General features: G+C 40.2%; 4 protein-coding genes and 1 long non-coding RNA gene across 7 annotated transcripts in view; 2 read left to right on the top strand and 3 right to left on the bottom strand.

Moving 5' to 3' along the window:
- Nucleotides 1-21,399, bottom strand: part of LOC115380081 (uncharacterized) — a 22,252-nt gene extending 853 nt beyond the window's left edge. Inside the window, exons 1-3 of the long non-coding RNA XR_003930292.1 lie at nt 21,289-21,399; nt 17,505-17,664; nt 1-692 (exon numbers count right to left, since the gene is read on the bottom strand). The exon at nt 1-692 is cut by the window's left edge and continues 853 nt beyond it. This is a non-coding gene — a long non-coding RNA (uncharacterized LOC115380081). The remainder of the gene's footprint in view (nt 693-17,504; nt 17,665-21,288) is intronic.
- Nucleotides 21,400-45,210: 23,811 nt separating this feature from the next.
- kcnj3a (potassium inwardly rectifying channel subfamily J member 3a) lies at nt 45,211-67,761 on the bottom strand. Its single transcript, XM_030081510.1, has 3 exons — nt 66,208-67,761; nt 64,707-64,923; nt 45,211-47,077 (listed from the first exon to the last, which is right to left on the bottom strand). The coding sequence occupies exons 1-3, from the start codon at nt 66,883-66,885 to the stop codon at nt 46,482-46,484; spliced, it is 1,491 nt and encodes a 496-aa protein (XP_029937370.1). The 5' UTR covers nt 66,886-67,761; the 3' UTR covers nt 45,211-46,481.
- A 7,151-nt stretch (nt 67,762-74,912) lies between these two features.
- galnt13 (polypeptide N-acetylgalactosaminyltransferase 13) lies at nt 74,913-111,438 on the bottom strand. 3 transcript variants are annotated; one of them, XM_030080930.1, is made up of 14 exons: nt 110,992-111,438; nt 107,514-107,809; nt 98,066-98,234; nt 96,102-96,268; nt 95,521-95,728; nt 93,718-93,888; nt 92,783-92,900; nt 92,164-92,344; nt 90,093-90,232; nt 87,936-88,034; nt 86,235-86,369; nt 85,883-85,912; nt 82,703-82,930; nt 76,630-76,733 (listed from the first exon to the last, which is right to left on the bottom strand). In XM_030080930.1, the coding sequence occupies exons 2-13, from the start codon at nt 107,653-107,655 to the stop codon at nt 82,745-82,747; spliced, it is 1,746 nt and encodes a 581-aa protein (XP_029936790.1). In that variant the 5' UTR covers nt 107,656-107,809; nt 110,992-111,438; the 3' UTR covers nt 76,630-76,733; nt 82,703-82,744. The 3 variants fall into 3 exon arrangements, with proteins under 3 accessions (XP_029936793.1, XP_029936790.1, XP_029936792.1); XM_030080932.1 differs by lacking the exon at nt 85,883-85,912; XM_030080933.1 differs by lacking the exons at nt 82,703-82,930; nt 85,883-85,912 and having other exon boundaries at nt 74,913-76,733.
- Nucleotides 111,439-113,908: 2,470 nt separating this feature from the next.
- On the top strand, nt 113,909-115,102 carry rprma (reprimo, TP53 dependent G2 arrest mediator candidate a). Its single transcript, XM_030080867.1, has one exon. It carries the CDS (start codon nt 114,173-114,175, stop codon nt 114,479-114,481), a length of 309 nt encoding a protein of 102 aa, XP_029936727.1. The 5' UTR covers nt 113,909-114,172; the 3' UTR covers nt 114,482-115,102.
- A 25,285-nt stretch (nt 115,103-140,387) lies between these two features.
- prpf40a (PRP40 pre-mRNA processing factor 40 homolog A) overlaps nt 140,388-144,179 on the top strand; it is a 15,413-nt gene continuing 11,621 nt past the window's right edge. Inside the window, exons 1-4 of the mRNA XM_030080601.1 lie at nt 140,388-140,471; nt 141,244-141,324; nt 141,452-141,595; nt 143,700-143,783. Coding sequence (XP_029936461.1) covers nt 140,469-140,471; nt 141,244-141,324; nt 141,452-141,595; nt 143,700-143,783 — 312 coding nt within the window. The 5' untranslated portion in view covers nt 140,388-140,468. The remainder of the gene's footprint in view (nt 140,472-141,243; nt 141,325-141,451; nt 141,596-143,699; nt 143,784-144,179) is intronic.

The raw sequence follows: 144,179 nt of genomic DNA, 5'->3' as shown, positions 1-144,179 counted from the left end.
GAGGAAGCGCCACCTTCAAGTGTGTAGCTTTGTGGTTTCACATTGTGTCCTCACACAGGACATGACAATGTGATCATATCACAAAATAGTCTAGGCCTATTGCCTCCTGTCTGGCCTTCCCGTCTGTTATCAGCCTTCACTTTTTTGACAAGATGAATGTAAAATTTTTTGATCAAGCAAACAGAAACTTAGGCTGAACATTCAGACGTGCATATTTTTACTGGTTTAGCCTGTTTAGCTGTGTATAACTGAAGGGCAGAGTAATAAGGTGCAGGTGCAAGCGAGCGCAGCAGACAGTGGTGTGGTGTGTGTGGAGCACAGCAGATATCGGGTGCGACCATGTGAATAGGTGAGTGCAAGATGAGGAAAATCAGACCTCTAGACTTGTTGTATGGGTCACTTTTCAGCAGAATATCTCTGTGAATAAACCCCTATGAATAAATATTGTGCGACTTGCAACTCAATTCAACCATTCAATAAAAAATTCATCCATTCTTTGGGAGAGTCCAACTCTTCTGTCCACCTTTATTGTTAGACAAATTGAAGAGTGCACTGGGAGTGAGGCCAGCGGTAAACACAGAGAATCCATTTAGCCATCCCATCCCAGGGCTGAGGGGAGAGCTGGGCTCTTCAAAGGCAGAGGCAACAATGTGAGTGACATCAGGTCATCCTGCTTCCTCACAGTCACCTGGCTGATAGAATTGTTCAGGGTGAGATAGGAGGGCCCTGTGAAGCACAGCCTTTTTGTCATTGCCATATCTTATGATTGATGGCTCCATGGCCGCAGCGAATCTGCCCTTTTTAAATAATTTATGTTACCCATCGCTATGGACAAGTCGCTTATAACTGGGTTGTTATTTTTCCATTGACTGGAGAGATCAATACTTTAAAGACATGACATAGCCACTAATGAACTACTTAAGTGGCTCTCTGGAGTGCAAAACAATTGCAGTGTTTACTCAAAGCAAAGAAAGGGTGAAAACAGTTCAACTTTGCCTCTCACAGCAAAGTTCTACTTTACTGGAGAGAGACAAAATAAGCCCGTTTAGCACATAAAAGGTGCAGGCCAGAGTTGGGGTCAGTTCACTTTAATTCAAAGAAACATGCAACATGCAAAAAGAAAGTATTATCTCGACAAAAACAACAGAGCCTTACATCTAAAAAAGAAAGCAATTATATACATAAAAACATCTTTTGACAAAGATTTCTTTGATATCAATCCATATTTTATAATGATTGTTTTGAAAGTAAACTGTCCCAAACCCTGGCACAGAAAACAACACTGAGGCAATCAATCTTTCTATGTGGGTGTTAACATTTTTATGGTATCACCATAATGTAATAAGACATAAACTTTTAAGATAAGCAGTGATTAATCAATGGTTGATTTTATCATGTTGTAAACCTTAAACTAGGCCTTTCATTTGGAAATGCATAGCCGCAACTTTCTAGGAGGAGAAGAAGAAGAAGAAGAAGAAGAAGAAGAAGAAGAAGAAGAAGAAGAAGAAGAAGACACAGAAGAAGCAGAAGAAGATTTTATCACACTCAGTCAGCCAAAAATAATAGAGACAATACAAAAGACAGATCAAGTCAATGTTGCATCTTTACTGTTGTAGTTGAAGCATTTTAACACATAATCCAACACCTCTAGGATACTGTAGGCTGTGTGATGCCCTAAAACAGTCCAATAGAGTTATGTGTTGTAAATCAAAAGGCCCTTGTTCATTCTCCCTCTAACAAAGTGACAAATTAGCCGAACAATAGTGTTTGAATTCTTATTAAAGTTGATTAATTCATATCATTAGTTGATCACACAACAGCTCATAAAATATAGCAAATTAATTTCTTTACTGTGATTAATATGTGAAACACTTGAATTAACATCAATAAATCAATTTGTGAATCAATTACATTATCGTGTTTAAATACAGAGCTAATAGTGTACATTAACTAGTGGTGTAGAAGTGATCATATATCATTTGACATTACACAGAGGAAGAGCAGAGAAGCGGTCTTAAATGATCAATGATCGAAGCCATCTAACTCTGACCTTATGGGTCCCAATACATTTTGCATGACATCGTTCCTGTGAAACAAGGGTAGGTTATCCACTGCCAGAATGCACTGTAAGTCATGCCTCCTTTGATCTAAGATTTACTGTATAGCAGCACTGTTCCTATCAAATTACACAGATAATCCTAGTGGGAGCTTTTTGTTGCTGAATCAAGGAACAAGGAGGTTAACCATTAACATAACGCTTCAGCAAATCAATTATATCAAATACAAATACTGTAATATTAGCTGGACTTATATGAACAGTAAAAATTGATCAAAGTCCATCTCCTGAAGTGTAAATTTACACATAACCCAATTCCCTGTGTCAATTATGCATAAAGTTGAGCTAGGTGTTACAATATATGTTAAGTATACTCTAGCTGAAGTGGAGACACTTCAGACTCATCCAATTTAGCACTTGAAAATCGCCTTGTACAGATGACTGCCTGCTCCAGTATGAACAAGCCAGGTATGAAACGTGTATCAAGGCTTCCTTCTGGTCGCGTTGCAGAGCTACAGACATCGCTGCTGCCTTACAGGGTTGTTGCTCAGGGCTGTGAGAGGTCCACTCAACCAGCTGTTGTGTGGATCAGTCAACAGAGTTAACGTGACACACTTTGTCGAGAATTACACCTCTACCGCGGAGAGGGTTGGGCCTATATGGTCTCGTTAATAAACCTGGACCTTGTAATGGCTGTCTGATCGCTCAAACATAGGAGCGGCAGCAAAGGGAGGACAAGGAAATGTCATCAGACATGGGGAGAAAATGTACCTTTGTTTAAGGTTCATGTGGGCTGAGTTTGATTGGTCTAGGTGTTTGTGCCAGGGCTTGTTATATTCTATACAGGCATAGGTCCTGACTGTTTTTTTTACCACCTGGCTTGGTTACAAGCCTGGGTTTCCAGTAGGATGAGTTCAATGACAACAAAGACAGCTGTACAGTAAGGAATGCTGCATATCATCTGAACAGATGACGTTTGTAATATGGAATGGAGTATGTCTTAAACAGAACTGCTTACATTAGTGGGGTTTCCATGCGCACGTTTTTATGCAAATTTTGAATTTGCCCATTATAAAACAGAATGGAAACAATGGGACTTAGCAAAAAAACTCCTCAGTTTTGCAAAAAAAGTTTTTCATACTTGGCTGAGGTGGATTAGACAATATGGAAAATGTGATAAGGCTGATAACTGAAACAGTTTATTCAAATACACAGTCATGTAGCAGGGACTTTTGGCGTATGATTTTACTCCACTGAGTAATAACAAACATGGCAGCAGACATGTTACATGTGTGCAAACTATGATTTAAGCAATACAAATGAGTGAGGCATGTTTTTGTCACTTTTCCCACAGTAAGGAAGTAATCAGATCTTGCCATTTTTTGGTTGCCTGGCTTTGATTACATAATAGCCAAGTGTTTGTGTGTTTTTAAAAACAATCTGCATAATGTAGTTCATAGAAAAGCGCACTGATATGCATTTTCTTCTGATGAATTTTTGAAAACGCACTGAAAACAAGCACAACAATTGTGTGGAAACGTAACTACTGACTGCAAACCATAAGAAAGGCTGGAAGAACAACTGAGTCCATTGTTGCTTTGCTAAAACTGCAAACAAGATCACATCAGTAAGCTCGACTTTAATGTCCTCAAGGTTATAGCCTAGGTTGTGGTTGTGGTTGTGCTTGTGGTTAGTGCATGCAGTCGCTGACATAATATCCTGCTCCTGTGGCCTGTATGCCACCAGGGGCACATAATGATAGACATATGATCAATAATTCAACATACTAATATTTGCAAATGTGTAGCATAAATCTCACACCAATTTATTTTAATTTCAGACATTTTTCTGTAAGACTGTAAGTATCTATTAAAGCGTCCCTTGACAAGAAATCCATGCACTGTGGCACCAATACAAAATACAAAAACACAATAGCTCTGTCTGTGGATGTTATCCCCATGTTGGCTTCTTATATCATCTTCCATAACTCTCCTCATTGACACCCCTGATGTATTTCATCACATTCTAAAAGTCGCACTTACAAATGCATTACTCAATGCTTACCAACTTGAAACAATCCATTATTATAGAGGAGACTGAATTAATTCCCTCTCTTGCACCAAGAATTGCTTGACGACTCAGAAGATAATTTACCAATTCCAGACAGATGCACCAACATAAAGTACCAAATGTTTTATTTTACTTTTTATTTAACCCTGATAACAACCATTAATTCATCAAGAATAAATAAAATGTTTACTTGGGAAGGGACATTAATTATCACATTCATCTGCTTGCTGTTTCCAAACTGGGCTATAATGAAATGTGCTGTAATAAGAGATTGCTCTTGGGGAGGCAAGCCGTTTATGAATCGCTAGAGGTGCAGGCAAGCTGCCTTCCCCCTCGAGAGATAGAAATTTATGCCGTACACCCCGCTGATTGTTGAGAAGGTAAGGAACCAATAGCAGCATGTTCAGAGGTTTAATTTAAAGTGTGTTTCTCACTAGGCTGCTCACAACACTTAATTAAACTCTGCTGTTTTGGCAATGACAAATGCTGCGGTGCAGGAGGAAGCTGGGCTGCTGTGACTGAGAGGCTTTTGTAATTTCTTTCATGTGCAGCGACGGCCAGATCCAGGTCAGAAACTGTAGAATTAAAGAACTAAACAAGATTTAGACATGGGGGTGGGGGGTTGGTTACAGTCATTTCTTTCAAAGGAATACATCTTTCCTCTCCTTTTTTCATGTTCTCACTCATTTTTGGAAAGTTTTTGTCATAGATTTATGTGGGTTGAGCTTCTGTGACTGGTTTTCTACACTTATTGCCTTTCACACAGCGGTTTCCTAAGGCATGTGTCTACTTGATGGAGACTTGTACTGAAAGGTATGATGAATAAAATGAATAGTATGCTCATGCACAGCATCTCTCTCCTATTATTTCAAAGAGTGTGATCTCTTTATTATTATCTCAGCACTGCTCTTGATTTGCCAAGCCACATTTTCACCAAAGTCAGCAGTATCTAGAAAATATGCAAGCAAGTGGAGAATTTAACTTCAGAGGTACAGTGCACAAAAACATCAAACTCAGGGCAGTCAACAAACTGACAGAGAGTGACTAATAGCTTTTTTTTTGAGTAGAAATCCAATTCATGCCAAACAAAATCTTATTTTGTTTCAGTAATGGTATGACTGTATTATTGTGCATTTCATGAGATCCATTTAAAAGGTGGAGCCAGCCTAGCACATACCCACTCTATAGCCCTGCCTGCTGCTGGGTTATGAAGTCAAAGAACTCCAGCTATACTACCAGGAAATAACCACAAAGATGCCTGCAAGGCACAAACAGGAGCTGGAGCATTTCATTCAATAATGTAATCCAGACTTTTAAGTAAAAGACCTCAATTCTTATGTCCTTTTTTATTACTTGAGTGAATGGTACCACGTTATTTTTCTCTGACATGCCTTTGCAGAGAAGTCTATCAAAACTGTAAACAAGTAGGGATTTTACTGGCTGTACAGCTAAGAAAATATAAGAAAAGTACACAACAACAAAGTAAGTACCTTAAAGTTGAAGAATAACCCATCATGCCAAGCATTATTTTTTTTTTAATCAGGCAAAAGCTATTGAAAGCCTTAAAACTAATTGAATCGAACAGAAACTACACCTTGCATCTCATCTTAAACATTTCTAGTTGTTATAATGGTAAAAAGGTATAAATTGTTAAACTATCATCATCTCCAGAGTAACAAATCTTAAAGCCCCTCTAATTGTATAATTATGCTAATCATAATTTAATTAGGGGGGCACAATATTTTTGGGGTGCACTGATCAATCAGCCCGAGATCGTTACCAGACAATTTTATGCCAGATCAGCTCAAACCGGGACCAGCAGGTCTGCATGACTCCACAGCTGATTGCATTAGCTTATCTAAGGCACCAGTTTTGCCAGATAGGCATGGGGGTTGAGGCTCAACAGCTGAAAAATTTTGGTGTTGGAAATGACAAATTGGATCGCCTGCACATCTATGACCAGTGTTCTCACTACAGGCGGCGAATACAACTGAGCATCTCTTTTCGTGCTGTTACCGTTCGTGATCACTGGCTGTCCCCTTCGCTGACTGAGGCACAAGACTTGCAAAAAATATAACGATTCTGAAATGTTCCTGCAGGACCGACCATTGCCCAGTGAGCCAATCCAAACATGTTGGACTATTTAACTAGAGTAAACGACGGCACTGACGCAGATGACACACAAACCGACCACCAACACAAGAGAGTCGGCCTGCAAGTCAAGACAGAACAGGGATGAGGATCATAACCGGCTCCGAGTTTGAACAGGGTCACAATTCCCTGAGAAAAATATCGGGTACAGGGCAAAGATACATTATAAATTATATACAGTGTCCTAAAGGAGAAATTTGTTGATGTTTGCACAGCAAAATAAAATAGATATTAGAGAGGGAATTATGACTGGTTTAACTTCCTAACACTGATTCTAACTAACAGCTTATAGTACATAATTAACACTACAAATGTATTTTTTTATTGAAGCAAATATATAAATGAAAATATGATCATTTATTTCCTAATCAACTGAATAGATTTTTTTATGCCAATAACCACAATCAACAACAAACAAACAAAACACATTACAAATTTTGGATAGTTTATACCGACCTAGGGACAGTTAAAACGGGACAGTGGTGAAAAAAATCACTCTGTTGTCCTGCCATGAGCCCAGTGAGAATACTCACTTTCTAAGAACAAACATTTTTTGTGTATACTGTTAATTATATTAAAAAAAGAAAACTGGAATCGGCCAAGATCAATATCAGCAGGTCAATCTTAAAGAAAAATCAGAATTGTCGGAACTGGCCAAGAAATATTTACATCTGCACTGAGGCAAACTATGGAACTTGATAAATGAAACTGCATTACTGTACATGCACAATTATATCTGTTTTCATGAGCATGTGAAAAATGTCAAGCTAGTCAGTCCATTTTTAGAATAAAGTCCACCACAAGTAAAAATAATAATAAAATGATAATAATTATAATAATGTAAATAATAATGACATATATACATAAAAACACAAAATCAGTCCATCCAGAGCAAAAAGAGAGAGATCACAATAGAAGGAATAATGCTTGCCATACACAGATAATAGAAAATATAGTATTTATCCTATTTGATACAGTGGATGAAAACAGCCCCACATGTATTTTGGTGTTCTGTAAATGCCAGTGAGACACAGCAGCATCCGTTGGAGTTAACGGTGCAGCACTTTTGTGTTCAGTAGCACAAATCATTAATCATGAGGCCGGCCATATTCTTGTAGTGCCTGTGCTTTCATTACTGGGCCTAATTAAACAGTTCTGTGAACTGGAATCTCAGATTCCTCTGTTACAGATTATCATTAATTATGGTGAAAGTGCTCAGAGATGTTGGACTCAATTATATTCTGCTCAACCCTGGCAGCGGGGTGATTCATTGTTCTGAGCACTCCACAGCCGTACTGTCTCTGCTTATCACCAACCTCCACTTTTGTAAATTGGGCTCTGCCAGCCAACAAACTAAGAATTATGTGCTGCTTTTTTCATTACAAACATGTTGGAGGAGCACAGACCAATTAAGGCTGGGATATTTTGTGTGGAGTGATGAGGCAGGCATTGGTGCAGGGAGATGGGGGTTGGTTGGGGGGGCACTATATGGGAATGAGCTCACCATGCTGAAGTTGTGGCTTTATTACCATGTGCGGTGCAGCCCACAAACTGGGCTAGTGACGGATCATGCCCGATGCATTCCCTCAATATCTGAGAGCTCACTCTGTTGTAATGGTTGTTTAAATTGGAATTTTGACCGAATATTATATTGATATTTCTATGTAAGTGTGGTACACAGATTTCCATTGTGCTGGAGGAGGGTTTAACTGGAGATTTCTATTATAATATGGCAACTATGAGTACATATAGCTTGGAGGAAGAGTGTTAACTTTTCATAATATTTGTGTATGACAAGCAACTTTTTATGCAGCTGAACAATGTCAATATTACTTCTCTGGTCTTATGTATGGTACCTGGGGGTCTTCAGTGTGTGAATGAGATTATTGGCCACCTTTTTTAGGGTCAAAGAAACTAGAAGGAAATCTGAATCAAAGAGAAGCGAAAGTTCCAACAGTAAGCCTGGGCCTTAGCAGTTTGCACAATTTCATATGCCACAGTAGGTGGTGATTTTAATATATATGAAAATCAGCCAGTGCTGTGTGCATGTGTCTTATAACATCACCGGTGGGAGATTTTCACCGCATTGCAAAGCAGGACTGTTTTTGTTTCCCCTCACTGTGGTGTTTCCCCAGTACCAATCACAAAATGATATCTGGATTCCTTTGCTTTCAAGAATTAACACCTTGCAGTAAAGGGATGCAAAAGTGACAGAAAAATAAAATTTAAGATGGCCAAATTTAATTTTACAATTTCTTTCTTTTCCCAAAACTACCATTGGCCTAATCCCATAATTCCCTTAGCAGAGGAGCAGGAAGTGGGATCTTTCCTAGTAGTGGCGTAGTGGTAGCTCATTGAAAATGTAATACACTACTTCCAAGTCACAGGTCAGCTGGCAATCTGAATTTTAAAAGGACTGTGAATAATATTCTGTTTTATTTTGAAAATGAACTTTGTGGCCTCCATCATGAATCCAATATATGTCTTAATCTTCTGGGCTCTTGAAGCCCACGGCTCTGGGAGAGGGCCTTTGACTCCTGGACCTAATAAGGAAATCACTTGTTTTCTCATCCGTCTTCTCATTTTTATAGGGGCTGACACAAAAAAGTCCTTTATTTTAAAAATAATTGACAAAGCATGAAATGCGTATTATATAATGTTAAGGCTTTCTGAGATGTCAACATTGCTCCCCTCCTCTACATACAAAGAAATTATGTCATACTAGCAGACTGAAGCACCAACAGAAATAAGCACAAGCACATAAAACAATGTAGATTTTTTCCAAATGGCCGATCATCAGAATTAAGTGATAGGATTTGGAATGCCCTTTCCTGAACTGCATTCACAGAAATTAACACAGCATCTTGGAATTTTTGGTGTATATACAGTATACTTTAACTGTATATAAATGTATATGAGGCAAGGGGAATTGGGTTCTTTTTTCATGATATTTTATGCAGTACAATAACAACAACAATGATAATAATAATACTAATAATATTAATAATAATAATATTAACTAGAATACTTAAGATTTCTGTCTGGCATATCCTATGGAATATAGGCCAGTATGCTTAATAGAAGCTCAGATTACCATCTGAGCATCTATTGTTATTCTGAACTGAACACGGCTGACAGTGGCAGTGAATTTAAGCGTTAATTACGCACTAACCTTTTCAGAATGGATATTTAGACATGTTGTGTCCTGCGACTCTGAATGTTCAGGAAATGAAAACATCCGACCACCAATCAGTATCTACTCACATTAGCATAGTCTTTTAAAGCCCATCGCCCCAAAACATGGCACGGAAATCCTCTCCTATTTATCTTAAAATAGCCACTTAACTTTGACTGACACTAATTCTTACTACATGAAACTGTAGAAACCCTTTCATTTCCCCCTTCTGTCTCTGTCAGAAAATTACAAAAGACAGAGTTTGTGATGTCCCCAGTGTGCAAATCCCTTTATTCTGTCAGATTACAGCATTTGATATGACGTAGCGCGGCATGCTGGCCTCACATGCCTGCCAGAGAGAAGGGACCTGTCAGCAGCAGAGGGGAGCAGTGCAGATCATCACTCTGACTGATCCACAGGCCCAGACTGTCATCTCCTCCGACTGTACAAGTCAACACAAATAAAAGTGAGGAGGCAAAAGCCATAATGGCTGGGAGAGATCCAGGCTCATTGTGGCCATTACTTTTATTCAAACCTTACAGATGACATGATGTGAAAAATGAGCCTGTGTCTAGTCGGGTGCCCATTAGTGAGTGAGCACATTATCTCCCCTTTTTCACATTGAATCTCCTCCCTGCACGCAGTGGCAGATGCTTCCAAGGAGTCACTCACTTTTATGGGCTTTTGACTGCCGTACTCTTTTAAATACAGGGGCCTGCACCAGGCAGAGATGACGTATGGCTGTCAGTGCTCTTTACCCCACTGACAGATGCCTTCAGTGGATCCTTCCTTAAACCTTCTTCTGGAAACTGAGGGGGACAGCTAACCTCTTCCCTCACAGAGCAGACAAGCATGCATCAAATAGATTATTACAGCAAAGGAGGTGATTTCTAGCAATTTCTATTACCAGACAATTACAGTGCAATTTTCTTAAGTACTGTCTAAAGGCATTTGTGAAATACTATTGCTTAAAACCCTTTCAGTGTTATCACACAGGAAAGCTGAAAACTTCATGGAAAATTGAAGTTCATTATGCAAGGCTTTGTGAAGAAGATAATCGGTTAATAACTGTGCAAAATCATTACAAATATTATATCAACATTATAAAGCGGTTCTTAGTTGTTTTGTTTTTTTTTTCTGAGACTTTGATGTTATCAAACATCAAGTTCAGGCCGCTTTTTCTCACACCCCTAATGGTTGTTAAAACACCTCCCCCAGCTGATGAAGGAAAATCAATTACTTTCTCAAATCACAGTGTTCCTGTCACATTGTTGTGGCTGGGATTGACACGACGAATGACAAGTGCTTCCTCTGCACTTCGTCCATCTATCCAGACTGGAAGAAGTTAGCAGCTCCATGTAGCAAATGTACTGGCACAGAGACACTTCTACCAAGAGTTTCACACTCACATTTGGTTTCCGACACAATCTCACATAAATGAGGCATGTCAAATTTACAACCTCTTAGCTTTCAGGGTTGTCATCACCCTTTCGTAAATGCAGCACACATCTGATCTGCAGAGTCATTTTCAGTGGTTGTTGAGATCCGGCCTGAACTTCATCAGGCTGACTGATTGACAATAACTGAAAAAAATCTTAAATATAGGGTTAGACTTAATCCACATCTTGAAAACCAACTTTGAGATCATTAAATTATTAAAAAAAAATTGATGTATTATCAGCTTCAATGGCACTGTGAAAACAGTGAGGAAAAAAGAACTCAATGCTTCATGTCCAAAGAACAATCATGCACCAGTGCACTGTATACTACTGATAACAACTAGTCAGCAGCATGGAAACAATAGGATATATATCTGGATGCACAAGGAACGAATTCAGAGGTTGTGGTCAGTGACAGAGAGCCTGGCCTCTCCCAGGCATGAGTATGAACCATAGCCGCTTGGTTCAATCTAATCTCTGACATGAAACAACAAGCCTTTGGGACACCCTCCCAGTCCACCTCTACACCGCACAACATCATAAGCAGCACAACATAGGGGGTTAGATCTACTGTAGCTGTCAGGGGAGAAATATGTTTCCATTTTACAACTTCACTGGCGGAGAAGACCATACAAATGCTCGTCTATTTCCCTCACTATTGCTCACTCGTTTGAATCTCTCTCCTCTCTCTCTTCTGCTCATGTCAGTTTTCCCTCAGTACACACACTCAAAGGGTTCCCTGGTGACCGAGTCCCATTACTGTCTTGAGACCGCCGCACAACAGAGCAGCAGCACCAACATTCTCAACAATGCCACTCAAATCCCCACGTCCCCAGGTGAAGCCGTACCCAGGGGAAACGGGGTTTTGTATTAAGAGTCGCTCCAACAAACTGTGTCCTTTCCTTTCTGTCTTTTTCACAACTTCCTGCCTCATTTATGCTGTTAAAATGGCCAATATTCACGCTCCTCAGAGTACAATAGTCCTCATGTAGGTCAGGCTTTACATTTCAGATCAAAAACCAATACCGGTGGATACCAATTAGATGAGAGAAACTTTAACCTCCTGAATGAGGCAATTCATTGAGTATCACAGAAAACTCTCAACTCTCGTTCTAGCAGTAATTCCACAACAAAGCATACCATTGTATAAAATCAATATGGATGAATGGCCCGTTAAAAACAAATTGTTCCAGTTGTCGCCACAGTCTGTTTTCACCGTTAGTGTTAATGCAAATATTTCTACCTATCATTCCAGAAGGATCTCAAGTATGATTGTGCTAATCACCTGACACACCTGATTTCCCGATTCATTTTCTCCATTCATCTTGAGCAAATGTAGCGACAGCTTGCAATCTGTTTGTTTTGAGTTGTCAAAAAGGTACCAAAGGCATGTATCAACATGGAATAAATGCTGCTGCAAGATGTCACCAGCTGCACATGATATGATGAATTACAATCATATGTTAATCAGCGGGAGTTGCAGTAATGGTTTGTTTACACGGCATTCCATCACGAACCTTCATGGACTGTTTTCTCAGGAATTTCTATATAGATATGGATTCTTGAACAGACAGGAGTACACTACCATTTGCAATACCGATATCGCCAGATTGTCTTTTGTTTGTTTGTTTGTTTGTTTGTTTGTTTCCAGCAGTATGGAAACAACTAAAAATGCATTTATAAAATAAAAGCATCTTGCATGAAACATCAACTGAGTTTGTTCATGCATTCATAATTGCTTTGCCTAAATCCGCTCACTTATATTTAGCTGTTGTTACACACTTCATGTAGAGCAACTGCTGCCCCAGACGCAGCTGACAATAATGGAAACCCAATACTGTTTATCATCTTTCATCACTCATGGTGTCTCTCCCAGACATGCATGCACGAGCATATAATGTGTGCATCTGTGTGTGTGTGTGTGTGTGTCTGTGTGTGTGTCATGCAAGGTTGGCTACAGAGCAAACAGCAGTAGGTCAGGGTAGAGGGTCAATACCAGCCTAAGTACCTTTTTATTTCCCCAGCCACCCACAATGTTAGATCCTACAGTTTGTCCAGCAAACTTACTAATGACTGGAATAGCCCTGCTGCTCCGCCATTGTTTTCCTTATCCTGTGTGGGTGAGTGTTGAGGCTCTGCAAAGTATTTAATTAATGGACAGTGATAAAGGAGTACTTAGAATGCATATATCTATAGCCTATCAACCACATAATAGGATTTAAGATAACAAAATCAAAATTTAGGTTTAAAACGCCTAAATGAGATATTAAAGAAGCTGAAATTGAAACATCCCCTTGGTATAACACGTTGCAAACACAAATTTCCAAATATACACTTATACAGTATTAATTAATTAATTTGTTTGAATGAATATACAATACAATCACATCAGATGTCTGGGTCAGAGTCCACTACCAAACAACAACAACAAAAAAAAAAGAACAGAGAGACATAAAATCGGGTAGTGCTCCTATTGCATTCCTGGATTTTGTTTCACACACAAAACAACATCCCTCAGTCATCTGAAAATTATATCCCGTATACACCTTTATGCATATAGTATAAAGGTGAAGACAGCTGGAGATGCAGTTTGGAAGTCCTTGGTGAACTTGAGGATGTGATCCAGCTCAATGGAAATAGCCACATACTGACAGAGATATATCAGTTCAATGAAATGGCAAACAATAAAATATTTCTACGGGGACGAGTGACAATATAACTAAGGTAATTATCATAATACATTTTAAATTATCTCAAAGGAGGCTACTGTGTAGAGTGTAAATAAATGAGAGTCAAAAGTAAATAGAGATATCACAAGCACAGTCACACTTATAAACTACGCTACAACTAAATTGCTTCCACACACCATGGGCTCAATATGCGATTTAAAGGAGCCTGGCGGTGGCAATATTCCTCTGATATGGTGTTTAGTTTTAATAGGAACCCTCAGCTCAAATACGAGCTGACAAACACAGCAAGACAAACACAGTCTCTCTCCGGCAATGAAATATACACTATCAAATAGACCTGTACCTTTTTGAATCCGCTGTGTGGGTGAAACTAAAGCGCAGAACAAACAGCGTTCTGATATGGCTTTGAGGGTGATAACAGCGTCTGACAGGGTGGAGAGAGCAAGCTTTGGGCTCTGTGCGAAAACACAACCTGTGATTGACATGATTCCCTGGCCTTAGAGAAGTTTACCTTTTAATAAGAGCTCAGAGAGGCCCTCTCAACAACCTGGTCTGGGCTCTCGCTGACAGCAGGCGATGGCTGGGGAGGTGTGTGTGTGTGTTTGTATTTTTTGTGTGTGTAAGTGTGTGCGTGCGTGTGTGTGTGTGGATGCACATGCACGGCTGTGCTTGTGTGTGTGCGCGTGTGTGTGTCCACTTGTAGCAGATTTCAATCAAGGATTTCAGCCATTCCCAAATATCCCTTCTCTTTTGGGCCGAGCTGTTTGAAGAAAATGAGTGGATTCAGGATCAAGAGCCTTTCTGGAGGAATTTAAGTCTGTTTGAGGATTATGACTTCTTCATCCTGTACAAAGCCTGCGGAGAGAGCTATATGCTAGCCCTTGGACGCCGGGCTTAGCAATGCATTCCAGACGGCGATATGAAAGTGATAAAAACCCAGGCAAGACACCACACTTTTTGGACACAAGTCTTTAAAATAAATAGAGAAGCTGAAAAGTTTTAGTTCTGCTAGTCAGGAATTATTATTGTAACACTGTATATTATAACATTATTCTAATATATGTGCTTACAACATGCTGTTTTGGACATGTTATATGCAGTAACAGAAGTGTACATGACGAAATAATGAAGCTAAGAGTGAAGACAGTCTTTCTTCCTACCTTCATGTAATGCTTCTGAAAAATACAGCCACACATATCTCAAACACCCCCTCTTTAGCTAGTACAAAATATTTCCAGGCCTACTTATTGCCTATCTGAAATAAACACTTCTCTGATCCTCCCACTCCCGGCTTACTATTCCTGTTGGCGCTTGTTTCCTTGGATCTGATAAACTGCTGCACAAGCCACACCTCCTCTCATCTGACGTATAAATTACAATTAGTGCACAACACTCCCCTGCCAGCCCTGATCAGCATCCTCAGCTTTCAACAAGAACTTCCTGTCGCATTGACAACATGCCTGATCTGCTTCTGAGAAATGGCACTGAAAAGCTAAAATGACCGTGATGGCCACTTCCCGCAACCTTCATTAGTTATACAGTAGCCAGAGCCTAGGTTTAGCTCTGAAGGGACCTCCAGTCAAATCTGTCATTATTTACCCTGTTTACAGCATAACCTGAGAGAAAAACAAGTAATCAATAGAAAACGGGGACAAATTACTGTACGTGCCAATATTTAAGACAGCTGAGATAAAGGGCTCTCAGCCTGTAATAGATTCTCTGTGGGAACACACTCCATTTACCTTAAGCTTATCAACAGAGGGTTTGACAGTTGCTGATAAGACCATTTGTTAGTCGTTGATAAAACAATTTGGTATCATTATGACTCTCAATTTCACAAAGGGAGATTGTTCAATAATTAAGATTAACATCCAGCGATTACAGGTTTTTTTTTTTTTTTTTTGCCTTTGCGTTTAAAGCTGGCAGGAATTGTAGGCCTTACAATATTTCCTACAGCTTACCTTCAGAGAAATTAAGCACATCACTCTGTATATACATCTATAAAGCAAAATCTATTATGTGAGCTCTACAACCCTATGATAACGTAAGTGAGTTTGGAAGCACCTCATAGAAATCAAGAGACCGCCAGCCTATACAATACAATGTCCCTAAAGTCCCTTCACAACAACCTTTTGTAAAGTAGCCTGACAGCTCTAACCAAGAATCACAGATACGACAAATAATCTTTAAAAACATGATGGAATAAATATCATACCATATTTTAAAGAAAAAATCTGATTAATGTTTCAATGCAATATGAATAGATCCTGATGAAGATCCTTATGGGACCATAACACTGATCTAATTTATCATTAAAATATGGCAGCAATAGATACATCACTGTACAGACGCCATGTTTTTGAATTATTGTTGCTTTATTTGTCCCGCACCTATGTTCCCTGCTGCATGTGCATGTGTGTGCTTCATTTCTTTTTACCCCTGATAGTCTAACCTCATAATTTAGTCCAAAATTCAGTGCTCAGGGGTTGTTATATGACATGTTATGGCAGGCAGCAAAAAAAAAAAAAAAAGGTACCACAACACTGATCTCAGCAACCTTTCCATCAGGATGAGAGTCTCAACTCTTCCAGCTTTGTTGAGGTGGTCACTGGACTTTTTTGACCCATGAACAATGTGGCTCCTGTAAATATGGCTCCTCTGTACTTCACACTTAAAATATATCTTTTTGTTCTTCATCAAATGCACCTGCCCCCACACCAACACATACACACACACATACACAAAAAATAGCAGACAGAGTGAGGCGATCAACCTGAGCAAGCCAAGCCATGAACGAGTAGGAGAGGGGAAGTAGCTTCTCCTACAGACAGTCGCAGCAGGGGAGGGACTAACTATAGCCACATCAATGACTAACTCTCACAGCAAGGACACCTCCCTTCACTTTGAAAAGAAAATAAATTAAACAACAAAGGGGGACACTGACATTCACTGCCTTTCAGCTTGTTGCTCCAAATAACTGCTTGTTGTATGTCCACAACAGGATTATTGTCGAGCTCAGTAGCCAACAAAATGAAGAAGCATTTTAAGTGCAAAGTTAACTGCCCAGCAGGAATGATAATTTGTGTATGGATTCCTAGATGAAGCAGAAAAAGTTACCTCATCTACTGGCCTAATATGGTCATTCCAACACAGGAGGAGACCCATCTTTGCACTTCTTCATGCATTACACACACAATCAATAATGGAAAAATATACACTGCGAAAGGCCTTAGTCGCACTGCCTACAAACGGCATTGATAAATGATTTTGTGCCAGTTATGACAGCAAGGTGCACACAGTGAAGAGACTGGAAGGCCTTTTTAATAGTGCAAGGAGAGAATTAAATCAAACCCAGAAGGGCCTCCACTGGAAAGGAGGGATGCTGCATCTCTCTGCTCTAAATCACAGCTCTGCTTAAGCCCAGCCCTCTCTTTGCCCATTTTTCTACATTATCAGAGGAAACCTGTCACTGCGGTCTATGAGAAAGTTTACAAATCATGATTTATCAGAGAGAGGAGCTCTAAACACCTGTGTGAGAAAATGAGCATCTCCTGCATTATAATTTATAGGCCAAAAAGTTATTTTAATTTTTTTTTTTAAGTCACCTCTGAGTTACGCGAGTATCTAAAACGATGTAAAAAATGTCTCCTACTTGGGATTTAGACCTGCATCCGGTGCGTAGTTTTATTTAATGAGCGCATTAAATTTCAAAAGCCCCCCAAAAATTTCAAAATTATTGCTATATTCATCGCCACCTGTATTCCTGTGCAAACAATGTGCTCATTACACAAGTCATCGATGTAAAAATATCTGGTGGGCAATAGAAAGCCCAGCACCTTATTATCTGGGGTGGGGCAAAATGAGAAAAGGCTTAAAAGGAAGTGAAAAGATTGCAAAGGTCAAAAATTAATCAAACTCATTACCTGTAGAGGAGAAGGATTATTCCTGGTTGCTGCTAACTGGTTTAGCAGATTTTTAACCTCTGTTTTTCTTTTCAAAGGACTGAGGATTCCCAGTGGGACAGATGTCCATGACTCCTCCATTACAACAGGAAAAAAAAATATCACAGCAGTCATCCTGGGCCTGTTAAAGACACAAGCATCATGTTTTTAAAATACTTTTTTAAAAAGTAGAATTCATACAGTCAACTATTGTATATCTAAATAAACATGACTACAGTTACACTGCTTTGCTAATTATTGCTTGTTTTAAATAAGAATGAAAACCCTACACCACAGCCCAGTTTCTAGTCACTTTGTGCACTAGAAACCGTCAAAGCCACACCAGCTGGGGAGAGAAAATCCTGCTTACTGGCCACCAAGGCCAGATGCTACCACTTTATCCAGTAAATACTGCAGAAGAAAGCGACAGAGAGCGAGAAGTGGTTCATACTCATGAACCCAGGGTGATGGGCACTCTGGTCCACTCTCCTCTCTCTGTTGTTAAAGCAGAACTTTCTAAAGGCAGCAGGTTCTTATCGAGGAAACGCACTGAACCTCCCAGACAGAGGCAGATGACGAGACAAGCCTGAATAGACACAGACCTTTTGTGTATTGGAAAAATATTAGCCAATCATTACTGCAAATGTCTTTAGAAATAATTTAGCTGTCAATGGGGAACAACGCGTGGAGAGTTAAATGTTGCTGAGTGGAGACGGATGCTGTCAGATAACAGGAAAACCAATGTTTATTATGAATACTATATCCATATGTTAACTCTGGAAGCCTGCAATTCAACAACATTAATTAAGATAAATCAAACACAGAGAAGTACACACAGATACACACTCACAGAGACATACAAAAAAGTGACTTTTCTCTAAACAATAGAATAGGATTTAATATTATATCGTCAAAAACAAAAAATCATCTTCAGATTTTTTAATACCTTTATTTTCTTTATTTAAATACATGAATACTTTTTCAGTTCTTTAATGAAATTTCAGCTTATCGGTTGGATAAAATTTAAACTGTCTTATTAGGTGTGAGAGAGTATGAGATTGTATTTAGGGTAATTTGTCATGCCTAAAGAGCAATGAGCCTAATTTGGACTGATTTCAATTGTAAAGCCTCGTATGGGCTGAACATGCTGTGTGGTTGAGGCAAAAATTTTAAATCTTCATAGGAATGTTAAAGAAACATGATGACGGATAAAGTCTCCACATGGAAACATGTGCACTGAATCCTCTGAAATCCACAATAAGAATTAACCTCTCAGTCTGTCCCACTTGATATCCAAAAAAGTAATTTACACCTTATTTATTTTTCTCTATTAATTTGAAGGAATTGCAGATGTTATATAATTTCTCTTCATTTTAACAGTTAAGACAAGGTGTAATTTAACATGTAAGAAAACATAAAATACGTAACATTTAACATTACGTTTAACATGTAAGCCACAAAAATACATTTTTTATGCATTGTATAATGCTAAATTCATGGCTTATCAAGAACTGTATTTTCCCCCGCATACATGGGAAAAAATAGTCTTAAAAAAAAAAAAAAGAGAAGAATCATAAAAAAAGGAACCATAAACGCTCTAAGGGAAGTCCGGGCTGTAAATGTGCACAATATTCCACATTATATACATGTCATTTCAGAGTGCACTCCGAGTGACGCAGTGTCAAATCTGTGTGACAGATTTAGGTGAACAGTGGTGAAGGGAGCCCTGCGTGGGGAGAGCGGCTTAGGGCTGACTCAAGCAGCCAGTACAAGATCTCCAGCAGGCGGAAAGGAGCCCCGCTCACCGCGAGGCCGCTGCCTGTCCAGCCCACCAACACTGACAGCCAAGCTCTAACCTGACACCATTGCCATCTTCTGACTACATTCACACATGACTCTTTGTGTCAGCTTTTTGGGCCCATACCAAGTTGGGATGGCATGGCATTTGTTGAGGGAATGACATGAAAACAAAACAAGGGAATGGGCACCTTGAATGCTACAAGGGCCGGTGTCATTTTCTAAATTTATACATCATACATTTATAAACATGTATATATATATATTCTGGATGAATACCAATTTGGTTTATAAACTTTGTAGCTTATAGAGTTTGGTGAAAATGGAAATATGGCACACATATGTGGAGTAGTCTCAAAATGAGCTGATTTTTGGCTGCATTTTTAATGTAATGTCTCCCTCTTCTGGTTTGTGAAAGCAGGAAATACACAGTCTCACAAAAACAAGAATCACCCTCAGATTGCAACACTAGAATAGATGTATTTATATCCTGGCAGCTCTTGATTTTACATTGTTTTATAATTACAAATCTGAGTTAATTAACTCTCCACAATGCTTGGTGTTTTCATATGGTATTCATTTTATTTTGTGCAGTGAAAATGTATTGATAGGTTTTCCATTGTTACCCATAATCACTGGGATATGAATGCATTTTCATACAACATGTATTTTTCTACTCAACTGGATTATGCTGGTCAAAATAAACTTATAGTAAGGTCTTGTTACTATAAGAGCTGAGCATGGAAGAGCTTGTTCTGAAATCTGGGAGCTCCCTGACATCTAGTGGACAAAACTCAGACTGTCTGGAGGGGAGCACACACTCACTGCCAGACTACGGAGGTAAAAATATTATTTACATTGTATGCACTACCTTTTATAGTTTAATATTCTGTAAACCTGTCAGTTATGTCCAGTTGTCCAGTGCACACAGCCCACACAACATAATTTCTAAATCAAACATACATTAGCCTATGTTATCCGTAACTTACTATCCATAGGCTAGGCCCTATGTCTTATGCTGTATCCATATTACCTTTGCATATGCATTTGTGGATCTGTACTACTTGGCCAGTGCTCTTTAAATAACATGGTAACATATTTCATCTTCACAGATTACAAACTTTTTATTTTGTCTTACACTATGCATGCTGTTGATCTGTCCTGGATGTCTGGATGGCCAACTGTACCTCTCAGGCTGAACAAGGCTACCTTACATTACAATAGGTTGATGGCAAATGAGGGACAGGGCCTCTAGGTTGTGGAGTTATGTGTGGAGATATGGAGGAGGAGAGTTTAGCATCACTTTTAGGCTATCATAAACGCTGATAATAATAAATCTACATTTATTATTTAATTCAATGGGTCACTATATCATAGTGGCTAGCATCACTGGTCCAAAGGCAGGGCCATGTGCAATAGTGCTGGAGTGGTCTAGGTTCAAGTTGCTCACAATCAAACCAAAAAATATCATCTTTTCACTTTTTTTACTTGTGAACCCATCAGTTGCTTGACAGGACAGGCTGATTCAGCTGAACAAATTGTCAACTTGTTGTCATACCCCAGTCTGTGCTTGACAGTTGTCTATAAATGTATGACTTGTCCTATCTATAGGCAATAACAAGCTAGCTTACCAAATTAGCCCAAGGTCTGGTGTGTTGTTGCTATAAAAACAATATACAATGAAGGGGGGAGGGGATAAAGATATGACAACATTAAAATAACAAACATGTCCTCCCAACAGGGGCTGGGATGGTGGCAGGTACACATGGAAGACTTTTTGACAGATGATAAACAGCTTCACAATGGAAGAATTCATTCAGTTTTTTTTATTTTTATGCTAAGTCTGAGCCTTAAAACAGCCTCGCTAAGGAGGAGGACGAGCATGAAAAGGCTACTGTGTGCACGCCCAAAGAAAAAAATTGGTTTTGTCATTAGTTTTGACTAAACATGCAGTTGGACACACTTTTACCTCAAGCAATGCTGTTTAGGGTCACCTCTCATTCAGGGCTTCATGTCCCCTTATCTAGGAGAAAATTCAGGAAATAAGAAACTTCCTCGTGTGTTGAAAATATGAAATTAGCTAAACAAGGCCTGCCTGTCAGCTTCTCGTCCCCATTAACCCTGCATTCACGGACAATAGCGCCCCCTGCTCCCTAGACTGAATTAAAGAAGGACGACACATCAGTTTTGCCCTCCCATTAAGTGAAAGCAAAACATCTCGATCGCCCCCTGGTGGCCGGCTGCAGTATAGGTCATAAACCAGGCCCCCCTCCATGAACCAAACTAAAAAAATCAAAGTCAGCTTCAAGTAAATTAAATAAAAGGATGGTTTCTGTCATTTAAGTAAGTTTATATCACGCTGATTTGTGTCCAAATATTTATTTTTCTAATAAATTAGATTTTTGACAGTTATTTGATGCAATAAAAATGGATTGTGATTGACAGCTGCATACCAGATGAATTCAGGAAAAAGGAAATGAACTATTATGTGAAAGAACAAATTTCAAGTACAAAACGCATAACATTCATGTCTGAAAATCTTGGTGCCACAGTGAAAAAAAGTTCATGAAAGTTCACAAAAGACATCTGCACACTAGAGTTGGCTTCCATAGCATTTTACTTTAGCCACCATGTTTGTCACAGAAGGAATATCAACAACATATGGATTCAAAATACAGCTTGAGCTGATGAGAGTTTGCTATTTCTGTGCACATGTTCCAAAAAAAAAAATAACATAATAACCTATAGCCACAAGCAGCACCTGACACAATAAACAGTCTTCAACTTAGTCCATGTCCTAAAACTGCAACATTTGCCAAAAGCATAATCAAAAAATAACCATAATCCATTTTTACCCTTTTTTAATCAGGATTACTGATGAAGCTGAACTAGCAGAGGAAGAGAAGAACAGATATGCGTGTACGGTGAAAATGGAGGGCCAATGGCTTTAGTGTGACCTTCAGAGGAATTTGAATTTGAATGCTTGCTATTATATAAGGCTCAAAGGGACAATGTCGGCATATGTTCATGTAGGGCAAAAAGGGTACTACTGTTTGGGATTCAAACCCACGAAGGCCAGTAGGCTCTTCTACCACTGAGTGATATAGGCTGCTCCATTCTGGGACCAATATGAAGGCAAATGCTAATGTTAGACACCAAAGAAACAACATTTTGTGTTTATTGCCTTCACTTTTAATCAGTTTATGAATTAATCAGTTTATGTGTAAACTGTATGTATAATATGTATGTACAACAATTAAACATTTTCAAAGTTTAATATGCTCATACATATATACATAAATATTATATGCACACACAGACACACACACACAAACATACATAGGCAGCTACAGTATCCCCTATTGACCAAATGCAATCAACTTTGAAATGGCAGGTCAGCAATTTTATTAAAAAAAATAAAATAAAAAATACAATAATCAAAATGTTGGTCATAAAGATCTAAAGAAAAAAAAAACATTGTCACACAACATTCTGCTGATTTCAGGTGTATTGTCAAATATTTTATTGAAGTTTGATCATACATTGGGCAAAAAAGAAAATGTTCATATAGCACAAAGTATTGTAGTATCACTGTTTGACATATCTGAACATCATTTAAAAACATGTGATATGGCAACTACAGAATCTCAGAATTGGTAGCATTTGAATGAAGACTTGTGTTAACTGAATTTGCATATTTAAAAACGAATATAGAGTGACAGACTTCTGATGAGGCCATAGGTTGCAGTGAGAAAAACTTTTACCATTTATCAGCGGATGAGCTGGAATACTTTCAGAGAGTTGAAGGAGAAGAATCAGAAAACCACGATCTATCGAGTAGCAAGAAAGTTAGCAAACTCTGCAGTGTAATAATGAAGTCAGCGGAGGCCATCGATCAAGATAGGAGCTCAGATCTAACAACAAGGAACAAGATGAAATTTGAACCATCAATCTGCCTGTGCAGAAACATCTAACTGTATGCCGCTGAGCTAACACTGCTGTTCTCTGACCTTCCTGCAGCTAGAGTCAACTAAATGACCAGGACCAAGCTGGGGCCTTACTGTCAGCATGGAGTTTGTTCTGTATGCTCAAATTATTGATACAGTGGAAAGTCAAAGATGCTTCAAACACCTCAGTGGGTTTTATAAGTGAGAAACAACACATCTAAGAATGAGCTTGTAAGTGATTAATCATTATGCCTTTAAAATGCTTCACATTGGAGTGGGGCACGTATTCTACACAGTGACCGAGCTAGACATACAATAGTTGTCAATGGCAATCTGATTTTATTGAGTTACTACATCACTGACCAAATGCCATCACTTCTGGCTTGGCAGCAGAGTTTAAGATTCAAATATTCACAGCAATTAATATGAAAAAAGAAAACAAACAAACAAACAAACAAACAAACACAAAGCATTGTGCTGATTCCAGGTGTGCTGTCAAGTATTTTAGTGACAGAAAATGTTGTGCAAACAATACAAATTACAGCAAGATGATGAATGTCACTGCAGACTCACCATGTGACCTCTGTGATCACCATTTGAAAGGTGATATCTAGCATCCATCTGCCTGTGTCCACTGTGGTATCATTTGAATGAGCACTTGAGATATTAATGGATTTTGTATATTTTGACAAATATAAAGTGTCAGACTTCTTAATAGGCCATAGGTTGGGAGGCTTCTGTCGCAGAAAAAAAAGCCTATACAGTATTTTAATGATTTTAGATGTGTTTTTTTTTTTTTTTTTTTTTTTTTTTTTTTTAGTTTTGACAACAATTTCGTTGAAAATGTGTGCTTTGCTTGTAAACTACACCTCCTTTTGACAGTCATGACCAAACTTCATACGACTAATTGGATATGACCGCAGAACATGTGGAAAATTTTTTCACTCAAATCCACACAGGTGATTCCAAGATAAAATATTTGCGGTGTTATAGCGCCACCTTTTGCTGCAAATGGAAGTGGTTTTGCAGCTATGATCAGAAAATGCATTTTGTTCATGTACATATAGATAGATAGATAGATAGATAGATAGATAGATAGATAGATAGATAGATAGATAGATAGATAGATAGATAGATAGATAGATAGATAGATGAAAATGAATTGAGAGTGATGCATTGATTGAGTTACAGCTGTTTTTCTGAAAGCTAGCAAGCCAATCACAGACAAACAATATGGAAAATCAACTAGAAAAATAATTGCCAGTTACTTTGCCAAATGTTATATTGGTTTGGAACAAAAAAAATCTATTTTAAACAAAATTCAAAATAGTGAGGAATCTTCCCAGACATTCAATGCATAGCTACATTAATAGATGTGTCTGGACCCAGGGAATCCAGAAAGAAATAACTTTTGTTGCCACCGCTAATAGTTCAGGAGTTATGGGCTAAAATATAAATATGTCATTAAGCACCACCATCTGGCCCAACTGGTATTATTTGTGTGCCTGAGCAGTGAGATTTCCAACCTATCTGCAAACTTTGGCTCACAGTTTCAGAGATCCAGATACAGTGGCAAAAAAAGAAAAGAAAAATCAGTTATAAATACATTCCAGTATATATTCCAGATATATCGACATATTCATGTATACATATGTGTATATATGTATAGATATAGACATAGGTATATACATATGTTTTTTGTTTTTGTTTTTTCTCACACTGCATACCACAGATGGAAGGGACACCACTAACTTCACTCTATGGTTATGTACTGCATATACTGAACAGTTTTTAAATATTACAAAAGAAGTGAAGCTATAGGCTCGTTGTGTTGAACTGTCTCACCACTTTCAGAATATTATCTTGGTGATACTGTAATCTGACATGGAAACAAGCAAGTCCTTTTGTTTTTCTATACAACACTTACAAAAAAAAAAAAAAAATAGTTCTGGTTCCCGGAATGTTACAGTGGCACTTGATTTTGAATTTTGCGATAATTGATCATATTTCCCATGAAAACACAAACGTTCAAAACCCTTGAAAGCTTATAGCCTAAGTTTGAAACAAAAATGACACTTCTAAGCTTTTAAAACCTCACATCCTGTGAAAACACTGTGATGGATATTTGCACTGATAAATTAAAGTGCTGATCATTTCAGCACATTCAGATAATTTCAACTTGATGTGATAAAGAGTGATAAATGAGGCTGTTAAAATGTTTACTTTTCACCAGTGTTATGTCTTACCTCAATTTTAAACCCATGAATTTCACCACATGAAACTTTAAAAGTCACTGAAAAGTTGTGTCATTTAATTTGATATCAAAATGGGTAGTAGCCCTGATAATTATAGTATCACACACCACATATTTTGAGCCTAACACACAAAAACCATATGGTGCTATATACTCTGAACACTGACACTTGTATATGACCTGGACACAGAAACGTGTAACCCTGTGCAACAGGGATACCAAGGTAGTTATGGCAGTGTCCTGAGATAGTCTGGTGGAAAATTCCCCCGTCTCTGGACGCACATTTTACCCACCAGCTGAAGGTCATGTCCTGTACCTAAGACAAAAATACTAAAGGTGAGTAAAGAAAAACCCTACAGTAACTTTCCCAAACTGCACAAAAAAAAAAAAAAAAAAAAAAAAATCCACTTAGTGAAATGAATAAAACTGAATGCCGCAGAATTATCACAGAACAAAATCGTTACTACATTAACTCCTGTGGTAGTATAGCCTACCACAGTTTCTGTGGAGCTTGAACTGCAATGTCTTTCACCACATGATTTTTGGGAAAGGGAGGAACATGTTGTCAAGGTAACCAAGCAGGGCCATTTAAAGACAAAGTAGCCTCCTTGGCTGGGATCAACCGGGCAAACCCTTGTTCTTTTGTCATGGCAACTGTTTTTATGCAGTGTAAAGACTGAATTATAATGCTTCTTTACAAATACTTTTTTTTTTTTTTTTTACTGTGAGAGAACCCAGTATGAGCCCTCTGCAGGAAAATGGAGTCAAGAAAAATGAGGTATAAACAGAAAGTAAGAACTTTTAGTAAGTCATAGCAGGTAGGAAGGAATTTTATTGGCAGCCTCATACAATACAGAGAAGATACATTTCAATTTTTAAACACAGGCAGCAGTGAGCAACATGTCTTCTTCTATTGGGGTCAGTGAGTGTGCACTCTTACTGCTTTCACTGCTTTCTGGGAACGAGTGAGGAGAGGTTATTCTAACCTCCAAATCGACCAAACAATAGCTCATCCAAGCTGGTCTGAAGGAGTAGCAGCGATTAGCTGAAGGAGCTTCAGGTGTCTTGGAGTGGAGGCAGCTGCTCATAGCTTCTCTGTCCATGCCGCTGCCTGGGGGCAGAGGGAGGGTGTTATGCATGGTGCTGCTGTGCTGGGACCGCCAACTGACTTCAGGCCACATTATTAGTAACTACAAACAGAAATCCAAATATTCCCAAAGCTAATTGATCATGGCAACATCAACTCTTAATCTGAATAGTGAAGGAGACAAAAGAAATTCCTCAAGGCATCTTTTGATGTTCCCTCTGGCAGATGGTGTTCAAGATGTGAAAGACAAGATATTCAATTTGATAATGCCAGTTAGGAAAGCAAGCTAGATCTGTTTGACTACTATTGTTAGCATTTTTCATCAGTTGATATTATATTCATGATTCAGGTGGGCAAACAGGTTGATGTGTGATATGCTAAGCTCTTCTGTCAAGACAGGTATCAGTCTACAACCTCATAAATATGCATCAAACAGAACGACAAATGTTCCTATGGCTTTTTTCCTGGTGACTGTCTTCCGTATCTATTCTGAAATGTATGTTCTCCTAAAATCTTTTAAACTGAAAAAGTTTTTTCATTCAACCAGAACATGAAATGGGAGGGGAGGCATTTGCCTGTGAAGTAGTGACAACATACAAACAGTACAGAAGACCTTGGTAAATCTGCAAATTTGACAGGGAAAAAAAATGAAAGCGCAAACTATGTTCCCCACAGCTGTGTTGGCTGTGGCTTGTGGATCTGCCGTCAGTGCTGATTTTAGTTGAGGCATCTGATCTAAGACATTTTTCAGTTAGAGCGCATACACTGCGAGCTTCCTTGGTCTGTAGGTATTCGTATCAAAGCTAGCTGTCCGGGTCAATGTCCTCAGTTCTTGTCATGCCCATTATGGACTAAAAATTGCTGATCATAATATGAATCAAAGATGTAGACACAAAATTACTTTTTCCTGCATTTCGAACCGACAGTTACATAGGCAAACACTTCCAACCCTCCCGTGGCTTCTTTGTTCTGTTCAAAATGTAAATTTGATGATTTTTTGATATGTGCCCACTGTAGTACCCATATGTCTGAACCATTATTGAGTTAATTCATTATGGAGAGTCTACTGGTCTATGGGGATGAGCAATATGGACAAAATCAAATCTGTGCAATATCTGAGCATCAATATTGTGACGATACTGTAGGGATGACTATTGCTGCTTTCATAAGACATTTACTCTCAAGAGATTTTTACTAACAACAATTTGTAATAGCAGAACAGCTAAAACATGTTAAGTTAAAAATGCATGTTTACTGCAGCTTTTAAAACCTGGAAAAGACAATGCCTATGCCATAACACAATATTATGATCTAGTTTCATATGACAATATTGATATATTGATATGTTGATATATCACCTGGCCCAATTTTGTAGTATCCTCAACAGCAAATCATAAAGCATATTAATATTATTCTGAAACATGCAGACAAAGCCAATAGTGAGACAACAGCGTTTCAACCGTGAAGCGGCTGAACTGTATGTCTTTAAATAGTAGTCTTACGGATCTCTAGAAACCTAGAAACTTTACCATCTAATTCTGGTCAGGGGAGTGCTGTCCATCAGCCTGCATTTTGTCTAGGGTAATGGACAGTGATAAGTATGGCCTGAAGCTTACACACACTGCACGCAGTCAGTTACACTGGAGCCCTCTCTTTGCTTCAACCTGAAAGTGGCAGGGGAGACGGGCGCTTGGGAACATGAGATACTGCAGGGAACATCACACAGATGTCACCAGCCTGGTGTCTCAGACTGAAGAGCTTACAGCCTGAGGGCAACTGAGGATTATATGTGAAAACCGAGCAAGGAATTGATACTGCCAATAGAATCTCTATTATGACTGATGCCAAGAATCAATAGTAGAGGCTGAATAGATTAATACTTCAGCTTAGTCAATGCTTCTTTGAACTGTACAGCGCTATTGACAATTCTCTTTTAGCGCACTAGATGGCACAATTGTCCTTATTATGTAACTTGGTGGGTGCACCTCTACTCAGATCAAAGTCCTCTCCAGTCATTATATATCATAATGGATAATATCAGCTGCAAGTTCCAGGCTATTTTCCATTTGGCAGTGGAAGAAGGTTTGCACTTCCATTTTAAAAATAACACATGCTGTGCATGTGCTGTATGATATGGTTACAAATTGCGTATCATGAATGCAATCTTTTGTAGTGATGGATGACATGTGGAATGAAATGACTGATTGTTGGTGATTTCTCCAGTGATGCATTGCAGAGAGGGAGGAAAATGCTGTCAACAGCATAAAGAAGCGTGAAATCTGATTGGTTAGGAGCATATTAGTTAGGAACATATTGCATACTGCAACAAATCAGCATATGATTGCTGCACTTACCCATACCCACTTGTGGGACTACTGTAAATATTATGGAAATCAATTATTATCTATTGCTTATATTCTTAATATATTCAAAATGAAACCCCATCAAGGCAACTAGCATCTGCAGTTTTTGGTCATGACAGAGAAGTATTTTGACAGCTTTTTTTGTGATACATTCTTGTTTTTTTTTTGTTTTTTGTTTTTTGTGTTGAATTTTGTTGTGATACCCTCCAAGGTTAGTGGATGTGCTTCATTTACCTGGAGTTAATGCCTCAGTAGGAGCAAGCCAAATGTTGTCATTGTAAATGAAGATGCATGGAGCTAACATGCGTGCATCCTGCCTCCATTTGATCTCCATGTGTTCTGGATGTGCTGAAAGAAGGTAAAGATTACCTCGCTCTTACAGCTTACATGCTCGCACAATGGATTCCAAGGGGGAGGACTCCGAGTGTACGCACAGAGAATATTATTTCATCATGGAGGAAAATAACTTTGAAAAAGAAAAAGACGTGATTGCTTGCAAATGTTCATGAAGGTAAATAAAAAGATCAGCTCTATCTCATAATAACTGGAGCAGACAGAGAAGTATTTGTATGGGATTTCATAAAAATACGGCGCATACAGCGAAGAAATATGTAAATCTCCCCTCAGTGTCACAAAGGATTACTCCAACAAACTCTTCTAATCTTTTATCCTTGTAGTGTCATGCTTGTAGGAACCCCAGCACCCACTCTTTGATTAGGAAATATTGTGCTGGTGTGATGGCTGTATTGTAAAATGCAACGGATCCCATAAATAAAGCTACTTTTAACATTACCCAACACATGACATGGCTTAACGATTTAGCTACAAGCATAGTCACTGTATTACATTTTTGCTTGATCTCTTTTCAACATGTATTTGACTGTTGAAGTATTTTTCTCGGTCAAATTCATGTGGTTCCTCATCAAATCAATAAATACTATAGCACTCTGAGGCTGCTTGGTAAAAATCTTGTACATCCAATTTGGACGTTTTTCCTTTTTACTTACTTAGATTAGAAGGAGATGTTAGTGTTTTATATGATCAGTAATTTAATGACGCTAGGTCATAACAAACCCATAGTATGTGCTTGAATAATGTTGAAAACTCATTGTTGTTAATGCATGGATATATAGTTACAATAATGCATGGCTGTGAATCAGGAATGGAGGCAGTTTTGCAAATTCCTGGAAAAAAGGTTTTTTGAAAATAACAACAGTGACATCCTCTGGTAGCAACATACAGTATTTTGAATCATTTCACCACAAAATTGAGATTAGTCCCATGTGTACAGTATGATCAACATGGGGGATTATGCAGGGGTGCTTTGTAGGGGCCAGGAAGGAAAGAGACGCTCTCTTCCAACCCCTACAGAGAAAGGTGGCCTGCGCTCAACATCAAAATGTAAAATCTTCTACACCTGACAGAGCTCGTCTGACAGAGGGAGAGCTGTGTCTCATTATAGGTGACTCATTATCTGCTCTACTTGGTGCGCTGTGTGTATGTGCAAGGCAAGTGTGTGTCTGTCTGTGTGTGCGTGCATATGTGCAGGTGCGCTTGTATGCTTGTTTTTTTTTTTTTTTTTTTTTTTTTTTGTCTGTAAATGTCCTTGTGTGCACATCTGAAGAGAGAATCACAAAATGCCATAGTTGTTATTGGCATGAGGGGTTTTCCCTTTGGGACATGGAATTCTTTTACAGACGTTTCTAAGAGAATCACATTCTGTCCAAACACACTGTGACAAACACACTGTGACAATGAGAGGGGGTCTTAGTTTCATAATGTTAACATAAATGGCCAGAAAAAGAGAAATGAGGTCAGTGTTTTATTAAAAGTGACAGTTCTCTGACCTTTACGCTCATTGTTGTAGGTCATGCACACATACCAAGTGTGACGTCCTCTCTCTTTCTCTTTCTCTCTCTCTCTCTCTCTCTCTCTCTCTCTCTCTCTCTCTCTCTCTTAACTTCCCTCCACCATATGTAAACAGGAATATAACTGTATCAGCTCTAGCTGTGACTCTGCTTCGCTGGAGAGACCTGTTCTCAGCCCCCAGATTTCTGATTTAAATGGGAGGCGTGGGTATGTGAGCAAAACACCGCGCTTTCAATTGGAGTGGCAGTAAGGATGATATTAATTAGCATAATTGCAATGACCATGCGGACTGAGATTATTGTGTGGCTGCTAGGCTGTCTGTTCTATTGTAACTCCTCTCAGAGCCTGTGGATTGCTCATTGACTCACCCAGCAGTAGCGTTTCCTAGCAACGCCTCTTGAATGTACTGTACAGTACTTCCCCATCTCATGGGCGCCTTTAATAATCTGCTTTGCTATTTCCATGTAAGCTTTGTTAAAAGATTTATGATGCATCTAAAACTGTGCTTTTCTGGCTGCTGTTTTCTAGGTGTATTGCTGTAATACCAAAGATTAACAGGATTATATGTGGTACACAACCAGCTACATGTTTAGGCTGGGTGCCACAAGGTGCATGTCCTGCTGTAATGGTACTACGGATCTGAGTTCAGGAGAGCTAATCTCATGAAGAGAATGGCCATTGATTTAGCTCAGAAAGAGAATGGTCATTGATTGCAATGTTAACTTGAAAAGTGGATTGGGTGCCTTCGATTTAGCCAGTGGATACAGTGCTTGTGGGCCCACAGGTGAAAAACTGAAACCACTCACTGATGCATCAAGGTGAATGTTTCAGGCACACCTAGGAGGAGGAGCTTGATGAACATTTTCACAGCTTTCTGAAATGTTCTTTACCCGACATCGCCAAGGATTATCTATAACTTGTTCTATGCTTTAGTTTTCACTGGAACCCTCTTGTCATGCTTTGGTATATTAAAAAAAACAAACAAACAAAAAAAACCCTCTAACCCTCTGGTCCATAGCAGGCCATAAAGCACCAGACTCCAGAGCACAGAAAAGCCTGCAAGAATCTGTGGAGTCATGCATCGCTATGCTAATGATGACTATCAGAATGCCAACAGAAAGTTCTGGCCAAATGTGACTCAACCATAAGTTCATTGTCAAGAGAGCTTCACAAGAGGATGCACAGACACTGAACTGCATATTCATTTGGAGTCTGCATGTTATCATGGAGCTCCACAGCAAGAGTGAAAATTATGCTTCCATTTACATTGAAAACAGGCAAAAAAAAAAAAAAAAAAAAAAAAAAGGCAGTAAAGACATGGTTATGGTTTAAAGACTTAATTAACTTTTGATTGACGGGCTGCTATCTGAAGCAAACTCTGAAAAAAAAAGCATTTTTGAATATTGAATATTTGGCCCATTTACTAGTTATGCACTAATTTACCTAGATTTCACATTGCAATGAACCATTTTGCAAATCATACTAAAGATTATAATGTTCTGCTCCTGTAGCTAAAAAAGTCATCAACATTCATAAACCTCATAATTTGCTGAGTAAAGGATAATTTCACTCCAACCAATTTCAAGTCATCAAAACACAACAGTGCTGCTGCTTTTAGAGACATTACTGTGGACGACTTTATGGTGCTTTTGGAGTACTGATGTGAAGAAAATGAGAAGTTCATTTCAATAAATAAAGGAAACCAATGGCTGGATAAAAGGTAGGAAAAAACATGACTAAAATATGACTGCTTGCTTTGGGAAAAGATTAGCAGAGTTGTGAGGTATATACATTTGTAGATATTATGCAAAACAGGCAAAATTACTAGTATGATCCTTTAACACTGTTTTGTGTTCAACTGCACTAACAGACCCTCTATGGATTATGCGGCTCTTTTTCAGTAAGTTTACCTTTTTAATTAGACAATTAAAAGACATAAGACAGAGCCCCTGTCAGAGCATCTGTCTTAATGTCAAGTACCACCGTTTAAATGTCAGCCTCAAGATGCAATAACCACACCACAGTCATGGCATAGGTATCATGGCTTCATGGCAAATATCTGTACCTATAAATAGACATTTGAAGGAAGTCATGTAATAAATCCACATTATTGAAATGACTGGTATGAATGATGAAATTAAGTGGTAAATTGGTAAATGGGCCTTATTTATTTTTGTCATATATGAAATAAACACAAGACACATCACACAACAAACACAACACAATATAACACAAGCTATGCTAAATTTCACTTTGCCGAAAAAACGACAGTGAGTCTTCACTTTTCTACCTAGAGTGTGTAAGACATCACATCTCCTACTTTCAGATGTAGCTGATGTATACACCAAATTTTCCATTATACCAAAATTAAAGATGGCTGACAGATGCCACAATTTGTTCGCTGACACTATGCTTCTGTTGAATCTGATGCAATGCTACAAATTAGTAATACTAAAAGTCACTAAAGTGCACTGTATTTTGTTTTTGGCTAACAAGCCACCAGTGCAGCGTCAGCTTCCTATGACAGTAAATTAGGGCTAGTAGTAGTTGGCTAAGTATGGAAAAAACAAGGGGTATGCAGTTGTGGCTAATTAAATCACATTAGTGTTAGCAACAACATTTGATTTGGAGTTTTAACAGTGAAATAGTTTATTATGATTTCCACTTGATTAGGAAATTAACAGTAATAGCAAAACATGAAGGAGAGTATGAAAGAAAGAGGAGGTTATTATGTGCAAAGATGCTATTTCCCAACAGCTAACTGCAGCAATGGGTAGTTTGTATGTACATCTTAAGTAGTACCTAATCACACTGACACAGCACTATTAAGATTTGAAAAGGCACATGGCAGCGCTGGACACTTACCCTCTCACTCCTAAATCCCTCACTAATGCAGCCATTAACGATGACACATTGAATCTATGACAACAGAGTATGCCACTTGGGATGGAAACATTTATACAGCACCCACTGATAATGGCTGAGCTGTACTTCTTTGTTTTTATATGAATCCTTTTTGATCCTGAGCATTGAAGAATTTGAAGACTCCACTTCACACATCGTTACGGGAAACGCTGACCACCTTTCACAGCTCAGAATGAATTGCCCCAGTGTGAAAGCGGTATGCTGTTGAAGAATGACTTTGACCTGAGTAATTTCATTAATTGTACCACGCTCCTGATAGATGGTTTTAATAAGTGAGGATAATTGCACTGATGTCCCTAGAGGGACCTTGTTGTCATGACGAAAGAGTCTAAATGCAGACATCATGCTGTGATATTACACAATATAACTAGGCAAAATCTACAGCATGGCCTCATTCTCCTCTGATATGTCATGGTAGAGAAATAAACATCACATAATAACCCCAAATATCTTGTATAGCCCAGGTTCACAGGTTTATCAACAGCACACAGCCTATAAATGAGCAGGAGTGCATTAGACTGCAGCGGACTAAAGGTAATAGGAACTGAGGAGGGTTATCTGTTTGCAGGTGATGAATCCCGGCATGACATGTATTGTTGTTGCCTGGGTCCAGCTGAGAAATTTATGGCCCATATAAAGGCTCCCCATCATGTGGATGACAGACAGTATATATTCTCCGGGACAGGAGATCATGACTCCTGCTGTCTTATGAAATTGCGACTGAGATCTCTCTGAATCAACTGGAGGGAATTTGTCTGCATGTAGGTTGGTATGTAGCCCCCGTAGCTTTGACTTTGGCCTGGAAATGCAATATGTTCTGTGTGCTTGTGTGTTGTTGTTGTTGTTGTTTTTGTTGTTGTTTTTATTTTATTTTCCACCTCTATCACTATGCCTTTATCCTGGGTAATGTATTTGGTGTCCCACTATCATCAGGATTCTTCAGGGTTCTCTCCAGCTTTAAATCACTTGTTCCAGTATCTGACTCACCATGTATAAATATTAAGGTCTGCAGCTCCTCGGCACGCAGCTGGAAGCCTCTTTGGGAGTTCAACGTGTTTTCCTACATCCTGCTCACCTTGCTGTTTGACCACCTTTTCACAGTGTATTGTTTTATTCATGTTTCATTCTGAACTTCCTCTCCCATCACCTAACCTAGACCAATGATTGCCTCTCGGCTGTTGCATCCAGCAAACTCGTGTCAGGTCCAGAGTTCGCTTTTATTATTCTGTTTAGGTTTTTTTTTTTTCTTCCTCCAGATCATTCTCTCCCTTCTACTCTTTCTGCCCACTTCTTTTCCCTGAGGTGAGGAAGATGTTGTCTCCCATCTGGCTGACTTCACAGCAGACTGACAGTCTGTTTGCAGCTCTCTTGTGACTTTCTGTTGCATGGTGTTCATCCCAGTGCCAGAAGCCCCTCTGAATTAATCCATGCACATTTCTCCTCTTTGAGTCCAATAATATTTAAATGTAACCACAGTCTTCTTTTTGTCCCTCAGACACCGAGTATTAGTTGAGAGATTTCTAATTTGGGATATTATCATGGCAATCCTTCTTTATCGCAGGACATTTAACATACAGCCCATTTGTGGTGGTCTGTGTCTGAATAAGCTATTTTATTCTGCGTCTGAGATAGTAAAGGAGCTGGACTGAGTATGCAATACCCCCTTTTTTTTCCCTTTTCTTTTGAAACGACAGTCATCTTGAATGCTTAATCGCTCTTTAGCGTCAATGGCTGCAGGGAAGGAATCTGACACTGAAACTACCCCACTGAGATAAGATTCTCTTCAAATCTGTGCCTATATTTAATTTGTTTGCCCCCCTCGACATTCACATTTGGAGCCACAGTTTTACAAGGGTTCTCAAATCCTGTGACTAATAGTTGAGTGTATGGCTTCCAGCATTACTAAATGTTTTCCCTCAAATGTTCTCAAAACACAGTTTCTCCTGGTACATTTGCATACTGTAATAACTGGACACTTTATCATGCCTTCCAATGATCAGTTTCATAGATTTGTTCATAAATAAGAAAACTCTCACTTGAAAAGACTGACCCTTAAAAAACTGAAGCTGCAGCAATTCATTCTAAGGTATAAATAAAGTTTTATCTCATCTGACAACCTTTACTTACAGGACAGTGATGTTGAAAATGGAGTCATCTGGGTTTTTGAAATATGGTCTAATATTTTAAGGTAAAAAATGTAAACATGCAATATAGTCTTTTGCTTTGCAGCCCTTTAATTTTATCCTAATTATCACATCTGGTGGCACATTAGCACTTAAAACTGGACAAATCCATTGTTAAAGAGCCACCTCAGCTTTTCACTGTGATTATTTTCAAGGCCAGGTGGTTCTATTTGGGCACGGATAAAATGTAACAAGAAGGAATGAGTCAGCAGTTCGAATTCACAGTGAAGTGATTAAAGGTAGTAGTGAAGGCCCTTTCTGGGAGGAAGAGATTAAGATGATGCTACTCTCTCATCTCTCTCAAAGTCACAACCATTTGATGTGGTCCCTATAGGCTCCTCATCCAAAGCCAGCTTGACGTTCCCTGGCAACAGATCACAAATGAAACACACATATCCAAATATGTTTTGATGAGAGTGGCTATCATTAGATGATAAATTGAAAGATTGGCTTGGTACATCACAGAGTGCATTTGAATTTCCTCCTGCTGAGAAGTTGGTGACAGAGAAGAATTCATATGGCCCAAGCTTGAGATTTTGAAAACATGTAAAATATTTCTTCCTTCACTGCTGCATACATATAATAAATACATTAGCACTTTATCACTCCCTCATAAAAGTGAATGCAGAGAAGAACGTAATTGTTTACATGAAATGGCAAGCAGAGCTAAAAGCATAGTCCCCGTTCACTTTGTTTAGCTGTCCCCTCCTGATTGTACCTGGTTTATCTTTAACATACACAGCACTGAGGGCAACAGGCCTTAAGGACTTCAACTTTTAATCCTTCTGTTGAAATGCTTTTCCCAGTGGCAACAGTTTGTACCTCATCAAAAGAAGGTCAGAGTTTATTTAGGAACCTACACAAGCTCTCTTACTGCAGTCTCTTGAGACAGCTTGTTTGTGAAATGTGCTTTAGCATTTAATTTAGCCTGAGCATTATTCAGGGTATGTGCGCGTGTATGTGTGGGTGTCTGTGCATGTGTTCATGCGTCCGTGTGTGCGTACAGCACATATGTGTATGTGTACGTGTGTGGGTGCATGTGTTGATGTGTATGGATGTGTGCATGCGCGTATGTGAGTGAACGGCCCATTACGTATTCTGCTTCCATATGTCCCCCATTTTACACAGGGGGATGATCATATTAGAGTGAGTCACACTTGACCTCCCTTGCAGAGGATTTAAATACATCATAAATTTACTCCAATGTGGTCAAATTATTGATATGTTTCATGTATGCCATGTGAAAGCTTGTTGAATATGCTATCAGTTTTATTGTCAAAGTGATGCGATCACAATAGCCTGATTGATATAAATAGGGACTATTCATTAACCATGTTTCCATATATTATGAACATTATTGTCCATGGTCATTGTCGAGTTTGGAGGCGATGGAGCAAATGATTCAGATAAAGCGCTGTTTTTGAAGGCATTCATACACTGCATTTATGAGCTGAGGTCTCACTCCCTCATTGCTTTCACTGATTTCCTGATGTAGTGATGGCCATTGTACATGGATGATGCAATTAGCACAGATACATTAAACATGAGCCATGAGCCGGGCACTGGAATAAAATGGAACAGATGGTAAGCATATTTTGAGCTGAGCCAGTCTGAATAATTTCCCCAACTGATGATACAGCACCGCCAAAACAGCCACCGAAACTTCCAGTCGGCTGTTAGCAAAGTTTCACTTCATATATTCAACTCATCTTGATTTGGCCCTTTGTCAAAATCTTGGAACAGCACATTTTATTTAGAAATGTTTCTGACAAGTGCAGAACTTTAAAAAATGTGAACGTCTGGGGCGGTTATAAAAGCGTTAATGTCACCGTCTCAACAGGCTCTTCCGCTGATTTAATTACTTTAATGTAGATACAGTATTCAACTAAAGGCAGTCCTAACATACTTTAAAATCAGTAGCACTTATTCATAATGTGTTTTCAGAGGTAAATCCCTGGCCCATGCAGCAGGTTAAGCATGTCATGTTGAGACTGGATGTGTGTCCATACTGGATGTTTATACTTGAGGGGATTGTTGCCCTCAGACCTACCTGTCAGTTTAGATAAGAGATAGCAGAGCATTTTGCTGAATGTTTCCTCCAACATACAGGGTACAATACATCTCATACATCTCAATAAAGCAATATGCCCTAATAGATTTTTCTGGAAAGTGAGATTATTAATATTTTCTAAGAAATATGAACATTTAGTTGAGACAGCCAAGCCAAACCACAATGGTCATTAGCTGTTAAGAAATTAAACATTTCACAGTAACTTTTTGTTTTACTGCTTTATGCATTACAGTTGCTGAATGATTCATTCGCTTTGACAAGTAGCCCATAACTGAATTAGGCCTGCATATGCAATGCTGTGAAAGCTATCAGACTCACCCACGTTCAAGTTCATCGCCTGCGGGGAGCCTACTCCCCATTCTACCCCAATTAAGGCTGTTTCTCCATGTTATTGCTTTCCGTATAACTCTCTAAAAATGAAGTACAGTTAAGAGGGAGAAAGGAAAATAAGGGTCAAATTCAAGATTGAGGCAGCCAATTAAGTAGTATTTTTATGCTCATAAGAGGGTTTATATAAACAGCTGTGTCAGCCAGTCATTCAATTGTCTAGACAAAGACAAATAAGGTGTTCTTTCCACGATGTATAGTGCATGTCACTTCTTTTCACTCTGAATCTGCAGCATGGAAAAAGCAACATTAGCATATTTAATCAGGAACCTATTGGTGGGTTTAAGTTCAATATGCATTATGTTGTTGAAGTTATTCACTTGAAGCATGTCTGAAAATTATCTGTGGGCAATTCCTTGTGCTATGAATCATGTTTAATGTTGCATAGCGCAAGCAACTTTGTGACAAAAGTGACCTTACCCTCCTATCTTTATCTTCATTCTCTGAGGTCCTGTCACTTACTGATCTCAGCGATCCTTAGAAACAACAGCAAAAGTGGAAAATTAAGGTCTTTGTAGTTACACAACGTGACAAAAAGGAGGGTCGAGAGAAAGAAAACAGTGGGGTTTAATGTTCCATCCTGCAACATTTAGCTCAATCAGCTCCCTGTGGCTGGATGCTGAAGGGAGGTTTAACTCCTGTGGTGACAGAAAGTGGAGCCTGTGAGTCTGCATGACTGTATTTTTCTATAGCATCAAAAATGCATGCAGGTGAAGTGCATTATGGCTTACATCGGGTGCAATGTCCAACATAAGCACAGAGCTGAAGCATTTTACCCACCAAAGTACTGCACGTTGCTCCTGAGCATTTAAATACAGTACATGACTGGGTTTTTCATAATGAAGCATCCAGCATCAATTATTAATTAAGAGTAAAATCTGTTTTAAAATTCTTAGAGAGAAAAAATCCCCACGTTTCTGCCTGGTTTTGCTATGCATAGTCTGCTTGACAGCAATTTGAGCACAAGAACTTTGCAACCTAAGAAACATACAGCTTCAGATTCTTTAAATATTCATTTTACATAGTTGTCTGTGAACGGGATTACTTGGCCAATTTGTCTCATATTAAAACACTAGCATGCTTTAAAAATAAGCGACTTGAAAGTTGGAGTGTGTTTAATAACTGAATAGAGAGTTAGGGTGGCAGAAATAGGTAAGGTGAATGCCAAAATTATGTTGTAGCTGAGTACAAGCAAACAGCCAAGTGTTTGTGTAAAGTGCACAGTGTTGTTGGCAGCATTTAAGCACCTGACTACCTGGGAAACACAGTGCAACACGGTCTGCAACAGGGAAACAAATGCAACACCATCCAGTCTCTTCAAATATTCATCCCACTGCTAAAGGAGAACACAGGAATGACAGTGAAGAACACAGATTCACTGAATGACCAACAGCAAGACACATTACAGAGGCCTCGCCCAGCCAAGTGAATCCACCCTTGAATTTACTGTGGATTTCACGAGACGGACAGTATTCCCACCGCTCTGAACAGGAAGAGAAATCATGACTCAAAAACAATACCTGAACAGAAAATGCTGATTTTTAAAGCACAGGTTGAGTCCTGGCATTATGAGGACATCATTTAATCCGGTTGCAGTTTGCTGTTGCTAGGTAACACGTGCTGTAAGGGGAAACCCTACAACCATCATGAAGTATTTAAAACGCATCATTAATTGCTAATTTTCAGACAAAAGTGTTTGAATACTTATTTTCAGGGCTATTATTCACCTTGGGAACAGCTTGTTGTGCTTTTACCTTGATTTCTCCTTTCAAAAGCCATACAAAGCCCGTGTGGTAAACTGAATTGCCTTGGCGAACATAGATCAGCTAGATCCTAGATAGTTAGATCAAAAGCTCTCATGTATCTCACACATGCAGATGGATAGATATACTGACACGCAAACACACACACACACACACACACACACACACACACACACACACACACACACACACACACACACACAGGCTCATGCACGCACGCACACACACACACACACAAACACAATCTCTTTCTCATAACTCCATACTTATCAAACAGTTGCCTCCACAGCAACAGAGCTGAGGATGCAGCCGAGAATCCACCACCCTCGTCTGAACAGGCTTATTTTTAGCAGGCATGGATTATGTGAGAGCACTTGTTTTATTTCAGTCCTACTGGCTCTGCTTGAAGCACCACAATTATTTGATGCCCTTCTAGTATGCAGAGTCATTTTCCTCAAGCGTTAGCCTACATCCAACACATGGATGAACAAAGGTGATACATAAATAAAGTATATTTGAATGACTGAATTTCTAGAGGTCCTTTCGCAGTGCACAGAAACATCCCTCCTGGCCAGTTATTTGGGCAAGTACATCCTGTTTTTACTTATTCTATAATATCACTTCACTGACTTGAGTAATAGGGTAATTTGTCATGACTAAAAATTAAGTCCCCCATAAAATGCATTTCATGCATAAAAACGGCATTAATTATATCTCGTTTGCTTGTTGCTTGAGTGAAGGCACAGAGAAACAGGAGCTGCAACTTGCTACACATCACACAACATGACAGCAAAAAGAACAAACAAAAAATTTAATTAGACCATAGATCATTCTTCAGTGACAAATTACTGTATACCAAAGAGGCCAGAAAGATGTCGGTGCTGTCAGATTCACATTGAACAGTGTGGCAAGACTAAAACAAATAAATCACATTCACATATCACATTCTGTACTGGACTAAGTGCGGTGGCTTTCCTTGGCTGGTGAAAAGGCAACAGAATAGATCGTGTGCTGCTCATGCTCTCAGGGCGATATTTTTGGCAAAGGGGGGCGACAGTTGCACACTGATCTTAAAGCAAACATGAAATGGAAGGGAACAGATAAAGAGAGCATCAGGCAAACAGGCTCAGTATTCCACAGAGAGTGGGCTTGGGTGTGATGTGTCCTCAGCTCCTTTTCCCTGCGCTGTTGGCGACTAAAGCAGAGATGGATTCTGACTCAGGTGCAGACAGAGCTGTTTTGCAGACGCCCACACCAGTTATCTTACAAATACAATACACCAGAGACGAGGCATCTGTTGGGCTGCATGTGTGTGTGTGTGTGTGTGTGTGTGTGTATGTGTGTGTGTGTATGTGGGTGGGTGTGAGGGTGTGTGTGTGTGTGTGTGTGTGTGTGTGTGTGTGTGTGTGTGTGTGTGTATGTGTGCATGAAAAAGATGGGAGAGAACAACTGTGGTCAATCTGAAAAGTATTTGACTTGCACGTACAGTTCTTAATAAGCCGTCTACACACAAATAGATGGCAGATTATTGAGCATCATTTGACCTTTCATTTTGATGTCTCTGATATTGTGTTCATTTCAAACTCGGAATTACATACTGTTGAAAATAATCGGGCAAAACAGGAACAATCGAATCTCAACACTGTGATTCTCCCGAGCTTTAAACATCGTGCACAGTGCAAACTGGACAAGGCGACGTGCAGCGGCACTACGCTCCGACTACTGCTTCCACACCCACTTATCAAACCTGTTTGTATTGTCGGGATAAAGAGGAGCTGAGGGATCTTGTGGAAAAGTGTAAATGTAAAACAAGCCATAACAGAATCTGACAAGAGACAGAAATATCCTCTGCTCCTCTCTCCCCCTCTGGTGTTCTCTTTTACACTCTCTCAACCATTTTAATCTCCCCCTTAATACCACCCCTTGCAGACTCAACTTTGATCACTGTCATTTTGCAAACTTACAGGATTGGAAGGATTGAGACATATGCATTATTCATCCCACACACCAATTTAGGTCTCCTCTGCTGCTTGTAATGCACTTCTCTCATCTCCCTGTCAGTTTTGTCTTTTGTTCAGATGCTCTATCACAGGACGGTACTGATCTTTGGGGATCTGTAATGGGCTACAAAGTTTGAACCAAAAAGGAAGCTTCAGAAAACCACACAGTTATGAAACAATGTAAATAAATAAAAGAGTGACATTATAACAATACATAAAATTACTGAAGTGTTTTGGCCTCATTGCCCTTGTTTTAAAGTGCCTATTATTATTAGCATATTACTGGTAGGTATTTCATGTTGTTAAACAACGAGAGTCTCCGAAGTATAAGGGCCTTTCCTAGTATATCTGGCTTCAGTTTAACTATAGTGTCAACAGGCGTGTAAAACAACAAACAATAATATCACCCTCTTTGTTTCACTGTGCAGGTATTGTCTAACCAACAGCACGAGCGCCTTGAGCAAGAATAAACACTTAAATGCCAGCTCCCCTGACCCAGAGAGCACCTCTGTAAATCACACCCAGAACTCATGAGCCCATGACTCATGAGTTCTGGGTTGCAATGAAAATGAATTGAAAATCACAACAGCAGCCTTGCACAGTAGATTCGCTTTCATGGCAAATGGATTTCAGACTTATCTGTGCTACTTAAAGGAGATCACCAAGTAAAACCACTTGACATTTCCTCAGCTGATTTATGGGTACATAAAATGGTATGTGTTAAGAAAGGTTTCCTACAAATCACCCCTCATTGAGCTCCAAGGTAAGTGGAAATTACAAGCTGACTGGCAATCCAACAAGGTCACATTTGTATGCTCAAACCGGGCTCATACTGACCCAGGCGTGAATAGTAAAGACCTGTTTTCAATACACCCTGAAACACGTTTACATGTTGCATTTGAAATGGCAGACCATGCATGTCACATTAAAGGTGGAAACAAGCAAATCATCGTAATGACATTTGCCTTGCTTCAAAGTGTCTCATGCAATACAAAGCCACCAGCAATTCCCTGTTAGGATGCAACACTCTTCGGGTTTGATACATTATTCCATCTTGAGGTCGACACATGACGTGGAGCAGGCTCTTCTCTTCACTGAAAAGAGTGTCAGCAATCAAACAGTTTTCTCCCTAAACATTTTTGGTCAAAATAACCTGTGAAGCAGCTTTATGTTTATCAGTCATAAAGGGTCTGTTTTCAAGTGTCACTCAGCGGAGGACAGTGGGAGAGGTGCGCAAACAGCCCGTCGTCTTAAGTCAACATGCTATATTTAGCTTCGAATGTTCAACTCTTTTCCACCGTCACTGTTGTGCTTTTGAAAACAAAAGTGTCATTTTAATTGCAAATTTCTGACTGGGGGAACTCATCTGTTTTCAGCAAGTAAATAGAAGGAGGTGGGAGTATTCATGAGAACCATTTGGATCCAATAGAACTCATGAAGAGAACAGAAAACGCAGCCATTTCAGTGCAAAATTGTGTTTCATTTGTCCTGCAATCAGCAGCCGATGCCAGCTGTTTCCTTGCCACAGGCTACTTCTAAGTCAGATATTCATACTGAAGAAGCCTGATAATGAACATTATCCAAACATCCCTTAAATGTCTTAATTTTTTTTTCCCAAAATGCTAACAAGTCTTTAAACTCTGAATAACCGCTTTCTTGCCTCCTACGACAGCATAACAACACTCCCACATCTTCCAAATACACTCGAGTCAATTATTGTAGTATTGAAATGCTATTTCTGTGTTGATGCATTTATGGATCTCCTGGAAAAGCTGCACAGCTCTCGGGACAAAAGAGAACGGCGAAATGACATCTAGAGCCAAGATCTCCTTGGTGATAAAGGCGATTGGCTGTGTGGGAGCGAGAGCTGATTTAAGGTGCACTAAAGGGATTTGCACCCCGTCTCCAAGACTTCAGAGGATAATGCCATCAGCAGCTCTAATATTCTGATCCATCCATAGGTTTATTTAAGAGATTCAGAACCTCGGGTTATCTCTGGATGAAGACAAAGCAACCCAGAATTAACCCCGCTGCCTGTAATACCTAGGTGCAGCACTGACTGGATTTATCTGCACAAGTCCTTTAAGGTAACTCTTGAAATACAGTATTATTTACACGGCAGCTTATTTGACAGCAACAAAGTGTTTACTATGAAATATGAACAACTGCGGTGATTATACAGGGTATGATCAAAATAATGAAAGCCTCAGAAGAAAGGCTTCTCTCAGTGGCTCTGGCTCTCCAACACTGTAGGATGCTTTATCTGACATGGTTTTGGTCCAGATTTAGAAATAGATCACATCATTTCACAGGCCTGCATGTCATCTCAATACGGCAAGATAAACTTGCAAAAATAGTATGAATGATTCACTGTGAACTTTGCATCTTTCATGTTTCATAAAAGGTCTTTAGAGCGCACCACTGACTCTAAAAAGATAACAATCGTCTGCATCGCTGCCCCTGAGATTTTTTTTTTTTTTTTTAAGAGAGGGTCACGGTCCAGATTTCTGTTAGAGAACAAGGTCAGTATCAATCAGCATTGATTTTCAAGTGATTATGCCAGCATTTCATCTTTATCAGGGCATTGTGACTCCCCTGCTTAAATGTGGCCATGTATGTGTGCCTCAGAGGTATTTAAAAAGAAACGGTAAAAAAAAGAGTTTTTTGGGAGGCATTGGCACATTATTAACAGCATCATATTGTATTGAAACTACAATACATGCCTTGTACGGTACGTGGCATTATCGTCCTGAAAGAAACTGCTTCCAAGAACGAAGAGTGTCATTGGATGGAGATGATTGTGACTACTCAGAATTGCTACGTTTGCAGCGATTTCACTTTAGCCCTAGGCAGTGATTAAACCTAAAGTACGGTAACAAATGCACCCACAGATAGCGCAGAACCACCACAACTCTCAGCAGGGGAAAGAGCACTGCCGCTCCTTCCATCATTTTGACCACACCCTGTAATAGGCTTATTCATTCCATTTTATTCATTAGAGTGGGTAAAGCAAGCATTACATGTAGTCAAAGTAGCAAGATGTTAAATATTTATGTCAGATCTTTATTCCTGAAGAGGCTGGGTATCATACAATGTCTTTGATGCGTTTAGTGGAACCAGATTTCATGGCATGGATTCATTAAACAGAATGAGAATGGGGCTGTGGTAGACCCTGTGGCTATATAAAGATTATAGTCATAATAACATTATTGCTTTCATCACAGAGGAGAGAGAATATGGGCTCTTAAGACAAAGGTGGTGACTTCCTTAATGTTACAGGCCCACCTCTAAATCTATGAGTAACCAGTAACACTTAAGTTGAAATTTTAAATATCGTGTATAGTATGACCATGTAGGCCTGGATCAAGGCAATTTTTTTAAATAATGAAAGAAAGAGATTGCACAGTACTGAGCAGCTGCTCTGAGCAGTACATTTATGACAAAATGCCCATAAATGCTTACTAGTTAACACAGGGTATTAAATGATTGTTTTGTGCTTATAAGGTCCAAGTACTGACCTTTTCAACTTAAGTGTTACTTTAATAAGTGAGTGATATTTTGCCTTGTTCCAATAGGTCATATGATGTAGATAATGCATTTTTAAAAAGCAAAATGCATCATCCAGCAACATATGTTTTGATCAACTGATAAATTCATAAAATTGCACATGGTAAAATATCTTATATATGAAATACCAAAAATACAGTTGTGAACAAACATGGAAATGGAAACAAGGTAATATAGTTAAGGCTAAACATCTTTGTCTATTACCTTTGTATAGCTAAGTCAATAAGAGTAGCATGCAATCAACATAACATTGCCACAATTTTACATTAAACAACAAAAGCAGTCAACTCAAAACAAATGTATGTGCCCTTCGTCACCACAAATTAGAACCGTGTAATGTAGGTTTTCCACGTTGTAAACCATATGGCTTTGTGCAACTGTTCACTGTCAGTAAATTCACTAATGAAATTGTTTTTGTAAAATAATATATCAATAAATGTCATGCCAGAAATTATTGAGATTCTGTTCTACATGCGCTAAGTGTTTCTTACATGCCAGATTGTGCTAATCGTACATCATCCTGAAAAAAATCAGAGGTCTGTCATCATAGCATGTATACTTACATCCAGGAACAAATGTGCTGTATTCCATTACCCTACTTTATATAAGGTATATGTGCACATATTCATATACTACATTTCTTTTAATATAAGAATATTGTCTATTAATAAATTAGGAATAGTACAAGGGGTTCAGGGAGGGAGGGGGAAGGGAACGATGTAATAAGTTAAAATATGTCGCCTGTTTTACGTGAAGCGATCAGAATTCATCTTTCTGAGTTTGGGAGGCAGGTGTCCGTCCATCCTGCCCCCTCCTCCCCCAGCCAGTCGCTGCAGCTTGGGAGGCAAGTCCGCCACTGACTTACTCATGGGCTCCGTGCTGATCTTAGAGGCCTTGCCGCCCTGCTTGTCATCTGAGACACCGGGGACGGAGCTGATGCGCTGCAGCTTCATGGGCAGGTCTCCCAGGCTGTACGTCATCTCCGAGGTGGTGGAGCTCATCCGCAGGAGCTTCTTGGGCAGGCCGTCGCGACCTGTCATCTTCTGGAGCTTGGTGGGCAGCTTGGTGGTGCTCTCATTGTCCTCCAGCGTCTCCAGGCAGTCCAGGGAGTTGTTTTTCTCCCCGCTGTTGCACAGGGAGGGAGCCATGAGGGGCGAGGAGAGCAGCAGAGCCTCCTCCTGTTCCTTCACGCTGTACGGTGGAGTGGGCACCTCAAATGTGGCGTGGAACTGAGAGTAGTCCACCTTGAAGAAGCCTTCCTCTAAGGAGATAACTGGGAAGAAGCGATGTCCCCACAGAACCTCGTCCTCAGTGTAAGATGTCCGCGCTTGGCAAGTCATCCCTGTCAAGGAGAAAAAAACATACAGAAAAGATCATGCTCGACTGGATTGAATTTTCTGACTGCTATTACCGCAAATTAAGTTCGAGGCTTCAATTTCACTTTGAAAATTGTGTGTCATTGTCTTGTCACAGCAAAACACACATGAGGCTAATGTTTTGGAGATGAAACATCTCAAGTACTATAGCATCAAACAACACAGCTCTGATTCAATTATATGACGGGCACTGTGCCCTAACTCTCAATAATTTGGTGTTCTCCAGGATTCTTGCCATCTTCAAATCTCTGAGCAAACAATGTTGCAACCACAATGGCCTAGTCATTATTACAGAGGCAGCTGCCTAAATAAAAAGTGTAATTGATTTTCAGATTCCAGAAAAAGATGATTACGATCAAGTTCAAGGCTAACTTGAAGTACAGCTGATGCAATTGCTTTGTCTATACATTTTTATCGGAATTTTATCACAGTTTGTCCAAAAATCACTATGAAACAATTGTTCATAAGGAGCCGACAATAATTTTAAAAAATGCCCCAACTGGATATTCACTACAGTAAATTTGACATCAATCAACACACAGTAATCAAATAATTTTCACAGTATCTAATTTCCCTAATTTTGTCACGTGTATTTTTATTTGAGGTGCCCTTTATGCATACAAAACAGGCTTGATGTGACTAATGATCAATGTACAAAACAGAGAAATAACCTACTGTACAATTTCACCAAAAACAAATAATTTAATAGAATTATGTGCATTTGATGGAGAATAAAAAATCCGTTCAAAAAGCTTTCATTTTCAGCTTTCCTAAGAGAGGAAATGATTGCCCTATGTAGACCCCACATAACAAACTGTAAAACACAGGTCCTCCTCACATCCAGTTGCAAGCTACTTAACCATTCTGCCCACACCTTGACCTTGGCTAGTCACTACAAAAGATAGGAGATTAAGATAATCAAATTACTGAAGGGGGAGGTGGGGGGGGACTGACTGCAGGCAAGGGCTCCAGGAAAATTAGCTCGTACTTCTTTGGACGGTTGAACAGATTTCTTTAACAATGACGGGATAATCCGAAACACAAAAATTTTACACAGGTAGCATCTGCTGTATGACACTGTAAACTTGACAAAAAGCCAAGCTGAGTGTGAAAATATGCTGAAAATGTTAAACTCTGTTCCTTTGAAACAAAATAAAAGCAAGCAACCCAATTAGAGTTATCTGTTTAGCATCTTTTTGGTGTGTGTGTGTGTGTGTGTGTGTGTGTGTGCTGTTAACTATTCGGCAAATGCAGCACAAGATAGTAGATTTCGATGCACTTGCCATAAATGTTCTCCTCACAAGAGACACTGAATTAAATCCATGCTTAAACACTCACCTCAGGTTCTCAAAAACAAATTAATGTAATTAGTAAAATGATGAGGTCTGAATTAATGATCCACAACATATTTTTTTCCCACACAAAGTTATGGAACGATTACTCATCAGCATTATTCAGCTAGTGCTATCATATTGCCTGAATAAGAGCATTATATCATATTATACTATTTACAACAAGGCACTATCCAATTTAACATATTTATCATTGTTTAATCATTATGTATTGAATATTGCCTGACAAAGATCTGTAATTTTGCTTACATGAATCACAGTCTGTTATATTACTCCAGTGCAGTAAACAACTAAATAAATAAATAAATGAAACCCTTCTTTTTAACATAGACTAATCTAAAGGGGACACTCGTCGAAGCTTGTTGAATTCCATTAGGAAATGAGTGATTGCAGGACATCATTATTACATGCTTTAATTACCGCCTTGATATTGCTCAAGCAGCAACAACTCAGTCCAAATAAAAAGTCACAGCACTCATTCACAGTCAGGCACCACTGGAGATTGCATAGATGTCGTCATTGAAACTAGAGGCATCTGTGTTTCCACCCGATTCCCAAGGTCATAAAATAATTCACTGATAACAGCTCTGTACACAATCACAGATGTGCAAGAGGCTGAACATCAAGTGCGGTCGGGGTATTCAAAGTATTACTTCTGCACTATCGCTTCGGTGTCCTAAAGGTTTTCAGGCATACTGAAGTGTGCTGCGACGAGCAAAGCAGGCAGAGCTAATGAGAACTTCAGGCCAAAACGACTGAGAGTATGTGTGAACGGAAATCTTATTGCATTGTGAGCCTGTGAGACTGCTTCCAGCCAAAACATAGTCACCATTTGATCATCAACAAGTTCATGCATCCTATAGTGAGAGGACAGGAGTCAAAACTGCTTTCACCCTTTCAGCTGTTGTTTTTTGTTCTTTCACACCAGCTATTTAAAGCGATACTCCAACATTTTGGGCAAAATGCAATTTTGAATGAGAATGAGACAATTTGTTTGACAACATTTTCACCTCTGGACGTCCAGTGGTTTCGGGTAGCATTTCGTGTTCGCATGCCATAAAGACATGAAGCCTATGGGAAAGTCAAAGTGAAAAAATACACCTTGTTGTCGTATTTACACCATGTATCGTGTACAATACATGAATTTTTAAAAAGAGAAAAGAGTCATTTCAGGAGAACTTCAGCGGCATGTGGATCAAAGCACTAGACAGAAGGATAACTGTGTTCAGTGGGCATAGTTCCACCATCTAACTTCAAGTTCTCCTAAGATGACTTTTTTTCTATCTCAAGACATGTATTTCAAATACACATGATACACTGTGAACTCCTTTAACCACTGCTAGCAGCTTGCCATGCAGCATTCAGTCTTTACTGAATAGTGTGGCCTGTGCTGCAGGGCTAAATGGCCAGCCGGATACAGGACAGGACCTGTATCTACCTGAACTGCTGAGGAAAAGATTGAAATGACTGACGGAGGCAAAAATGTTGCTACAGTAATACACAAACAGGTCGGAATCGCTTCACCTTCCATCTATTAATAATGCTATGGCGTTCGTGCAGATGGTGTAGGAGGTACTGTGCGGGGCCTCTGTCTCTGGAAACACATGTCTCCTGCTGGCCTGGGGTTGAATCCCCGCTGAAACTGCTCTGCTGCTCAGCTCCCCTCGCCTCTCAGCTGCCGACTGCTTCGATGCAGAAGAAACCCTATGGCCAGCACACTCCTCTTCAAAACGTGACAACGCCACTTAGTAATGCTCATTAATATACACTTATTGTCATAAATCTTCACATCTTGCATCAGTCAAGGTACTGATTCCTGAACTATTGAATAATTATAGATATCATATCGTATCATATATGGTTGTCTCGCTGGAGAGCAGCAGCTTTGCAACACCCACGTCCATATGGTTTATAGCATAACAGAGACGGCAGCGGTAATAATCTTTGTGCCTTGCCCCTCACTGAGGCCACGACACAGTCATATCATGGGGGGAAATTTATCTTCAGGAATATGTTAGAAAAAGACATACAAATAAGAGACCATATGATCATAACTGAGTACAATTAAACAGCCTGCAGTGGAAAACGTGCATGTAGAAAAGACAGCTTAATTACGGTACATTATTTCAACAGTTATATCATTCCTAAAAGTATGAAGTCAGCCATATTTGCACAGACAGACATAAACAATGTTTTGTGTGTATTTCATATTATTATTAAAGCCTTATGTAACTGAAATTCATACCTGCTCTGAACTCAGTGTTTCTATGGAAACCAAACTGTGGGAATGTGTGCATGTACCAAATGACAACCATAGACCTTTTCACTACTGAGTTCAGTCAGAAGTAACGGCACAACACAAAGAAAGAGAGGAAAGTATTGTCCCTCTCTTGGATCATAACAGTAGGAGAGCATCCACTCGGTGGAAAATGCGGTTTACCACTCAGGATGGGTCAAATCATTCACCATGCCTCCAAACCCGGGCCAAAATTATTTTATTGTCAGTGAAACCATGACCTTTTGCAACACATGAGCCCCGCTCAATGTGCCCTTGTCTTGACTGCGTCGTGGAATCATATATTTTGGCGACTTCTCATCAAAAAAGGCTTCGGCTCATATTACAAAATGTCATCTTTAATAAAGCATAAGCCGGTGTTGTCTTTCTGGGTCTTATATTGCAGTGTGTTATGCTCATGCCGACCTGTGTGCCATGTGCTCTGTGTTGCACACACACACACACACACACACACACACACACAAAAAAAACACACACAAAACACACAAACTAATGATCCTATTTTATTTCTACCATCGTATGCTCCCGGGAATCTCCTACTGAAAGACATCACAGCGGTGAGAAACACCTTGGACTGTGTGCGCGGTGTGGTCGCAGCAAGTTAGAAGTGTTGGTAACATCACTTAACACTTAAAGTGTGGCCCTGTTACACAGACACAAACACACACACAACTTCAGATTATTTTGTTATACATTAGAGATTTTCCACCATGGGGTTTTGAAGGTGTAGCCATCGTTTTCAGACAGAAACAAATAGCAGATTTTGCTTCCATTAAAGTAACACTGATACATATCATTTTGCCAATGTTTCAGTAAGATATTGGCCTTTTATTAAATATATGATACACATAAACACTGAATAGCTGTTGGGATGAAAATAGTCCAATTGCACAGTAGCTCAAGTATGGCTATTGGCAAAACCATTTTCATGCATAAAAAAGTAGCATTCAGTGTTGACCCCCCAGTTTTAGCATTTAGACGTGAAACACCATATTATGCTACACCACTTCACTAATTAAATCCCAGGCGATGCATTGGGACAGAAATAATTTACAAAAAGAAGAACTCGGCAATTGAATGAATAATAAAATGAATTGATAAATGTGGCAAGAAAATTAAATATTATGTCAGACTCCATCATATCAGCTCTGTGCAACACAGACTTGTCGATATCCAGTATTACATTAAAGGCCAATGTCAGCTCAGTATTTCAGCAAACTGATATACAGTACTAGCCCGACCCAAACACACACACTAACTTGCGCAAAACAAAAAGTTAATTACAGACTTATGAGCCTCACCGAAATGTAGATGACAGTACAAACTCAGACTGAGAAAACTCTAATTGGCTTGTGCAAGCAGAAGCCCACTGTAACTTAAAAGTTTTTGAAAGTTTAAGTTAAATGAGTGCAGCACTGATGATGACAATAGGAGGAAGAATAAGAATTACAATAACCATCCATTTATCGTGCTATTTCCATACTGACCTTTTCCTACTTCTTTCCAACAGTCCATCACAGGGCTAACATGCACAGATATGTGAATGAATGAATGAATGTATTAATATTTGTGTGTGTGTGTGTGTGTGTGTGTGTGTGTGTGTGTGTGTGTGTGTGTGTCTTGTCTTGTCTCCCATCCCTTATGAGATTATGAGACACCTAAAACACAAGTAATCTGTAAATCATTACAGTCATTTCCAGTAACTGATAGCTGCTTGGTAAACACAGTTTACACATAGAAAAAAAGATAAATATTTAAGGATAAAATATTTTTATCACTCAAGCCAAGTGTAACGTAAATGTTCTCTTTGTTCACAAATCCCATGTTTTATCTGGATAATCAACGACTGCAAAAACCTTGTATTCAAGGAGCCATTTAAGTCTATCTGTGTCAGTTAACCACATCAGATATGGGTTTTGACACCTATTAAATCATTTTAAGCGCAACTCATGATATAAAGGACAAAAAAACACAAGGTGAAACTCGTTCTCAGTTTCATTCAAATCGCAGTAATTACAGATCCGCTCTTCCTTTGTAAACCCCCAGAAACAGCTTGTCTCAAGGTGCAGGGGCAAGATCCCAGATCGAAGTTGGGTGCATAGCAAGCTTTGTCTTCTAGATAATGGAGGACAAACATATTTTTCACAGCAAAAGTAGTTCAATCAGGAGAGGCTTATAAGTGGAATAAATGAGAATGAGGAATTTGAAGCAAATTGATTAGTAAACACGAGTAAACAGTCTTTGGCGCTTAGACCCTGGCAGGAAGTAGACCGCCATGAGAGGCGATCCCATGAATTAAGTGCCTCCCTTGGAGCCTAGGCACTGGTGATGGTGATAAGGAATGGAGAACTTGATTTTGGGACGTTTTTGTGTGAGGGGAAACTTCAGATCAGAGTGTTTGATTGGAAAGGGGCCAGGCATTCATGGTTGAGGTGGTGAAGGGGTTGAGGAAGGTTGCAGAACCACCACAGTGCTGAAATGACAGCGGAGAGAGAGAACGTGCTTAGTTTGACAGCTTATAAACGACTGACGAAGGGTGAGCGTGTCAGGCTGTGATTGGCTGAAGGCAGGAAGGAGCTGGTGGAGCTTAAGAGATAGCGGGAAACTGCTTGTGACTTAGAAAGCATGCATGAAAAGGTAGTCTTCCTGATTGAACTTTCTTCATTTTAACACAAGTTCAATCAGGGAGACTACCAGCTTCACAGGCTCACTCACTGCTTTTCCTCTTTCCTCGCGAGCCAATCGGAAGCTGCCTCCTTCTCTGTGGGCGCTGTGTATCTCATCAGAATCAGCTCATTTCCCATGAGTTCATTCATTTATTTTTTCCTACTCTTTTAAGGCACTCCCTTCTAGTATACTTTCTAAGACAACCTGTCAGCTCATCTGCCTGTCAGTGTCCATCATCCAGAGAACCAATCATAATCTCTGCTTCCCTCCACTTGCTATAATCCTCATTTATTTTGTGTTCATGTTGTCATATCAGCTGCGGTTTGTTCGTGTGCCCCACCACCTCCCCACCACCACCGATGTAAAGACTCCAGTGGGTTACACATGGTGAAATACTAATCGCCATCCTCATGGGAATCATACTCTCCCCCTATTCGAATGGCATCACCATCTGCAGGAGCCTTTACCCCAAATCTCTTTAAGTTAATAAATGCTGTGTTTTTGTTCAGCAAAGTCTCATGTTGAGCTTTCAAATTAGTCTCTTCTGAAAGAAACACACCGTCACACCTATAGGAAATTTATACTAATCAGTTCATCTGACCTGCATGTCTGTGTAGGACTGTGTGAGAAAGCCAGAACACTCAGAGGAGACCCACATACACACACACACACACACACACACACACATGGAAAGAACATGCAAACTCCACACAGAGGGGACCAGGGCTGCGATCTGAACGCAGGACATTCTTGCAAGGCAACAGTGCTAACCATTGAGCCCAACTACAATAACAATCTTACTAAATAAGACCCTTGTACATGCAGAATTTCAAACACAATGTAAAATAAGCACCAGACAACCAAAACTATTAAATACAGATCAATATTTTTATAAAGAGAACATGAATGCAGCATAAAGTAAAAAATAAAAAAAGAAAGAAAGAAAGAAATGGACAAGCAAAGGCAACTGAAGTTAAAAAAAAAAAAAAAGCATGATTCAAAATATTGTAAATAATACTGCGTTTCCACTACTACAAGCAGTTCTTTGAGTTTTCTGCAGAAATATGCCTATGCAGGGTGTAGGGTATAAGGGTGATATCTACTGACTGGCCTATGTATCTTAATCCCACACACAAATTTTACTAAGTGTGAAATCCCTTCTGAAGTCCCTAGTTGCTGAAGTTCACCAAGCAGTTTACTGCTCTCATTCCTGTATGCAATATCCATATGACAGCATGAACAGCATTATAATAATCCTCAGCTGAATCCTCCCAAGTAGAGACAGATCTTCAAAACTGTATCTCAATAAAGGTAAATTTCACAGGGGGAACAATGTGGAGATCAGAGAGTAACAGTCCTCTGCAGCAGAATCAAAATGATGAGATGAAAATCAAACAGAAATTTAAAAAATTTAGGAAATAGGAAATGAAAATATAACCATGTGCAGATCTTGAGCTTGAATAAATGTCTAGAGATTGATGCTGTGTACATAGTACAGTATGCAGCCGAAACAAAGCGCTCCCATCCCTCAAGGAGGCACCAATAGTGTCTAGAATAAACTTTGAGATTCAGAGGCCCAAAAGCCATCTCAGTTTGAGACTCTAAATAAATGCACTTTTCCTTGATAACACAAAGCTGGCTGTTTTTTGTGGTCTAACAAAGTGAAGCAGCCGCAGAGTCAGAAGAGTGACAGCTAAGATAAAATGGGTTCTTTGGTGGCTGGAATAGAAAAGCACCGTAAACTCAGGCAGCCTGCCAGTGTTTCTTGATAGTAGCTGAGAAAAGCCAAATGGTACTCACAGACTAGGTAGGCAAAAAGAAGCTTATCCATGACATAGAAGCCAGAGGATCATATCCGTTTGCTGCCTGGCTCAGTCACATTCTCCACTGTAGATCTGGTGTTGACACACTCCGGCTAGACTATGTCAAGGGCCAGACCTAAGCACTTGGATCCATGTTCTGCAGTTCTGTTAGTCTATCTGGACAGAGTCTGAATCTAGGTTTATGAGAAAGTATGTGCCATTATATGATTCAGCATCCCACAGGCACTGAGCAAATGACACTCAAAATTGACGCCTTTATGAAAATGAGGGTTTATTCAAATGACTTCTCTAGATGAACTCTCACAATGCAAGTCACTGAAAGGAAGGTGGGCGTCAAAGAGTTCTTCCCAAACTCCTATTTTGTGATAAACTCATAAATAACCTCTCTATCCCTTTCTTTCTCTTTCTCTTTCTCTCTCTCTCTCTCAATCTCCCTGTCTCACAGCCACAAACACCCTCTCTCTCTCTCATACACACATAAACTAACATACACAAACTCCTCCATGCAGCCTCTCTCACCAGTGCAGTGTTGTCAGCAAAGTCCCCTGACAGTCTATCAGGGCTGCAGAAACAGCTCAAGTGTTATGTATGAGAAAAACGCTAGCAGAAACAAGCATGAGAATCTGGATGGCGAATATAGAGAACATCACGACACAACACCATCCCGGATTCATCCTTTTATCCAAGCGCTGCTCCCATTGTCAACCACTCGCTGTGGCCAAGCCTATCAACAAAATGCTTGGCAGTGCAATCATGAATGCCTTTACTGCATCGCTAAATGGTGAGGAACAACAATTAAATGCCAGACAGTTATCCTGGCCTTCATTTTGCAAAGCATGAAGAAAGGATTCCCATTTGTCTACTTTTAGGATCTGTGATATAAAATATTAAGCAGCTGTGCTGAACCAGATCACTAGCACCGAGCAGAAAGCTGAGGAAGACGAGAAAAAAACATGTTGGGCAATGTGCCCCAGCTTACTGAAGGGAAGACACTTTAATTTGCGGGACTGAATAATAGTTACGACTTAGTTTGGCTTCTTCACAACTCACTGGTCACCCTTTTCAATAAAATGTTTGAAAGGAAAGGACAATTTGTGTCTATGCAAGGATGAAAAAACCAACAACAACATTTTGATACAGATATTTCTATTGTGGCCAAGAGTCCTCTCTGGTAATCTGTTTCTATGGTGACCACCATCAAGTGGTAAAGTGTAGAAAAATCCAGAAGCTTTCGGTGACCTGTTTTTCCCTGTTTGACTTTTCAAAGATAGAAATAAGTCCCCCCCTGTCAAATACTGTTTTAGTATGCAATCCATTTGCAGAGGTGGCGTCCAGTTGCTTGCAGCTCTGAGGTTTATTCCACCCATACAACGCGGGGTGAGCGCTGAGTGCAAGGAAAACAGAGAGGAGGAGATTCGCTGAAGGAAAAGGCTGGGGAAGTGTACTGCTATGGGGGAGGGGCGCTAGGAGAGCCAGGATGCTGAGGCAATTGCTTGAGTGTGGAGGTAGTTGGGAAGGGAAGGAAGGAAGGGAAATAGGAGAAGGTCTGGCAAGCCTCTCATCACAAGGTGGGGCGTCAGGCAGGCCAGAGGAACATATGGTTGTGTGACATTAACAAAGCTAGGAAAGCACATACGACACCAAGGAAAGACAGCACTGAATACTGCTGTAAAAAGAACCAGTTTAGTAAAACGACAATCGATGGATTGCCTTTAGGCCAAACAGCCACTGCTGGCCATGAGAAAAATAATGCTGGCGTTGTGTTTTAACCAACTGGAGCAATGCATGACTTTATCTCTGCACAATTACTAGGTGCAGAAATTATTAGAAATCCCTTCTCTTTCCATGAAAAAACTGACTGGGGGCTCCAGGTGAGATTCATCATCTTATATTGATTTTGCCTGTTAAATGTTGTTTTAGTTAGGGCTGGTCAATATGGACAATATTTTTGACTGAATACCTCATTATAAAATACTGTGCCATTTACACAAAAGAAATTCTTGATAAACAATTGTTAGTAATGGAAATGATGACTAAGCTGGTAGAGGCAAATAGTAAAACAGGTACAACAGTCTAATGAGTTCAGAAAATTGTATCCCTTTACTGAAATGCCTTTAAAAGCAGGGAAAGACCACACTTCTGCTACATCACAATATTACAACATCCAAAATCCCAGACAATGTCTAGTCTCATATCGTAACATTGATACAGCTAGCCTGAGTTCTGCCTCTACATGAGAGGGAACAGACAACAGAACAAATGTTAACCCTTGAGACAAGTGAGAATTGAATCGTACTAAAGAAGGTGTACCTCCTTATTGAAAAGGCCTACCTATTATTTTGCAAGTTTACCACTTTAGCTGGAGCTAAAGTCCAATAATCTCAAGCATGTCTGAGTGACAGGAACAGAATTGGATATCTCAGAGGAGGGTCTTACGAGAAGACTATCCCTAAGAACAAAATGTTCGTGTGGCTGTGTGTTTAGGCCACAGATCGATTCACCTGCACTTCAGGGACAGTCAAGGCGCAACCGATCAATACCACCAATGACCAAAACACTGCAAGGCGGATCACAACCTTTCTCACGAGGATAACTTCTCAGACGAGTGGAGCCACTATATTCTGTCAATTATGAGCATGTTCCACATCGTCCTGAGTGTGACCCTCCTCCATTATGACAGGGGTTAATGTTGAGGCCTGCAGCCTGTGTGGGTTATTACCAAAAAAAAGGTTTTCTTCTCAAACCTATGGCATGTGACTCTTCCAAGACACGGACAATTATTTCTTGTCAATTATTTCTAGATCTTCGTAGCATGACGATAAGGCCGAGGCATCCGCTTTCGTCACAAAAAAAACGGTTCATCCTAGGTCTGCCACCACACCTCCTCTACCAATGATTTATTACCATCCAACAGAGACTTGACAAATCCCTACAGACACAATTACCTTGTTTCCCCTGGGGAAGCCAGCACAGTTCATCTAAAGGGGATAATGAATCCTCCATGTCATAGCCGGTAAGTGCCAATGGCCATTAGTTAGACCCCCTCGAAATTATTATGTATACAGTAGTCATGGGAGGTAAAGCATGCTAATGTGCGCCAGGAATAGTGTTGTTTTTCTTTTTCAATCTGAAATTAGTAATACTAATTCAGTAATTTGCCTAGTTCAGGTGAAATGTGAGGCAAGGCAACGGTCTTGGTCAGAAGCATAAGCCCGACCCTAGCACAACATGCTAGGGCTGAGAGACAAAATAAAGTTTCACAATATCTTTGACCAAATACCTTGATGTCAATATTGTGATGATAATGAAGGGATGACTACTGGTACTTTCATGAGATATTTACATGCAAGATTTTTGATCAAGAAATCAGTAGTGATGTGGACATGGTGAAGCAGGGGAAAGTAAACCAAACTTGAGAACAGTCTGACAAGCTCAGAAAATTGCATCTTTTTACTGTAATGTAGCCTTTAAAAACAGGAAAATTCAACACTACACTATCCAAAATCCCAGACAATGTAGTCTCATATAAGGGTATTAAATGTAATATCAATATATCACCACCAAGCCCCTGAATTTCTTATTTCAAAACTATATATTGCTTACATTTTACAGCCAATAATCAGAGTTTGCCAAGTGTAGAATATTTAGGATTATGATGTATATAATAATACAATGATCATATTTTAACACAATTGTGCCCCGTTTAGTGTTTCCAAACCAACAGATGTTGTTTTAATAATGGTTACCAGGACAGATCATAATATCTCATTGGATTCTGAGCCAGCATTTATGTAACGACACTACAGACATAATCCACAGCATGTTTGGGATAATAAAATATTCAAGGGGGGAAGCTGAAAAAAAAATGAAGTCAAACAAACTAAATGAATGAAAAACACATTAGAAAGAGAGCTATGTGGTATTAAACATGTGTGTCACTGGAGAGCTGAAGCCGGACTGGCCCGGCCCAGCGCACAGGGCCGCCGGTCCCCCTGCTCTGACCCTTGGCACTTTAGGATTAATTAGAGACTCCCGCTCTCACCTGATCTGCAGCCTCACTTTCCCACTGAACTCACATTAACCCTTTGAACCACTGAGCTATGGCAGGGAGCGAGGCACAGGGAGGAGAGGACACACTCTGAGTCCAGTCATTCAGAATGAATTATGGTCACTTTCTCCAGAGGCCTCTCTCGACTTTCACACTTGGCTCATATCTGGGGTTCACATGTGCCAGTGTTTACCTAAGTTCTGCAGCTCCTGACTTTACGCGACCCCCCAGTCCTCCAGGGCTATGGCCTCTTACTCATATGCCTGAGACTATTAAACCTCCGGTGCAAAGGAAAGCTCTCAATTTCCAATTCAATTACTGCTGTTAATGATAAAACACAGATCAGGCCATGACATTGGCTGCTCTGCTAATGTGTGGCAATAGATGTTTCCAATTAATTATGCTGGCTGGCATTACTATTAGACAAAGTCTCCATCAAAGCAATTATTACTCTCAATTTCACATTCTAAGTGTAGTCTGTTGTGTGTATTTGTTGCGTAAACCTAACCACAATAACTTATTAACAATGATAATTGAAGTGTAATGACACAAAATGATATCTCAATGCTTTCTCCATGCTACGCTACATATTTTTCCTTGTCTCCCAAGCCTGGGTGACAAGGTGCTTTTTGATGCCTCGTATTAAACGTAGAGGAACCAAATATTTGCACAAGGTCCAATCATATTGCCAGCTGCCTTTTCCCAAAACCAAAAGTCCCTGAAGAACACAATGCGTGTCCTTGCTTTAAAAGCTGCAGTTGTACCATCCGGGATTGTGCATAGGGGGTGGTTCGTTATTCAAAGCTGTTCTCTCCAATAGTGGCAGACTGCATTTATGCACACATAAACACATGAATAAACATCACCGATAGATCCAGCCTATATGCAACCATCTCCTACCTCCCACACTCATTTTAAAACAAGCAGATAGCTGAAACTCAGTAACAAGGATATGCTATTTTTTCTTCTATAGCAGTGAATCACAAAGCAGCCTTGTGGCGGTAAAAAGAGGGGGCTGCCTAAAACCTTTGAAAGCGATCAAAATCAATGCACAAGTTTATGGAAGAAAAGAGCATTTTTGATCTTTCTGACACAGATGGTTTCATAAGCAATCAAACATAATCAAATTAAGAGATCAAATGAAATGAAATTTAGCATTTTATCAATGGACAACAACATGCAGTAATTATAATATACCTGTAATTAATCAAACGGTCAGTAGGGAGTGCCATACAATTTTTTGTGTCATCGTTAACTATGGAATAAAAGCTAACTGAAGCCAAACTAATTTAGGAGCAGAGAAATCCAGATCCTAAGGAAGATGAGTTCACTATCAGTTCTACTTTTCATGGAATTGGTCTACATGTTGCCAAACAAATTTTTATATTTTCTGCCTGAAGACATTTGTTAATGGCTTTGCAGCATCATGTGAATTTCACGGCATGTTCCTAAAAGCACATTGATCACACTGCATGCATTTGCATGAAAGTCACATCACTGTAAACAGAAAAAGTTTATGCTGATGACACAGTTTATGCGCATGGATCATTGCTTTTCATAGCTAACATAATGAGTGAACTAAAGAAAATACTTTTGCAGATCATACAGCGTGTTTTGCCACTGCAACAGACCTCCATCACCATAACATTCAGGGATAAACTATTTTAATGACAAAGTGCCTTCCTTTCTCTATCATGCCTCCAAAACTTGTTCCCCATGAAATAAAAGCCTTAGCTTGTTTATCTCTTCGCCGAGCATCAATCCTGCGCTTGTTTATCTTTGCACTGAGCACATTTTTCCCCCCTCTGATCTCAAAGGTAATTAAGCATGGTCTTAAAGTACAAAACTGCATGTTAGATCTACAGGATACAAATGGTGCACTATTCAGAGAGAAGACTTCTGGTATAATTGCATTCGCTGCAAATTCAACACTGCAAATCATGAAATGAATTCAATTGTAGTACAGTGATTGGTTTCACGGTTGGAGGCACCTAAATGGCTGTTACTGTCTGCTACGGTATATTCTGCCTCTCTCGAACTGCCACTGAATAAATCGCTTATGGCTTAGCACTTCCACTTTTGTAGTTTTAAACAGCATTATTGGTGCCATTAGGATACTGCTTTTAACTCCTGATGTATTGTAAGACTGTGTGTAGCAGATCTGAACCTGATGATTCAACACCAGGTCATCCTAGTCCCAGTAGTGGTACAGTGAAAATGAGAATGCAGTTCTATAAATAATACTATTAATAGGATATTGCCTGAGCATATCATTATGCGATTGATGCATCTTTTGATTCTGAATTCCTTTCAACAACATGTGTTATCGGCTTAACGTGTCCTGATAAATCTGCAGCATAAAACTTAACATGAACAATGACACTACAATCACTCAACTTGCTTGACTGGAATATGTGAAACTGCTCTTGTTTTTTGTAGTAATTGTTATTGTGATCAGACATTTTCCATTTTAGTTCTGGTGCCCGACCCCAACCCTGCTGCTGTGGGTTGTCCATTGATATTGTGGTTCTGGTTTATGCTTTTAAATGATCATTTTAGTCTGTGAGTGCTTTATTTTGATGAATGATATGCAGTTCTATGAAGGGAGTACACCATGTGCTTCAAAGCAAGGAATCAGAAACAATGTCCTTCTGCATATTTCCTGCAATGTGCCAAGCCATGCATCCCCCCCACATTATTTCACCTCAGCACCCTGACTGAAAACATCTTCTTGCAGCTGTGTTAGAAAGCCATCTTGATACCACACGGCCACAAACAGCATAAAATAAAAAAAAAAATAAAAAAAATCTGCTGCCATAAGACATCCTACATATCTCAGTGAGAATGTGCATCATGCTGTCACGGCAATCAGAAGATCTTGAGCTCCTATTCGGAGAGGGATGGCTCATACAAATAGTGCACTTATGTCAGAGGTTACAGCAAAACGGAGCGCTGCTTGGATTTTAGTACGCCTGTTCAGTAAGATTTTTGTGCATAAAGAGCTTAATTTACAAACATCTGTGTCATCCAACAAGGCTTCGACATCAAAAATCGTACGTCGAGTCTATCGGCTGTGTTCTACAGACAAAGACAAAAGAACCTATGAGGGTGTACTTTTCATCTGCAGTGGAGAGCATTTTAACTTGTGTTCTAGACAGTGATTTTTCAACACACAAAGAAAAAAAAATAGATCTGGGGAGTTGGGCAGCTTCTTCACTAGTAAACACCAAGCCTCATAAATATTTCATCTTATTCTGTCTCTGCTGTATCACCTGTTCTGGCAAGCAGCGCGCTTCATGGTACAGTAGCTCCCCAGTGTCCTCCTCATCGTATTGCACAAGAGATCCTTCTTAATACCAGCTGATGTTGTCAATAAACCAATTTTGTTTAATGTTCACCACCCAGTGTTTGCCGGTGTATTACTGAAATTGTATTACCATTCCTATACCATAGGAATAAAAATCTAAGTTTAGGTGCAGTGCTGCAATCCTGAATACTCAAGGAGAGGTTGCCATGGAAACAGAGTTACATTGGCCAGAAATGAAAGCGTCTGAGGATTTAGACTTTCACTGTACATCAATTTTTAACCATAGATTGTTTTTACATCAGCCTTTCCACCAACTTCACAAAACCACAAGTGCTCCTCCATGCAAAAATATCTGCCAAGCAAAAACGTAAGCAAAACAGACCCCCCCGACCCCCCCCTTCAAAAAAAAAAAGAAAGAAAGAAAGAAAGAAAAATACAAATACAAATGAAGAGTCAGGGATGATCCATATTCAAAGTCAAACAGGGACTATTTTGAATCTGTGCTATCTGATATCACATACTCCCATGACAATCACTGTAAATATTGTTTAATATATTAATCATGTATCAAATAATGTCACCACACACAGTATTTGCATATTTCAGAGAAGCCTGTGCCCAGCAGCAGGCAAGTTCTGCTTAATTTGCCTCACATTAAAATTACTGTCATAATAACGTGTCAGATTCATTATACAACACATCTATTGATTATCACTTAAATATTCATCTTGTTATTCCTGGGTAAAAACTGAAGTGTAGAGCACACAGTGCATCAGTGACAGACGGAAAGAAAGAAAGAAAGAAAGAAAGAAAGAAAGAAAGAAAGAAAGAAAGAAAGAAAGAAAGAACTGACAAATCAGTCTGCAAGGTATTTTTATGTGCAGCAAGCTGACTTTTGAGGGACATGTCCAACACTAGCCCAGCTAAACAAAGGATCCATGCAATAATCTATCAATATCCTATAAGGTTATTGATAGATTATATCCTTATAGGATATTTCTGCCTGTAAATGTCAAGTCTTGTGAGTCAAATCCAAATTGCAGAAAAACTGCTGCATGCTATCAACCGATATGTCATGTGTCAGAGCTTGACACGAGCAAGACCTAACAATGGAATTGCATTAAGTGTGTGTTTAAAATATTTATGGGAATTTAGTGTTTTTGGTAGTTCCACAGCTGTGAGCCTTCATGTCACATCTTCATATGCCGCTTTCCCTGAATCAACCTATTACTACCGCTCTTCTGTTAATACCATTACACTGAAGGAGCTCTCCCCACAGTATTTTCAGCTGTGTCAAATAAACGTTTGAATTGAGAAATAGGTATTCCACGATCACAGAGGAGAATTTCACTGGGGGCATTACTCATCTTGTGGAAATGGAATTCCCAAATTCCAAAAGGACTGCAGAGAGCAAATTATTATACCCTCTGAGAATAGAAGCCACGAGGTTTGTGCTGTGGAGGCACAAAGACAGCTTAATGGAATTTGTTTCAGATGAGGTTAAAAAAACAAAAAAACAAAACATACAACCTAACATTGGCCTGTTGGAAACCTAAAGTGGTCAATACTGATATGCACTTAAACAAGGCAGTGAAGTCTTTATGGCAAAAAATAAAATGATCTCTTTAGCCTCTCTCTTCTTTTCATCTCTTCACTTTCAAGTTTACCTGAAACTAAACTCAGCTCTGTACTGTCCCACACCCAGAAAAAGGTTTAACAGATAGGTTTCAAAAATGTGTCACTTAGTGCCCGCAACACAAAATCAATCAGGTATGATTTATACATGCTAAGCACAACCATATGAATTTGCCAGAGAAACAAAAATCAATAAAATGCAATCAACAAGGCATCAAGAGGTCAATGGAGAGCCCATTTGGATACAGGCTATTAATACATATAAACAGCCTCTTGGATGTGTTCGACATTATTCTTCAGATTCTTTGTATCAATATATTCCAATATGACATTTTAAAGACAATAAACGGTACAACCAGCTACTGTACATGTAGCCTGCTATGAGCTGCCACATACAGTGTAACAGGCTATGGGCCCTCATCTCTACTGGAGTAGGCCTATAAAAAGCCATGTTTGTGATTACTCACCTGTGGTCTCTACTATTCCTTCTAGTATCACCACAATTTCAAACTGCTCTGTTTGCATGGATCTCTGGGAGAGTTCGTAGAAGGGGCTTTTGGTGTCAATCACATGGCAGATCGTGAGTGGTGAGACGAGAAAGAGCTGGTCTGCCCCGGTACTGAAACCCACGTCCAACTCCAACTGATCCAGCGGAAGAAACTCGCCTTCAGGCGTCTGGCGAGACTATGGAAGCGTACAGAGAGACAGAGAGAGAGAGGGAGACAGAGATAGATGGTTGGTGGTTGGTGGGGGGAAGGAAGAGGGGAGAAGGGTTTAACTACATCAACCAAGTGAGCCTTTGTGACAGCTATTCACATTTTGTAAGCAATCAGAGCAATCAATCATCAGCCTATCAAAGAAATCACTATAATTTTCCTATAATATTACCAAAGGGACTTATGCACTGTGAAAAATACCCATCTCAACAAGTAATTTAATCTACCATCGAGTCTTAGAAATGTATTTTTCCTGACAGAAAATGAATCAATCAGCTTGTTTCATTCATTTCCTTGAGTCATCAAGTCATCAGCTGCATTATGACCTGTGTCAGTGCGCTGACACTGGGAACAAGTGGAATTATCTCAGCCCACTGACAGAATTGTTCACTTATTTTGGGGGAAAAAGGGGCATTGTGTGGAGTGTAGTATGTGGTACTCCATATTGAGTTTATAGTGACCTTATCATTCTGCATGATAGCATACTTTTAACCTCCCATTATCCATTTATTCTCTCTAGAATGTTCCCACAAAATGTTAAATATAATTTTTAGTTTTGCAGTGACATTTATGTGACATTTATCATTGGACTCCTTTAGTTTTTTGTAAGGCCAGGAGGTAGGCAGCAGAGGGAACTCCATTGGTGAGCCTCTGCTAATGCAGGACATCAGAAGCACACACATGCACACACACACACACACACACACACACACACACACACACACACACACACACACGCAGACCCTCCTTTGTAATTCAGATTGCTAAATCGGGTGCAAAAATGAGCAAAGGGAAACAATGCTACTCCCAAGACCGGTGTATACAAACATGGACATTTTGTTGTGCTGAGGGCATCTTGCCAAACTTGAGGGAAGATTTTGTTTCCTCTATTAGACACTACCATGCAAAATGTAGGAACCGGAGGGCTTGTGTGTGGTGAAAATGATAGGCCTTCCGTTTAATGGCATATCACTCAGGCAAATACAGCCATTAGTCCAGTGGGTGCTTATGGTTATCTCATCAAGACATTACATTGTACACAAATGAAATGAGTATGGTGCTCATTAAATGCCATCAACCATGTCATTTATGTAGAGGTGTAAATGCTGAAGTGTGAGTGTGTGGGCCTATTTGTGTCCAGTCGTGGAACCTGTGCCTTTGAATAAACTGGGGCTTGATAAGCACCTGTGACAGACAAAATATTTACTGGAAAATATTGGGGGGGCATCCCGACCAAAGTAGTGACACTTACTTTGAGCAATTTGCAGCGGATCTGTGCGGAGACCATATGGCTATTACGCAGGTTGCCAACCCTGAACATCAGAGTTAGTTTTCCATCTCGCATAGAAATAGCCGCATGTTCACTGAACATTAAAGTCTCGGCCCGTTTTTTGGGCTGAGACATCTTGATGAACATGCAGCCGATCAAAAAGGCATCGACGATCGATCCGAGGATTGACTGGAAAAGAAAGAGAATGATTCCCTCGGGACATTTGTCTGTGATGTATCTATAGCCATATCCTATAGTGGCCTCAGTCTCAATGAAGAATAAAAACGCTGAGGGAAAGTTATAGACATTGGCCACACATGGAGTGTATTTGTCATCGTGGGCTCTGTTGAGGTCTCCTCTGATGTATGCAATGACCCACCACATAGAAGCCATGAAAAGCCATGCGACTGTGTAGGTTAAGATGAAAATGAATAGATTCCAGCGCCATTTCAAATCTACTAGTGTTGTGAATAAGTCTGAGAGGTATCTGCTGGTTTCACCACCCAGGTTTCCATGCTGGACGTTACATCGCCCGTTCTTGTCCACGAAGCGTTGCCTCTTCTTCTTTTTCTCTGGGGGAGGCTGATTGAATCCAGACCCGCTAGATGAGGTGGTCACTACCTGATAATCGTCCCCAAATTTCTTTCGAAGTGCAGACATACTACGATGACAGCAGCGAAAGAAATAATACAGGATTCAATGGGAAAGTCTCGGCTGTAGTTGCTGCAGTCCTTAATGCCCGTGCGCAATGCCTCCCAATTGGAAATAAGACGAGAAAAGTGCGCTGTCTTCGCCTTAACTAGTCATGCACCGTCCTCTTTCTCCACACACTACTGTTGCTACACTCTATAGCCATGAAATATCAACAACTGACGAGTAATTTACAAACCCCGAGGAGAAGAGCCATATGAAAAAATAGGCGACGCACAGGATAAGGTATCCAAACGCGCCAGTCGCAGTCCAGGTTTTACAGTTTTATCATTTGGTGCGTCGTGGATTACTCATCGCCCAGGCAGGTCGGAGCTGTGCAGATTTGTTTTAAAACTGTCCACAAATAGTAAGTTTTCATTCGAAAGTTCAAGACGCTTCAGGGCCCCATATAACACCAATATCTCTGCGTAATTATTAGCTGGAAACGGATTCCTCGATGAAACAGATCTGTGCGCACTTCCGACCGAGTTGATGGTGTTGGAGAGGATTCGTCTTCCAGTCCTTCCTTCTTTGTGATCTGTATAAAAAGGATACGAACTGCGTCCAGGCATATGACTGTAAAAGATGGACTGGGGGAGAAAAATCACTGTCCCACTGTCGTCATTTTTGGCTGCGCGCATCGACCCTAAATTGCCAGACTCTTCCTAGCACCTTTTATCCTCTTCTAACGAAATTTCGATTGTATTCTCATGGTCGACAATTACAGGTCCATCAGGTCCTCTTTTGTCTCCTTAGACCCTTCTTTTCCTTCGATTACCCTGCACAGCTCCTGCGCACTTCCACGTTTCCTATGCAATGATGCACTCACTATTGCCTAGTGGTACTACAAAGATATACAATTTGGAGGGGGAGGGAAGAGGTCTCTACCACTTCGACAGGTTTTTTTTTTAAATAGCAAGTGGTCGGTGAAATTACGGCGTTCACTGCAATAATGTCATGATTGCTTGAAGCAAATCAATCACACTGAATGCAAAATTCAGTCTTATTATTATTATTAGGCTGTGAAAGGATAATTAATTGTCTGGGTGTTTCTCAGGTTATCATATACATAGTCTTCTTCTTCCTCTTCTTCTGATAATAATAATAATAATAATAATAATTATTATTATTATTATTATTATTATTATTATTATTATTATTATCAGTAGTAGTAGTAGTAGTAGTAGTATTAGTAGTAGTAGTGGTGGTGGTAGTAGTAGTAGTAGTAGTAATTGTATTGAGTATTGGGGAGTATTGTACTTTCAGTTTATGATCCCAATAAAAGTAGCGTTAATTAGACAGCAGGCTACAGGTTAACTCCGCAGCATAAAAAAACATAATGATAACAGTAAATTCCAGTGCCATCTTTATTGCAAATACACTTCCATGACTATAATGAGCATGATTAGTCTCGTCGTCATGGTAAATATATTTTCTGTGCTTGAGTCAGCATTGTAACACGTCTATTAGGACCCTATTATATTTTTGGGGGGAGCTTTTATGAAGAAGCAGGATGTCTCCAGTACAAGATGGAGTGGACAGTTATGAATGCACCTTATTTAGTGGCTGTTCTTCTGGGTCACCTCTGCTAACAGGCACTGATAACCTCCTCTAATCCCATGGGCGTATGCACCTGCTTTATTCCCTGAATGCTTTTCCTCCTCTCAACACAGGGTCGATGGATAGGTTTTTCATCTGAACAGAGTAACAGGTTTGTGCAGGGAAGCTGTTGACACTCCCTGCAAGCAGTGTTAGATCTTAGGGGGGGACAAAGACTTCTTATGGAGCTGCAACCAGCGTGCACTACACACGATTCACTCATCATATTACCAAGCGCATGGCCACCGAGGAATACACCCACACCATAGTTACCCAGGCTTACACGCTGTCTCTCTCACACAAAAGGCTGTATGAACAAATTCCCTGCCACCACTTCTCTCTCTCTCTCTCTCTCTCTCTCTCTCTCTCTCTCTCTCTCTCTCTCTCTCTCTCCCCTGCTAAATATTGTGATGCTGTGTACCTCTAAATCAGTATGTGCTGGCAATATTATACTATGTTAATAAGTCATCATCACTTAATTAGCAAATTAGTCTTTAATGATTAGGTCAATTTTCCCTTGCAAATTCCCATGCTCGCCAGTTTTAGATGGAGAAAGACCTGTAATGAATCAGTGCCAGGATCAATTCACTTTCCCTTCAGGAAATTCACAATCTAAAGGGAAACTGTAATTTAAATCAGTGGACACTGGGCATTCATTCTTTGTGGAGTTGACAGTTTAAAGATATCTGTATGTGCAAAGTTTTCAAATGTGTGAATTAAAAAAAATCCATTTCCAGCAAGAATTCAATCTGCTGACGAATTGCCAGCTCTGTGATTAACCCGCCTCACCTCTGAATGAGGCATGACAGCCACCCACAAGGTAATGTAACATATCATGAGTTGATATGTCAGTGGGAAACATGCTGCTTTATCACCCTCATGCCCTCATGCCATGCAGCACGGCCTGAACTTCCTGTAAATTTCTCACTCAGTGATTTTTTGAAGGTTTTTAGTTTTATTGTCTGGGCTCCCAGGGATCAGCAGGTCTACCAGTCTCATTATAGCTCACTGCCCTGGTCTACTACATGAAATTTCATATTCAGTCTGAGCCGAGCATTCCCTACTGTACAAATGGACACCTTCTAAAAACAGTGCTGAGGCCATTGGCCAACATAACCGTTTCCAAGTGAGTGATTGCATAACGGCACAGCTCTGCGCTGGAGCTTGTGTCAGTGCAATGTTAATGTGCTTCCAATTGCTGTCTGCGAAGCTCTATAATTCAATCCTCTTGAGGCGGATAGGAAAAGATTTCCTCATCAGTCACAAGGCCTTCATCATAGCCAGGTGAACACCAGCTACGATTCTGCAAGACCGGACTCTGTGCTTTTATAATGAGTGCAGGGGGACACGGGTCATCCACAATATATTCTGGCCCTCATTAGGAGGAAAAGGCTACTCACATATTTGCAGAGCAAAAACAACGCTATTAGTTTGAACTGGCCAACAGCCAGCCTGCACCGTGAGCTAGAAATTTTTAATTGCCATATTCTCAGATACACACGTTGAAGCATAAGTTTTTCACAAGTCTTGTCAAAGTGTCTGTACTGCATGTACTTTTGGAAAAAGCAATTAAAGAACTCCAAAATGCAGTGTACGTTGTGATCACATCAACCATCTACTTCCTGTGTGTTCCTGGGACTGTCTATACTGTATACTGTAGGTAACAGACATGGTAATAGCAATGGATTATTGGCATTTACCAGAGAAATATTTTTGCAGTCTTAGCTGTTCTTGAGTGTTTCAAATTCATGAGCTCTAATTTCCACATAGATTCATTTCAGCAGGATCAGTCAGTGCAGGCAATTATATAGTCAGCAATAGCATGTGGTGGAAATAGAGCTATTTATGGCATGCCCCTGGCAAGATCAGTGATAAGGGACTTTATGGAAGCCCATATTTGAACTATCATTCCAATATTGTCAAGCAATCACAATGCTACACATTTAGCTGTTTAATTTTACCAATCATATTGGCTTTGTCACTCAAACCTAAAAACAAGCAAGAGGTTAAGGGTTGAGCTCATTCTTCTCATACAGCGAGAGGCAGCTGATGTGGAACATTGTGCACTAAATTGGAAAATATGCAGATTAGTTCTTGTCTTGACATTGCTCCGAGAATGTGTAGCCCTAGAAAGGCACAAATTTTGCTCCCGTGACATAAAACGACACTTCACCACCACCGCCCTCAGAAAATGATAGAAACATGGTGTTTTTATTGGATGTTGAGTGGTTGCTCTTTTTCCACTAGAACACCATCTCCCATCCCCATCATTGACTAGTTGTGAGTATGGGCATGTAGTAGACGCCTCCTGCAACAGCCAATGTAAAATTCCCATTAGACAACGATGAGAAACACTTTGATGTTCTTGTGTAACCCATTTCATAAAAATAGCCTTGGCAAAACCTGATGGGGAGAATGGGATTGATTTATTAATCTAATCAGACCAATGTAAGAGAGGAGATGCATTTGTCCTGATCTCTGTATCGGCTTGGATGGCACTTGAGGTCACTCTCCGGGAAGATCAGCCAATCACTTCAGCCGATCTTCTCTAATTTTCCATCTTCCTCCGTAATCTCTACAATCAGGCATACGGCAGGTACACCGCCTCTGCTTTGATGTTAGGTCTGATGGATTTGTTCTTCCGTTTGCCCCCACAAATTCACTACTTCCTCATTCAAAATTCTCTGTAATCTTGTTTTGCTGGCACATTATTGATTTTTGAATTCTAAACCAACAATCCTCTGCTCATGAAAGACATGATTTTCTCCTGGCAAAGATGAGGTTTTAACATGATCTGGAGCATGCTCACTGGATACTGGAGCACTAACAGGCCTAGCTCCATGCTTGACATGTAATGTGAAACCATTTGGTGGATGGACAGAGCGGCCTCACTGAACCAGTGCTTCCAAGTGGGTCAAAAGATGGAGTATCCGAGGGACATATGAAACTGTCAGCATCTTGTGGTAATGAAAGGACATTACATCTGTTCATGAGCTGTGGAGTGACAGCAGTATCTCATTGGAAAGGAAACTCTGGGTTGAGGCAAAAGATTGTCTGATAATGAGAACAATATCTCTAACACCAACAGTTTCCCCTGTATTATATCAATAGTACTGTATAGATACAATACAAAAAAAATGCAGCACAATTTCTGCTATACTGTGTAGGTTTTCACTTCGCTAACTGAGGCGAGACCTTATTAGTTGTTGCCGAGGTCAAAAATAGCATCTGAACAGGAGTCTTTTCTGGAACAGTGCCTAGTGATTGATGATTGATTACTACACAATTACTGTTGAAAGCAGCAGGGCTCCTCCTCCTAATCACTGCTTTCGTCGCTAAAAGGGGATTATCACATAGGAGAAGCTTGTTAGAGCCACTTCCTCCCTGCAAATCAATAAAAAATTACTCAAGAGATTGCAAACATGCATCAGAGACATTTCAGTTGAATCCTTGCTCTGCACATTTAAAGACATGTATTGGATGGTACTGTCTGTGAGTGTGCGTTTGTGTTTTCTGTGTGTGTGTGTGTGTGTGTGTGTGTGTGTGTGTGTGTGTGTGTGTGTGTGTGTGTGTGTGTGCATGCACACGGCTGTGCCTCCTGTGGCAGAGGATCTGACCCCCACTGAGACTCCTAGCCTCAAACCGTGTCTAATTAAAGCTGCTTTTCAATGCAGGCGCTTTGGAACCTCAGGTCCCCTCAACAATTAAGGGCAAGATTTCTCCTCTGGTCTTGAGTAAGAAGAAAGGGCCCATCCAGAGAGTTGATTATCCCCTCTCTCCTCCACTCTCCCTTCGCCCATTATTGGATTCACTATAGATGGACTGCCATATATTGAACAGGGAGAGACAGGCAGACCTGCACACAATCAAGGACACCAGAAAAACAGTATGGAGAAACAGGGCAAACAAAAGATGTGCTGCATCGTATTTGAAATCACAGCAGAGGAGCATTAAAAGCCACTAGGCATGACGACCTAATGCTCAGAGACAGGTTGGGGAGGCAATCCCATAATCAAAAGGTTAGAAGTTGAGACTGTGCTTCTGTGTCCTTTGAAAGTGTCCTTGGGCCATACTCTGATATCCTACTTACTCACTGTAAGTTGCACTAGATAAGAGCATCAGCTAAATGCCTGAAACATAAGCTACTGTTGTTTTAGTCATGCAGCAGCAGCAGGGTGATAACCATAGGAGCTGTAAGTGTTTATAAGTTGCCTTGGTTAAAAATGGGACTGAACGATACGGTTAAAAAAAAATCTATCAAATTCATGATTCATTTTTGCTGCAGTCTGCGCCAAGCATACATTTTCTTACATCTGGAGAATACAGTTTGTAGGCCCGGGCATCCCTGTAGCACCACAATATGCCATTCATAATGATGTTTTCTCATACATTTTACCTTAATCAGAAAACTGTAGTTCCTATGATATGGATATTGCACTTGGCCACATTACGATATTTGTTAATATTTTGACAATATAATATTTGATGAAATGTTTGGCCCCGATTAAAAGCATAGCCGTGTTTTATCGTTGTAGAGGCTGATTTACCCAGAATGAGTCCACGCTCCGTGCAGTTGGAGCAATGGAGCTGAAAGAGTTAACGGGCTGGCAGTCTCCATGGTGAGAAGCTCTGATCACGTTCTACCTCTGAGAGCCACAGTAAGCCATGTCAGATAAGGCTTCCATTAGGGCTATTATTTTAAACCATCTCACCCCCCTAATGGACTCCCCAGGCCCGGTCACTGCCTGGCTATCTTATCCCCACGGGCCCATTCTGCCGTCCTGGTTCGGCTCTCTACAGGTGTGAGGCCGGCTGATTGCCTCAGTCCTACAGGGAACCTGCTGAGATGCTGCTGAAGTGCTGATGTGTCGTGCAGCTGATGTCAGCGCCATGAGAGGCCATTAATAACTCTGGAGTGGTTACCTTGGAGAGATATACAAATATTTATTAAAAGGCCACCCATCGCTCCCAAGTGAGAGAAATGAAAAAAAGTGCTGCACAGGTGGGGAGAGTTAGGCTGCCCAAAATTTTCCATCAGTGCCTCCTGTGCAATAAAAGCAGATTTTTTTTCCATATCTATTTCTATGTACTGTAAAAATGTAGGCCTTCAACACACCGGCTAGGGTTAAATTGATTCATCAGTTTACTGATATATTTGGCAGATATCTGACCTATCAGCTTTCAGCATGTTCATGTCCTCCCTCCAGTATGAAAGAAGATAATCTCTAGCTTTTTCTTGTGGTTGACAGAATTTATTTTGCATTTTCAATATTCTCTTTGTTCATTTTGTTGTTGTTGTTGTTTAGATATTTTATTGAGAGAGATTAACTCTAATAATATTTTTCTTAATTATATTTTTACATAGTGATTTCAAAATTCAAAGATACTGGATTTTGGCTATCCACATCTTAAGTTTAAAAAACAAAAAAACAAAACAGAATCAGTGTCAGTCTTACAAAACCCATATTACTTTGCCCAGAGCAGTCAACATGACAAAGCTAAATACTGTTTTCAGTAATAATTGTCTTGTCCAGTGTCATTTGGACATTTGCCAACTTTTATTCCCGTCTTGTCTTTCTGTCCCTTCAAAGTAGATATAACTTTGCCTCTTAAACCCTGAAAAGGCTAAAGTCTTGTCAAAAAGAACAAGCCTTTTTCTTCCTAAATAATGAGCCTTTTCAAAGGTGCTGCTAAGTAGGTGATGATGGCAGCGGCTTTTATATGTATAGAACCGAGGGGGAGAGTTGCATCCATTACAATGCATTTGTTTAGGCATTCGGCTGTATGTTTTATCCTTCAATGGCCACTACAAGAGCAGATGTTGCACATAAAAGCCAACACACTCTCCTCCAACCGAGAGAAAGCTGATAATGAGATATACGGGTGTCTTAAAAGCTTCAAGAGCACGGTTTAATAAACAATTGATTTATTGAAGTTTCATTAGCTGGTTGAAACTGAAATGAATACTAAGGATAGGTTCAGTCAAAGTTTTATTTTTCACCCCTTTTTTCTCTTTTTTTTTTTTGTACAAAAAAGGCAAAAGGTACAAACAGGTAACGCCACTTTACGACCAGTACATTGAAACACAAACTACATTCCTATTGTAGTACCATGCACTTTAAGATAATGAGAAACAATAAATATGTGTACACAATATGAAAGAGTTGATTGAATTTCAGTCTGAATGCCGAGCAGACAGTTGCCAAGGATTCAGTATTCAAGCAGCATCGATAGTATTTCACCATTAGTTGCTCCCTCATGTACAATTGCCTCAGGTCCTTTAGGTAGTCTGACAATTGGTTTCATGGGATAGATGATGACTTCCCAGATACACTGCAATTTGAAAAACCAAGGTAAGCACTGGATTTTATTACCATATTTCTAAATAAAACATTGCAATACCTCATGATATTTTAGACCATTCAATGTCCTTTTTTTTTTTTTTTTTAAAGGAGTGTTCAAGTTTTACAGCAGCTTAGAAAAATAACTGGTTCTGTATGTAAAACAACAATGATGATAGAAACATGTCAACAGTATTATGTACAGTGATATCTGTTATCTGATCCAGGTCATCAATGTAGCGAAAAGTGCCTGTCACAGTTTTGGGGGGCTGACTGAATACTGAGATATTGAATACTGACTTTCTGACAAATGATAATGTATAACTGAATGTTTGGTCAAGCATAAATATGGTGATGACATACAGTATTCATGACATATGACATTTACTGGATACTGATATACTGTACTGTACCATTACCCTGAAGTGAAAACAGACTTGACATTCTCATTTTTAACAACAAAATAATTCAGTCGTCTAAAAACGGACAAATACCAATCAACATTCTAAAGGCACACGCAACCATACAGCTCCAAGACATCGTTTTTGCTCAAAATATCAATGTCTCAATAGAAAGAATCGGAAATCATGTACAACCTGATCGACATGATGACAGTTTTAAATAATTAGGCCCTCAGCATTGATAGTAGCACATGGAACAAAAAGCGCCACAGTGCAGTAGAAATATTTCAGAAGAATGCGTGTCCACGTAGGGCAACCTATTACATTCATTCAAAATGAATCCTATCTGAACTTATCAGAGTGCTACGTCGTTGTTATTGTTTTTTTATTCTCAGCCACGTCTTTCAATTCCTTAACCAACCTGCGATAAACTTAACTTTAAGGCATACAAGCTATCGATTCGAGGAGCAGGTCCAGAGAACTGCAGCTTCACATTTCCAACGCTGTTTATAACTCCTCTGTAACAATGGAACATGATGTGATTGCTCATGTTGTTATTTTTAAAAGAGGGAGGATGTTGTAGCTGCGCTGTTCTTCCTGCGTTCATTTTCTATGGACGACGGTGCTGTAGTTTGGGATCTTCAGCTTAGTTTTCTTTTCTCTCTCCCTCTCTCTCTCTCCCTCCAAATGTCCTTATGAATTGTCAATAAACAAATTCGCTTTCCCATTAGTCCACTGTAACTCAGACACGGATATGGAAAGAAAGTGTGCAGCACAGTGTCATGAAAAAAAGAATCACCTCCCTTGAGGATTGTACCTAGATACTGACATACTGTATGTACACAGCAGAAGGCAGGTTATTGACAGTGCAGACCTATGGAGAGATGTACAGTGTAATACTCTGTGGTATAAATGCTATTCTGTTTTTAAGTCCTGGAGTGAAGCAGCAGTCTGAGCAGCACAGCAGATGCCTGGCTAGCAGCTGGCTTACACAGTGCTTTGATATCAGCGTTCTCCACACACACAGAACCCGGTTCTCGCAAATCATCCCCTCTGTCTGGACACAATGAGGAAGTCACCGAAGCCACGGCTTGTTATGTGGGCTGAATGGCAGGCGCAGCCTCCATCAAACCTGTGGTGAGCCGTAAGAGGAGACGTCCCCGGACCCTCCATAAAGCACCAGAGGCCACTGCTGCCTGGATCCCTGTATGCGCTGGCCGGGCAATTACAGGAGGAGGCATAGGATGTGCGTGATAAGAGCCACCTGGTGAAGGTGTAGGGAGCCGGCACTGGTGGAGATGAGGACAGGGTGGCGGGAGAGTGGTGAGGCGAGGACTCAGACGTTCAGGGTCATGTTGCGGAGGAGCCACTGCTGCGAGCGGCTGCCCGTGCAGTCTCTCAGGGTGGGGACCATCTTGTCCTCCTCAGAGGGCATGTCCAAACACTGGTTGCTGTTCACGTGCAGCAGGGTCAGACGCTGCAGAGACAACAGGACAGCCACGGAGGCAGTTACACAGGGATAAACAGGCACATGTGACAGGAATATACATTTCCTCAAATATAGGTTAAAAGGAAAATTCCACCCTTTGATACTCTTACACCATCAAATATTTGTGATGCTGCATGTATTCAAGGAGTTATTTTTATCTGTGTTGTGAAGTGTTTGCTTTTTTTAGTTGCCCTCTCTTTCCTTTGACCTTCCTCATGTACTTCTACTTCAGTTATTTATTTTCTACATTTCCAAGAATGCCTTTTGACATCCTCTAGAGAACCTGCCTGAGCTTGTTGCATTCGGTGCATGTATGTTACGAAGGCAATAGCAACAGAAACAGCAAGAGAGCAGGTTCCAGTCAAGAAAAATACGCATTTTCCACTAAACAGTGTCAAAGTTCCTGGGTCTTATTCTTGGAAAGGGCTCAGGGGCTCTTGTGTGCTTGCCGTTCCGTCTCAGCAAATGTAAGGCAAATACGAGGGAGGTGTCTAGCCATTCTGTATGCAACTGACAACATCAACACAGCAAACATGCACGACGTCGAAGCCATCGTGATGTTCATGATTATTTACCACTGTGCCGCTGAGGTTTTGCGTTTGATTTTGGAGAGGAGGTGCTCGGGATTCAAAGAGCTGAAAAGAGGAAACTGCTTTTACATATCGTAACACAAATCAACTGTGACAAGGAACGCAGTTGCAAACGGGATGATTTTTTTCTCTCAATTACTAGCCAAATTATTGCTTGATGAAATTATGTTTTAATCAGTTGTGTTGGCAGTTGCTTGCTCCTGTTGTTTAAAGATGTTAGGGATGATACTTTTGCAGGGACACCTTTTTGCTAGTGTCGTACATTTAACCAGCTGAGGAGGGTCAGCACTAAAACGGCACCCGACAGCCATCAAGAACTCGCACAGCACTATTTTGGTTGCAGTGACCACTTTGGGTCCAGAAACTCAACCCATGGGACAAAAAGAGGGATGTACAGAACCAGTATGCATTCACATACACAAACTTCGCATAGAGGGTAAAAGTGAGTTGCACGGCTTACTGAAAATGTAACATGCCCTGTGGCTGTGTTGCATCATGGACTATTTAGGCTACTGTCAGAGGAGACCTTGGTTGTCTCTGCCTCTTTTATGCTGGATTCATCACTGTATAACCCTCGAACACTGGTGCAAAATGTCTAAAAAGAAGTACTCTAGAAATAAGTCCTTGCTCTTTGATTCTGAGAGGCTGACATCAAAACCTGTTATTTATAATTTAGACTGTTGAAACGTTTTCAATGGGAAAAAGAAAAATACACCAGCAAACAACAAAATGAACCCAGAAATTCAAAGTGCATTGTGTTTTGGGGTGGAGTTTCCCTTAATCTTCATTGTGATTAGTGCTGTTTTCTATTAGTGCCACTACACTGTCAGTAATGAGATGCTGATTTTGTGGCCACAGTGACAATTCCTGGAATGATTTTAGAGGGATTAGTATATTTTATGCTCTACAACTCAACACACTGAAATAAAGCTCATTTGGATTGCACGGCTATCAGTTCCCAATCAGTGGTCAATGAAAATCCACAATGAAGCAGTTCCAGGTTTTGTCTCCGGATGACATCTTCATTCAGATCTGTTGTGGATGATGTTGTTGTTGATGTTCAAAAATAAGAGCCAAACTGTCACTGATTATGGGAATAAATTAATTATTTTGGAGTGGATTTTAGTTTTAAATGATCCTTACCATTTAATGAGTTTACTCTATAAGCCTTGCAGTATAAGCAGCACATGATGCACGTGCATAAGTGACTTCAAATCTGTCTCCTGACAATTTCCACATGCTAACTCCACATCCTAATCTTCTCTTTGCTCCTATAGCTCGATCACATAAATGCCATGATATAGTGTACCCCCTTTTAAAACGTCTAGACTGAAAAAATGCAGCACTGAGTTGCGCTGAAGCACCATGCGAACATGGAGAAATCAATGGCTGGCTGCCATCACAGCCAAAGCTCCATAGATAACACTCCCCACTAACGGCAGGAGGAGAGGGTCTCAGTGGCCTTGATTAACCATTTATGTCCATTTCCTCAGAGGTAACACAGTTCTGCAATTTTGTATCTGAGTGGCTTAAGTTGCTTTTCTGATCATTACGATAACATGTAGAGGAGTGGAGTCCACTCAAAGATGGAGCCTCTACTGGGAAAAAAAAACAACTTACAGACAAATTGGAACATGTATGTTCCATTGAAGTTGCCAATAAACAACCGTACAGTGCTGTAATATTGGTATGTGCAAAAGCGTCTGGAAGAAAACCTGGTGTAGTCTTGGAATTTAAAGGGATGGTAAACTAAAATGTGCAGTTTTTTTGGATGAAATTACTGTGATCATTAGGTGTAGAAATCATCATGAAACTGTGAGAATCTTGTGTCCTTTCTCTACAGAGAGGAGTCTGCCAGTTCTCTTCTCCTGACTCAAACGCAGGGTTTTGCTGAGGAGGAATAGAGCTGGCACGAAGGGCTCCAGAAGTAAAATTCCCATTGATAATTGCCATGGAGAATATGATAATTGGCCATAAAATATTAACTGTTCAAGATGCACTTAACATCAGCTATGCCGTTGTTCTACGGCATCTGCCCCTCCAGAGGCCATTTAGTCTAAATTCAGCTTTGTTTTTATGAGATCAACTTTAATGCACAGGTACTACATTACCCACAATTCTTTAAACAAATTCTACCAATCAGAGAGCTGTTACCATGGTGCTGGAAACAGCAGTGAGTGTGTGAGACAGTCAAAACTAATATATTTTTTTGTTTGTCATGGCTAGTATGATTTCAACTCAGGTATTTTCTGTTTTTTAGGTATGAGGAGACGAGTATCAGTCTAAAACTACAATGTGTACACAGTCTTATACCTAGCCTAAAATATACCTAAAAAATACCATTATACCTAAAATAATGCCGTGGTGATTTTATGAGTGAGGGTAATCCACTTTTATTATTATTTTCATTATAGCATGCACTTGCTCCAATGAGCTGCAGCCTATTAACAGTAACTGTTGGCTGAGGATTACATCATATCATATCATAATATTTTGATATGGCATGAATACTGTCTTTTCCTAGTTTTAAAGGCTGCATTACAGTATTACAGTAAAGAGATGCAATTTTCTGAACTTGTTAGACAATTCTAGCTGTTGTATTATTTGTCTCTGCCTGTTTCAGACCTCATATCCACATTACTAATGAGTGATAGTCAATATTTAAATATTTCATGAATGACTACTAGTCATCTATATAATGCTGCCCAAAAAATTGATATTGAGGTTAAAAAATATCATGATATTTGGTTTGTCCATATTGCCCAGACAAGTGACAATACTGACAATACCGCTTTTTAAAAAAAAAAAAAAATTGTGTTTAGCATTCCATTAAAGTGTGTATCCATGTTAACACACCACAAAATGAAACATCTATTCTGGTTCTAAATTTTCAAACTTGATATTGATGGATTGTTGTCAGTTTCTCAATTTCAGATTCAACAGCATACATGAAAGGAATTAAATTATACTAACCAAAGACTGCTGGAATATAATGATACGCGTTTACCTACAATAGAAGCCTGAACCTGCAGGTAACATTGCAAAGCATGAAAACATGTGTGTGGGCAGTATTTCCTATATTTCCTGAGGCTGGGTGGTAATCCTTCATTAAAATATGATTGTGCCTTGACTGTTGACAGAGGATATTCAAACTAATGAGCACACAGTGAGGCTGAGGCCATGTTTGAGCTTAAGCTTCACTCAAAGCTATAAAACACAAGGGCCTGATGTTCTGCCTGGATACAAAGAGCTGCGTGCGTGTGCGTGCGCTCGTTCACACACACACACACACACACTCACACCTGTTTACCGAGGTGCACGTTGCAGACAGCCCTACAGGGCACATTTGTTCAAACAGAGCAACACCAAAGAGAGCAGGTGGCATATAGCCTTAAACACCTGCTGTAAAGGCTGAAAAAAAGAGAACAATAAGGCAGCCCTACAATACAGACTTTTGACTGCTCTTGTTTTATTACACAAAACAATTCCTTTTTACAGAACCCTCGAGGGCCTCACACTTGTCTCCATGCATTTTTGGGATAATGGTGAATCTAAACTATTTTCTCAACTAGAAGTTTAAAGGATAACCAGGTGGTTTTAAAGACATACGAGTGGCACGCTCGAGCGCTACTGGCCATTATAGTAACTGGGACGACTGAGGTAGGCTATTTCTTAATGGCATATTCAAACTCAAACCTGGAGGTAGGTCTAATCTATAAATCATATGAACATGGCTGAGGCAGTGACGATACTATTTTTGCTTTCATTCAAATATCCCAGCCTACTCTAGTGGCAGAAATGGCAGAACACAAATATAACAGTGGGAGGAGGAAAAGCCTCTCCATATTTAATGAAAATATTAGAAATGTGGAGGCCTTGTCCTTTGCTCATAATTATTTCATGGCTCCTCTGGGGCAGTGAAAACTCCCATCTCAGCCTCCTAGCAAACCAACTAGCGTCGGAGGAGCAAGTGTGTGTGTGTGCGCACAGCTGAGACCGGCTAATTAAATGAGGACGTTTCTAACCGTCAGCCCTGGGTGGGGAACATTTATCCCCTTTGTCACCAGGCAGCACACCGGACTTGCTGACAGGCGCAGAGTTCCTGTTTAACGTGTGCTTGTGCCGACACTCAATGGGACTCTACCGGACTGAGCTGGCGTGTGACAAATATAAAAACAGCAAACTCTCTCTGTCATGAGGCAGAGTCAGACAACAGTCTCATTTGCCCTAATGATCCCCTGCCCCGGCGTACGTGTCCTCCTCTCGTGCCTGGCTGTGCCACAAGGTCCGGAGAGGTGGGACAGCAAATCAGGCCATCTAACAGCAGGTCACTTCACCATCACAACTCTGACACAGACTGGCAGCCCCGGGAGCCGCTTACCCAATTTACTCTGGCTGGCCACAAAAACCGTGGCATGCTACAGTGAAACTGCTCTTTACCTTTTTGAGAGATACAGCGGTACGGACCCTAGAGAGCAGAGCTGGCAACAGAGAATGATAGACAGAAAGCTAGACTGGAGAAGGCAGATAAATAACAGCCACATAATGAAAAGAAACGCTGAGCCAAATAACATTCCTTAAAAAAAACATGTACAGAGACAAGTAGCGATGTGAAGAGCATCGATAATTTAGATTCATTGGTTTTACAACAGGGACGTGGCATACAGTGTACACAGCTGCTTCAAGGCCATCGGAAAATGTTCAAATGCAGAACTCACTTCCCGAGAGGCCAGGGCCATGAAAGGTAGGTTCACAATAAAGGATCACTTCAAAAGAACTTGTAAACAATGGCAAGCCCATTTCAGTCTGGCCAGCGCATAAATAATCAGCTAAAAATAAACACCCTCCTCCATTTCAGGCATCATTCACCGAGCAATGGCAGTCCACTGGACAGCCTGTGAATTTTCACATCAAAATAAAATATTTATGTTGGAAAATAAATGTCAAATGAGATCTAATTTAGCATGAAGGCTGGCTAAAGGTCTTTCAGATAGCAGCTTGTACACAGCACCATCTTCAATGACATCTGTCATTGCTTTATGTGTCTGTATCCCTGTCTTTATGCATTCTCTCTGAAAGGTCACCGGTAATAGCTACTAAATACCTTCTAAAAGTATTTGCATGCACATTCTGACTAATATGCGAAAGTTCAACATCATAACAACAAGATCTGCATGTATTTGTCCACTGAGATAAAACATGAAAATAAAAAATGCAGTTAAAACTGAAGCAACAATCAGCTACAAAGTTACCATCTACAGCAACAACCAGGAAAACTAATCTAAGTCTAGTAATCTAGCTACGCCGATGACAAGCTACACCACTACAGCAAAACTGGGCCTCAGACTACAGCCTTGTTGTACTGACCTGCTCCATCCCAGTCCCTACACCCCCAGCCAAGAGTGAGGCCTAGAGAAAATAATCAGTGGGACTGAAATAGAGGCGTTTAAAGACCTCCAGGCGCGAGTAGTTGCGGAGCATCCAGGTCTGCATAGGACTGTCGTTACAATACTCCACGGTGGGGCCGTAGGTACCGTCCTCCAGACGGCTGATGGTCAGACATGACTGGGTGATGATGTGGAGGAAGGTGTGCTTCTGCAGGCAGGTCAGGGATGAAATGGAGAGATGGCAGTGAAGATGAGAGGCTCCAATGTGTGACAGGACATGAATAAAACATAATTCTGATATAATAGTACTAACTGATTATTCTTGATTTCATCCATCTTTGCTTCAAAGAAACTGCTTTCCAGTTTAGCAAGTGGTGACAAATTTTTAATTGGTGTATTGTGCTAATATGGCTGAGGTGGTGGTTCTGTCCAAACTATCCAAAAGTATTAAATGTAATTGGGTGTGGACTGAAATACTGTACACACTTATATGGTATTGACTAAATAAACCTTGGCAATTTTGTTGTGTCACGATGAAATATTACAGACAGTAAGATTTTTGATAAAATCAAGAATTGAGAGTTATTTTTTGGCAGCTGGTGTTTGCTAAGACAACTTGACAAGTATCTATTAATTGGATGACAACTATGGCTGAGTATTGGCAAGAACCTGGTGATACGATACATATCATGATACAGGGGTTACAATTCAATATATTGCAATATATTGCATTATATATTTTGATATTTTTTTGCCATTGGTGGTAACGTTACCCGTCAGCTAGACTTGCCAATACTAGCCGTGCGCGAAATGTGTTTACTTCCTCCTGTCTCAGTTTACATTGGAGTGGAAGAGTCAAATGGCTGAAGACAGATTGCAACGCTGCTATCTAGTGGTCGGGGGTTTAAATACAACAAAAGATGTGTCTGCTATAAATCTTTGCATGTAAATTATAAATTAAAAACTGACAGTGTTTTTGAGAATCGATACAGTATCACAAAACGTAATATAGCTATACTCAAGTGAATCAAGTATCGTTGCAGGAAGATGAGAGTGGGAAAGCGAGATTCTGTTATGCTTATGGCTTCAGAGCCCGAGGCACTCAATTATGAAATGTATGGAGACTGCCTTTTATTGAACTGTGTCTTTTAAATCTTGATTTTATGTCTTATTTAACTCTAGTTGTTGATTTTCATGACTCTACTTTGTGTCTTTTGAGTCTTGTTATCATCTTAAATTTCATGTAAAGCACTTTGACTGGCCTTGTGTTTGAGAGGTGCTATACAAATAAACTTGCCTTGCCTGTCGATATTTTTTTACACTCCTAACGACTACAATAACCACAGTATCAGTTTCTGCTGCACCAACTCACAACTTTATGTCTATTCAACAAAGTAAATTTGATTACTTGGTTTACTTTTTTAATCTTATATTGTTAATTAGCTGCAAGAGGCTGAAGCTGGGGAGATGATTTGACTGTCACTATATATTTAACTGGTATATTAGTATGCAATTTTTGCTGGACAAATTACAAAGAATAGAGCTCATATCTGGTTGAGACCACAGCTGAGTAGGTGGAAACACAGAAGGCTGCCTGTGACCATTTATTTTCACATGAAATGTTAAAAATGTTTATGTGGAAAACACGTGACTTTCTGGCACCGACTTTTTTCCACATGAAAGTTGTAATTCATGTGTGAAAAACCAATGACATGGAAATGTGAATTTGTGAGACCTATTTTTTCCACAGGTGACAGTTTTAATTCATGTGTGAAATGTATGACAAGTGGAACTGTGGAAAACATGTGACTTTATGACATTTTATTTCCACATGTGAAAACGTTGATTCTCATGTCAATAGAGTCGATGACATGTGGAAATATGGAATTCACATGTGACTTTATGACACACATTTCATGTACACAAATAAAAATGTTACATAATGTGTATAAATACATAATGTGAATAAAGCCAGTCACAAGGAAATGTGACATTCACATGTGATTTTATGACATTTGAAATTTCAGTTTACATTTGAACAAAGCCAATCAAATGTGATATGTGAGATTTCACATGTGAGCTATTTGTAAGGGACAGCCGTGAATCAGAACAGGAAGAATATGAAAAAGTTGGGTGTTTCTGTGAAACGAAAACCGATGACTGGATGAAATGTTAATGGTATTGTAGCAACCCCAGCTTCAGCGATATCAGCCCTTGTCCATCACACTGATGCTAAAAATAACCTCATCCATTAATAGTACTGAGACCTCAATGCTGTTTATGGCAGAGCCAAGTCTTCTTCATTTATGAATTATTAAAATTTTCATATTAAGAATGTACCCAGAGAACAAAGTGTAATGAGTGGATTTCTCCAAGGGTTTGTTCAGCGCTTGCTGGAAAGGCCTCAAGGTTTCTCCTTGTCAGATCTACTTGTCAGCAGATAAGAAATCTCAATCATGGATGGAGGACATACCATACCATCTTTTCTAACCATTTCCCAGCGGTGGGGAGGGGGGGACGGAATTGTTAATATAAAGGACGCTTTTGAGGTGTAGAATCCAAAATGTATTGTGAATTGTGAGCGAATGGGATTTGAGGAGAATATTGCTGTTTTCCTTCGAGAGTAAATGCAGCCCCCACCCCCAGCCCCCTTGACAGCCTGCAACATCTGTTTGCAAAGTTGAATGAATATTGAAATGGCAACTCCCACGACTATAACAGTTTTCATAACTAGGAATATGAAATTGAAAATCCAATGTTTAATGTACCCTCTCTTCCATTGTCACTTATCCAATCTTTGTTTTTATTTTATCGCTGTTATATATGACTGAGCTGAGACTTGCACATTTTTATGTTGTAGACAATCTTGTGGTGTCTTGCATGAGTTGCAGGCCTAATGGTCGATAATGTACCACTCATCATAAAATTTTATTAAGGTCATAACTCCACTGAAGATTCTACAAAATTTCTCTGGCCAAAAGGCTCCATTTAACATCAAGACTCAAATAATGGTTATTGACACTTCACAGTCCACACAGTGCTTCACGAATTACAATCTATACCACGACTTCACAACCTATATATATATATATTACTATTACACAACCACAAGACTCATACTAAGGGGCGATATACAGAGGAAATTACTTGGACAGCTTACCTCAAAATCATATTCCCACTTGCCAACATACTATATGAGAGGAGAAAATTCAACACAAAACATATGGCAGATTTGTGGATACAGCTGCTGGGTGCACAATGCAGCTCAAGAGCTCAAACCTAAGTACTGATACACAGCACCATCTGGTGGCGTAAAACAGTTACACCATTTTCTTTTGCCATTACGTGAGTCGGCAATGTGCATTTCAGTGCATGCACTCTTCTTCCAAGTACACAAACTTCCAGTCGACCAAAATTTCAACATGGTCACGTTTCAACACATCATCCATCAGTAGGCAGGTGTAGAGTGCAACGGCAAGCTTGTTGATAAATGTCTGGCTGGGAAATCTTACCTCGGCGTCATACTCAAACATCTGATTGCCCTTCATGTGGTGACACTTGAGCATGACGACAGGCCCGTTAAGGCGGGACACGTCCAGACACAGGTCGTCTGTCCTGATCTCTTTATCCGCGGTGTACGAGAAAACCTGCAACCAAGATGTTGAACTCAGTGGACTCATGGCACCAACAAAGCAAAGGTTACTCATATATTTATTCATTCCATAAATCTATACAGTCGTGTATTTGTTAAGAGTGTAACGATTCCTTCATGGCATCAATGCATTGACTATAAACTATGCCGGTTCAACTGAGTCGATCTGCGAAAAGAAATAAATAAACAAATCACTTTGACTTCGGCCTGAATCGATATGAAATTCTTTGAATTGAATCATTCTTGATTCTTTATCATTCTTTATCTTTTTCATAATACTATAAATTGGAACTTTTTTGTCAATAAAGTTTTAGTTTTATAGAATAAAAAAGTAATTCTGTTGTTTTTTTTTCACATTGTAGAGGAAAACATATAGTGTTATTATTGCATGTATTTATTAAATGGACATAAAACTTTGGCTACATGTAATGAATCAAATCACTGACTCAAACTACAACAGTTCCACAAAAGAAAAATCATTCTTAAGTGAAATCTTCAAAGACTAAATCCTGAATCAAGTCAGTGTTGAGCCAAAGAGTCATGCCCCTCGAATTTATATACTTATATCTTGATTTAGATTTATTTGTTATGTATGTGGCGACCAACCGTAGTGTGCTCTATTAAGTGATTGGCAGTGCCTTTTGAAAGCATTTACCCAGCCTTGGCTATTTTCCATATTTTCTGGTGTTACAACTTGAACTCAAAATGATTAAAAATAGGAGTTCTTGGCCCTTATCTGCACACAACAACCCATAATGGAGACTTGTAAGGATAGAATGAACAATGAACGGAGCCAAAAAGAGGGAAATTCTTGCCAAGAACCTGCTTCAGAGCACCAAAGACCTCAGAGGGAGGTGACCATTTATGTTCCAGCAGGACAATGATCCAAAGCATGCGGCCAAATCAATACTGGAATGGCTCCAGGACAGTGTGAGAGTCCTACAGTTGCCGAGCCAAAGCCCAGGCTTGAATCCTATAGAAAATCTTTGCAATGACTTAAATATAGCTATTCACCCATATTCACCATCCGACTTGACCGAGCTAGTCTGCAGGGAAGAATGGGAGAAAATCCCAAAATCCAGAAGCACCAAGCGGATGAATCCAAGATTTTTCCATCAGTGCCAGACAAAGCAACTGACTTTGGGTTGAATACATCCTTAAACAGGATGCTTCTGCATGCCATTTTTAACAAATTTGCAAAAATGATGGGACATTTTGTGTTGACTGTTGATGAGAAATCATGGGGCATTTCTTGCTGAGTGCAGACAAAACAAAACAAAACAAAACAAAACAAAACAAAACAAAACAAAACAAAACAAAACAAAACAAAACAAAACAAAACAAAACAAAACAAAACAAAACAAAACAAAACAAAACAAAACAAAACAAAACAAAACAAAACAAAAAACTCTATTTTAACTATTTTGAATTCAGGCTGCAATAACAAAATGCAGAAATTTTAAGGGAGTGAATACTTGTACAACTAAGGTGTGCATCTAAATCATGACATAAAAATGTACAGGAAATTTTCAAACGAAGTTGATTTTCATTTCCTCCTCACCTGATTTCCACCCATGCCATGACAGTTGAAGAAGCCAACTTTCTCATTCTCCTTTCTTCCCATGTTGTCCACACACTGGTTGGTTTCAACATTTCGGATCTACAGGTAGGAAGTATGCCGAGTTAGAAGTTCCTATAAACTCAACCAGGGCTTGAAATTAACTTTTTGGCTCTAGTGAGCTGATTTGGCTGCTGACCACTTCTCATTAAATGTTCACCTCCTATTTTTCTTAAACCGCTTCTTCATGGTCAAATGATTGAAACCTCCAGTCATTTTTGTCTCTTCCCTCTTCTCAAATGCTACTGTTCCAGTTTCAAAATGCTGTGGTCTTTCAGCGCCACATTTTAGCTTTTTTTTCTCTTCCAAACATTCATCAGATTTGATCTATTGAGTTTCACTTTGACGTGGACAACATCTGGTTGTATATAATGCATTACAGCATCGGTACAGTTAATAGCTTTGTTTTCATACAGAAACTACATAGAGAACCTCATCTGCCACAGTGGTGGGTAAAACTGAAAGAGTTACCCTTTTTGCCATTTTTCTCCCTGCTTTTAATGAGTTGAAGAGAGATCATTTCAAGCCCTGAATTAAATCCTCCAAATTCACATTAGTTTTCCCATAATTCCCTTTACATCACATTCACGGCCATTTTGGCACAGATATCGAGTCTAATTACACAGCTATTCAGTGAAAGGTGTAACCCAAACTCATTAGACATTGTGCCAGTAAGTTGTGATAATGTAACTCATAATTAAGGGTGCTTTTAAAGCTGAAAAGGATAAATGATCAGACTGCAGAGTTCTGAGCACCGCCATCTATCACCGCCCCTCAAAAAATATTTACTGACTTTGTAATCCACTGAACTATTTACGTAGCTAATGCATTGCTAAAGCCCTATAGCTGAGCTGGCTCTATATGTTGCATAAGCAGCTTGTTGTGCCTATCAAGCCAGAATAGTGCCGCTCATAATTAAGTGATATAAAACTTAATGGCTCCAGCTGTTAAGGATTGGCTGAGTATGTGTTATGGAGGAAGGGAATCAGTCAGGAGTCTAGTTATGGGGAAGATAGGAGCTGGGGTGCCGCAGTGGCTGAGAGAGAGAGAGAGAGAGAGAGCGAGAGAGAGAGAGCTTCTACTGCAGTAGAGCACAGCAGCACGGATGAAAAATCTTCTCCTTCTCAGCAGTATGAAAGTTGGAGGATTACAAACTCATTTCACCATCAATTCTTCAGTTCACATTACTTCAGATGGCCTACATCTATCACACGCACACATCCTCCTCTGTTGGAGTGGTGCATGTCAGCAGCACTGCCTCTGTCGACACACGGCCATGGGCTTCAACAGGCCCATGAACTCAGACACACCCGAGAAATGATCATTGTCCACCAGTTGTGTCTGTTATACAATGAGCGGTGTCCAATTAATAATCAATACATTATCCAAATTATTACTAAAGGGACTAAAACTTAAAACACTCATGACAACTTACATTAAGTATGAATCCTCGTACTTTACCTGCAAATGTTCCCCCAAGCGCCTTGGCAAGTCCAGAGAGAGCAGTTCTGTCTGCTCTCTCTTTTATTCCTTGCGTCAACACCCCGAGGAAGAATTTTCTTTCTTTTTTAAATTTTTTTTCTGGGTGTATGTATAATATATAATATTGGAAATGTACTGCACATCTTACGTAACCAGAGGTAGAACCTCTTGGTCAATATTCACAGCCCGGTCTGAGATGGGTTTTGACTGACAATCGTAGTTTGCGAGGTATTTTGAAATTCTGCCACTGTAGAAAGAACCGCAAACATCCCATAATGCTGCACAGAATGTATGATTGAGTCTAATCTCCCCTACTTCTATAAATAATGCTGCAAAATAAACCTTGTGTAAATATAGCTGGCATCAACAGCTACTGTATGTGCCTTCCTTTTGTTTGTTGATCATGCTAGTTCAATAAGAATGGCTGGGGCTGCATGTCTATTTTTTTTCCCCAATTCCATTCAACCCCTGCTGAATCCTGAGATTTTCAGATTTATCTATCTGCAATATTGTCTTCTTAGTACACAGCTCTGAGGCAAAGCCGTATCTGACTCACTGCAGCGGGGAAACAGTGTATCTGCTGTATTACTGGAGATCAGAGTACAAGAGAGCTCATACTTCACCAAGTGAGAAGTATCTCCTTGGGATCTGGGAGTCTGGGTAGATGTTCTCTAGGTACCAGGAAAACGGTTTGCACTGCAAGGCTTCGCGGAGGGCTTTGCGAGAAGACACATCTCCGTAGTCCACCCGCACCACGCCTGCAGACACAATACAAAGACAAGGATTCGGCTGAATTTATCATTAAACGTCATTAGCCAGTACTTACCTTCAGTCACTCTAGTGCTGAGAGGCATCTACTGTTCCCTTTGTTCTGAAAACAGAAGGGACAGGCCTGTGTGCTTGCACCATCAAAACTGAACACCAGAGGGACCCTCTATATCACCATATTGCCTGAAAATAGCAACAACATGATCTAGTGTAAAAGCATGAGATGTGTGGCTGGTCAAGGAAGTCTAAGTATGAATAATCTGTGCACGAGAGGTGTGTGTGTGTGTGTGTGTAAAGGAATTACATTCAGTTTTATTCACTTACATCTCCTGTAAATAAAACGCAGGCATGCATTGTGTGACAGTGTGTTTGATTTCATCCAAATGGAAACTGTGTAAGGCATCAGCCCAGATGCAATTGAAGATTGAAGAAGGAGGAATTAGACAGCGACTGGGCACAAACACTCACAAACACATTAGGCAGATGGTTTCTCTCCAGAGTGCCTCTTGTGGAATCATAGCATGCATGTAGATAAATCCAGGGGGTAATTTATCATGAAAGGGAGCATGATTGCAAAGTGAAAATAGAATACATGTTCAAAATAAGCCCATGCACAACACCTACAGAATATCCACCCATCAAACCCAACACAATGGAAACATCACCTCCTGTGATTTCAGCAACATTTTAATCTGGGACATCATAAGTTGTCACATGAAAGGTAAGAGCTGAGGACCACTCTCCGTTTCTCCCCGTTGCTATTTTCCCCCTCTCTCCCTTTTTCTCTCCGTAGGGTCTGAGCATCACATGTTCCAGATGATGAATAGCCCCTTTGATCTTGGAATCGCCAGTGCAGAGGAGGGACGAGGAGAGAGATGCACTTTTAATAGGATCACTAGATGCCACTCCCAAACTCAGCTTTAGCTCCATACTGGATTCCTCTGTGCCAATATGGGAGGCCTGGCAGCAGCGTGGCCCAGATCATTCTCTCTAATATCCTGGAGGAGCAGACAGTCATGGTGGGGCCGCGCTAGACAGAAAGACTCATCCATCACAGCCCCGGCTCTGTCTGTGCACCTGCCTATGGAGAATACTGCCTGGCTGCTCTTCAGCTGACGGCTTATGAGTGGAGGAGGAGGTCAGACTTGCGCCATAAGATCAGCAGATTACGGATGATCCCTTATAGGTTGCCAGGCATTTAAAACACTTAACCGGATATCTCCGGGCCACTGCTCTCTACTAAAGGGTAATCACATTACTAGGCCAACAGATGGAGGGGTACTCATCTCTCAATCTGCACAATCGTATTGTTGTAGTTTGTTTGTGGGTGGTTGAGCTGTGTTGGAGCTTCTCCAGAGATATGGAGCATGTCATAAGACAATCTTTGATAAATTTCTCAATTTGTGTTCGGAACAGAACGCTTGCACTTAAGATTTTAAAAAAAAAAGAAAAAAAAAAGTGCGGCTGAATGTAGGAATTAACCGATCCTGATCTGAGGCTGGTGAAAGTACCACTGAATGCCAAAATAAAGACAGAGGAAAGAAAAAAGAGAATTAATTTTTTTAAATGAGCAAGAAACATACTGCGCAAGGGACTAAGCATAATGAAGTGAGGAGGAGGAGGTTTTTCCTTTTCACACCAATCTGTTAGATGTTAGCTAATGTACTACCAGGAGGCATATTACTAGCACAGAGGAGTCTGGTAACATTGTAATGAGAACAGGACGTTCACATCTGCTTTTAAACTGTGGTGCATGCGGAAAAAATGTATCTGTTCAAATCCTATAAGAAAAAAAACTTTTTCAATGTAGTTTTTAAAACATTGAATTTAAGCCATTTGAGCTCCCATGCGTGACACCACCAGGGCCACACAATGCTCCACTCTTCAAGACGTAACCCGAGGAAACAGCACAGCACTCTACCTGGTGATATGATATAGAAGAAATCTTTGAAGTCATCCATCCAGACCTCAGCCAGGCGCCTGTTGTTCTTGTTGATGACTTGGCCCGTTCCCCCAGGGAAGCTGTATGGGGTCGCCTTCCGGAACACATGGCCCACATGGGAACACGTGACGATTTCCAACGAGCCGCCACATTGCCAGATCTGCAGACAAAGGACAACATGGATTTACATGTAGCACCCCTTTATGCCAGAGAAATGTTGTCATCCATATTACATATAGTCATTTATGAACCAAGAATATATATACTGCCCTCTGGATATGGCGATAACTTATACATGTGCATATTTGAAAACAGATTTCCTTATACGGTGAGCACCCATACCTGTTCAACATATATGACAGTGGCAGCTGGTGACTCAAAAAACTGAGGCGGACACATTTATTTGTAATAAATGCTAGACATACATGTCACTATATAAAAATATGCCAAATCGGAATATATTTAATATATGGCTGTTACATGGTTGGCCATATATGGAAATCCCCTACTTGTACATAGATAACATTTCCACATGAGATGAAAACAGACAAACAAAGGCTGGCATGGTAAAACCTTCAACCCACAGTCTGTCACTTACTCTGAAAGACATCTCCAAATTCTCTCCACCCCAAATATCCATCCCTGGATCGTAGGTGCCTATTTCTTCAAAGTACGTTCTGTCTATAGAGAATAACCCCCCTGCCATGGTGGGCGTCCTGCAAGAGACACAGAAGAGATTAAGACAAGATGCACAAAATCCTGCTGCAATATCACCTCGTCTCATATTTATTTATTTTATCGTCAGTTGTGTGCACTCCTGAGCTACACAACATTCAGAATATAATAAAGGACCAAACAGCTTGTTTGATCATCTGAAACAAAGCCAAAGAGAGCTGTATCTTTTACTTCATACTATACAGAACACGGCCCTGAATTAAAGATACTGTCTGGTTGCTGAAGGTGATTTGCATACAAATTACAGTGTGTGTCTAGCTTTGTATAATACCTGAAATGAGTTTAAAAATCAACTGCAAGCGCATCTCTGCACACTCTTTATTTTTTACATTATTAAAATAAATGAACTCATGCATACTGGAGATACCACGAGAGACCGCAACCACAACGGTGTGGACGAAATCAACGGTTGTGCTGCTGCATCAGTGGGACACGTTACACAGAGGGAAACGATCTATTTCTATCTACAGATAAAAATGGCACCTTTCATGGCTATCAACATCAGAAGAGTGTTTGTGAACAAATCTTAACCATCCATGTCTCCGGTGCAGCCTACCATCACCATCGCAATCAAACCCCTTTTCAAACTGAGAGGAGACGCTGAGAGCGAACGTTTGTTTGAACTTACAAAACTGGGGCTTTTCAATGTGTAATTTGACTGTCCCTCGTTGTCCCTCTGCATTTTGCTATCATATAGCAATACACAAGCAAAAAAGTCAGTCACTGTAAAAAAAAAAAAAAAAAAATTTTTGGGATGCACTGGGCTTCAAAGAGGGAAGGCATACTCTCTCGGCGTACCTGACAGGTAGCGTTCTGTCCCCTTTGCGCCGATCCATCTCCCGCTGGGGGACGGGGTACCAGCGGAAATTCAGCTTCCAGTTGAATCCGCCGTACGTCATGTCTGATCCTGCCATGTATTCGAATGTCTCGTCGCTGATGACATCAATGATAGGGCACACCACTGCTTTCCTGAACACACAAATCATAACGTTTTAATAGAAACTGTGAGTGAAAGCTTCCATTATACATTATGTAAATGTATACCTTGTACAGTATTTTCATCACTCATGATTAAGATTTAATTTTAAAAAATTACAAATTTAATAGGGTATTAGTATTTCAAATATTCCATTTATTTTTTACACTCTAGCTCCTGTATATTCTCTGACAGTGAATTAATCTTTTGTGCAGGTAATGGCCACTGTTCTTTCTTAGGATGGAGGAGAAATTAACTGCCAACTGCTGACCACACATATATTACTTTATGCTGTAGCTGCATAATCAACTGCTTTGGCACTGATTCAATACACAGAGACATCTGCTTGTCATTTTTCTGTCATGAGTGCAATGGAGGATCTTCACATGGCTGAAAATAGCTATAGCATGACTGAAACAGTTTATGAGCATATGTCAAATTTCATCTTAAATAATGTAGCCATCACGAACAAGGGTAACATATTACAGCGTGTAACGTTTTCAAGAAATGCATTTTATTCTTGGCTGGCCAAGGGCATAAAGAAATGGTTAATAGTAAAGGAGCCCTCTGGAAATACATGAAAGTAAATTTCAAAATTTCTCATTTAGTGAAGGCCTTTTGAGTTAAAAAAAAAAAAAAAAAAAAAAAACATTACTTGCCTGACCCTGCACTCAGCATATATTTCCTGCACATAATCAAATCAATCAATGCACATCTATACTCTTGCACATACTTCTAGACATCGATACATGTGCAGGAGCATACAGCCAAAGTGTAATGGCTCTATAATATAATATTCTGAGTAATATGATACTAATTTCTGCCAGACACCTGGGGCAAAATGACTGTCTAATCTGAGATAACAGATGGAATTCAGGAGAATTATTATCAATCCACTCGCCCGTTAATGTTTCTCTTTCACACAGATATAGCCTCCAGCTTTCTGCACAATGTGGTGATGAAAATAATTCTTTAATGCTCAACAAACAAAAGCACAGAATACACACCTCGTCAGTCTGAGTGGACACATGGCTTGTCAACTACATCTACAATTCAAAAGTCGTAGATGACAGCACCCGAGCTTAACAATCAATTAGATTTCCGGCACAGTTGTGACAGCAGTGGCTTCAAAAAGGCACATGAAGCTGCTGTAACTGAGAGTGCATGTCCTCGTCCACTTCAGTCTAGACTCCAGCTAGCATCAGCTATTAGCATCAACTGGAGCGCAGCTAAAACAAAGCTAATTAGAGTTAGCTGTTCCTCTGAGGCAGCAGCAGAAGCAGACGATGATTATCCTCTGCTATCAGCAGTCATGCCCAAAGACCGCGTTTGTGACTGACACTTTGCCGCCACATCAATATTCAGATACAACTTTGGCTCACGCAGTTGATGATGCAACTTAAGTGAAATGTAATAAAACCACTATCACTGAAGCCTAATTCATAGTCGGAATAGTCAAAAGATTATGTTCGGCTGCAGCAAGATTAAACTACATGATGCTGAGTGGCTGTGGGGAACTTCTGCTCTAAAAAGGCAGCCTTTATTTGTCGTTTTATATAACTGTGGTTTCTGCCTCAAAGAGCAGCAAAGTTGAGACTTTTAAGATACAGCATTTTGGCCCCTACCTGTCCTCTTTGATGCGGGCCAGCAGAGGTTCCAGCCAACCCACAGTGCACTCGCAGTGGGCGTCCAGGAAGGTGATGACCTGTCCTTTGGTGGCAGCTGCCCCCCTCAGCCTGGCTCTAATTAGACCTGAGCGCTGTTCCATCCTCAGGACCCGCACCGGCACCTCCAGCGTTCTCACATAGTTCTCTAGCTTCTTCTTGAGGAAGTCTGCGAGGAAACCACACACACAGCAGACATTACGACACGGTTATCGCCACAGAGACTCATATTGATTCTGTTTTACTGTCACTTGCTATAAAAAGTAAGTGCTGATTACCCAAATCCCTGGGTATTAAAGTAAAACCTACACTCTGTGAGCTACATTCATTTACCTTTACAGCTTGAAATTAACCTTCTATTGAGCAAAACGACCAATCACTGATCCAGCGTGCCTGATTGATAGCTTTGTGTTACATGCTGTTCACAGTGTTCAAGTGTATAGGCTACCCTGCGTCTGCGACTACAAAGTTAAACATGTGACTTCATCTGGCAATCAGATCCCCTTTATTAGCTGCCATTTTTTCTTCACTATAGCACCCACCTCTCTCACTGGCATCGTCCACAAGCAGAATCTCCACTATCAAATGTCGGGGGGAGCGGTTTATGACGCTGTGGACGGTTCGCAGCAGGGTGCTCCACGCCTCGTTGTGGAACACGATCACAATGCTGGTGTTAGGCAGGTCGTCTGGGTACACCTTGGTCTTACAGCTGCAGATCAACATTAAAAATAAGAGGGTCAGTAAATCAGAGTTAATTAGCAGAGAGGGTTGAAAATTTAACATGGTGGGAGAACAGAATCTGAGTGGATCCTGTTGCTAGCCAATTATGTATCAAGTGCAAAAGCAATGGCACTGGAGTTTCATTGCTAAACAGCTATAAAAAAATATATATAAAAAAAAGTAAAAGCAGGGCTGAAAGCTAAGCCAGCATTTCCTTGGCTTGATGGCCTGTCTATCAGCCAAAGAGTGAGGATTTGGAGGCCTGGGATGATGGTGTAGTGAATAATGTTAAATAAGGAATGAGCCTGCTTAATAGAAGGGGAGGTGGGAGGCCAGGACAGCGAGCGTGGCAGTGGGAGTGGAAGTGGGAGTGGGAAGTGACGGAGGGTGACAGAAGCCATTGGAGCAGACAGCATTGCTAGCTCAGTCCCGTCCATTCAAGGTGACAGCACAGAATGACACAACTAGGCCAGGAGTGTGGCCATTAAAGACAACATCCTATTGCCCTCCAGAGACAACGGCAGCCTATTGTGCACAGCACTACACAAATTTCTCTGTAGAGCGGCGAAATTTTGCAAAGCCAAGCTGTGTTCTGTAATATTGCTGCTGGAATATTGATATAGAGAGATAGTAGGGCACCATAATGGACTGAAAAATTGGAAGAACTCCAATGTGCTGAATGTTTGCTTTCTCTCAGCAATATGCACCACCTTTTGCACTATGCAAGCAAGATAATCTTTACATTTGCATGCCCGTGTTGCAAAAAATCTTTCAGTAGCAGCATCTTGGTATGGGCAAGGCCTGCAGGGACAAAAAAAAAAAACTGTAGCGCGGAGGTGTAGAAAAAAAAAGCATATTCTTGTGGCATTTTGCTCACAGTGTCGCTGGCTGGGGGAGACCTTGGGCTGCACTTAATGAAAGAGCTGCTCAGGACTCATGTTCAATTGGAATATTTAAACATGAATCACTTGGGTGATGTGTTGAAGAGAGGAGAATGCCTGTGCATATCAGCAGCTGGAGATGAATGTTCTCATATTTCACACAAATTGCTCTTCGGGTTTTCATTAAGTGCTCAAGTGGATCTTAGATGACGGTAAACAAAGCACTTCTCCCATCTGACTGTCAATCCTAATGTACACACTTGAATCTGATGGTTTCAACATTGATGATTAGGTTAGACAGATAATTAAAGATTTCTTTGCACATTAGATAAAGCTATTAGCACAAATACCATCTTGTGGAATTTTTTCATCTAAAACACATATATTGGAGAATTTGGACCTAGCAAATGGTTTACAAATAGTCCTGACCATTTCATTTGTGGGAAAGATGCCTTTTATCACTGTCTACAACTGTGCAGAGATTCTTTTCAGGGGAGAAAAGAAATCTTTGCTGCCATGCTGAGTCATCTAACAAATTTGTTAGAATCCTAGAACACTTTCTGGTGAACCCAGAGCCCAATGTCTACACATAAAAGAGCTAAAAACCGTAAGTCTAGCAACATAAAAGAACTCAGAGATCAGAAAGCAGAAAGAATCAGGCGAAATGTCAGCTTTTTTTGTGAAGAAACTATGGTATCCGCTGCTGTGTGATGGGTATGAAAGGTGCCAAAGTTTATAGGATGTCAAGGTTTTGAAGGATGTGAGCGGTAGTGGGGGAGTGCGGCTGGTTGTGTGCATACAGATACAAATCGGGCACTGTGGTTGTAATCTGTGACTGAATGCCTTGCAGAATTGGGGTTAGTGGTGTGATTCACTGCATGGGTCTGGAAAAAGGCCAAGCTTACCCATCCAGCCGCACGTCTGGCAGACTCCTGTTGAGTGCAATCATGTCACTGGCCATCAAGTTGAACTGGTTAATCTTAAAGAGCTCCTTCATTTTCTCCTGGTCCTCTTTGGGGATGTTCACCGCCTTGCCCATCTCCCCCGGACCCTCATGGCTCCGTGATATCACCGCTGGAACAAATCAGAGGAAAAATAAGAGGATACTGTAGATCATGCAATCAATAGTTGAACCATTTTCTCATTAAGGAGTGAGAAATTAACATTCAAGTATATTGTTATGTTGTAAAAAAAATTTCATGCTGCACACACAGTTTATGCCTTCATAAATAACCGATATGAAGTGAGCTTCTCAGCTGTGAGAAGCCCAGGGACAAAGTGACAAATTCTCTAGCTCTCTGATTCCCTGGCCCCTGCTCTTATCAGTGACAAACAATGAATGTGTTGTGGTGTTTTTCTAAGCAGTTAAGGAGGGAATGCTGAGAGATGAGCATTATGAAGTGGATTATATTAATATTGTACTGGATTTATTGTGATTTTATACCTGAAATGACAGATTGGGGATATATGCAACCTCAACAGCAGATCCTAGCTGTGACCACGCTAATTCAAATGCCGTTTTGTTTGTATCTTTTCAAATTTGTGCACGGTAATGAAGAACCCCAACTGATTCTGGCAACCTCATGACCTTTAGTGCAGTGGTCCCCATTCCCAGTCGTCAAGAGCCCCCTGTCCTGCAAGTTTTTGTTCCAGCGATTCTCTAGCACACCTGATCCAGTTAAGGGCTTAATGCTGTTTGGCAGAAGAAGATCTGCCAGAAAAATGTGTGGAGAAACAGGAGGGAACAGAAGCAGTTCACTCACAGGCTACTTCTGTCATCATTTCTGGAAAAATAAGTGCACCTCTGTGCCAAAACTTGATTGGGTTAAACATAATTCCTTCATCAATAAAAGCACATGAGGCTTGTTTTTTTTTTTAGCAACACATTTGAAATATGAATGAGTTCAGCAACATTGTGGGATGTTTAACTCAGTCATTCTGTAGATCTTTTTAAAAAATATATTTTTAAGGTCTTGTGATTATGTCGTCCTGTATTTTTTATTATTATGACTTTGGGCATTTCTGCTTTATTATGACATGAGCAAAGTGTCCGAGCCAAAAAAGAGCTGAGGTGGCTGCAGCTAAGATTTAGGCTCAGTGGCATGTGGTGCGCACTCTACCAGGTGAGCCATCAGGGCACCCGGCCCATGGCTTTTCAACGGCCAAGTCTTATGTGTAATATATGAAAGGGATATATTTACTTTTCCTCATTCATAACAAGTAACATAATAAAGCCACCAATATGAATAGCTAACATGCTTCATACATGAGGTCCATTACGGGCGGCAGCTAACTTGTTGAGCACATTGGCTCCCATTCATTTTGACCTGCCTTAGACCTCCTCCCTCCCCCTGAATCCTCTTTGATGTGTGCACTGGAGTGTGTAGCTCTTAATTGGATCAGGTGTGCAAGAGCAGAGCTGGAACTTGCCAGACAGGGAGCTCTAGAGGCAAAGAGGATCAAAATCAAAATAAGTTATCCTTTAACTTTATTGTAATATCTTCGTCATTTTCAGTGAATATTTAGTTGTCACAGTGTGTGGCATTTTATATCATTTTTTTCATATGTCAAATAAATCAAATCAAATCAAATGGCCTGGGCTGGAGACCAGTGCTTGTGACTGCGAGTGCCACCATCAGGCAAAACTTTCTATTTGTGAACAAAAACAACTTCAATGGTTGATATTTGACCCTTCAAAGTCAATATCATCACGCTGCAAGGATGGAGACCACCACGAGAATTTTAGAGCAATGCCTTTAGGACTCTCTCAGCTGCTCACAGATGGTTAAGTTCAAGCATGGGTTTGCTCTTGTTAAGGTTAGGCTCCTGTTGTAAATACATTGTCTGCTTCAGGGCCATTTTCAGCTCTGTCTAAAACTGCTCTAAAAATGGTGGTTCTCCTCGCCTGAAGCTTGATGCATCGCTTCGAAATCGCTGTGCACATTCATGACCCAAAGAGGCGGAACCCTTTTGATTTTGGTGACACTATGACCTTTCCTCTAGCGCCACCATCAGGTCAAGTTTTCCATTTGTGAATACAATGACTCCAATAGTTTTTACTTGGAATCCTTTTCAAATCCGGTGTCTCGAGACACAGTCACAAGGTGTCATTGAGGATTCAGGTCGTTTGTGCACCCCGCTGTCATTCACTGACAGCACGTCTAGCGCAAAATATATTCAGTCAAGATCAAAGTTACACATGATACAAAGCTGTAGCTGCACTCGTACTTCTTCAATAATTTCTAGCAATATATCAGCTACTGTTCTGAGGAAAGAAGTGCAAGCCTCTAATCTCAGTTGTACAAGGCTCTGTGGAAACGCAGTGAACTAGAAAAGAGGAACATGACAGTATTTGCACTTTCTATAGGCTACCATATGTACTGGGCCATACAATTTGTAGGGCTTGGTTTACTGTGTCATGCCCTATGTCTTCCCCTGTTATAGGATTTGCCAATTTGCTCGATTCCACTGTGATTCTACTGTAAATAGTAAATAAATTGGCTCTTGACTCTTAAATTGACTCTTGAAATTATCCCTTTGTAAGCGATCACTGTCATGTAGAGCAGCAAGAGGACAGGCTGGCACATCTGCACATTTTCTGTACAGGACATTTCAGGGGCAGGGTCATTAACTGTCCCCCCAGGATGAGGAGAGGATGAACACTGTCTGACACTCACACTGCATAACGAAGCTCTCTGGATTTATGACTAACACGCCACATCAAAGCACACCATATAAACCCAAACACTCCATATAAAAACTCAATGTTCCTAAACACACAAAAAATAATTTCCATAATGAGATTTCAAAAAATGAATGCAGAAGATGCACAATATGAAAATACAGCAAAATGTGAAAAAACAATACATGGAGAATGATGTAAAAATACCAATATAGAAACAATGTATAAAAATAGGATACAAAAAAATACATTACAGTCAGACAGCAATTATAAAACAACTGCATACATATAGGATCTACATATATGTGTCACAGTCACAGATTTACAGAAGGCAATGCAAAACACACTCTACTGTCTATCACTGCAGACTTGCATTCATATACTCCCCTGTTTGGTAGTTAGCCAGAGTGACTATCATCAATTTTTGCCCTGCTGACAGGCGGTGCCTAAGGGTGGCTTTGTCAGTCAATCCGTCAGTTCAACACTTTAAGGCAACATATCTTGAAACCATTTGGGTGGATTGCCATGAAATCTGGTGAACACATTCATCCTCCCCAGAGGAAAAACTATCTCAGTTTTGATGACCTCATAACCTTTCCTCGTGTGTTACCATCATTCACTGCATTATAATGCAGCACTGCATCATTTTACATTCTTTTGTTTTTAAATAGCATTATTTTTAAGAAAAAATGCATTCAAAAATTTGCAACAGTATATTAATCTTTGCAATAAATAAGGGTCCCACATGATTTGCAATAAACAGTGTAAACATACAGAAAAACACCAGCATAGAAAACCTTGAAGGTTTACTGTGCACAGTCCAGTGCCTGCAAAACATCAGCATTGCTGCTGCTGCTGCTGCGGCATATAGCAGCTCCCTTCACCAAAGGCAAATAACCTCACATGGATTTATGACTCTGCTCTCTCTCTGGATCTCTCTGTGTCTCTGTCCCTCGCTCTCATGCTCTCTCTCCCCAATAATCTCTTAGAGTGAAGGCGGTGATTTCCAGAAAAGGGGGTCACACAGGTCACATTAGCTGCATGGCCCCAGGTTAAGAGGATTCCCTACGACCCTTCGCGGAGATGGCCCGGTGTCTGTTGGATTGTTAACCTCGACTGATCCGGCTCTCCTCTCTATGGTGCTGCTGACACTCTCCATTAGGACACTGGCTTAAACCTCATGGGCTTGGCTGCAAGCTGAGCAGGATTATTGAGCAAACTGCCTGTCAAACACATGCTCTTACCGGCCTCTCCAATCTATCAATCTATACTGCAGGTGCAGATTATCACAGATGAGGCACTCTCAGGGAAATGTCATATTTCATGCACTTGAATAGCCTATAGAAGGTTTCCTGCTCAGCAAAAGTAAAGCAAATAAAGCAAACCATCAGCACCAGATTGGGTTACCCTTGTATTGTTTTAATAACACCATATCATAAAATCATAAAATTCTAACTCTTATTCACATGAACTCATAGATACTGAAGTCAAACATCTTGTGCTGCTGCTTGCAGTTGACAGTGGATTACTAGTGTGTAAAATGTGGGACAGTCGTGTCAGTGGGGAACTGCAGCCCACAGTTTACTTTGTGAATTTGAAAGCACAGTCCTCAGGCCTTGAAATAACAAGGCAGTAGGAGATGTCATTCTCAGATTACCACTGTATAGTTGGCCTCTTCATCGCAGCATGACTGCTATGCAAAATAGCTGAAAAAGTGACAAATATGACTCTGTCTTTCTTGCAGCTATATAGTTTACACTCTGCAAAGTCTGATTGAATTTGTAGCTTTCATTTGTTCTAAATTACATATCAGCCAAAAGAGCTCAGAGGCTAATGCAGCTCTTGTAACTGATTTTCCCATGGGAATCTTTGCTTATCCTGAGTTAAAAGTATGTCTTATTTATGGATATCAGGGTATATCTTGGTGCCAGACAAAAAAAATCCATGCCAACTACTTCAAATATTTGATATTTTATTCTTGATGCAATTCACTAACAGTTGAGGACTATATCTTGTCTTTTTACCACAAGTGGTACTAATTTCCTGCATATCTCCCCTGCATTAGGTACTTATTTTTCATATTACATCTTATTACATCATGTTTGAGTTGATATATGAGGATTTCAGATGGAGACCCTCAGCACCTTCATTATGCGTGAACATTACTTTCCAGCTCTTAACGGTTTCAAAATTGCCCATTTTTGAAAGAATACAAATGGTCAAGGCAAGTACACAAACCTGATTTCCTTTAGCAACAAAGAAAAGTTTACACAACAAGCCTTCCATGGTCTTCTCAGCCCATAACACTGCTGACCTCATGACAAAGAACATTCATTATAAATGATAATCACAATCATCTGGGAAGAAAACAGTGTCTTTGTCCTAGGGCCAACCAATCTAATTCAATGTCCCAGCTTGCTGCTTTATCCCAAGCAATTACGGTGAAAAGGTTCCCCCTCACACTCACAGGTAATGAGTCTTTTGAGATATCATCACTTCCAGGCAGAGTGTTGAACAGAAATGGAGCGCCATATGTCTCTCTATCTGGCTTTGTGTGTTACGTGACAAACTCAGAACAACGGGAGTTCATTACCTATTGTAACCAATTAGGAATTTATTTTTTTCTTTCAGTGATAAGTGCAAATCTTGATGCTCTAAACGACATTTGCTAAACATGCCGTATATATTCACATACTACTGTAATTCATCATTCAAATGCACGTCGAGAGTTTGACAGGTGATTGCCTCGCCGCTGTTGGACATATTGATTCCTGCCTGCAACGCTGGAGATTCCACTTATCAAGAGGGGCTAAATGCTTATTCCAGGTGGACTGAGCCACTGATCTGCATGCAGCTCAGACTGCGTTATCTGCTTTTCATCCCATGGCTTCCAACATCCCGCAGCTATTTTCATGCTAAATTTACTTTACAGAGGAAAGTCTGTGCAGTGGTGCAGAGTTGGAGGCCCTTTCATAGGCTCAATCCACTCTTTCCCCCTCCACCTTTTCTCTCTCTGTTTTGTGCCTGCCGGTCTAACCCAGCTGGCATGACATGTATCGGAGAAGCTCCTGCTGGGCACAACACCAGAGGAGGCCAGGCACAAACACCCTGCAGAATTCTATTATGCTGCTCCACTGTGTACCTTAGTCATAATTGTGGCGTAGTACCTTACTGTATCACCACCAAGTGAAGCGATGCTTACACAAGGCACAAAAATGTGGGGCAGTCAGGATTAGATATATGACATTTAAATGCATCAAAAAATGGAGTGTGTAAAAAAGGTAAGCTTCCTCAGTGAAGGAAGCAATCTCTAAACAGGCTCGTTCACCCTCAGAATATATATTTTATATTCTGAAAAACCACAGAAAGTATGGACTGGATTATCTGATACTTGCCAGATATTGAATCTACAAGAGTGGTGTCCTGACTGAGAGCTCCTCACTTCACCTCCTTTTGCCATCTCGACAGTGACGTAACCTTATGGTATCACATTTAAATCAATAGCCAACTGCTACACTGCAACCATCTATTCTACAAATGAAGGGACATAGAGATATCTGTATGACACAATGATTAATTCATGAGGATAAGCACAGGCAGGATCAAGAGAAATAACTGAAATTCTCGCTACAAATGATGTACTTGGCAAATAAAGCCAGTTCTTTCTTCTTACTGTTAAAGATTTACCGCTAGTTTTTACTGATTTTAATGTATGAGCTCCATCACTATTTCAGGAGACTGCGGCAAAAGACAATCTGAAGTCTAACGGCACCATATCTGGTTGGAAAAATGTGTATACATCTCTGAGGCCTTAAACACACACACCGGCACTCAGGGATGTTTTGAAAATGATTTCGGCTCCGTGAACTGGTCAACACTTTCAAGGCTTGTTACATTATTTTACTTTCAACCGCCGGGGACCTGGTTTGAGAAACACATCAAAACCCACTGGAAGATTTAGCAGTGAATGCAAAGAGTGAAGTGGTGTCAAAACATGATCCACTCTATAGCACTGTATGTTGACTCACGCATACAGCTCCACATGTGGGTTTTACGGGGTGACTTAAAGTGGTCGATTAGGTTGGCAGATTTTAAGAGAAGTGAGTTTGCCGTCGCCTCAGCAGGCCATGAGGGAAGACTCATAATCAGCAGCAATTAAACAGCTTTGGCCCTGCTTGCTTTGTCAATGGCAAATGTGAACATTTGAATGGCTAATGGTACAGGTCTCATTAATGCTAGAAAGTAAAGGACTGCACCTTTGACTCAAGGTGAATTTCCTTCTCAGACTCCATGAACCACTCCATGAGAATTCACACTTGATTTGAGGGGACAGGTCATTTCTACCAGAACAGTGGAGAGAAAAAGCTTTTCAAACTCCATAGCTATACACTGACTACAGTCGGGGCATGAAAAGAACACCTGCCAACATCTCAAATGCAAAATTAAAAATTGTCTGTGGCAGGTACCTGTCACCAGTCTCAGCTACTTTGGCAGGTGAGATTTTCTGATGTAGTTTCTATGAAAACGAAGCTTCTGCTAAACTGATGCTGTGATTGGTGCGTGCTCTGATGTGGCTTCAGCATCGCCTGTGTTTGCTATTGTGATCAACTACAACTAATGCTGGAAAAAAAACCTGGATTGCGGTGCACAAAGACCACGGGACCCTACAACTAAACATTTAATGTGAAATTGTGAGGAGCAGGTTGGGACCGGCTTGTGCTGGCATCAAAAACACTGGAACATGTTGTATAGAAAAATGGATCGAAGCTGCAGAGAGCTCTTAAATTCTTTGTTGTGAGGAAAGGCAACCTTGGGTAACATAATGCAGGTGATGCACTGAATACAGTACACTGATACAAACTGAATGCATTTATATCTCTCATCATTGTTAATAAAGATAATGAAATGCAGGTGATACATTCTCTGCAATCCATGGTATTTAAAGCGGAAAAATGGCTTAAGAAAACTCACTGTTAAATCTAACAATCTAAAACAAAGCGAAAACTTGATTGTCAGGCTTGCTTAAGTTGTTAAAGCCATTAAATTGAAACATTTACAGAATAAAACACTCTAAATCCTGCAAGTGGGTAAAAGCCGTCACCATAACTGAGTAAAAGGCAAACTGATATTCTCAATGAACCTATCCTGCAGCATTTGTGTCTGTTGATAAAAGCAGACATTTACACTGTAGCTGAGATCCTGTGGTTACACGGGTCTATACATAATTGATGCATTAAATCAATTATTTGTCTAGACCATGAAAGAGATTATTCAACTTGTGTTCCTGCCTTTTACATACTAATATGCCGTCAAATACAGCTTTACCATAGTATGTCAGGGAAATGTTTTCATGTTATATGAAAAGGTAGACAGGAGCGAGGGGCCATAAAGTTTATATTGATCACGCTGAAAAGAACTGAGGAGGGCTGGAGGTGCACCAGTGCTACTCAAGAATTTAAGGCACACATTCTTTAAAAGGCCATTATCGACCGGGTGATGAACAAGCTGGGATCACTGACCCCTTGTCCAAATTAGATGTAATGGTGCAGAAATTGATTACGATCCATGATCTCATATAGTAGGCTTGTGCAATTCCCATATTACTACCATGGAGATTTTGAGAGAATTTAAGGATTCCCATGCAGCAGAGTCTCTCACAGAGTATGAATCAAACGTTGTATGAAACTGCATATTGAGCAAAAACCTCAAATTCAATACTATATAACAGTAGCCATTTAACTACATAAGCTTTAATTGAATGATAGCTACTTTAATATGACCTAACTGGAAAGCTTAATATGCCAGGCTATATCTGAATATGACTTAAGTCTTTATTCCATAAATAATCATGGGAGGTTAATCAATTCCACTTAAAGAGTCACCATGTGAATCAGTGCCAGACTGAGAGTGGCCTAAACCTTTTCTTTCTGCGCAGAATTAATACTCGAGGCGAAACTGACAATTTAATTCCCTTAAAACACTTGCAGTGATGTGATGAAACCGTTGTCTTAAAATTACCTCAACACACAAGTTCAACTAATTATCGCATTTCAACTCATTTAAAAGCGTAAAGTAAGTCCCATGTAACATTTAGACTTTTGTAGTGCTTATCAGTGTCAGTAGATGGGTAGCTGTATGTCACTCCGCCTCACTCTAACCTTAAAAGCAGCTTAGCAAGCCTCTTGGAAACCTGCTTATTTCAGAGCGTGTGAGGCAATGAACTGCTAAAGAAGGCCAGTATGCTGCTGTGGTTTAGGGTGATCTCACTCACACACCAACACACACACACACACACACACACACACATACACATGCACACTCTCTCTCTCTCTCTCTCTCTCTCTCTCTCTGTCAATTTAGCCCTTTGCCAGGTAGTTGCAGTCTAACTCCCATCAGCATGTCAGAGCTGGACTTAAACTTGACTGGCATGCTTCCAATTCATCAAGTTTGCAACATTTGAACTGCCTATGAGAACTCAGTCTTCAAATTCATTCAGTTAAACGTTTAATCTTTCAACTAAACTACCACCATTTTTATAAATTTAATATCAAATCTTGGAGTTTCAAGAGCAAGGAAATGAAATAGTCCAATATGAGACTTGAGTCATGAAAATTTCTGGCTGCATAAAGTCTCAGTGGGTAAAAGGTCAAACTGCATGGGTATTCACTCACCTCTAAGGGCGGGGAGCAGCGAACGGTCCTTCCTGTCATCACATTTGTTACACTCGCTGAAGTAGAGCAGCAAAAATACATCCACCAGCACCCACACTAAAGAGGTGGTCAAAACCACCTTGCAGTAGACAAACCGCCGCATCACCTCCCTGGGATGTCAGCCAGCCAGACAAACAGGAAGGGAAGCAGTGAGTGCTCAGGAGTGGCCTGTCTGCTGATGAGGCGTTTGAACTCTGGAGACAGGGTGAGGAAACAGGGGGGAGACTGAGGATGTTCCACAATGAGGCATCATCCCTCTGCAGAGAGAAACAGACAGGCAGAATAAGAAATGTAACTCTACATCTAATAACATCATCCTGCCAGGGGAAATCAGGCTCCTCTGGTTATACTGATAATTATTTTAGTCTTCCTACTCAGATTCAAGACAAAAAGTTAAAGTGTAACCCACGATGATCTAAAATGATGAAGTTATGAGGAAATAGTGTGGAAACATTAAGTCAGCAGAATCCGTGAGGAACTACAGTTAAAGTAGATCAATATTAATCTATTGTAGAAATGACTAGTAATCAACCTCCCATGACACTTTACATCATGGATCTTCACAATCATGGATTACTGTGCATATTTTCCATTTGAATGGATATATATGAATGCTCATTTCCCCTTCAGACAGTTCTCCTACCTCATCAGTTGTATTGCTGAGACCAACAAGAAAGCTTCCATACCAGAAACGATTTATATTGGGGTTACAAATCTCACTGGCTTGACATATATGCCCCATAATATTTCAGAGGAAAAGCAAAATGATTTGCAATCAAACATGCTTTTTACGACACTGAAATAATGGGCCTGTGAAGGCCATCCTACTTTGGTCCGTTGAAAAATTTATGAAATTATAATCAGACTTTAACTGGGAAAAATGAAGCTTTTAGCTGAACAGAATTAAAAGGGTGAAATGTGGCATCCAAATCAGGCCGGTATCCTATTAGACCTCCATATCAGCATATAGGTTGTGATACACATCACATAGCATAGTAAACTCAAATCTAAAACAAAGTTTTTTGGCATTGTTGCTTTTGCTAAATAGTCTATAGTGAAGAGAAAATAGAAAAAGAAAGTGAGACACAGAGGGATAATATGCAACATGGCTCATGGGCCAAATTCAAACTCAAGACATCACAGGTAAATGGAAAATGCTTAACCAGCTGAGCCTCCAGGATGGCCAAAATGCTAGGCCTAAATATTGATTATTAAATATCTCTTCAATCTAAAAAAGTCAAATTCATTCTATTAGGCTAGCTGACTACAGACAGAAATATGAACCTCATGAATTGTTATCTATTGATCAATAACCTATTGAGAATAACAGTGTGTAGAAATAGTGTGTCTGCCTCTGCCTGTGCTTATGTTGTGTGATGTGTGTGTGTTAATGTGTGAACATGGATGTACATGCATATGTGTGTATGTGTGTGCTCATTTGAAAGTGTGTGTGTGTGTGTGTGTGTGTGTGTGTGTGTAATAGCTGACTATATCCTACTTTTCTTTTACTACTAATGGACAACGCCTTCAGCATTTCCTGTGGGGGATTTGACAATCTCTTTTCCTTATCTTTCACTTGCAGTGTGGTGATGGCTTAGCACCCGACACACACATACACACCATCCTCCCTGCTCCCTGTCTAAATGTCCATCACAGGAGCTGACACCGCTGCCCTGGGCTAACTGTTATCTCATTCAAAAACAAGACTGCCTCTGTCCAGCCACATCAAGAGCCTCAGATCAGAGTGTGGAGGATGATCACAGACAGACAGCCTGCTGACCAGAATTCACACACTATTCATAGTTTTCTGACTCAAGTAAACGGACATTTAGATCAGCTCAGCCTCAACCCACAACTGCTGAAGAATGACAGTTTAAACGAAAAAGTAGTCTCAGTCAATCGCACCTCACAAATCTGCACAAAATAACCTTTGAAACCCGTGCTACTCATGTACAAAAAAAGACTAAAAAACTAAAAAAAACACAACCCAACAGCAATCAAAGTGTGTTTACGGCATCTTGCCTGCACTCACATCACAGAAAGTTCAGTGCTGATTTCATCTGATCGTGCCTGTTTGAATCTCGGACCATCTGCTTGGTGTATCAGTGGCAGAGTCATGTTTGGGTTTGGAACCACCAACCACGCTCCAGGCAGCTTGCTGCACAGTGCTCGCAGTCTCCTACAAAGTAGTCTGGGTCATTAGAACAACCATCTGCACAGATGAATATTTCCTGTCTGCTGAGCGGTGTGTGCTAAAAAGAGGACTCCCCACACATTACAAGCCACACATCCCACTGAACACTTCAGCACGACTCTAAACAACCAGACGTTATTGACCACTTTCCCGCAGTGCCAGAGGATTATGTTGTTTAGCTCCTTTAACACTCTTTGCTGTGAAATGGTTGGTGCCATGCTATCAGTTTGGGTTATTATTTATTTATCATTCATTCACAAGGAGTACTTCAAAACAGCTACCTCTCTGTGTTAACTACCTGCCATCCTCAGTACTCTACACAGTTGGATAAGATCAATACTTGACATTGGGACGATTACAAGAATAGCAAAGTAACCAGGCACAGAGCTGGGCCTTCGTCTTAAACCTTTATTTATCTGCAGGGGGTGCAGGCTCCCTCCAGCAGCAAACCATTCATTGATTTACTCACATTCAGACCTGGGAGTGGCCAAGTCCCACCACTGTCTTCTGCTGTTGGCCACTAAGCAGCAAGTGCCAGGGTGTGAATTGCTTTGCTCATAGGTAGCCGCAGTGGGAGGACACAGCAATACTCATCCCCAGTCTCAGGGATTCAAACCAGTAACCCCCCAGTCACATACCTGCCTCTCTCACTTTAAGGTTACTGCTGCAACCAGGAACAGGAGGTGATTATAAGGTTGCACCTAGCTGATCCCCTTAAACCCATCTGCCATTCTACTGGAACTGCTATAATCACCCAAACAACAAAAGCTAGTGGTGTGCTTACATTAGGCTATGGATTAAGCTATAGTCATTTGAAGCAGTTTTCTAATAAAAATGCACCCGTGTAGTGAAATTTATCAATGCATCATTCTCACTGTGGTGTGAGGTGTCAACACACAACTCTCTCTACGTTTAGTTAAGGAGCACAACCATCTGCTATTCCCTCGTGCACATTACGGGTTGACTTCATTCTATCAACTGTAGGATATGACAGGAGTGAAATTGGAAAACAGTGTAACAGCAGCCAATCAACACTAAACTGATACCCTGTAAACACTACACGTGATAGCCGAGATTGAATGACTATTTGAAATTATAACCATTCCTATTATCACTGTCACCATCATTATCTGTGGATTTACCTCATGTAATGTCATTAAGGCTGTATAAAGCATGCAGATCGTTGCATTGTTTTGCTGATGGATGGTGTACGAGCCGTGGAAAATGAGAATATTCTCCACTTACCTAAATTATAGATGGAGTGGACCAATGACTTGCTCCAGCCTTGCTTTCCAGCAACGTGTTGAATAGGGATAGCAACATACATAACCTAATGCACAATTAATGGCTAAATGAAACTGGATGTGCTGGTCCTGCACCCGCACGGCTTCTCAAAACCAGTCCCATAGTCTACCCCAATAGAGTGATCGACAATCAACGTGATACTGCCGGTCCCGTAATAGCTCGCATGGTACCTAGTTAGACTCCTTCATATATTTTCTCCCTAGTTGTGTTGCAGTCGCCCCGTCAGTCACACAGTCTCCGTGGATATTCCCATTCGGTCCAGTGGATATGCAGTCACTGCTGAACAAGCAATGTGCAGATTTGTCCAGGTATGCACCTGTTCTCGGACAGATTTTTATATGTATAACGGTGAGAGGACAGGCGAGATATTATTCTAGCGCAATCTAACCTCCGCCAGCAGAGACCGACCAGCGATGGCTATTTGCTCCACGCTGATTGGCTGCGAGCCGTGTCGATCATGAAATCCTCTTGAAGGGAAGCGTCACTGGCGTCTGGTAAATGTAGGCGGTTTTTTTTTTTTTTTTTTTTTTTTTTACTGCACCTCCACACGCAGCACTAACCCTAAACGGGCACCGTTAGGGGTCTGACACTTTTACGAGTTGTGTCAGGTTTTTATAGCTATGACTGGTTTTGATTGACCGAATTCAATTTCAGTGTGGGCGCGGAGTGATCAGCCGGAATTTCCAAAATATGATCGAAAGTGGCTTTTACTGATGTAGGGAGGCATTTGTTGGAGGTGCTTTTTGGTTTATGGAATTTGCTGCATGCAAATGAATGAATGAATGAATGAATGAATGAATGAATGAATCCAATGCGCTTTTCAGGGATAACTTTAAAAAGCCTTTATTTGATTTCTATTTCAAACCAGTAACCATCACCACATAACCATATTTTAGAGCATATTTTACTTTTAGGCAAGTACAGTGATGAGCATGACAGGCACTGGCCTACTATTCTTTTCACCTTAAAGATATCATAACTATCCCGTTATCTAGTATAAATCAAGTTAAAAATGTTAGGCCTGATGTGCAATGCTGGATCATCCTCAGTTCTTTGTTTTACCATTATGCTGAATGATACATCATCAGCTACCCTAGAAACATTACGGGAAACCTGAGCCTTCGCATTTTCATGTTTCTTTATTTTGCAAATGCGCTCTAATAACAAAAGAAAAACCATGCCAAAACCTGAATTAAAGCTGTCTTCTCTGGCTGTTGGTTTCATTTGCAGTCAGATGTGCTTGAACTTACGCTGAAAGGTGGGATGAGATGGGGTTTACTGCATGTCTGTGTTTCCCTCGAGGAAATTTGTCTGCTTTGTTGATGCTATTTGTCTGCCTGTGCGCCTCTGTGTGTGGAGCATGTCTCTGTCTGCACAGCAATTATTTTCGCTTTGAAAATTCACTTTGTAGTCTACATTAGTGCTATTTTCTGCAAGGCCTTTACATTGGTGTCATGTTGAACAATGCTGCCATCTGCCGCTATTGATGTCAGACATGGGTCCATAGGAAGCACTGTATAGGCCAGTCATATCACAACCCCAATCAACGTACTGTATCAACTTATATTTGACCATTCTAATCTATTCTGGATCTTGCACAGTCTGTATTACTTATATGACATCGTTCTTTACTCCATTTAACACAGTGCAACCAAGCGCATTGCAGCCTCTGACGAAAACGGCTTATCCCCTGTAAAAGATCTAAATTCATTTATGAACCAACAGCTTGCAGATGCAGAAACTGGATTCCAAACATCCACTAGATGTCAGTGTATGCCCTGATTCCTCTGATCTTGAACTGTGGGAGAAATTATGTCATGCCTTTGTACACCTAAAAAAATTAAGTAGAACATTATGTCATGGACGGGCACTTGATAAATATGTTAATGTGCAATCTTGGAAGGAATATGATTTCTAATAAAGATGACTGTCACTATTTGAAGACTCTCTCAATGAACGTCCACAAAGAACCTTGTTGAGCACCCTTGAACATCCAAATGGTTTTCCTGCTTGAATCAGTCCATGTACCCACAAGTTTCAGACAGCAACCTGTCATCCTCTGACCTCTAATAGCATCTGCACACTCTACTGTGGCCTTATGGTGTATGTGTGTGTGTGTGTGTGTGTGTGTGTGTGTGTGTGTGTGTGTGTGTGTGTGTGTGTGTGTGTGTGTGTATGTGTGTGTGTGTGTGTGTGTGTGTGTGTGCATATGTAGATTTACACATTGCATATAGGACAGCAACACTACATAAACATTACTTTATTGCAGAATGGGCCACTGACTTGGGAGTTACAGTAATGAGCATCTCCATGTAGGGACACTCTCTAGTAGATAGATAGATAGATAGATAGATAGATAGATAGATAGATAGATAGATAGATAGATAGATAGATAGATAGGTAAAAATGGAGCATATCATGTAATTCACTTTGAATAATTCACTCTAATTCACTTTGTACTAAGACTGTGTGGCTCTGGGTTTTATGTTTGTTGAAACAGTCAGCCAAACACACTAATTAACTCACTAACTAGATACATACATACATACATAGATGGATAGATAGATACACAAAGAAAAATTGAGTGCATAATTCCCTCTAATTCACTTTATACTTACACTGTATGCCTCTGGCTTTGATGTTGTTAGGTGGAAACTGTCTTGGTTCTGTGCAGCCAATAAACGAACAAATAAATTAAAACATGCATACATACATACATACATACATACATACATACATCAGACGTACATAGATGTGTGTCAGTCTGGTGGTGGCGCTCTTGCCGTGTCTTGCTGTCCTGGCACCGCTCAGCACTGCCCGCCCTGGAATGGTTTCACCCAGGCAGGTATAGCCTGGGCTATAATAGCCACGGGTTGCTGGCTTCATTCTGCTCTGAAACTGCTTAGGGGACACATGAAATCTCCAGTAATGCGATGCCAAAGCAGATTCATACACTCCAGAAGAGCGTTGTCTGATTGGAAGGAACTTCTTCAACTCACTCGCCTCATCAGCCATAGTTTCACTTGATGATAATTTCTCAGGAACTGTATCAGCAGGTGTTTTCTCCGGCTTTCACATCCTCTCCCATCCGGTGATATCTTGAAAGTTCAGCAAAGTGGAAATGAATACCACGGCGTTCAACCAGACGGAGGGCGGACTGTTCAACAAGACAGAGGAGTTTTTCTGTTGCAACTTTTCATCCGTGGTGACTGATAATGGCTTCGTGGCCGCCGCTCCGGATGAGAGGAGCCTCTTCATCATGAGGGTCGTCCAGATAGCCGTCATGTGCGTTTTGTCCCTCACGGTGGTGTTTGGCATATTTTTCTTGGGTTGCAACCTTCTCATAAAATCAGAGGGGATGATAAACTTCTTGGTAACGGACAGGAGACCGTCAAAAGAAGTGGAGGCAGTTATTGTTGGAGCTTATTGAAAGAAAGAGACCTTTGCATTTAAGTTGTGAATCTGTGCGTCCAGCTGATGCCTGATGGAGACAGATGAGAGAAGAGGCGATGGTCAGCCACCCAAACGAACCCCTGTTTTCACATTGGGTATTAAGAATAACTTCAGAAGAGCAGTCACCCTCTAAGGGAAATGTGAATCCTTATGGTGACTGAGGTATACAGGTATTCCTCTTTATTTCCTGCGGCTTACATTTTATGCCAACAAAGCCTCAGGCAGAGGTATAGTGCGTTTTAAAACCTCTTTGTAAAGTATTCAATCCGTTCTCTATTGTAATTTGAGTAGTTTGAGCACCGTTGTTGTCGAGCAGCATCCTACTTTGTCATGACAGTGGCGAATTGGTCGTTTTTGCTGCTGGAAATACACTCTCATATTGCTAATGCAATGGAGAAATGAATGTGTGCAGTGTATGTTGTATGTGTTTTTGCATACAATATGCAGTATATTAATCAGTGTATTTATCTGAATTTCCTGGTGATATTGTTAAATTGAGACTGACTGTGTGGGCGGTGGAGGAAGCCCAGCATAGCCGTGTATCGTGTTAATTGGAATAAATTCATTCTGTAATTAAAGTTTTGGTTTTAATTAAGAAGGTCTATTTTTCTACGTTCTGTAATTGAAAGTGAGAGCGTGCCCTCCCCTCTCCCTAAATCCTGTTTCCTTTTCAAAAAACTAATTACTTCCTTTAAAATATAATAAGATATAAATATAATATCCATAGACAGCCCAGTAACCACTCCAGAGAATTGTGTTGTTCTCGTTTAATTATGCTTATTGCGCTGGTTTTATAAAACCAGCAGTTGGATTAGACACTTCACGTTTTGTATAATATATTTGCCCTCAATTTGTTACCTCTTACTTAAATTAAACCTGACAAGAAAGGAGTATGGTGGGTATTGTGAGCATCCAGTGATTTGAATTTCCAATTACTAGGGGTATTTTTTTCTTCCTCACGTGAGGAATTATAATTGTCATGAATCCACAAGTCTGGCTTCACACAAAAGATTTCCCTTTCATCTCCTTTTGCTATGGATAGTCGTAATTGTTCATTCAGCCTTTCCTAAAATGACTACATTCCTATTTGAAAGGAATCAATTTATGTCCTACCCATTATCTATTGTGAGTCATAAATGCAGTTTTGCACTTGAGAAGTGACATTTTCTGTCTTTGGGGACAGATTCTGATCCATGGAGCGTTTTACCTCCTTTTTCCTTTCCATCAAAGCATCTGTTGTGTTCTGCTCCTGGCTCATGTGGATGCCAGCTCCCCAGAGTGAAACCAGAAGCTTCAAAAATGACTTGTCTTGTCAACGGAGGGGCGATGAAACCACTGTGCAATATGCTGCTGTCTGATTGCCCACCTGTGCTCCGTACACTGAGTTAAATCATTTGAATCAACTTACCTCCACTAACCCCCTCACTCCATCTATATCCTTCCTTCCTCCTAAAGTCCCTGCCTTAGTGTCCGTGGGGGATCAAGCTGATGACCAGTCAGCTCCTTGCATCCTGTTTGACAAGGCCTGTTATTGTGACTTGTGATTGATGGCCACAGCACATCAAGGCTGCAGCGCTGACCACTGCCTCAGCCCATCTGTGCATCCTTATGTCAGAGAGACACCATCATCACAACTAATTCACCCCAAGTATTGCTTATAAGTGCTCCTGAGAACTTTTTACTGAGCAATGATCTATGTAAGAAGGCAACAGCCATGACGGAAGAACGGATTTTGATAAATGAATTTGGCTTCACTTGGAAGTACCACGCAAAAACAAGTAAATGAACGTGGTATTTCATTTGTAAATGACTGATGAATTGACCAACAGGGGATTCATACACCACCATCACAAGTAAGCGTTTAAATACTTTAATTTCAAGATCAGCTCTCCTCCACATGTGTACAAGGCCTGAATAAGTTACAGGTCTGACTTCATGATGGTGAAAACAGAGCTCAGTTCAAGCATATTAAATGTTTCTATCCTAAGATTGTCCAAAAATGACTTCATACACATTCCTAGAACAATTTTCCAGGTTTTTGTGTCTTGCCTTACAGTGAAAATGGTGCCAGTGCATGGTACATTCATTTACACAAGTGTGGTCTCGACTGATTTTAGAAAAAAACAAGTCAAATGTTCAACAGATGCATTGCAAGAATGAGATAAATACTGACCAACTTTTGTATCCATATAGTGAGGTCTCACTTGTACATAATGTACCAGATAAATTGCATTTTATCTGCAGTGCAGACTTTTGTATTTTCTTATTTGCAGCTCAGATTTGAGTCTGTGCCAACAGATACAGATTAAATTCAGCATAGTTAATCTAATGCCTGATAAAACTATGGTGCTATATTGTGATGTGCATTATGACTTGATTCATGCTGCAAGCTAAGCTTGACTGAATCCAGCTTCTCAATATACAGGAGACTAACTCAGATGCCTGGCTTTTTTAAATTAAGAGATTTCATTCACCTGATCAAATATGTTGTGGTTCAGTGAGAAAATTAACAATTATAGGTCAAAGCAGCAGGCAGGGCTATTTTCTGTATGTGATACCAAGTATTTCCCTCTGCTTGGTGTGATTGTTTTCATTAAGGTGTGCAGGGAATAGCTCCCAGGAAAGTGTTGTGGCAGTTTAATATCCAGCAGAGAACAATTTTCTGTCTGCAGCCGCACCATTGTTAGTTTGTCCCGCGGTGTCTGATACACACTTATTCAGACTGGAAAGAGGTAGATTTTGAAACAATTTCAGAAAGCCTTCAAGAGACAGACTTAATGTTGAAGATAAAAGATTGAAAAATCACGATGGTATAATACAAACATTTCGGTGGGAAGTTTCTGTGAACTGTGCACCTTTAGAGACCCTGTTGCTAGACAGCTAGCACTGCCAACTCAAAGTTTTCACACAACCGTCACACACCAATGCTCGGAGAGATTTAGAGGATAACAACACCAAACAGTCATCTATACCCCTGGCACTCCTGCTATCAACAAACTGATAGTCCTCCGCAGGGCTTACGAGTAACTCCACCCTGGATATTTAGGTCTGTGCTGTTAGCTTAAACACAGACTTCCTCTGCACAAATCAAACACACCAAGCCAGGGAATCAACCAAACATGGTGCAACTCACCATTCATAATTGCATAGTGTACATTGCCTCATGCTAGAATCTGGAAGGTCTCTTTCACTTGCTGTTATGTTTTCCCATTGTTTGCTAAAAAACACTGAGTAGTGTGGGTCCAAAAAGAAAAAAAAAAAAAAAAAAAAAACGCACATAAACCCCCCACATCAGTATATATCTGCAGTCTGGTACAGAAACCCATTTATATCACCAGCTAGAAACACCAGTATACCGCAGGTCAAAACAGCACCAGGCTACTTTATGCTTCATCCATGTTGTGTACTTTATGTGAGCTCTTTTCCACAGTCGCAGCATCTGCAGGGGGCTGATTGTAGACTAAAAGAGGCTTCAGGTCCTAACCTGCTCTCATATGATTGGCTGGTTGGTAGAGGCCCAGTCGATGAACTGGATAGCGACTAAAAGCTCCAAATAGCAGCACGGCAGCCACAATCATCTCCCCTGTTTGTTCCTGTTCCCTCCCAGCTCCTCATCTCCAGTATACTGTACATCCATGCCTTCGTCTGCCCTGTGTTCACACTCGCTCAGCCATGTGACAGGAGAAAAAAAATGTCACTGTCAACAGGTTATTGTAATTAGAGTAAAATGATTTTTATGTTGGGACTTTATCTGCAGTTTTCCTTTTCATGAAAATATATTTGATGCACAGCCTATTGATTTTGTACTGTGGCTGCTTTCAAAGCCAGGTCTTGCTTGAACTAGGTCTTTGACCTCAGCGGGAACCACACATTCGGGGAAGGCTCAATAGATTTTTAAAAAGTGAACACAGGCTGTGCTAGCCTGGGAAATACAGACATTTCTATCTAAGGGATACAAGGGCATTGAGTCTAACACAAGCAGCACCCAACATCATATGGCATTGTGAATCTGCGACAATGTCAGTAATCATGGAATTCAAACTGTGATAAATCCCTGCAGACTGGTTTTGGAGAATAATTCCATTACTTGATGTCTCAGCTGGGTCCCGGCCGCTGGATGAGTCACGGCACTCCTGATTGTTTCATGCTGAAATATCACAGGGATTTAACATCTGAACAATCCAGCTTCCAACACTTACGAACTCCACTGTAATCCATTTTGTGTGCGCATCCCTGTGTGCGCATCTATTTGAGCACAAATAGATGCGCACACAGGGATGCTGTGTGTGTCCAGCTCTGTGTGCCTTTGTGTGTATTATTATACATTTATGCAGCAATAAACAGCAATAAGACAATAGTCTCTTTTGTAGAATATGCAATATAGTGTCAGTTCAGAATGGCTGTTGGAGGTAATCAAAATATATCAGGAAGGTAAAAGCTACAAGTATGATGCTGTAAATGTTACTTGACATGTTATTTCAGTTGTATTTCTTTCTTGTTGGGAGACTGCAGAATACAAACCATTTTGCATTTAGATGATTTTTGCCTTCCCCTCGCTGCAGCAGTTCACAGTGTTAGGGCTTAGAGCAGTAGGCCATTATTCATTTTGGTCATGCAAAAGTATAATGTGTGTTTGTTGCTTTAAAAATAATAGCTATGATGATGTGATATTGACGCTGAAATCCATTTCAATCCTTGTGTTTGAGTGTTTCAGGCTTTATTGACCTTCTAATCATGCAGCCTGCCGCCGGCAGCCTCACCAGCTTCATCGTAACCTCATCTCTGAAAGTGAACTGTTACTTTGCTTTCAGAGGAAAGCTACTGCATGCACCATTACTGCAAAGGTAATAACTTTTTTTTTCCCAGACAGCACTCAAAGCGCAGATGGGGTTTCAAGTGCTTCTTTTCTACAGATGTCAAGATAAACTTTCAAGAAGGCCTTTAAAATTCCACGGTGAGGAATGCATGGACTTTAGATGGTGGTGTTTATTTGGTGTAAATACAGGCTGACAGATCGAGCAGTTTTCATTGCATCACAGCAACACCATTTCCCATGGGGTCAGTGTTCAGGTTTTCAGGATGCTTTTCTCATCTAAGTAAAATCATAATCACTTGAAATATCCCTCACCCACCACGTTTTAAAGAGCTTACACTGACCTACACACTCGACAGTATGATCTCCAAGTAAATTCTGCTGCTCTTCAATCTAATTCCCCTGAGCCTGAGTTAAGATACTAATAGCTGTCATCTTCTGAATGCACCTGTACTCTGTACTTGATTTTTTTTTTTTTTTAAACCAGAATTGCATTCCACTTCTTTAGTTTGGGAATAAGCATCAATAATAGATGGCAAGATCGAGCAGCAAAGCTCCCCAATCATACAACAAGGTGTTTAATCGAAATATGCATTATTTAGCCAACTACTTGTCTCAGGGCACCTGACCCGTGTCTTTCTGCTGTTTATACCCTGACTCATGTATATTTGATCACTCCTTTCCAGCACCTAAACACCAAAGTCAAGCTCATCCAGCTATAAGCTTGTTGTGGTGGTTTTATACCAAATGCGTAGAAGGGCTAACTGTGCAATAAGTCATTGTACACCTTCTCACAACAAAAGATATGCTGTACACCTCTAATGCCAACACAATTTTTAGCACCTCTCTGTTCATAACATTTTCATATTTTGTCCCAGTGTAGTGTTTTTATTTTAACGATGACTCCGGCTTCAACTGAAACCTCAAGCCCCGTTTTAGCTCTCTTCTTCCTTTTATACTTTGCTGCCCCACGTTTTCTTCTGGCCTGTCACCGTGACTCAAGTGTATTGGAACATGTATTTTTCATTAAACTGTTGAAAAGGTCTTTCTTTGAGATGGTTGCGCCCAGAGCTCTTTGTGTTGAGCTCTGACAGGCGGTCTCAGTGGCGTGAAGCTCGCCCTCTTGGGCCACCAGAGGACCTCAGCTCTATGCCAGGCTCACGCTGGCATCACGGAGGCATATTCATCCTCAAGCATAATGCCATCATCATCAGCAGCTCTCCTGAGTCCTGACTACTGCCGAGAAGTTATTATTCTATCAAATGATTCAAAGCGTAGCGAGGAAGACAGTTCTGTGACTGCTGCATAATAAAACAGTGTAAAATACTGCCAAGGCACATTATATCAGTGTTGAAAAAATGCCTTTACAAGCAAATGTCTCAAGATTTGTGCATTTTGCGCCACATACCACCACAATACATACTGCACACATTGTTTCCAGACCAAGCCATCGTAAGATCTAGAATAATTGTTTATTATCATTTTTCAAAAGCACAAATCCTATCCAGCATTTGCACAAGGATATGAACTCTTGGCTGAGCAAAGATACACTGATGAAAAGTGTTCTCTTCAGACCTGGCCGTAGAAATCAGCGGTGACAGTTCGGACCTGCCTGCCAACTAGCAGTGTCCTGGCTGCCTCTGTAGTGCACTCCCGAGCTCCAGCTGTCAGCTGCACTCAGTCACTGTACCAGTAATGAACAACCCTCGGCTAAGCCAACCTTTAGCATTACCTATGCCCTTCTCTGATCATCCTATGATGACAGCAACATCACTTCTGCACTTTCCTAACGATTGCTTCTGAAGGATTTACCAGCAAATTATAGATGGAGGTGTGAGATCATGCTGGAGGTCAAAAATTTCCCTAGAATAATAAATATTTTTGCAGTGATGCAGTGAGCGAGACTCATTATGTCACTTTCTGAGGGAGAGCGGTGGATTTGCAAGTCTGAACAGAGGAACATTGTGTTCGCGCTGATGAGACTGTCTACATACAGTGTAGATGGTAGGTTCAGCACCTCTAATCTGATTTGCCAGCTGAGCAAAGTGTCCTGTGTTTCAGAGCTGTGGTGGTGCCTACCTTGGGAATTCATGCCTAATGGTGCGCTACCTGCTACTGTCACAGCACATGAAAGTTACTGTGAGAGCCGTATGATAAAACCTCTACAGGGTCATGACTTATTGAGCTTCCTCAAATTGCTTCTCACGGTCCCGGAAGCTGTTCCCCTCTCAGGCCTGGCTCCATTATCGCTTGGCCATGTCTGCAGGTGCGTTACCATCACATCAATGTCTTCCTCCATTTAAGTCATGATGCAGTTTAGCTCCAGAGCAAGCGACCACACTGCATGCTACTGATAAACCATTTCCAAACAGACAAATCAGCAAATCTTTGACAGATACAAGGGGAGATCATCAGTCTACCGATAGAGGGATTGTGTGTTTTTCCAGAGATGGAAATGAAAACATGGCCAGAATATCAAACCTTTACAAACAATGCCATATTTGTGTAGTAACATCAACAGGTGGGATAAAATTATGATAGTCTCATACATGAAAACACTGGCATAATTGTGCCAACAGCTGTTTCCAAAAGCCATATGGTAAAGAAACTATAATATTGACCTAAGTTACTTTGTTAAGCACAGTTCTGCCTTTGAGGAACAGAACAATTACTCGCAGGTTTGACTTTTCAACTGAAGCATAGTTTATAAACGGCAGATTCCTTCATGGGAAGACTGGGTGGGAAAGATAAGCAGTTATACTGACAGAACAGATTTATCATAAAGCAAGAGGAGATAGAGAGGGAGACAGAGAGACAGACACAGAGAGAAAGTAAGGATAACCGATTAGACGGAGAAGGAGAAGACAAGTCAGGGAGAGAGAAGACTTATAAAATGTTTCTCTGTGCAAATGATGTTATCTGGACATACAGAGCAATTTTCAATCACTCACTGTCAAAATCATTCATTTCACAAGGTGTGTGTGAGTTTACAGCCATTGAACATGATAGATGACATGCACAAATGCCACTGATAAAGCACTGCCGGTTGCAGACAAGCATATGGATAGCAGCCAGGGACCTAAACAAATATTTTTACAGTGCAGTTGTTATTTATATTATATCTAGGCATCCTAAATTTATGATACAAAATGAGTTCATGTATTTTGTGGCTAAATGCTAAAAAGTACAGGGAATAATTTGGGAATTGGGTTTTGTTTGAAGCATCAATGATCAGATTTACCTTTCAGGATTCTTTTGTTGCAGTTCAATTCCAGTGGCTCTCCGTCCTTTATTCATGGTTTTATCTGTGCCTTGTGCTGTGTGTGTGTGTGTGTGTGTGTGTGTGTGTGTGTGTGTGTGTGTAACACCTCTCCTGTTCGTATACGGTATAATGGACAGCATCAGTGGTGCAGCTGCGACCAAGGAGTGTTGCAGGAGTGTGTGTGAAATGACAACCCGGCCTAGCGTAGCCACACCTTAGATGCACAACAGCTGTCACAAAGGATCAGCATCCAGCCCGCCACACTCCAGGAGCCGCTTTCTAAAAGACCTCTGCTGTTCTGTTGTCCTCACTGCTTATTCTTACAAATGAAAGGTCAGGTGCATCACATGACCAGTAGACTCCTGCCTGGGTGTCTGTGCAAGGCAGACATGTCTTGGCAGAGCCATCCAGTCACACTTTACTGTACAGGTCTAAAAAACAACCTCACAACACCACTTTTCATGGCTGTAGCTGTCAGATAGGAGTTATTGCCAGGACAGTTTCTCACACACAAAAAAATGTACACTTCTTTTGCTATGTCACAAATTACATACATAATTAATTTGTATGTAATTACATAATGGCAGCTTTTACATGGGCAGTTAATGAAGGCTGATATAAAAGTTGAAACAGTATTCACAAATGTACCATTTAGCCATTATGCAGCTCTCATCAGATATCATCAATGAGTTATAAAGCAGAGTTTGTGTAAAGTGTTACCAGCCATGCAATCAAGCATTTGAAATATGATTAGGCTATTCTTGTTTGCCATATGCACCTCCATTCTATTTTAATTAGGATCGAGCCAGATGATCACCGATTTTAAAAAACAAAGCTCAGCTATTATATTGTGAATTATGTGCGCAGCTGCTTGAGCAAGCACATAAAAGGTCTCATCTCGGAGCTTTGCACCTGGCTAGGGTTAGAGATGCTTTGATCTTTTTTCTCTGCTTGTTTCCTCTCTTTGTAATCATTATCCAGCTACCTGGTTCCTTTCAAAAGGCCAAACAGGGAATTGATCAGTGATTAAAAGGGGAAAGAGGAGGAGAGGTGTCTCTGTGTCCAAATAGAGTCCCGGCTAGAGTCGTGTGGGTGGATGTGGAGAGGTGGCGTGAAGAGGGGAGTGAGCGGAGAGTATCTGTGGTTGTGACAGGGCAGTTACAAAGGTGTTTAGAGTGCTAACAGCCAGCCTGGCAGGACTCTGCTCCTGTGAGAGAGGTGCAAGAGCGCCCTGACTGTCATTAATCTTAGCCCCGCGGTCGCAGCACATCTCATCTGCAGCTGTTGTATGCCATTTTAGTCTGTCTCCCCGACCTCACATCTCACCTGCTCCACTCACATAGTACTTGCAGAACTGAGCCTATTCCTTGACAACACCTCAGGGCTCCACCTGACCGATGGTGGCTCTCACTACACCTCTCATCACACGTTCACCTGTCAATGGGACTTGCACCAGTTCATGACACAGAGCATCTGTCCTGTGTGTCCTTTTCAAACCTATTAAAGTCATAGCTGGTGGGGTTTTATTAGCTTGGTGAGAACTAGAGTTAGACCCTATATGGTCAGCATTGTCTACTGGTGATACAATGGGAGTCCCTCATTGACAACAGCTATAGCAAAATTACCTGTCTTTAATTGTTTGTTATGTTTTGTATAAATTATTTCTTCATTTACAGTTACATTTAAACATATACCCCTTGCAATGTGAGAGTCATCACTGTGCGTCTTCTTTCTACCATATAATTCACAACCACCATGTTTCCAGGTTTAAGCTTTCTAAATTTGTGTGGTGACCTAAAAATAAGCTCCTCCTCTGCCCTCCACTTCACCTGCTTGCAGCTTTAGCTTCATTCAAAGCGTCTCTGAAACCACACATTCTGCTGATAAAGTCCTCCAAATTTTAGATCCATCACTGAAGTGCGTCTGTCACTGCAATCAGCACTTAGGCCACAGAGAAAGTTCATTCAAAGCAGCTTACCATAGCTGAAAGTTTTCAGCTTCTCAACATTTTCAAATTTAAGATCACAGACAAAATAATCCAACTAATCCAACAAAAGGTAGAGAGTAATGTACCCCTCATTTCCATCCCAAATTGGTTTTGTACAAGTGATCTACCGTGAACCGGGTAGTAGGACTAAGTGTTTTGTTTTTGTTTGTTTGTTTGTTTTTTACAACAGAGTTTGAGCTCTCAACATCCTCTATTGGTCAGACATCACTTAGTGCAACTTTAAAGGCCAAATTTATCCTATCCGAGTTCCCCTTGCCATAAAGTTGCACTGTGCAAAATTGCCGAGGGTTGATTTAAGTGAAACCGTTTAAACGTCACTGAAAAAAATATATTTTAAACTTTTGTATGAAAATGTTGAAATTTAAAGACTTTGAATACTGACATAAATACTGACTTCAATTCAGTGACTTCAGTTTAAAACTATTAGTGTTGCCGTCAGCGAGACCAAATGACGATCCATACTCCAGACCAAACATCATAAGCACTGTGTATACATACCAACTTTAAATGGAAGTGCACAAATACAACAACTTGCACGTTTCTATATCTTCTACCATTTATCATCTATTTTCCAAAAAGATCCCTTACTATAGATCTTGAATTTAAGCTCGAGCAATTCCTGAACCCATAAACCATCAAATCAGAGGCTGGTTTAAACCCTTATCAATGCCAGCAGTGAAAAATAGTCATTGGATTCAAACTTCAGTTCACACACTGCCAAGCACAGAGACATGACTCCTGTTGCCAATATCTGTTCCCCACATTCATCCCAGTGGTTTTCATTTCAGAGATGAGGTAAAATTAAAATCAATGTGTATGAATCCATGGAATTTTCCACTGCTGTGAGCAGCTATCCACAGCCTACCACATGTTTTGCTCAGTCGACAGTAGAGAGGAATGTCACTGTTACACTAAATGACTGGCCGATGCAGCAGATTGATGAAAACAGACCACACAATCCTTGTCTTGCATTGGCCTCAGGCTGTGTAAATCAGTTGCCAGTAGTAAGCCAAATCACAGGACTTTTACAAAGTTACAGTAATCACTTAGGCCAGTGTGCTGAGTTTCCACTGCAGCATTTTGGTCACAGTGGATTCAGATTAGACAAAATGTCAGAACTTGTCTTGGAGGAGAGATTCATGTGTGAGAATGAGTCTCTGGGCTTTTCTTCACAGTGGAGCTTGGGCCACAGACAGTGCTTGTTGTTAGGCGAGTTCAGCGTGAACTCAGTCAGCTGACAGCCAATGAAGGGCTGAGCACGTCCCTGTTGGAGCAACCCCGGGGCACAGAGAGAGAGTAGCACTCCGCTGCCCCCTCCCACTTTCGTCACGCAACGCCACAACACACATCACCGCATCCCAAAACAGGCAGCCTCTGAGGGGGGCCTCTCCGTCACATGTCAGACACGGGCATTATGTTGTCTGGGCATATGAAAGATTATTGGAGAGGCAAATTGGTTTTCAAAGGTTTTCTCTAAAAATAGCTCACTCTGTGTGGCGCCATGCCACGTTAAGTTATTTTTACCACCCTGCAGATGTGATGTACGATGAGAGTCGTGGCACAGAATGGTGCAAACTGGTATGAAACAGGCTGAACATTTTGCTACCACATCCAAGTATGTGTTAACCCAAGATAACAACAACACAAAATAGGTAGTGGCTGTGGTGGAGGGATTAGAAAGACATGTGCTTTTCTTCTCAGGCGTGATATTGTATACGCATTTCACTAATGCCCTCTGACAGCTAAGTGACAGCAGTCACTCTTAAAGCCCTGAGCTATGGGCATATAGGGTTGGTGCCCTGAACACACTCAACACAGGCACCCAGACGCATTCATACACATGTTAACACACTCACACACAAACACACACAAATACTACGAAGAGGTGATCTGGGCCGAGGATGGTAACAGCGATGACAAAGGCTGCAGGCAGTGTATAACAAGGTGCCCGAGTCACACAATACATTTTGCTGATGAGGTGCTGATGGACAAAAGCCCTGAAAATTACAGGTGACATTTAGAAAAACTATTCATTTCAAAGTGAGGTAGCAATGACATAACGTGTCAGCTGCTGGATTTCCAAGGTGCAGTGGAAAGGCTTGAAAAGGTTTAGCTTGTCTGTAAGGGCCACAGAGAAGAAACTGTGTTATAATAAATCAGCGTAACGGCAAGACACAAAGGCACAGTGTCATTTACATGAATGAGCAAATACTTTATTGAGCTTTTTGTGACGCTGACTTCAGGTGAATTTCACCACGCAAAATCATGGGAAATCAAGCTTGTGTAAGCAGTGTGAAAAGGAATACTTTACATCAGATCTCTCTTGATGTCTTTCTCTGTATTTCTCCCTCCGGTTTTCAGTGGTATTCGATCTCTCCCTCTGTCCCTCCCTCTCTCATTCTCACTCTCTCTCTCCCTCTCGTTCTCTGGGGTCTTCGTTGTCCCTCTGCTTGCTTTCAGGCTGCATTTTGGTGACAGCACTGTCAAAACACATCATCTGTATCCAGAGCAGAGCAGGTCTCAGTGCCACCAGGCTGTACCACCTGGCTCTGTAAATGTAAATGAAAAATCTCTCACAGGGGCTATGGACACCCTCATCTTCCCCTAAAACCACAATATTAAACCTGGCCCCGCACTCAAAATATATATTGTTTTGTGGTCAGTGCCTGACAGACTGCTCTAGGCTGAAAGGAACATAAATTGAACTCTAATAATACCCATAAATGCGATAATGTGTTTACTCAAGAATGATGGGAATGGTCATTCACATAGCAACGTACATAGCAACAAGACCCACAGGAGGCCAGAAAGGGAAGAGATTTTTTTCTATTTTATTGGCGTTTTGACTTTCTCTCAAATCAAATAAACCACAAAATAGATAATGAAACTGTACACAGTGAACAGGTACAGTGATTAACATCGCCATGCAACGACAAGCAGCATATTTTTCCGGTCAACTGACTCATTGGAAACAATTTATTACCCCTGCCCCCTGATAAGTCCTGCAAAAATTTGGCAGCCGGAGCTCTGTCTGTTATGGATCATTATCATTATAGGTAAATATAAACATTCAGCTCAGTGCTCTGCTGGGAAATGACACACACAGCCAGCACAGTTGTGTGTGTCGGCCGGCCTTGTAATCCCCACATGATTTTGTGGCATCCAATCTCAGCAGCTCTTTTCTAATTGGTCCTTTGTGTATACTGCTGTGATGGGGATCTATAAGAGAGAAAGGACAACTGCAGCTTTAAAGCAGATCAATGACATCATGAGGGCGTGAATATAGAAACTGGCCACTGGAGGTGGATCTATAAAAAGCACAAGGGTCTAACTGTAAAAAACAGAAGCTGAATCACGGGGGCTGCTGACTCCCAAGATGTTGAAATGGTTAAATTTGTCTCTCTGAGTTGGTCAAACCTCCACCTTTCTCCTCTCGCAATCCTAGAAGCTCTAATCCCATTTCATTAACCTGCATTAGAAAATAATAACTTGCAGACATACAGACTGTGTACCTGTTAATCAAGCCTAAAAATCAATTCCCATATTTTCTGTTACTACATGAACAAAAAACAACTGAGATGAGAATGACTCCAAAACGTGTAAAACTAATCTGTACAACATTCCCACAACATCTTCCATTTGGTGTAAAAAAAAATGGAAATTTAGAAACGGAATGGCATGGACATTTCACTTACCTAAGGCATGTTTTTCTTCAAATGTGGTTTACCTATTGTGGATTTCAACTAAAGCAAAACCTGTAATGTAGATCAGATACACACAAACACATGTAGCAGCAAAATAAATTTACGAGAAATGTGTTTAGGAAATGTGTCCCCTCCAGCCCCACGCCTCCAAATCTCCTCTTAAATTCTTTATCCTTATGATTCATGACGTCAGTAGGAGTTTTATTTTCACAGGAAAAAATGATTAAAATGATGGTGATATGGTTTTTGCTGGATTCTTACTGAGCAAACATGCTTTCTTACATCTGCAAAATACAATTTGTAGACCAGAGCATCTCTTTTGCACCACGATAGTTTATTGCAGTGCTATTTTGTGATTTGGATGTTGCACGTGACCATATGGCAATTTTGATATGATTTTGATTAGCCCAAGCACTATAAGAACTGCAGTGTTCAGAAAGTTGAATGCAATTGAAAACTAAATATTTAACCTATAGAAAGTCTCTGTCCCCATGTCCAGAAAGCCATGCTGTGTGGACACACTCCTGCTCCTGCTTCTTAAAGGGGATGCCATACATACATAGCTGTGAGCAGTACAGTGTTTTCCTCAAAAGATGTAAGCATGACATACTACAGTGTGGGTCAGACAACTGTCACATAATATTAGCCTCTGAACACGGGCTCTGATTACTGGCAGGTTGAGCAGATTTGACAGAAGGCAACTGACACTTTGAGATTCATGTTTGAGTAGCTAGGACACTGGAATGGATTCTCAGAGCTGCTTATTAAATATTCAGCTGTGGTCGGTCTCTCTCTCTCTCTCTCTCTCTCTCTCTCTCTCTCTCCTCTTTTTCTCTCAAATATTGTTTTTTTTTTTGTCTGGTCAAAGCACCACATGCAGAGATAACAGATGTCTTTTATTTAACGCTCAAACTGAAAGGAGGAAAGCTCTTCCAGGAAAATGACTCCCAGACCAGTTTGTTTCTTCTCAGTCATTCATAATTGAATTATTATTATCAACCCCTGACCTTCATTTGAATGTCCAAAAATGATCAGGCATCACATCCTTCAAAAATGCTTTCATGGAAATGATCATATTAATACGTACTGTTGGCTTGTTAGTTGCCTGGCGTGGCCTTGAAGACTTAATAAGTTATTCTAAAAAGGAGCAGCTGTGGCTCCTACAATAAAACCTGAAAAATTGTCAAGTTCATCACCATGCCAAACAACACTTTAAACAACTGTTACCAACAACGGGTATATTTTGCAGCATCAAGTTGCAGTTGTGCGCATGTCTTTTATGTGTGGTTGCTTCCAATACAATAGTGGGAAACTGTGTTCTGCAGCAGGCATCATTTACAGTATGTGTAAGGGAATTACACGTGTCTCTATTACATGTGTTTGTTGGCTATTTCTTTGCACAGTACCACCTGTCTCTCAGAGTGCAATTTGGTTGTAATAGGCAGCCTTTCAGTCCATGTCCATTTCTCCCAGCGGTCCAGCCTCCCAGAAATAACTGTGGTACTGATGAAGTCCCAAGACAGAGTGTGATCCTTTAACAGAGATGTACAGACCACCAACTCTCAGTGCAACAGAACACAGGGTTGAGGGAGACAAGGCAAATGCATCCCTTCCCATTGTTTTGTTTTTCTTTTGGTGAACAAGACACACATTACATTCTCCATTATATCTGTGTAGAACTTAAAAAAGTGAAGTCAAGAAAGTTAGGCAAAACAGTATACCTTATACATCACACAATGCAATTACAGATTTAACGCAGGAGTTTTGGGGAAATAAAATAGCATTATAAAGGGTGTGCGAGGCGAGAAACATGTTTGTGTTGAACCTCTGATGAGGTGAAACTACGGTATGAAGCAAGGTGTTCTTGAACAACATCAAATAATTCAATCGTCAACCTACTTGGTTAAATAGAGGCATTTACATAAATTAAAAAACTCAGGGTGAAAAAATTATTTCTAAGTTTTTATGGCTGATCACATATAAAGATCTTGAAGATCTGGCCTTGATGGTGGCTTTGATATTTCATTATTTCAAAATGTGGTACTTAAAAGCTTCACTGAAAACTGATTAGGTGCATCATTTGAAGTAGATCAAACAAAGAGATGTGCATTATTTCCCCCCATGAGAAAAACATAAGGGTGTCTGTCTTGAAAGGCAGTCTCTGATGAAAGAATGATGTCTCCACTCTTTCATTATTATAGGATTATAGAATACAGTCACTCAACAGGTGACAACAGTGAAAAGTAACTACAGAAATGAGCTGAAAGATCATCCAGACTAATAAATAAAATACTTCTGACCCTCAAAGCAATGCTTAAAAATAATACTAATAATTTCATTTTGGCTGAAGCCTTCCCACCACGGTAATGACTATGTGTGAAAGTGACAGATGAAAATAACATGTCTTGACTTCTTTTCTTTGATCTTGTCTTTGAAATTTGATGTACCTGCAGTTTAATTGCTTGTGACAGGCTGTCAACATCAATCTGTGTTTTAAGTCTGAACAGCAACAATATCTTAGACAAGATATTATTCAGTCACTTCTATTCAGTGTATCAATTAGGTTTATACTAAGATGCTAATAAGGCTGGAATTACTGATGAAACACAATCTTTCCCCAACCTGAGCATCTCCATGTGGCTCGGTTTTCAGGTCATCTTGTAATAGCTATCCTTGTATTGAGCACCCAGTCAATCAATTTGTGAGTGAAAAAATGTTTTCAATGGGCCTCCAGGGATTTTGGGCCCCATGAAAAGAAATCTTATTGGGCCGTTGTATGGCCGGCCAATAGGCAAACCTTCTTATTTCAGGCCTTTCGAGGGCCCCCTCCCCCACTGCGGCCCTGGGTAATCAGTCCCGCTCCCCCCTCCAACTACAACACCCCTGACAGAAGGCATTATGGCTTTGACTATTTACGCCATTCCATTAAGTGAAAAACCTGCATCTGTTTTTTTTTTCTCTTTGCAACTTTCACCTTGCACCCACACCATTGAAATTTGGCTACAATAGAAACCATGCTTCATTAATTGTTGCGCATCTTGCAGCATATTTCCACCATAATTCACGTCATTGATCAGAAGCAACAGCATAGCAAGGGCTTTTATCCCCACTCAGTGACAACAGAAGAGGAGTATGAATACTGAGGCATTAGATTAGTCATACAAATGATTAGGCATTGTCATGCTCATAAACATCAAGGGTTGTATGACAGACAGTAATTTGATGGAGAAAATAAAGGACAATATGTTGCTGATGCTCATCATTCCAGTCTGCAGTGTCCAAAATGCAGATGATATTTAGAGATGATATTTAGTGTCCCCTCAGAAGAGGCCTTTGCTGCCTAAATGGCTTTTGCTTTATTCTCAGGGTTTCCAATACATAAAAAAACAAACAACTTCCATCAGTTTAGAGACTGATATTAAAAGCCAACTGTAAAAGGTGTTGTTTAAATAGCCTTTGACCCAGTGAAGTGAGACTGATAATGTTAAAGGAAAGACAGCGAAAAACAACTCAGCAATGCTCTTTTAATTAAAGGCCTGTCTCAAGTCTGACAGGATAGACCTGTGGTATCAGAGCCACTGAGAAATGGCACAAAAGGATCGCTCCATGTGTGAAGTCAACAGGATTGCTCCAACCTAAATGAGAGCCGGCAGAGAGATGGCTGCTGCCCAACTGTTTCCTGGAGATAAGGGAGAACTGAGCATTTGGGATGGAGCAAATTAAATAAGTCAGGCAAACAGAGAATGACAGTTTAACATGCTATCTAATTAACAATCAGGGATCACCAGACACAGACACGTTCAGAAGTTTCCAATTTGGCTGAAACATAGCACGCAGGAATTGTGCAATTCCCCACATCATCAGCAGCTATTTTTCATCAAAGGAACAAATATCAGTTTTCCTCTGTGTTAATAGTTTTGACAGCTTTGAGGAGTTTTTTAATTAATCTACACCATGAACTTTTATGGATAACGGTATGGATTACATAATGCTATTCTAAGTGCAAGTCAGTAGAAAGGCAGGTATGCTGATCAGAGTGCATAGCCCATCGTTTTAAGAGTGGCTGGTTAACATCTTGGGAGCCCCCCCCCAAAAAAACAAAAAAAACATTGCAGGACCAACTGTAGTTCTCTATAAGAGCAACTACAGAACCATGAACAACTCTATTTCTTAATGTGTAATTATAAAAACAACATATCAAATTAATTCATTAGGTTCTTAATTAGATCTGAATTTAACACAACTCTCGTGAGCAGAACATCCTCTAAGTGCCTCATTTAGTAACCAGCTTGTGCATCTCAGTGAAACTAAATAAATCATCGCCGTAGGTACACAGAATAGAACTTAAACATGAGAACTGAGGATCTCCCACTCCTTTAACTAATGCAGTGTGACCGCAAAATAGCCGTGAGCTCTCACTTTACCTTAAGAAATCACTTTGCAGGTTGAAGTGATTATGAGACGAACCTTAACATAGAGAGTGTTTGGTGACTAATGGGAGCTGGATCATCACAGATTGAATGATTCCTCTTGCAGTTGAAGATATCGCTTTTAATGAGTTACCAAAGGTGTCAGCGAGTTAAAGTGGATGGGGATTTGCAGCGGAGCCTCCCCACCTGAGCTTCACAGAAGAGGCTATTATTATTATTATCTTTTTTTTTTTTTTTTTTACCTGACAGTTCCCATCAGGTTTTTGCCATTCGGTTCATGTGAGCCAAACTCTGCATGCTCATTATAGGCTGGGAGCAGGTGCTTTCAACTAAGTGAATATCATAATGCTGTGTCAGTCACCACATCCAGGAGGACAATGGCCGCCTGACTCTTTGAGGGTCCCTCGGGTCCCGTGGCAGCCCTAAAAAAGAGCATTTAAAGTCTTTTAGAAAATAGAGCCCCCCAGGAAAAAACTCCTTATAAATAATTTCAAAAGTGTGAAGTTAAAGTGGATGGCAGAAAATTAATCTAAATATTCACTTTTGCTTTTTTTTCTGTGCACACCCATAACTAATATGTGATGAAGAAAATTGATTTCCACTCCACAGCTGCAGTGTGCATGAAAAACTGGATCTAAAAATACAACAAGCTTGGTGCCAATTAAAATCACCATAACTGACCATTTGACTGATGCATTCAAGGTAGCCTTCCTGCACACCAACGCACAGTATGTGACGCAAAAAATAATATTTATTGAGTTATTTTATATTTTAAGAAATGCTTTGACAGTATAGCTGTCATTTTGTCACTTTTTTGTGAACATTGGTTCATTTCTGTTTATTTCTAGCGTGCAGTTTTCTCATCACAACTTGATAACATTGTCACGGAAAAATAGCCTTGAATAGCTGATGACTTACCATGACAAAGACATCATTTTGTCAGTTGGCAGCTGCTCACAACTTTCTGAGTCTTATGCACTGCTAACGCATGAAGCAATGACAGTTTCCAAAAGGCCATTTCAAAGATTCTATGGTGTTATCTCAGATGTCCTGAAGATAGCGGTGATGTAAGTCCCCCATCTATCCATTTCAGTTCTATAAATAGGAGCCACTACATTCAAACAGTGACTGTCACTGTTTGACTTGTCACGGAAAAACCTTAAAAATAAAATGTTCTGTTCTCTTGCAACCCTAGTGGTCAATATTGCATGTCAGATTGGCTTTGCCAGATGTTTAGAGGCATTCAATTATGTTGCAGAGTTAATCTGTGTGAATAACATATGTCAAATGGTTCCTTTGGATGAGCATTGCTTTGGTTATTTTGTCCCAAATGAGTTAAGTTCTGTGGGACTCAACAGGGCGTAGTGAACCTGCTGTCCCTGTCCCATTTTACAGTACATTTCATTTCAAGTCCCTCCCTGTGGGATCAGCGTCCCATTCCACACCTGATGTTGGTCCCCCAACTGATCTCAGCAGTCTCTCACAACAACTCCGCTTTGTTTCACAATCACAGATGCTGCAACGCGTCTAAAGATAGTTCTGACTGTGAGACTTTTTTCCCCTCTCATTATTTGCTCTGCGTCATGGCAACTCTCATTCATTTAGATTAGAGAAACTTTAGGGAGCCACAGCAGCCTGTATCATCATCTCCGTGGACTGATATTGTTTGATTGACAGCCAGGGTATTACACACAGACAAATGAGCACTATAATAGCTAATTGACCGCTCATTCATGTCCTGAACAAAATGTTCTGTGAGGAGGGGAGGGACTATATAACAGCAATTACATTCAGCAGTGGAAGTCAATATGCTTATCGATTCTTTGTATTTTTCTTTTCCTTTGGGTGAGAAAATTCTTGGCTGTTCCTTGGAGATAGGCCTAACATCAGATGGGCTTAAATGGGCTACTCTCTTGAAAGCAGTCTATATTTCAAAGTAATCTTACCAGAGCAGTGTGGTGAGTGTGGTTAAAAGCCATATCTGATATAGAGATTACACTGTAACCCACATACACGTACGAGATAAGCCGAAAAATCCTGTGACTAAAACATTCATCCTGCATGCGAGCGAGCACAACTTCCATTTGCCTATTAGTACATGTAATGGTGCACTCTCACAGACAACTCGTGTTTTAATTGACCAATAGTGTTCAATAGGAAGCTCAAATTTGTGGATGCATAATGCATCAGTTTCTGTAAATTGCCTCTCACAAAAACACAGCAGAGTAGAATTAATTTAACACGCTGCATGGAATATGAATGAGCAACACTAATGATTATATTGGTATTTGTTTTGATATTTGAGGCAAGAAGAGAAATAAGCCTCATTAAAGCACGCTGCTATGAAATTCACAGAGTGTCTGTGGGAACTGTCACGTTTTCCAAAGCAAAACATTTCCACTGCCATTTAGATTATAAAGAAATTAATTAAATTTAGATTAATTTCTTGATTTTATTAGAGAAGCTGCTGTAGATTATTCTATTATGTTATCTCTGTGCTGTGCATGTTATCATACAAAATGTGCTGTGGATCTTCATCAGACATCACACAGATTAAAACTATCAATGGCAGAAATCTAGTCTTGTTTATTACAGGAAAATCAAGATTAGGAATTTTGACCTGAATATGAAGACTGAATGACATTTAGGAGAACTTCATCACCGCCACAGGGGCGAATGCTTATCAGGAAAAGTTTAGGCAGAAGAGAATCTAAAAACAACAGTGAGAACAAATATTTGTTACAACAGCATTAAAGCAGCCTTCCATCACAAAAAAAGAGAGAGATCCAAATGAAAATCATCCCATTTTAAAACCATTTTTATGAAATTCGTATAGCAGCAGGTATTAGACAGTCAGATACAAATTTGCTTGTTCCAAGAGCCAAGTTATTTTCAAACAACCAAGTCTCTACGATAAGCTCTACAAGTGCAATCATGAGATTGCACCAGCAGCACTGAGTCACTGCAGTCACAGGATATTCTTTTAGAAATATGAAATGAAAGACTTGAAGCAGAAAGGCCGATTTCAGAGACTGCTACTCCGCATAAATCCCCTGGCAACATCCATGTGTCTCAACACTGTTCCTCTTTTCTCAAGCCATTTCTTTACATTACACAGCACAGCCACAGCAGCCAGCGAGTGCCACTAGCTGGACATTTGTCCTCAAGTGAAAAACACACGCCACCTTCAGTCCTATCTCATATTTATCAAATGGGAAGCAATATATGGTAGTAGTAATAGTAGCTGTATATTCACAGTGTTAATGTGTTTCAGGAGCGTAACAGAGTGTTTGTGTGTATCTGTAATTTATATGACAGATGCTTTTTTTTTTTTTTTTTTGCTAATACTGCAATTTCACTATTTAAATACAGTAAAGGCATAGTTCATTAAAGGTGATGGCACAATTTACTCTTCAATATTTTAAAAAAGGACTAATTTTATTGGAGATATTTATTGACACTTGAAAAGAAACCAAAACCTTCTATTGTTACATGCCTCTCGTTAGAGTGAGAACAGCAACAATGGCCAAGGCATAAAAGATGATATGCTAATTCTATTTTGATAGCTGTGTGTGATAAGTAATATCTTATTATAAGACATTATTGATTGTAATATATTTACCAGAGATGGGAAGATTGCACCAAATAGCACATCAATCACACACTGCCTGATGGTGTCAATTTTGTCATTCAGCCCTGAAAGCAGAGATGTGTTTGCGACACTCTCCCCCTCTCCTTCTCTCCAACACACACACATGCACATGCCCTCTGTCTGTTTAATATGAGTGACAGCCTGTCAACAAAAGCCTGACCAGTTCATTCTGTGACAGCCATCAATACAGGCTACAGTAGACACACGTCCTGTTGTCACAGACTACAGCAGATATACGGTCAGCTCAGGAGAAAGCGCAGGAGTGCTGAGTGTAACATCAGATTTAGGAGATCATATGGGAATATTCAGGATGCAAAGTAGCATTCCAGACTATTCATTATGATTTCTGATAAGCTTATCTTTATGTTCACTGTTTGTTTTTTGCTGTGTTGTGGCACCACATGTATGAGTATTTGTCATTTCCATCTCTTAAAAACTGTGAACCTTGATATTAGTTGTGAGTATGTGTGTGTGTGTGTGTGTGTGTGTGTGTGTATTTGAATGCACAGTCATGAGTGTGGCTGAGTGTGTGTGGTGGGGTGGGCGAGAGGTACAGTAGACCCTCTAACTTAAATCACTGATACCCATGAAATCAGCGGCTCTTTCAGAACAAGGAACCGTGACTAGCTGGCACTTGGCAATCAACAGCTTTGTGTGTGCTCTGTAATTGCACCCCGAAAAGGAATCGACCAAAAATAGTTTCTCAACTCCAGTTATAAATTTACTCTGCGGGGCTCATGGTAGATGTGTTGTAATGACAGCTGAAGTTTGAATATTTCTTCCTAAAATATGAATTAGCATGCAGCAGTATGATTTAAAGTCACAGATAAAGACTGTGCAAACATGCAGGGAATGGTCATATTATTTGATTTGTTTGTTCAGAGGTCATGCTTTGATTGATTAGTGATCGGGTGCAGTAGTCAATAATCAGCCACAGGACAAAAATGCTTTTAGGCAAATGTATGCCACTTTTTAAACAACATATAAATAGGTTGCTCATTTCTCCCTTTTATAATACGCAGTCAGCCATGTGCCATGTCTTACATTTTGTAGGGCTCAGAAAATCCCACACCAATACACAAAGTGTTGCAGCACGTAAAACCATTTAAGACTTATTTGTTATTAGTGCACTGGAAATCCCAATCCTTATCTATCTCTCTCTCTCCGTGTGTGTGTGTGTGTGTTCTTGTGTACCCCATACACGGCAGAACCAAGAAGTCTTCCATTTTTCATAAACCCAGTGTAACTAATGTCACTGATTTATTCAAAGTGTATGGTTAGTCAAGCTGATGTATGTTTAATTAAGATGATGTATGTATGACGCCTGTATTTATTAAGCAACAGAGGAGTGCTGGGACCCATAGATGTCACTTTCACAGTGCAGCGACATCAGTGGTGAGCTCATAATGATAACTTGTTATGCAAACTTATCCACTGCAGGTTCTGATGGGCTGATAAATGGCCTCCAGGTTTATCAAACGTAATAATTTTGGCACAATCAAAGGCAAAACCTTCAACTAACATAAACCTCTGTTTTAGATCAAAAAGATGAAAAAAGGCTTAATAAAAAAATTTGATTGGGGCTTTATGTGATGGAAAAAATTAACGTAGGTCAAATATAAAATTAATTAGTACCTTTTCTTCATTTCCTCCTGTTTGAACCATACGGTTGTAATAATAATAATAATCATCATAATAATCATCATAATAATAACAATAATAATTATTATTATCATTATTATACATTGTCGTCATAGTAGTAGTAGTAGTAGTAGTAATAGTAGTAGCAGTTGTAGTAGTGGTAGTAACAGTGGTAGTAATAGTATTATTAATGGTAATAATTATTGTTATTATCATCATTAGTATTTTTATTGTAACATTATTATACTATTTTTATTAATATTGTTAATTAATAACTTTTCTCTCACAGCTATTTTCCACCGCAGTCAGACTTCTTCTGATGCCAATTTAAACAGAAACACAAAACCAAAATAATAACCCTTTTAATAAGCCAAAGCAGAAAAGTTTGCTGCACATGTAACAGAGTGCGTGTTGCTGACAGTTAATGTAACCCTGGTCAACAGGAAGCCAATTGTTACATGAGAGCAGTGTGCCTGGAAGGCAGGTCAGAAGCGGCATGCTGGACTCAAAGCTCATTGAGTCAAATGGACAGACTACCACTGGCCACCTCCTACGCAATAAATCAATTACACACATAACAATGGGGTGCTGGAATATATAAATAGAACAGCTAAATATATGACTGCACTCTCCACAAAGTTGCAGAGCATGTTTTAAAACTGTTGTGAAATTTAAAAATCTGTTGAGCATGGTCTACAAACAAACAATTTGCACACTGATGATAAAAGACTAAATCCGAACACTGCATCAGTTCTCTGATTTGTGTATTAAGACCATAGGAAATGAACGCAATAGCACTGGAATTGCATTCAGTTTCTATCATTAAGATGTAACAGGATTTTGTCTGGATCCACTGATTAGAGGAAAGTCTCTGTAACGGGCAGGATGTAATAGTGGCTACTCATTTAAGAAATTTTTACAGTATATGTAAGTAATGTAATAGTGAAACAGTGATAATAACAATAACAGTAAGTACTATCAGGAATATCTAATGCTGCATAACAGCGTTGAGTGGGGGTGTGGAGGGGTTCTAATGCTTGTTTGCTTCCCTTGAGACAAGTGATGTATCCTGTCTGTGGTTGACTGACTCCCATCATTAGTTTGGAGTTCAATCCATCACCAGCCCTCACTGTCTCCTCACTGTCTTTGCCTTGTTAAGAGAATGGATAGGGAATTCTACAGCACTTGTCAGTAAATGGATCAGAGTTTATTGCTGTCTTCTGCAGCAGTGGGCTCATCTGTTTCACAACTCTTTTTGTTGCATGCTTCACACTCTAACAGCACTCTAAATCCCAGGGACAGCTTCACAGTCAATAACAGCACTGCACAGTGTACTCCACATCACATATTAATGCTAATATTAGTCTTTATTTGGGATGATATTGGATGTGTGATTTGAACATCTGAGTATTTATGGTATCTGTGAAGAGTGGTAACAGCAAAAAATGGCAATACTTCCTTTGTCTCTCTAAAATCAATATGTTTATCAGGTCATCAGACTCATTTTCTGTTTGAATAAGCCTCATAATGGGTGAGCTACTACTTGACCTTGTTCTGGATTGTATGAAATAATGCACTGGGTCTGGCCTCATATGGGGATGGCAAGAAGAAGAAGAATAAGAAGGAGGAGGAGGAGGAGGAGGAGGAGGAGGAAATGAAGAAAAAGAAGAAGAGGATCATGTGTACATCATGTGCTTTCTGTGTCAAAACGACCTAAATATGGGTGTAATTGTCCAAAAACAGGAAAAGATTGAAGACAACATGAACAGTGTGAATGGCACTTAAGGAGGTATAAAGCCTAGATTGACCACTTTCCAATTTCCCACCCACACTAGGGCTCATTGCAGCCACAGAGCCAGGACAGCTGTATCACAGAGGCCAATAATTGGAAAATCACAACCTGTTCAACGAATTATCCCCAATGCACCAAGGTAATTTTGCTGTGTCTGAACACCGGCTACTTTCGCTTCTCAGATGGGCACCTGATACAACATCTAAAATAACACAAGAAAATGTCACATGTGGTAATGGTGTCATGCAGTAATCACTGGTTTAAAAATTGATGGGTGTCATAAGCAAAGATGTGAAATATGGTCCTCAATTGTGCATGGCTTCCTTCAGAGTGCTTTAGTAGAGTTAGGGCAGTAATGACATACATTTATCCAGGTATGAACATTCAGGCAATAAGTAGTTAAACAAGACCTCCTATAGATTAAATTTTATTGTCAAAGTTATTCCTCAAATCCTTTTTAATATATACATTATCAAATGCTAATTATAGTTTGCAAAATAAGTCATTCTTTGCGTTGCAGCGCAGGTCTGCGTAATGCCTACGCAAAATGATGCGACAGAAGCGTTACCTCTGACCTTTCTACGCTCAGAGGAAAACTGACCAATCGCGTTGCTCGTTGTTGTCGGTTGACCAAGTTCCTTTCAGGAGCTCTCCTCGTCAACATGGTGAGTGTAGCTTTCTCAAATTACTACTTTATTCACAGTAAACTGCAGATCAGAAATGTGTTATAGGTATTTATTTAAGTACTGTAGACTTACTTGTCGTTGTCTCTCTCTTCCTCAAGGTCTAATAATGACAGCGTGTTTTTAAAAATAACCGGATTGACAGATTGTGTTAGCAGCCGGCTAAATAAGCGGCATACATACAACGTCGTGGCTCAGACTATGTCCTGGAAATGTAACTCGTAACTTAGAAAAGTAACGTTAAATGTTACACCGGTGAACATTGTTACCTAGTTAGCTCCATTGCTAAGCAACAGATATATTTATTTGTAGTCACAAATTAACTATGCGCCAATAACATGTATTGCTAGGTTACACAAGGTCGAGAGACCTAAATTTTACAGCAGGTGTGTAGCTAATGTTACCAGAATTTAGACCGAGCCGGGTAAATGAATGAGTCTCCAGCGGGACTTCATCTACTACTAATTAGCAAGTTACCAATAAGGTTACCGAGCCAAGTTATTCATTTATGTAAAACAAGTTAGTGTTTGCCACCTTATTAAACCATTGAGCGCTAGACAAAATGGAGCAGCCGAGTTTCCACAGTTAATGTGGCCTACCTTTACTGTCCGAGTAGTTAGCTAGCTGCCAGACATAATAAACAGAACACATGCTAACTTAGTGAAAGAAACATGCTGTTGTCTCTCTAATTTGTTATCACAGCTATGGCTTCTTATGAGTTGGCTAACTCTGTGTGGTCTCTTGTTCATGACAGTCTTCATCGGAGGCTAATAATGGCCCAAGTCAAGCGCCACCTTATCCAGGTGTCCCCCCCTCAGGGATGCCACCCCCTTTTGTAAGTTGGTGACAAAGATGTTTGTGATATTTAGTTTTCACCTTTTGCTTCCAGTTTCTATATAGGGCTCGGTTGAGAGCAGTGAATTGCCTACGCACATTAAATTACCCGTCGTTTTTTTGTGTAGATGGGACCTCCAGGAATGCCGCCTCATTTCCCTCCCATGGGAATGCCCCCTATGGGACAGCGACCTCCCAGCATGACTCCTATGCCACCTGGTATGATGCCCCCTGGTATGATGCCACCAATGGGGGGACCTCCAATGGGACAGGTGAGTTTTGCAGCAAGCCTCTAAGTATGTGTCACTTTTTTTTTTTTTTTTTTTTTTTTGGTGCACTTATTAAGGTACAGAGTAGTCCAATTTCCTTATTCATTATGCAGAATGATTACATTTGAGGTGTTAATTAGTGCAACCTATCTAGTTTAAAACTGCAGTTTATTTATAGTAGACGGGCTCAGACAATTTTATGTATAAGCTTCACTTTAAGTTGCAGCGTTTGTGTACCCACAAAGGTTATGGAAATATACTCACCTCTCTTCTTCTTTCCAAAACATAGCATGAACAAAGAAGGCACATATTTTTACTTTAGTAAAGGCACTTGGCTGTTTGAATTTTTTTATTTGCTGTGCAGGTCTGATAATTATCAGAAATAGTAAAAGTGTTGTTATTAATGGTAGAAGTAGTATTAGTATGGCTACTAATACTATACTGTCACAGTTGGTATATTTGTGACTACACTACTGTACTAATACTAATAATTAGTATTAGTATTAGTAGCAACAATACTAAAAAATTAGTTGATCGACAAAGGGAAAAAAGAAGGGAGGAACCACAGCAGTGCCTGTTTGGTTGCAAACTGGATGATCATTACTGTTATGCATTACATGCACAGTGTTCTTTCACGGATATATTGGCGGGAGAAATTATTTTTCTTTTGTGCCACTGAGAATTCAGACTATTGAAATCTATGTTTGCAGTCTGTAAATGTGTGTTTGAGCAGCTCAGTCGTTCAGGACCTGAGGGAGTTTCATGATCATACAGTCAGCTCATTTGGTATTTAGTGACTTGAAGAACCAACTCAACTGCTATATTTGATCAAACTTTAACCACAGTCCAAAAGAAAGAGTAACATCATCTGTGGATCAAATTCTGCTTTCAGAAAGGCAAAGATATCTTCTTATGACTTGCTCACGATCATCAAGTTATTGAAATATATCTCATAGTTGACACATCAAGTGATTACCAGCTATGAGTTTTGTGCCAGAAGCTTATGTGTGGTGTGGTGGCACATAAAAGGAAAAAAAATTGACAGTATTTAAAAAAATGTGTTTTTTTGGTATTTTCCATGTGTCCTGAAAAATATCACAGCACTGGAACCTCACAACACTTGACTTCCATGGCAAATTTCAGCATCAAAGGTAGAAAAATGCGTTTGTCCAGTGACGCATCCTGCATGGCTCTATTATGAAAGGGGGTGAGACTAAAGTATAGGCTAACCCTCACTGATGAAAAAGGAACTCTGCTGAGTCTTGTGATACCTCCCAGAAGTGTCTGTGACAACCAGTTCATGAGTTATGAAAGGAGATGTGGCAAAATAGTTTGTTTGTATACTTGTATGTGTGTATGTGTATCTTTCTACACATTTTGGCCATGTTTTGTGAGTCTGTTTAGAAGTTATGCACCTTTTTGTGATAGGCCACTCCCGTTGCCCTGCCCCCATTTAGCCAGTTGGCATGAACACAAACACACCTTCATACACACATACACACACATGCTTGACCTCCATGCCAAATTTCAGCCTCCTTGTGTGAAAACTGGCAGCGAAAGGGTGGTGAAATTTTTGTGGACTGACCAACTAGCCGATGGACGGTGTGAGCTGTAGAGCTGCTGGTCGCAGCTAACATATGGTGGAAAAAAGTCCTGTAGTGCATGATTCATTTTGATAGCTGTGTCATTAATTCAATGACTGAATAGTGATGATGTATTGATACTGTTATTTCAGCAGTAGCAGCAGATTATGAATATAAGCATCCTTGAGCTAATTGTAGCGAGCATATGTGATCCTGTTATGCATATAAAAGGTGTGATGTCTGTGTGCAGGGGTGTCGAATCGAGCTGCCAGCATCACAAGTCTGAAAAGGTGGTTAGGGGCTGTAGTTTGGCACGTCGCTGCTTCCCAGAGAACAAGCTGTGGCATCACACCGTCAGACAGGCTCAGCGGACTCAGTTGCTGTCTCACCTTGTCCCCCCTAGTTGCACATAGCCTTTCCACACAGACGCCCTGTCTCACACTGTGTCTTAGTACTTCTGCCTGTACCAAGTGGTATGGAAATTAGTGGGTCAGATGAATATTTCATGATGCTTCTTTTATTAGATGCCAGGCATGATGCCACCCATGATGCCAGGGATGATGATGCCCCCTCGCATGCCAGCTGCGGCAATACAACCAGCAGGACCGGTAACTTGCCTCACATTTTCTTCTGCATCAGTGTTATTTCACACTTGATAAAAATAGTTTGCAATCTGTCAGGTGGGAACTTGTGCATTTGCACAAACTCTGAAAAGTGTTTAAACTGAACTTATGTAAACCTATGAAAAATTGAAGATTTACACTTTAGTAAACACTTGACTTTAGTAACACTTGAACCCCTCACTATCAGAGGGCTAAATGTTCTGTCTCTTGTTGCACCATAACCATGCTATTTATCACCCATTCTACCTTTTTTTTTTTGTCTGGTTGTTTTTTTTGTTATTGGATTGTAATTACATCATGTAAAAGTGTCGTGTCTTTGACATGAGACAACTGTTCGGACTTCGTCTAGATGCCGTTAGGGCAAGTAAGGAGTCTGTTTCC

This window comes from Myripristis murdjan, chromosome 21 (genome assembly GCF_902150065.1).
Source record: "Myripristis murdjan chromosome 21, fMyrMur1.1, whole genome shotgun sequence".
NCBI classification, from domain to species: Eukaryota; Metazoa; Chordata; class Actinopteri; order Holocentriformes; family Holocentridae; genus Myripristis; species Myripristis murdjan.
The sequence above is the reverse complement of the archived record's forward strand: the minus strand, read 5'-3'. Positions and strand labels throughout refer to the sequence as shown.

Coding starts and splice junctions, on each gene's coding strand:
- rprma (XM_030080867.1), top strand. CDS start 114,173: ATGAATACCACGGCGTTCAACCAGACGGAGGGCGGACTGTTCAACAAG.
- kcnj3a (XM_030081510.1), bottom strand. CDS start 66,885: ATGTCTGCACTTCGAAAGAAATTTGGGGACGATTATCAGGTAGTGACC. Junction 64,924..66,207: donor TCCGCTGCAAATTGCTCAAA/GTAAGTGTCACT, acceptor ACGCTTCCATAG/TCTCGCCAGACGCCTGAAGG. Junction 47,078..64,706: donor AGGAATAGTAGAGACCACAG/GTGAGTAATCAC, acceptor TCTCCTTGACAG/GGATGACTTGCCAAGCGCGG.
- galnt13 (XM_030080930.1), bottom strand. CDS start 107,655: ATGCGGCGGTTTGTCTACTGCAAGGTGGTTTTGACCACCTCTTTAGTG. Junction 88,035..90,092: donor GATACTTCTCACTTGGTGAA/GTATGAGCTCTC, acceptor TCCTACCTGTAG/ATCCGAAATGTTGAAACCAA. Junction 86,370..87,935: donor ATGGCATGGGTGGAAATCAG/GTGAGGAGGAAA, acceptor TCTTGGTTGCAG/GTTTTCTCGTACACCGCGGA.